The 144,179-nt window shown below is 40.5% G+C and overlaps 2 protein-coding genes across 3 annotated transcripts; one reads left to right on the forward strand and one right to left on the reverse strand.

The window, feature by feature from the left end:
* Positions 1 to 1,742: 1,742 nt before the first annotated feature.
* MRPS27 (mitochondrial ribosomal protein S27) lies at positions 1,743 to 91,006 on the reverse strand. Its single transcript, XM_065873652.1, has 11 exons — positions 90,934 to 91,006; positions 84,399 to 84,476; positions 72,137 to 72,207; positions 70,026 to 70,084; positions 19,892 to 20,006; positions 16,350 to 16,428; positions 13,212 to 13,327; positions 9,400 to 9,502; positions 6,904 to 7,046; positions 4,720 to 4,893; positions 1,743 to 1,982 (listed from the first exon to the last, which is right to left on the reverse strand). Exons 1-11 carry the CDS (start codon positions 91,004 to 91,006, stop codon positions 1,743 to 1,745), a joined length of 1,251 nt encoding a protein of 416 aa, XP_065729724.1.
* A 97-nt stretch (positions 91,007 to 91,103) lies between these two features.
* Positions 91,104 to 118,400, forward strand: PTCD2 (pentatricopeptide repeat domain 2). Of its 2 annotated transcripts, XM_065874883.1 has the most exons (10): positions 91,104 to 91,218; positions 92,507 to 92,599; positions 96,212 to 96,341; positions 100,262 to 100,379; positions 103,062 to 103,140; positions 103,549 to 103,640; positions 106,120 to 106,233; positions 107,866 to 107,940; positions 114,532 to 114,645; positions 118,176 to 118,400. In XM_065874883.1, exons 1-10 carry the CDS (start codon positions 91,104 to 91,106, stop codon positions 118,398 to 118,400), a joined length of 1,155 nt encoding a protein of 384 aa, XP_065730955.1. The 2 variants fall into 2 exon arrangements, with proteins under 2 accessions (XP_065730955.1, XP_065730956.1); XM_065874884.1 differs by lacking the exons at positions 91,104 to 91,218; positions 92,507 to 92,599; positions 100,262 to 100,379; positions 103,062 to 103,140 and having other exon boundaries at positions 96,311 to 96,341.
* Positions 118,401 to 144,179: the final 25,779 nt, after the last annotated feature.

The raw sequence follows: 144,179 nt of genomic DNA on the forward strand, positions 1-144,179 counted from the left end.
GAGGGTGGTAGGGTATCCTATAGCTCAGGGGAGGAGAGCCTGGGGAAAGGGGAGTAGATGGTGGGGAGACTCTCGAGAGTTCCTGAGAGAGATGCGGGCACAGGCGTGGAAGAAGTCCGGGAGTGGAGAGCTTGGAAACTCCTGCTGGGCAGCAGCACAGTGAAGTGGTCTCTTGAAGCCTGGAAGTAAAGTGCCACAGGCACAGACAAGGAGGAAAATGCAGGCAAAACTATGAGCTGAAATATCAACCAGATGCTTCATGTGTGATGGTTGTTAATTTACTGAGCAAAAGGCGTCTTTTGATGTATCTTGAACCTGCCTCTTGATAATAATAAGGGCTGAAAATGTCCTGCCCTTGATAAACCAAAATGTCAGAACCAACTTTTGGTCATAACCCTCTTCCTAAGTAAGACTCAGGCCCTGTGTTGGATACTGACTGCAGGTATGTACGGAGGGAACATGCAGGGTGAGAAGCAGTGGGAGCCTGACCCCACGTAAGTTACTTAGTTTCAGTTTCCTTATTCAAAAATAGGGTAATAGTAGCTCACTCATAGGGTTGCTGGAGCTCAGCGAGTCCTGAACACAAGTTAGTGGTTGTGGTGATTATTATTATTATTACAAATGCCACAGTCTACTGGAGAAGGAGGGTTGAAAATATGTTGCTCAAAATCATAGTGACTATAATGACGATGAAACTCCCTACTTCTCCCACCCTTCCCCCAAAGATGAAGAATACACCAAAATGATCCTAGAACATTTATTTCCACAGGTTCTTGATACAAAAGCACAATCCTGCATAAAAGTACACCACTACACATAAGGGCAAAATTACACAGCAAGCAAGAGCGGCCACTGACCCCTTCCACAGAGAAGCCCCAGAGAGAAATTTTCCACCTCCTGACAGTTTTACAATCATTCATGTCTTCTACGCACTGCAAGCCCCATCCCACCTCTCATTTTCTCCAATTTCTAACTGAAACTTGTGTTCACAAATTGTATGTGTGTGCATGTGTGTACACAGAAGGCTCACTTTACCTACTTGATGAGGGGCTGAGACAATGCTTTGTAAGAAAGTTACCGCAACATGATGGGGAGTCAAGCCACGGAAGCTTCAGAGCTAGGGCTAGCTCTCTCCTCAAAAGCCCTGACATGCTAAAAATGCCACCGGGGGTCCTTGAAATTTGAGAGCCAGTAGGTCTTGTGTTTGCTCCTGTACTGAACTTCTCCCAGTTCAGGTCTGGGAGGGGAAAGTGGGGATGTGCAGGCATCCCATACCCAGCTCAGGCTGAGAGCTTGCACGCGAGAGGAGACTAGGGGACAAGGTCTCAGGACCTGCAGGTGGCCTCGGCTGGGGACACAGAGACCATTCAAAAGCTTGTGCTTGAGACCAGATTCTTCAGTCACGGCTTCTCCCACCACCATCGCTAGGTATCAGGGATTTTCAGTCTTCAAAATTGATCCCTGTCCCCCAAGAACTCCACTATAAGCTTTGAGAGCCCTTATTTAAGGTATTTAGCTAGTGGCTTCAGTCTGACCATTTGCCACTTTCATGGTTCCAGTCTTCTTGGCATCCGGGTGGGTGGCCACATGGCTTGACATGTGAACAGCGTGGCTTCTGTACCTTAGGGGGTCTGCTTTAAGAACAGGAGAAGGTGGATGCAGGACACTGAGGCTGCCCTCAGGGCCACTGTGGATCCTGAGATGGGCTCTTGTGAAGTTCCTGTGGGCCCTGAGGGGCCTAATTAGACAGATGCCTTTGCTGCTCTTCGAGCCTCCTGCCCCTGCTTGGCCCTCTCCCTCTGCTCCTTTTCCCTCTGAATCAAATGTACCCAATCCAGATGCCACTGCTGCAGCTTCTGCTCGTAGGCAGCGATGTCTTCTGCTTCACAGGTAGGGAGCTGTTCCTTGACAAGCTGGGTGGTCAGGGTCAGAAGGCTTTCTGACTCAACTTTGCCCAGAGCGTGTAGCTTAGAATGTAAGGCCTATTGGAAACAAAGGAAAAAAAAGAAGATGTGGGAGGGGCAGGTAGGTAAAGAATACAAAGAGGAAAAGAGAAGAGGTTAAGTCACTTACAAAATCTCCACACATTCTGGTCACAGAGAAGGTACTTTATTGGGAGTCTGTCATGCTGCCTTTCATCCAGGCACTGTTAGCTTTTGCTCTTTTTTTTTAAATTTCAGCCCAGCAATTCTGCTAAGATGCACCACATGTCATTTCTTCCCCTTCACTCACAAACGGTAAATGGAACTCCATATGCTGTGACTCCCTGTGTAATTTCTTGTTTTAGACCACAAACACTGCACAAGAAAAGAAACCTTCATTTCCATTCTGACCTGCACCAAACTAAGCAGCAAACTCCAAGAACAAAGAACCCTAAGATGGAAACAAAATGGCAGAAGCAGCTGATAAAATGGAGCAAGTTCATCCATAGCTTTTCCTTTAGAATTACTGGGATAAATGTTTGCCTAACCAGTATTCCTTTCAACAGATGGAATTCATGTCAACGCTTTCTTACTAACGGCATGCTAAACAGCTCCCATGAGTGCCTGCGCTATTATAAGCCTCCACGTGCTGTGCTTCACTGCAGGTCAGCCTTGACATCCTGACTACTTATGGCTCCATCTGAAACGGCAGCTCGATTTGGTCGGTATTGTATTTCTGGAGAAGTAAAGTACTAAAAACACTAATCTACTTAAGTGCTTCAAGATGTAGATCATCAGAGACCCACTTATGGCCCCAGACTTAGCATATATGACACACCCCATGTTCCACAAAACAAATGCAATTTACTGGCATAGGTGATGAGTCCTGCTCTAACAGCAGGGGCTGGAAGGTGGGAAGGATCCATGGGCTTCAAGGAGTGGCCAGACGTCTGGTGTGACAGGTCAGCCACAAAAATGAGCCCCAAAAAGATTACCTGGGACTAATAAAAATCAGGCACCAGGAAGAAAAGGAAGTGTAAAATGAGAATTCTTTCTTTCTGATATCACTTCCCACCTGGTTTGAGGCCAAGGAGACAGCTTGGGACACCAGAATAAGGACTCAACTCTGAGTCAGCAAATCCAAAGTGTTCAAATTTGTGTTCAAATCCAAAGTCAGTCACTTATGGACTAGGTTCCCTCAACCTTAGTGTCATGTAACACAGGAAGAGCAGTACCTACCACCCAGGTGAGGATAAAGGAAACGCAGTAGTGCCTAACACACAACTCGCAGTCAAGAAATATTGGTCTTTTTTTGTGTGAATTAAAAAAAAAAATGCATTGTGGAAGAGTGAGGGCTGAGAATTTAATGCTGGCACAGATTTCTATTCTCCAAGATTAAATATATAAGCAATAAGAAAAAGGTGGTAACTTTTAAGAGTCGTGGGGCAGCCTTGGTCAATAAGAACATGGTAAATGATAATCTATGGGGCTAAGCAGATTTTTTGCTTTTTAGCTTTTCTAAATCTGCAAAGTTAAGAGGAAAGAACAGGTATGTAAATTCTTAACCTAGCTGCTAATTCTCTGTGTACCCTGAAAACATCGATTAACGTTCCTTTTTCAGTTTCTAAATTATAAAAAAGGGAAGTTGAGCAATTACCTTATAGAAGTACCGGGAAAAACAGCTACTAAAGGTATTAGGATCCTCCTTAGAACAAGGGGAAATAGATTTCCCACAGCTGGTTCAATATAATTACTGCAAAGATTTCAAGGTAATACTCTGGCAAAGTATACATCCCTCTACACCAAAAGGACACAATGGGTCAGCTGGGAGGGATGGGAACGTTTTCTGCTTCACACAATGAATTCTCCTTCAGGCAGCAACTTTTTTTTTTCCCCTCGCTTTGTGCTAAATAGATGAGAAACACAGCAAGGAAGAGGCCAAGGGCTTAAAATCGGAACATGGCTCTTCCTCCCTGACTCTGATCACAGAGCATTTTGGGATGTAGAGTTGAAAGCTACCAAAGGCAGTTTGAGTGCTCAGGGCTGTCCTGAAACCTGTAGAAACCTGTTTACACCATCCATGTAGTCCAGAGAGCATTTCCAATGGCCCTAGTGCACACCACAAAGCAGAGCAAGAGAAGATGCCTGCATTTCATCTTCATCATATTCAAACGAGGCTTTGTGATTTCTACCTGGGTTTCTGGTGATCAAGAAGGTTCAATGTAATATGGAGAAATGACCAGATCCTCTTCACCCAGGGCTGAAGTCAGGTGCTTGCTATGAGAAGGCAAACTATTACCCACCCATCAGGCAGACATCAGGGATGAGTAGTGGATAATGACATGCTGCCTTAGGAAAACTGTGACCGATTCGCTCAAGTATGAAAAGGAGCATAAAAATTCCATTTGTTTCTTTTAAGACCACTTCCTGTGTGAAGCAATAACAATGTGATTTTTTTTTTTTTTTTTCTGTATGCGGGCCTCTCATTGTTGTGGCCTCTCCCGTTGCGGAGCACAGGCTTCGGACGCGCAGGCTCAGTGGCCATGGTTCACGGGCCCAGCCGCTCCGCGGCATGTGGGATCTTCCCGGACCGGGGCACGAACCCGTGTCCCCTGCATCGGCAGGCGGACTCTCAAGCACTGCGCCACCAGGGAAGCCCAACAATGTGATTTTTGATGTCAGTTTTTAATGCCCTTGTGTGTGACATTGATGCATGAAAGGACTGCTGGTCTATCACCACGGCAGAGAAGCATGCTTAATGCACAGCTGAGAGGGACTCAATTCTGCTACAACTCACCTCAAATCGTTCCAGGTAACGGGGAAGCTTGGACTGTTCAGTTTCCTCCACATCCAGCTGCTCCACCAGTTCTTCTGACCTCTGGGTCTTCTCACCTTCTTGGGGCTGGTCCTCTGAAGACCCCTGGGCCTGAGCGGTCAGAGCCGCCTTCAGCGCTCTGTCCAGCACATCGAGCTGCAGAGCAGAAAGGGGGGCAGAGATTAAATGTCCTGTGGCTCTGAAAGCACTGGGAAGGGAGGCTGGAGAAGGGAAAGGAAGGGAAACCTGGGATCTAAAATATTGCGAGAAGAGTTCTCTTATCAAATTATAGGGAACAGAAATGGTTATATAATTTTACACTAGAAACACCCTGTCCCATGGCATGAACACTTAGTACAAAACAAATGGAATAAGCAAGCTCAGAATTATCTGTATAAGTGAATCAACACAGCAGCTTTTGATTTCACTTTTAATCACCCAGGTAAGAATCCAAGAATTATGCTTGATGGGTACTGAAGTACCACCCCTTCCATGTTTTTCTTCCTCAATTGCTTTGGAATTGGGAGAAAGGGAAAGAAAAACCACTACAGACCAGAACCAAAATGGGCCACTTTGAATGCACGGTAAAGCCTCTGAATCTAGGCAGGGGCCTTCTTCAGAGAAAAATTTTAGCTCATAGGGTATCCAGAGATTAGGGATCAGTCAATCTATATAAGCTGCTGACAAAGACCAGATAGGCATACATGAAATTTATTGTAACAGGTGATTTCTACGGCTTAGAAAGTAAATAAACTATAAAATGGAAGGTTTCTTTTTGTTTTGACCCCTCTCCCCTACCACTTTCATTTTGGGGCAACCTCCCTCAACCCTCAGAGGGCCTAATCATCAGAGATGGGACAGAAACAACCTCAAGGCCAGCATTAGCACCTGCATGGATACCGATTAATTCTGTCCATGTCACTTCAGAACAAAAATCCAGAAAATACTCCAAGGCTTTTTAATGCCACTAATACATTATATCCAAATGTATATGTGGGGTATACATATATATACACATACACATACATATATGTGACACATATCCCACTCTTGCTGACATCTGAATCACATTCCTATGAAGTCAGGACACAAACAACGCAAATCTGGCTCCAGCTGGAAGGAGTATTTCCCTGGCAAAGCATTTATGTATAATTTTGTGTTTTCAATCACCAGCACTGACTACAGCAGGGTTAAAACATGAAAATGTATTTAGAAATGTGTATACTTGGTAAATGTCTGGCAGAGAACATAAGGCCTCACTAGACACCAGTCTAAGAAGCCAGTATAGGGACCAGACTTGTGCATCCCGTGACTGAGCGGAAGCCATGAGGTGAGTCCTAGTGATCAGCATCAAGGCAAAACAAATAAGCAGCTGCTCAAAGTTAACTTTTACACCCTGTTAATGAAACACCTGATGTCCTTCTATGCCTCACCCTGGCTACAACAGCTGCTTGGGCAGCAACAAACACTGTTGGCTCCCTATCGGGTGTAAGCTCGTCGCGTGCTTTCCTGTAGCCTGAGCTCACTCTAGTAACTTCGTTGTGTCAAGAGCCCAAGGTGACCAAGAGGGATGAGCTTTCAGGCTGGTGGGAGGACAGTGTCCTAGTCCAGGCAAAGTGAACGCCTTAGAACTATGAAAGGAACATTTGGTCCAGATCTCCTCAGCATCATGCATTCACCACAGAATAGTTTAATGGAAGGAAAGAAAGACAGTGCCATCTCTAGTCCCTAGACTCATTTCTTGAGAGCTTGTATGATGGAAAAAACTGACAGGTAGTTAGGCTCCGGGGACTAAATGAGGAGACAGAAATGCCAAAAATTAAAAATGAAATCTTAACCTCTCAAGCTCCTACTGAGATTTTACTTTAGGGGTTGGGCGGAATTAAACAGTATTTTACAGAATTCAGTTTGAATTTTAGGGAAGGGGAATGGTCTTCCTCCCAGATACTGAACTATAAAATCAACATCAATCTTATTTTCTAGTGCTTTTTGTCAGTAACATTGAGAATGTTTGTGGTTTTTCACTCCTTTTCACCTGAATAAGTACATGATTCTACAGAGATAAAGAAAGTGGGGCATGGGGGAGACAAGGAAAACAAATCCAAAGCTTGACTTATGAGTAACAGGAGATGATAAATCCCACTGAATTAGAGGCAGGGAACTTACCGCTTCTCTACACAGCTTTCCGTCTTCTGGGGAGGAGGCCACCTTCTCCATTACTTGAAGGGCTCTGTTGAGGTACCCTGGCTGCCACAGCAGGGGCATGTTATGGTACACAGCCCGCAGCCCTTGCTGCAATTCCACCTTCCCTGTGGCCAAAAAGAACAATGAAGAAGGCTCAGCCGTGGCTTCCCACTATGTCTGAGACGGAGGACTTGAAGGCACAAGTGAATACTTACCTGGCAGCTCTAGAAATAGAGAAGGATCGTTTCAAACCTATACCAAGAGCCTCATCCCACCCAGTGAATGGGGACACTTTGGATGTATGATGAAAAATGTAAAATTCTATGTATACACCTTTCAGTATAAAGTCACGTGAACTTATTTTTCTTCTTTTTCATTTGGACTACTGGAGATTATCATGAGGATATATGAATCAAAGGGTTGAGGGAAATTTACAGAGGTTGCTATTTATTTTTTATTTATTTATTTTAATTTGGCTGTGCCGGGTCTTAGTTGTGGCACGCAGGATCTTTAGTTGCGGCATGCAGGATCTTTTAGTTGCAGCATGCGGACTTCTTAGTTGCGGCATGCATGCGGGATCTAGTTCCCTGACCAGGGATCGAACCCAGGCCCCTTGCATTGGGAGTGCGGAGTCTTACCCACTGGACCACCAGGGAAGTCCCTACAGAGGTTGTTATATCTGCCTCTAAGTGGAACTACCCTGACAAAACAAGTCAAACAACTGAAATACTAGTTTTGTTTCAAGAACAAACTCTTCCTCTGAAAAGAAATTCCACAACTTTTTTACAGTGGAAATCTTGTCAATGTCTGACAACTTCCCCTGCCAGGAAATGTTTGACATTTTTCAAAATGCTCCAAAACACCCCATTGACTGTCTTTATGAAAAAAAAAAATCTCACTTTGCTCTCCTTTCCTTTATTTGAGGTTCATCAATACTTAAATCGTATAGTCCTCATTCATCCTTTTGGGTCTCAGGACATGAATGTTTCTCTTGGTACCTCAAACAATCACAACTGGAGCTTAAAACATGGCTGGCAGCAAGGTCCCCGAGTGAGGACAGAGGCTGTCTCTGGACTCCTGGGGAACGGAAACTTCTGCACTAATGACCAAAGTCACCTTGAGCTGCCAGGTCTTAAATCTACCTTCACTTATCTTTCCCGGGAAGGAGGATTTGGGAAAGCTGTAGTGGAACATAAATAGACAAAGCTCATCAGGTGACAGCTAATTTTAGACCTGTAAGATGCTTGGGGCTGGCTGCAGTCACGTTCTGGGAAGCTGCTTCTGTGAGAGGTGAATGAGGCTGCGCAGCACAGGACACAGTGAGAGCAAAGGGCTTTGGATCTGATGCTCCCAGACCCAAAACACCCGGGCCTCTGCTCAGCAACAGGAACAACAAAGTACGTTTTCTTAGCCTTGGCAACTTCCCGGCCAATTCATGCAGTGTAACACTCCTGAGTGCTCATCTGAAGGCAAAGGCCAAAAACGTGTAAATCAGTATCAAAAGTAGATGGTAAGTAAAGAGAAAATGATTTTTAAAAAGAGTGGTCAACTCTTTTGTTCGTCTGATCGCCAGCCTGATGAACTCCTCTCCCTGAGTCAGTTTCTATCAGAATCAGCATCTGAGAATGCCACACTATATTTTATTGGCGAAGATCAACTCCAAAAGCAGTCAAACTGCTGTAACTTAGATGATTTTCAGAAAACAAAGGTAAGCAGACACAATGTATGATCAGAAGGGACTTTCTCAAATGCCTACCTACTTAGGAGAGAGACTGCAAGGATAATGAAATAACATGCATTTAATAAACCTGTGTAAATCGGGACACATTTTATGCACATTTAGGGTGAATGTTATTTGCCCAGATTCCACACAACCCAAGTGCCGAGGCTGCTCCTCAGAAGGCTTTGCCCTCCTGACTGTCTGATTCTCATGCAATCCGGGGTCTAAAGCAGAGCTAGCTGTCCTGTGTGTGGCACAGTCACATTGCACCAATGAGCCCCTCTCTGCTTTCCCAAGTGCTGCTGGATGTGCTCTCTGAATTTCTCTTCCCTCACACCTGAAAACAATACCAAGGATATGTGTTCAACTCCAACTCTTAATTTCTTTCCTCCTGGACTTTAGGTTTAAGAGACAGAAAGATCTTTGTTAATAATGGGAAAGATCCTACTGGCCGGTTCTCCCAAAAGAGGGCCAGAACTTTCCTTTCTTTATCCCTTCCTCACACTGATTACCACTAAATATAATCGAGAGCCATCAGAACTAATTCTCACCTTGCCAGTGGTGGGAGGTTTTAGAACCTGCTTTATTGTCTTAGGTCATAACTGTAAGGCCAACAAAGTCTAGTTTTACGTCTAAAAATGAAAGCTGTATTGGAATTTCACTCGCAAATTTAAATCAAATTATAATTTTATTATGAAGTAAAAGAATGCATCAGTTCTATCCATGAAGAACAATGTTTGTAAGGACCTCCAGCTTACCAAGAAGCGCATAGCCGTACAACTGGGAACTCAACCCCACCGAATTCTTTTGCTTTAGGCCTGGGAGTAACAGGGATGCACCAAAGTTCCTCTCCTCTTCCCACTGCAACAGAATATACCAGATCACGGTGCAGCCAAGCAATGCATAAATGCATTTTGTATGCAAAAATGTGATTTTTAATGACACAGAGAAAAAAAGAACATGTTATAACATTAAGTAAAAGAATCAAAATAACAAAACTAAAGGTACATTATAATTCTAATTTTGGAAAGAAAAGATATTTATGTTTAATGAAAAATACAGAATAGAAATGCCCAATATGTTAACAGATTTCTGGGCAGTGAAATTACAAGCAATTTTGGTTTTCTTCTTTGTACTTTTCATTACTTTCCAAATTTGGGGCAGTGAGTAAGAGTTCCTTTTACGATCAGAAAAGCAAAACAAAATAAAAATAAAGCGTACACTCTGGACCAGCACTGCCTTGAGACAATCAACAAAGATTACCCATGCTGTTAGCCCTGTACTCACACTGCTATGAAATGACAGAGCAAGCTTTTTGAATTTTAAACAATTCAGCAATAAGACTCCTTCTACTTCACAGTGTTCAAATAAATATAACTATTAGGCTGCCTTTAGATAGATTTACGCCTCTCAAAAATCAATTAGGCAATCAGAAACACTTGGCAATCATTTCTTTCAACCCAGGGTGCAAAATTACACTTCAATAAAATTGAAGCCTTATGAGACATGGGAAAAGAAGGGGCAAAATACAAGCATTGCTAAGGCTGCTGCAGACTAGCAACAGCAGGGACGGGGGACTCACTGTAAAGGCAGGCCTGAGGAGAGCCTTGGCAACTCCCCAGACGAGGGCTGTGATCTTCTCAGTGCTGGTGCAGTAGGAGCACACAGCGGCCTGAGCCTTTGTTCCAGCTTCGAAATAACAGAATGCAAAGCTCAGGTGGCCCTGCACTGGTCAGAGAATGAACAAAGTGTGCAAGCTACAATTGCAGCCAGGTATATAAGTCCCCAGGTGTTAAGGGGCACCCAAACCTCTTTACTGGGAATGACCTTTGTGCAATGCAAGTGCAATTTCTTAAGGTTTTTCTAAACCTTTGAAACAAGCAAAGACCTTGGGAGAAAAGCAAAGCCTCCTCAGGGGCTTCTGCAGCACACATAAGCAAGAGAGTTGGTAATGAAGGACCAGGTCATTTCACTTGCGAAAGCAAATCACTCAGAGGTTTGATTTTCCCCCACAAAAACTGTATGAAAAGGGGCCCAGGGAAAAATTAATAAGGAGGCTTAGAAGCATTTTTTCTTTTCTTTAGGGAAAAACATGACCTATAGTATCAGGATGCAACAGGGGCTAAAAACCAAATGAGCAGCATCCTTGCTGTGCTAGAACTGAGCAGGGGTGGTGATGGTGGCTGCAATGGTGATTCTTCCAAAAGCATGTTTACAAAGATGAATGAAAGCAAATGGATGTGTTAGAGATTTTTTGGATGATTGGGGAAAATACAACCACTGCTGCTTAGATGAAAGGCTAGTTATGTGTTAACATAAAATATCAGGTCTCTTCCAAGCCTTTACCTTCTACTCTATGTACTATTATGGACTAAATCAGGAGCTATTTTACCAATGTCCTCAAGGTTTTCTCATTTCATGCTTCAGCTTCTCCCATTAATACAAAGCAAACCCTCCTTCTCTCCTTCCTCCCTCCACTCCCCTTCATAGCCAGACATCTCAAAACACCGCTGATGCTCACTGTCTCCTTTCTGCACCTCGGACTCACTCCACATCCACTCCAATTTGGTTTCCTGCTCCATTACTCTATGGCCCTCACACCACTAAGTTCAACGCATTTCATAAAAGTCCTCGTCTCACCTACCCTCTGAGGAGCATTCTACATGCAGACCACCTCCTCCCACAGTGTTTGTTCCAACACATTCCTGACTCTCCTTTTGGCCTGTGGCTCGTCTGCAGACACTTACACGTGGATTTGTAAATTACATCTCCAGTCCAGATTTTTCCATTAAGATGCCAATCTCCCTTGTGAAATCTCTTGACTGTCTCAAAGGTATCTCAAAATGCAACACATTCAGAGCCAAATTAATGATCTTCCTCATCAAAAGAAGTCTTTGCAAACACATGGTGACCCTTTTGTCCAGATACCCCAGGCAGAAACTGAGGAGGTCAGGCTTCACCCCCACCTCCCTGCCTCCACATCTACTTCCTTCCTCATCATGCTCTTTGCCTCCTAGATACGGTCATCGGCTACTTCGTAACTCCACCACATTCTGGTCCCCACACTACCATTACTCTTACTCAGACGACCATGATAGTCTCCTAGTGCTCTGACCATAACCACCTGGCCCTGATCCAACCTCCTACCCATGTTACAGCCCAGATACACAAATCTGATCATGCCACCCCTTCTGCTTAAAACTTTTCAGTGGCTTCTCACTATTTTTAGAATGTAGATGAAACAGCTTAGCATGACCTACCTTCTGCAATCTCATCTCACCCTACAATTCTCTCTGTGGCAGCTACACTAACTTCCTAGCTTCTTCCAGCCCCTTTCTGCTCAGCATGTTCTTTCTGTCACAGGACTTTTGCACATGTCATTTTCTCTTTTTGGATTGTTCTTCCTCTCTTCAGTCTGTTAATTCCTATTCATGCTTCAAATATTAACTCAGGAAATATTTCCTTAAGGAAGAAGGCTTTCCTAACAAGTTTAAAATACAAACAAAAACTCACTACCATACAGGCTTTTCATAGACGACGTCTTTGTAGTGATCATTATAGTCATCATTTTATATTCGTGTGTTTGTTTTAAATGCCTATATTCATCTTAGATTGTAAGAAGGAAATTTTTGCTCACCACTGTATAAGGAGCACTTGAAATGTATGGAATGTAGTAGTTGCTCAATATATATTTAATGAACTAATGAATGTGAGGTGTGCCATAGGCTATGATATTCATCTTACAAAAACAAAATACACAATAAATTTTTTTAGAATGGGGGCTAGACTAAATTGATCTTTTCAGTTCCTACCCAAAGTAGTAATTTTTGGTGTTACATTTGAGGTTAAGGGCAGACTGTAGGGCCAGGCTGCTTGGCTTCACCAGGTGGCTTCATCACCTACTAGCTGGGTGGCTATTATGTAACATCGCTGAGCCCCAGTCTTCTCATCTGCATGGAGTTGTGAGGATTAAATGAATTAATAAATCTTAAACACCAAGAACACAGCCTGGTGTAAAGTAAGTGCCATTTAAGTATTAGCTATTGTTGTTGTTACTGTTGTTATTCTTAGGATAGCAATAAACAATGACTAAATATCCTAACCTAAGAGAAGAAACCAAACTTAGTCTTCTGGACTGACTCAGAGCAACCTTAGGAAAATACTGACATAAATTAAACAATGAGTATTTAATACCTGAGGTCGTGATCGAAGCTGGCTGCCTCACTGCTTCGTTGGTATGCCATGTCCAGCTCTCACTGATCATCGATTACCTACTTCTGCACGTGTGAGGTGCACTTAGCCTAGCTCAAGTCTCAGAATGCACATAAGGACTTTCCCTTGAGATTCTTCCGAGTGGAAGAATGTCCAATTCCACTTTGTTAGAGCCCAGTACCTAAAATGTACAGGATGAACACTCATTCCTGGTTGTACGGGGCCACAGCGCTATACATCAGGCATCTTTTTCCAGATGCTGAGGGCAGAGGTTTCCTCTGGTGCCCACATCACTACTGAGCAGCCACTGCTTGCTTCTTCTAAGGCTCTCACTGCTGCTTTAAGGTAGATCACTTACACTGAAGTCTGTCTTCTTTGCCAGGCAGTAGTATAAAACGTAGAGGGAGAGGAGTTGGGTGGAGGGAACCTCAAAAGCTTCTTGCATCATGATCTCAAAAACCACGGATAGAGCATCTGGAAAGAAGATCAAAGTAAAAATGAGAGGTAATTAGTTTTAGGTAACATCATCAAACCTGTATTTAACTATAAACACTCTTAAAAAGTGGGGCATGACAGAAAAATAAACAGAGTTAAGAAGTTAAGAAATGTGGGCTCTGGTCCTAGTTCTTCCATAAACTAGGTCTTTCCCAAGTCTTCAGCTTCTATTGTACACACTACTGTGTACTGAATCAGGTGCTATTGTATCACTGTCCTCAAGGATGTCAAATAAACCACTCAATTTCTCAATATCATCTTCATGACGTTAAAATACCATTTGTCCCACATACATCACAAGACTGTTGACAGTCCAACAAAATAATACATGTGAAAATGCCTCATAAACTGTGAAGCAAATTTAAGGCATCATGTCCATCAGCTGGAAGAGCTAAGGCATACAGAAAGGAGGCAAATATATTTTCCAGGTCACCCTGACAAGTAGAGAGGGGGCTTGGCTGACTGCCCCACTGTATGTTCTGGAATTTTCTCCCTGTTTGGGCAAAAGAGAACAAATGCTAGAGACAATTCTAAATCTCAGGTATTATTTCAAAGACAGAAAACTGATGACTACAAAAAGGACAATCAGGCTCAATTTAAAAGAATTGAAAGAATGGAAAGGAAATGCTTATTCATAAGTTATAATTCCGTGAGTGTAACATAGAAGATATTTGTTTTCACATGAATGCTGATCATAGGAGACCAGACCTTGAGCAAGGTCTAATTTATTGTCCCTCAATATTTCACAACATAGGCAGAAGGCAAGAAAATCAAATTCAAACAATTTCTTTCCCTTAGTATTTGTTGTTAAATCAGAGAATGTTAATATTGGTTTAAAATACGGTGCCTGCACATAACACAGGCACAACAAATGTTTTTGAATAACTGACTGAGCTGTTCTGTTGACCGATTTTTGCATATAGAGCTGCATAAGAGTTAGCACTGATTTGCAGCTGTTGCTAGCCAGCTGGTTTTGTGTGTGTTGTCATGGTTCTACATAAGGCCACAGCCAAGAATTTCTATATACTTTTTGCAAACAGGGAAACTGAGATAGACAGGCAGACCAGGGAGGAGTCACCCAGTCAGTCAGTAGCAAAATAAGAACCTGGAAGAGATTAAACAAACAACACTCCCATCTCACCAACAAACCGACATTTTAAAAGAACACAAAGTTACAAATCAGTTTTAAAAAAATCTGTTTTGCCAACTGTTCAATACTGAATCCAAAATTACACATGAAAAATAAATCAAATTTATTTTATCTCTAATTTATATTCATTTCAGTCAGCTTGGGAAGTGAAATTAGGTTGATCTGTATAAGTAATTTCCTTTTCCTCCATAATTATTTATATACTTGGGTATTTCCTATTTTAGCAATAAAAAGTATAACATTTTCTAAATTTTTGCCATAAATAATAATAATCTTCATCAAAACTTTATTTTAAAAAATCCTCAATATTATTTACTCTGAATTTAGAAGGAAAAAAAAAGAAAAAAACCAAACCCAAAACTCCTTTTACCCTTCCAACATTACCTTTAAAGAGAGAGGGGAGAAAACTGCTACTACATAATTTTCCAATGATAGAGTAATAAGGATTCTTAAATCTGATGTTCACAGAGAACAGACGATGAAACATGCAAAAGCTAATTATCTTTTAGTTGAATTCAGGAAGCCCATGTTTAAAATGGATAAGGGATAATGAGCATTTCAAAAAATAATGCACAGGGCTTCCCTGGTGACGCAGTGGTTGAGAGTCCGCCTGCCGATGCAGGGGACATGGGTTCGTGCCCCGGTCCGGGAGGATCCCGCGTGCCACGGAGCGGCTGGGCCCGTGAGCCATGGCCGCTGAGCCTGCGCGTCCGGAGTCTGTGCTCCGCAATGGGAGAGGCCACAACAGTGAGAGGCCCGCATACCGCAAAAAAAAAAAAAAAAAAAAAAAAAATAATGCACAGCAAATATTTTTAGGCAGTCAACAACTGCAAGCCTTATGAGAGAGAAGATAAAGCAGAGGCCCGGAGAAGAGAAAGGAGAGAGGTCCCCGGTCCCCAGCCTCATCACTGAGTCCAGGCAGTGATGCAATGGAAAAGGCTGAGGGTGCTGGTGTGCAGGAACAAGAGGATGTAACCCAATGACAGGAATCACAGGTGTCATAAAAGCATAAGTGACCACCAGTCCACATCCACATTCCTGAGGTAGTGACTACCCTAACACAGGCATGGCTCCTCTGAACCAAGCCTGAGGATGAAATGGTGGAAGGGGAAGCCAGTGTGTGTCTTTACACAACGGCATGGCCTCCTCTTTCCTTCTTCACTGTCCGCGTAGCTGCAAGCACAAGCGTGCTGTACTACCCTTCCCTGTCCACTGGAGACTGGCAGGGCTCCACCTGACTGCTCTGTAGGGTCTGCCACATCCCCATCTTTCCTTGGCCTCCCTTACTGTAGCTGAAGGTAAGAGCCACTTTAAATTAATTCCATGGGGTCAGAGGATTTTGGGAGTAAAGAGATCTCAGAGTTCACCAATGCACTTACTTTAGAGAAGGGGGAACAAAAGTCTAGGAGGTGAAATGACTTTCCTTCATAGCGAGGGTACTACTCTCTCCAGTATATAAGATTTTATACTTACACACTTCACATGCTGTAACAACTGTGATTTAAATAAAGAAAGTTAGCAAATGGTGCTAAAAAAAGTCAAGCTAATAGCTGAATTAATATAATCGTAACTAGCCATGGAAGCTCAGGCAAGGTTTATTGCTTAACTAAATTCATTGTCCTTTGCCCAAAGAGACATGAACAAATAAACTTCAGAAACTCAGAGGAAAAAAGACCTGAATATGATTCTCCTATCTGGCCAACTGGTGTGGTACATCAACTACGCACCTATTTCTGACTGAAAGAGTGATGTAGAGAGTCATTAAGAAATAAAAAAAGTAAAAGTGCTTACATTTACTTCCCTTTAGGAGCTGAAGATCCATTATAAATGGAACTGGGTTTGGTTTCTTACCTTTGTAATTTTCTTCCTTTATGAAATGATCCATCAGTAAATTAAATGTATAGTTATCTGGAAAAATACCATATTGGACCTGTAATGAAAATAAAAGATGAGGGAAAAAATATTCATTTAATTCAGTTTATAATTTATGCCTATGTATTATTCAGGAAAAACCTTGGCACCGTTAGCTGTAAAATATCTGACTATCATTTTACAGCATCTGGGACGGTGAAATAGAAGCTGTGACTCATGCAGTTTGGTAACTGGAACTGTTGGTCAGGGTGAGAAAGTTGTGAGTGGGTGTCTGATATAAGGCAACTGACGTCTGAAAAATAAAGCTCAATTCTAACACTTCATCATAACTAAAAAAAAAACCCCAAACCAAACCAAGACAATAAAAAACCACCATACTCCACTCGTTCAGTGATTCTTTTCAGAAGGTATGAATATCAATGCAATAATGGCCTCCCATGAGAAAGTACACATTAACACATTATGCAGCTTTTTCTGGTCCTTAGAGTGCTTTTCCTCCAACTTTATTAAGATATAATTGTCACATAACATTGTGTAATTTTAAGGTGTACAACATGCTAATTTAACACACATATATATTGCAAAATGATTACTACAATAAGGCTAGTTAACAAATTCATTGCCTCACATAATTACCATTTTTTTTGGTGGTGGCAGTGGTGAGAACATTTAAGATCTATTTTCTTGGCAACTTTCAAGTATACAATACAGTACTGTTAACTACAGTCACCGCGTTGTACATTAGATCCTCAGAACTTACTCATCTTACAACTGGAAGTTTGTATCCTTTGACCAACATCTCCCCATTTCTCCCGTCCTCCCAGTCCCTGGCATCCATTATTCTACACTGTTTCTATGAGTTCCGCTTTTTTAGATTTCACATATAAGTGAGATCATGACATATTTGTCTTTCTCTGAGCGACTTATTTTACTTAGCATAATGCCCTCAAGGTTTGTCCATGTAGTCTCAAATGGCAGGATCTCCTTTTTTATGGCTAACTATTCCATTGTATGTATATGTTCATATACACACACCCCACATCTTTATCCATTTATCTGTAAACGGACATTTAGGTTGTTTCCATGGCTTGGCTATCGTGAATAGTGCTGCAATGAACATGGGGGTGCAGGTATCTCTTTGAGATAGTCATTTCATCTCCTTTGGATTTATACCCAGAAGTGGGATTGCTGGATCAAATTGTAGTTCTATTTTTAATTTCTCGAGGGACCTTCATACTGTTTCCCATACTGGCTGTACCAATTTACATTCCTGTTGACAATGCACAAGGGATCCCTTTTTGCCACATTCTTGTCAGCATCTGTTATCTCTTGTCTCTTAGACTAGTTTTTAAAGACCCAAGAAGCCTGAAGTTGCCATGGCTCCCATGTGACTTGCACGCACAATCAAGTCTGACTACTAATGGTCTAGGCTGTGGTCATGCGTCTGTTTTAAATCCTTACTTCAGCAGGCTCATCCCCCCCGCCCCCCGTCAACCACCAGAAACACCTGAGGAATTCTTTTTTTCCAATTATACCCATCCCCTTAGAAACTCTGATAACCCTAAACCCCAGGTGCAAATCGCTGCTGAACTGAGTCACTATTACCAGCACGCTGTGCAGAATGCCTCAGATGTGCCAAAATGGAAAAAAGTTTAGAATCCATTGCTTTAAAGGTTGTAGCTCATGAGCAGTGTTTAAATTCATCAAAGCAGTCAACCAAATCTGCAATAATCCCTAAGGCAGGGTAAAAACAAAGTATCTTAGAATGATAAATCATTAAAGCCAGAAGGAACCTTAGAAATCAACTGGTCAGTGATTCTCAACACTGACTGCAAATGAGAATCAGCTTGGGAGCTTTAAAAAGACACCAATGAGGTATGAAAAGGCAGAGCACAGAGGATTTTAAGGGCAGTGAAACTAGTCTGTATGATACTACAATGGTAGATACATGTCATTATATATTGTTTAAACCCATAGAATGTACAACATCAAGAGTGAACCCTAATGTAAACTACGGACTTTGGGTGATTATGTGTCAATATAGGTTCATCAGTTGTAACAAATGGCTCACTCGGGAGGCTGTGCACGTGTGGGGACAGGGAACATGTGGGAAATCTCTGTACCTTCTGCTGAATTTTATTGTGAACCCAAAACTGCTCCAAAAAAATAAAATCTATGTTTTAAAAAAACAATTAAAAAATACCAATGCCTGGGCTCCAGAAAGATTAAATTAAATTAGAATCTTGGGGGTTGAGAAAAGCATCTATAATTTTTAAAAGCTTCTTGTGTGATTCTAACAGGCAGCCAGGGTTGGAAATCACTGATTTAGTACAACTCACTTGACTTAAGAGTTGAAAAAACTAAGACCTAGAAGAATAAAATTACTATTTGCCTGAAGTTATGAGCAATTGGTAGAATTTATGAGGTTAAGCTTGGGTCTTCTGACTCCTTGTCTGGTGTTCTTTCCACTAAAAGACTAGTAAGAGTAGAAAATGAGATAGACATTTTTTGTCTTTCCAGAACTTCTTGTTTTGTTTTCATAGGGAGCTTCTTCTTTGAGTATGATCTGTGTCATTAAAGTCTGAACTGAAGAGCAAGATTTAATCCATTCCTTCCCCTGGGGCCTAATATTAGATTTATCAGTGAACCTGCTTATCTACTTTATTAAATTATAAGCTTTCCAAGGGAAAGGACAGGACATTGCTCCTTTTTTGGGACAATGCCATACCCAATACAACATCTCACACACAAACTATCTGAAATGTATATTAAGTTAAATTAGGCCCAAGTCATGGGAACAAGAACTCCCCAAACCAAAATTAGTATTTCTTTTTGAGGTCTGCCATAGAAGGTCCAGTGACACTACAGAAATAATACATTTCCACAGAAATACTGTTAAAGTCTTGTTAAGGATCAAACTAGGACTGTAGCTTGAGACTCACAATACTAACATTCTAAACTTTTGCTTATTTTGTACTTATTTCATACTATGAAGGTAATGAAGACTCAACCCTTGGGTAGAGTATAACACGCAGAAAGACCCTAATCAGAGGGGCTCTGGGGCTTGAGGGGAGGAGTCAGGGACTTAGGAAGACATGTTTTGAATAACCTAGAAGTCTGTCTTCTTAAAAATGTGTAAGATGGTCTGAATGCTCTGGAGATCACACTCCAGCAAAATGGTCACGTCTTTTTCTCTAAACTTCACCAAAGGGAACTAGGCAAAAAATCCAAGACTTAGGGATCAAGAATGAAATGACCACCAACAAAGTTCTTGTGATAAGATTACCTTTTGCTTTTACCACTCCATTTTTAAATCACTGTGCTTGGAACAGCCACAGCTACCGGAATGTTTATTGTTAATGTGCTGGTTATTTATACCAGCTCCATTCTAAAAAGATTTTCTGAGGGCAAATAAATTTAAAAGTTACTTCTTGTACTATTCTCTGCTGTTCTGTAATGGTACAAACACCAAATCACCTAAACTCAGGAGAATAAGCTGCAAATGCCAGGAAACAACTCACCTTATTTACAAGGGTGTATAAGGCCTTGTCTTGTGCACCATATTTTAGACACTGCCTAATCCAGGTGTGGATAGTCCAATCTCTCAGGTACCAGCAGTTGGGGCTGTGTCGAAATCTAAATAAAGCATAAGAAGAGAGAAAACTGGGGTTAACTCTTAAATGTCAATGCCAAAATCCCTCTTCCATCAGCAGGTCCTGATGTGCAGTCAATGTGATCATAAGTCATAAATACCAACAGTTGATAAAAGCTTGAGGGTAAAACTCATTCACTATAAAGTCTGAAATGGGAAAAAGAAGGCAAAATAATAATAAACAAAGAGTATAAAAATTTTGTTCCTTATTTATACCCCCAATTCAATACGTTGTTTTAACATGAGATTTACAAAAATGATTTCAGGAATATGCTCTACTAACCGTGGTGTTACGTAAGTACACATTTCATTAGAAGACATGTGGAAGCTTATACTTTAGAAGTTTAAAATAAAACAGATGAAGCAAAAATGAAAACTAGGATAGCATAACAGTTCTAGAGGAAAATCAGCTTTGAGTTATATTGCTATTTCTTGTGGCACTTAGGAGACATTAGGACACTCTTCAGTGAACTGAAAGAAAACAAAAAGAAAAAAAAATTTTTTTTGAGCAAAATTTAGCATTCAGGCCCTCCAGGATCCGTGATCACGCTTTCTAACAGCCCTATTCCAGTGCTTCGGTCTATCTCCTCTTGCTTCCTACTGTTCTCCACATGGTTTTAAAAGGCCTAAGCAGTCCAAGCTGAGGTGTATAATAGCACCAGTATTCCCACAAAAGAATGGAACTTGGAAAGGAATTCAAATGCTGCTCTTGCCTTGAGTTGGCACACACTGGTTGGAGCAGCTTCTCCTTGCTCTTGGGGGTCTGTGCCACAAGGCTGAGTGAGAGGGGAGACCTCTCACTCAGGTGAGAGGTGTGAGTGTGTGAGGCCGCCTCTGTTTATCTGCTTTGATCCGGACGGTTCCTCAAACATCATCTCGTGTCAGCTGAAGTCCCCACTTTGACCATTGAGGAAGCAAGTCAATCCCTGGACCCCACAAAATTCAAACAGTTTTCTTAAAAACAAAAGGCAAGACAAAAACTTAAAGTGAAAGAATTTTGTGCCATATTTGAGAATTGGGGCTAGAGGCTAATACTGGTGTTTTTCAAAGGCTGGTTATTCAATCTGCCACCTGCTATTTCCTGCCATCTGGCATTGGGATAGTTTCCTGCTGAACAGGTTCTCTGCCAAAGTAAAAGCTGAGAAAAAGAGAGCAAGTGAGAAGTAGTACTTAATTTAGGCTATTTATTAGTGATCTGGTGAGAGATTTGACAAAAATAAGATCTGAAGATGTTTTATGGATTTAAAGTCATCTAGCTCTGTCCAGTTTTTTGACTGCCTTAGATTTGGCTGGAAAATGTCTCTCTCACTCTTTCTTTACAGAATTAACCCCTTTTGATAAAAGCAGAAGGATAGAAATATGTCAAATTATGTTTAAGATGAGAGTGACCTAGCCAGAGAAAGCCATTGTATAAGTGCCCTAGATAGTAGGTCTAATGAGATCCTCTGCATAGAAATGAAACAAACTATATCTTTTAGTATTTCATGCTTTCCCTCACATTTTAAAGTCAACAGTTGAGCAACCTGAGCGTCACTCCTTGTTACTCTGAAAAATCTGAGATTTGAAGTGTAATGGCCAATTAACAGCTAATTTTATTTAAAAAAAAAAAAAAAAGTCAAGTGAAATACCAGGTGTACTGCCTAAAGATGGTGATGTTTTCTCGCTAGCCTGTAGGCTCCGTGGGCAGTAAGTAGGGGCAGTGACTGCCTTGCTCCACACTGGTTCCTCAGTGCCTGACACAATTTGTGGCCCACAATAGGTTTTTGACAAATAAAAAAAGAGCTTTAAAAATCAGCACGTATTAAATGCAATAATGTATTGATCATTATGTTAACTTCTATGGTATATTATAGAATTGTAAATTCCCTGTTTGGGGTATTTATAGTCTAATTACAAAAATAAGGTATATAAACCAGTTTAACAATAACATGGGGGCGGGGGGCGTGATAAACACTAAAAATGCAGAGGGCACTACTAGATGCTAGAGGTATTTTTGGTAGTAGTGGCTTTTAGGTTTAGTCTATTTTTCCTTTGAAAACAAACAAACAAAACAAAACAAAACAAAAAATGTCAATTATCTCCTTTACCCACGATTATTTAAATCTTATCTTCTGCTTTAGGATGTCTCCAATGACCATTAAAGTTATTACTTTTCTTTTTGATGGACTTTAAAATAAGAGCACCATGACCACATCCAACCAAACACCCTTTTCTCTTATTCACAATCAGCAGACCATTTTTAGGCTTTGAAAAAGAGGAACAAAGATGGATAGGATCTAGTTATAGACCTTCAAAGCACAAATGAAAATTTGTTTAAAGCCATTTGCTAACATTCTGCGGCTAATTTTAACACACGGATGAACAGAAAAGTCTTTTCTTCTCAAATCTTTCCTTATCACCTTTTATTTCTTAGAAGCCTAAAGGGAAAAGTCACTCAAGACTTCACACAACTAATATAATCATCTGCACGGCTGTCCTTTGAAAGATGTGTCAACAGACTCACATGGGTCTTTACTAAGTTCACTCTCTCTCCCATCCTGGAACAGGGCTACTTGGTGTGATCTCTGCTCTGTAAGACCTAATAATCCAGATACACAACCATGACTAGGACATTTTCAACTAAGTGACAATATTAAATCAATTTAGGAATAAGAGGCAAACACACATATATTATGAAATATGTTGCTCAAAGTGCAATTCTTGTATTTCCTAGCCAGGCAACAAATAAACTCCTTTTGAAGCCCTCATTAGCATTAAAAAAAATTAGCACACAACTTATGTGGGTAACTATCTAGAATATAAACCACTCAAAACATTGGAATAGTAGGGTCCAACTTTGGATGTTAAGTTTAAGAATTCTCTGTCAGTGGCTTTTTAAGCAGTTCAGACAGAAAAACTCAGGCCCTTTTCAGAACAGCCAGTGGAAATATGACAGGCAGGTAAGTCTCTGGAATGGGTACTTGCCTGGAACGATTCTGCAAATTGCTGGACCAGCATTCTCCCTTTTAGCCAAGAGAAAAGCAAAGAGACAAGAACACAACTAACACATTGATTTTCCAAATTGCCTGCAAACAGACTGGCTTTTGTTCTTGCCTACTCTGACCACCAGCCCGGCAGATTACAGGCAGCTACTGTAGGAGTCCCCTCTGTGCCCCATGCCATCAGCTGTTTGCTCACCTCGACAGAAGCTTTATTATTGTCCAGGCCAGCAGGCTGCCAAGCTAGGCAAACCGTGTGAGTGTGGAAAAGATAAACAAATGCAACCCAAATAACCCCAACAATGCTTGTGCTCATGAAGGCAGGAGACATTCTGAGCTTCCCGCTTATAAAACAGAAGCAAACTTGACAACAATCCTAAGGACATGAGTGTTTTCTTGGAAGGAAGGAGGGGCACAAGAAGGAGAAAGAGAGAATGAAGTGTGTTCTTAAGCTCCGGCTTTACTAGTTCCCAAAGCTGGTATCCTATGGCTGAAGATAACTCTGTCCATAGTGCAAGACAGAACTTGCCCAGGCAAGTCAAACGGCGGGAACTGAGAAGCTTCCTCTCCTCAAAAATCAGGTTACATTCCAGGCTTTTCAGGGCATTCACCAGCACTACTGTTCATTCAAGACTGATGTCACCAGGAAGGAAGGAGAGCAGAATCACAGGATGCATGACATGGGGAAAAAGTCTTTGATACCTTTGAGATATCTTAGAAGGGAAGAGCAGTTATATAAAGGAAGTCAAGAGTGAAAAGTAAAACACCAGAGACTGACTATGATTGCATAGGAGGTACCTCATTGTGTGTAGAAGTCACATGAGATTTCCTATTTGTGACCAATTTTATCATTGCATTAAAAGAAAAAAAAGCTATACAGCCTTTTTTCCATGGGTTCAACCAAAGGTTATTGTTGAAGGCAAAAGTGGTGATGCTCCTCAGCTATTTCTGTATCACAAATAAAAGCGCTCCTGACTGAGCAGGGCTAATGCACAGATGCCAGAGCCTGGAGCTCAGCGGCTCCACCACTTAGCTGCAGCGCTGGCTCTTCCATATGAATGAGCAAGCTTTCCACAACATTTATCTGATTATGAGAGCCACCATCCTTAAACACACACACGCAGCTTTCCCCTCCTCCCGAGTGAATTCTGTATCCTGTAGCAACAGGCTTTACAGATGGAAACCTCAGCCCCCGAGCTGGGTAGACATGGAGGTGGGTGAGGGGCTGGGGTAGGAGGACTGGAAGAGTGCCAAGAAGAAAACACAGCTGGCTTCAGAGTCTGTAGTGCGGACCGGGAGCCTTATCAATGAAGCAAAGTGGGCACTTATTGAAAGGTTTGAGCGCTTCCCTGAACTAAAACCAAAGAGCAAGAGGGTATCATATGATTATTCAAACCAGAATATGATTCAGTCATGGCTACGCACTTTCTTATTCTACAAGGATAATTACTTTCTTTTGCATCCTGCTGGAAATTCTGCTTTCATCAATTATCAGTTGCCCCCAACTACCACAAATAAAACCAAGTTCTGATGCAATAATTTTCTAATGACTATTATATCTTTGTCAAGTGTTTGAAAAGGGGGGCTAATATAGGAGTCTAATATAGGAACTGATAATAAAGACATCAGTATTCTAGATTAAAATCACTTTCTTGCTTGAGATCCCAGATTCTTACTTTTATAGGGGAACTTCAGGTCATTTTAACCTTTTAAAAAATTTTATTTTATTGATTGATTGGCTGCGTTGGGTCTTTGTTGCTGTGCACAGGCTTTCTCTAGTTGTGGTAAGCTGGGGCTACTCTTCATTGGGGTGCGTGGGCTTCTCATTGCGGTGGCTTCTCTTGTTGCCGGAGCACGGGCTCTAGAGCACAGGCTCAATAGTTGCGGCGCATGGGCTTAGTTGCTCCACGGCATGTGGGATCTTCCCAGACCAGGGCTAGAACCCATGTCCCCTGCGTTGGCAGGCAGATTCTTAACCACTGCGCCACCAGGGAAGCCCAAGGTAATTTTAACTTTTCAACAAATATGTCCTGTGTGTGCACTAAGTGACACACCAAGAGCAAGAATCCCCTCCTTTTAAAACATTGCCCTCGCAAATGCCCAAGTTTGGGCTTGTACATTTCCACTGAATTCATTATCTACCTCTTAGGCAGATAAAAATGTCTTTTTTTTTTAAATTTTCAAGTTCTAATGTTTTTTCCTTTTTTAAAAAACAGGTTTACAAAGATATACAAACAGTAAAATTCACACTTTTCAGTGAATCTGTCTGTGAATTTTGACAAATGCATCCACTTGTGTAACCACCACAGTCAAGCTGTAAGAACAGTTCTATCAACCCTAAAAATTCCTAACGCCTCCTTTAGAATCAATCTCTCCAGGGTTTGCTGCTTAATTTGAGCAAATTTTATACAGATAACCTCCTCGAGATTCTTTCTAAACCTAGAGTTATTAATTTTATAAGAGGAAAAGCAAATAAGGTAATAAAACTATAATTTCAGTTCAATTGTAATTTACATTCTGCCAATTTCCAAAATAGAACTTGAAAAAATTAAAATCCAGTTTACAAGTAGTTTTCTCTGAGTTCTATACACAGCCATGAGACATTTGGTATCCCTGTTTGCCTTCTAATAAGGGTAACAAGTAAGTGGATTTTTTGGTAGAGAATAACACAGGCATAGAATTTTACAAATGTGAAGCGCTAAATAAATGCAGCATAATAACACATTTTAAAGTGAAGATGGAAAACAGAGGGACTTGCTAGATATCAAAGTCAAAGTCTAAATTTGTCATACCCTGGGCTTAAAAATGAGGTCACCAGCATTTCACCTGGTATAATGAAATAACATTTCACATCCAAGAAACTACTCTAGGAGAAATACTCTATTTTCCATATCCATCCATGGACTAGAAAACAAGCAAGGACGAGTAGGACATATATCCCCAAACTATTCTGTCTTCTCTCTGATCTGGCTATTGTTTAGCCAGATCAACATCTCTCAATATAGGGGACACGTTTTTCATTCACTAAGAAAATACTTACAAGTAGCTACCCTGTGCCAGATGGTCTGTAGTCTAACCCTGCTGGTCTATCCAGTTTCCTCTAGTTTCAAACAATCTTAAAGATGACATCTCTCCCTTCAGATACAGAAAGAAAAAAACCTATAGACTGACTCTATGCTCTGCTGCTCCTCCCCAGTCAGATGAAGCCAATTGTTCTTTGTCTGAAGCCTACTATTTTTGTCAGCCTCCAAAAGGTGATGCTTGTGGATAACAGGGAAGGATTATTTGTGGGGAGAACTGGAGAAGAAAAAAGTATTTACAGTGATTGCTGAGGTGCCCTCCTGGCGATGGTCCTAAAAGCATAAAACGTCTGTCTTTGTAGTCAACAACTGATCTGTCAGTGAAACTGCACCCAGAAGTGCCTGGTGGGGCTTCTCCAGCCACTTGCAAGGTGGATACACAGGTTAGCTTCATGCCTGAGAGATGGTGGAGGGCAAGGTGAGGCTAAAGGAAGAGGGCCTTCAGCTCAGGACAGCAGGAAGCTGAGAAAAACTGGATTTTGGAACCAGTCCTATTTATAAAAACATGTAGAGTTGTGGGAACTGGCTTGGGTCGGGCAAAGATAAGGGAAATATTTTTGGTTTTCAGTAGGAAATCTATGAGCCATAAATGAGCCAGTTTTAAAAAGACGCCAACATTTCCTGATGTCTTCTAAAGTTTTGGCTAGGAACTTCAGACATAACTTCTGCAAAATCATAAATAATACGATGACTAAGGCAGGAAAGTCACATATATTAATTAACCAGGGGTAGGCTATATATCTGAAGAGTTCTGAGGAAGGGGGAGGTGTGAAAGAAAAAGGAGTAAGACAAAGGAATAGCATTTCGGATTTCTGGAGTATTCTAGCCTTAGTGAAGTTGTCGGGATTAAGTCTGCCACAAAAGAAATGAGCAGGCAGAGGACTGGCCCAGGGGACGAAGCACACCAGCATAAAAGCACGGAAGAGTTAAGCTGGTGTTGAGCGGATTTATATGTGTTTTTGTGCGTGAGATTATGGATCTCTTTTGGGGTATTTTTGATGGAAGAGAAGCTCAGCACTAATCTGGATTTCTTAAGAATCAGATCTTTTTTTTTAAATAAAGAAGAAAAGCATCACAGTGTTTTAAACATTTTGATTCTCTAACACATGGAAAAGTTGAAGCTCAAAGGATTCTGTTTACAGCAAAAGGTAAGATTGGATTTACTTCCAGTTATACAACCCAAGTTCATAGCTAGTTTCTATTTCTGTAACTCTACTGACTTCATTATTAAGGCTTTAAACTCTTAAAAGGCAAGGGACAAGTTTTCTATCTTTTCGTGACCTACAACAGTAGGTGTCTGATGATTTGGCAATAGTGCCTAGGCCTGTTAAGACTGTATAAATACCAACAATGTATGTTGAAACTCATGAGTATTATTTATATTTGAAACGATAATCCACTTCCGGTTTTGAAGTATTATCCTGCCTATAAACAGACAAAGTCAGGAGGAAATGCTACCTTTTTTGTGCAAGGCAGGAGGAGATCAGAGACGGCAGAGAATGTGAAATAATATGTGGTCATTCTGGAAAGCCACTTACTCCTCACTTCTGCCCCCCACTGCCTCCTTCCCATCATACATAAAAGGATACATGGATTCTGCAGTGCAGTGAGTTCAGGGAACAGACAAGCTGATGGGAGAGTGAAACCAAAAACAGGAGAATAGACAATAGAGCACATGGGTTCAACGACCTCCCCTAACAAGTTCTAAATCAAAAATCTTAGACTCCTCTCAAGATTGGAAGAGACTCTGAAAGCCATCTAGGCCAAGTAAATTGGGGATGGGGAAGGAAGAAAAGTTCATATAGAATTAGAGAACCTATAGTTTAGTGCTGGTAGGGGCCTTCAATAACCACTGTTCATTAAACTATTTATTGAGAAGTCACTACTTACCAAGCCCTGTACTGGGTGATGTGAAATCGTCTAGTCTAATTCCTTTACTTTATGGATGAGGAATCTTGGTGTCCAATGAGATGAAATGATTTATCCAAGATAAGCAAGATAACTCCAGGACCTAAACTATAAACTAGACTGTTTACTCTTACTATTTCACCACTGCCTTTCAATTCTTTTATTTGTAAGACATCTTTAAGAAACATCTCTGCAGTTTGACAAAGATCTCTAACCTACTAAAAACAAAGAAACAAACAAGGAAAAAAAAACTCAGGTGGTGAAACAGTTTTGGAATTGCCCTGAATTAGCCGTTTGACATTGTAGTCACTCGATCCTTGGGGTTTCAGTTCCTACAACTGTAGAATGAAAAGGTAGGATTATCTAGATCATACACTCAAATGTCTGCAGGGGCCAGTCAGTTAATATAAATGCATGAAGAGGGGGCTTCCCTGGTGGCACAGTGGTTGAGAGTCCGCCTGCTGATGCAGGGGACGCAGGTTCATGCCCCGGTCCGGGAGGATCCCACATGCCGCGGAGCGGCTGGGCCTGTGAGCCATGGCTGCTGGGCCTGCGCGTCCGAAACCTGTGCTCCGCAACGGGAGAGGCCACAACAGTGAGAGGCCCGTGTACCGCAAAAAAAAAAAAAAAAAAAAAAAAAAGCATGAAGAATCATGTAAGACAATAGGTACAAAGCTACTTGTATTATTACCAAGCAAAGTAGCTGCCTAGTTATACTGTTTTTGAAACCATATTGTATGGGTCAAACAAAATACACTGGAACTCAACTAGACCAGACCCCTGAAACGCCTTCCAGCTCCCATGTTTAATGACTGAAGAATAATAAGCCTAATCCATTCATTAAAACATCATACATTTACACACCTCTGTTAAACTAGAAAAATGGTAGTGATACAAATAAGACAACAGAGACTCAAAGACAAAAGCTACCATTCAGTCCACATCTGATTCTACTCTATTCCACTAGCCTCATTCCCCAGTCAGGTGAATATCATTTCACCCAGCTTGGGCAGTCTACATAGACTATTATGGGGACAGCAGACCTCACAAACTGGCATCTAAAATTTCAAGATGAAATGATACAATCACTAAATTAAATTCAAGGTCCTTAAAAGTAGATTTTAATTGGAGATCAAGTTTTGTAAGATAATAAAAATTTCAGCAACTGATCCCTCCCTAAGTAAAGGATTTTCTACTCAAATGAATACTTCATTGTATTCAATTTATATCTAAGAGTCAGCCAACCAAAGTAACTTTCCTATAAAACACAAATTGTTTCTGTATGTTGCTACTTTCTTTTACTCCTTAAATTATTGCTAAGCAGGCATAAACATCCAAATAGTTCACCACCATAACTTACTTACTTTTGGTATCAAACCCCTGTTAAGTGGCAATTCTTAGAGCAGAGATGGTTGAACCCTTCAAAACTGGGGGAGTGATATGGGAGTGGCCACAGGGATATTAAGAAATTACTTGCCAGTTTCTGGAACCATAAAAGGACATAATCATTTTTTGTAGCTAAAAGGGAAAGAAATTTGAAAACTGACGATTAGATTTGTTAGTCTAACTGGTTTTCTGGAAGCTTTAATTTACCAATTACTAAAACATCCTTATTTATATATGAAGGTAAGAGAATTAAGATGTCTTTTCTTCCCTGTGCTGCCAAATGGTAAAAACCAGACTGCCTACATTTAATAAGCAGCTCCTCTATTTAGCTCAAGCTAGCACCCCCATACTAAAACCAAATTTTTTTTTTTTTTGCGGTATGCGGGCCTCTCACTGTTGTGGCCTCTCCCGTTGCAGAGCACAGGCTCCGGACGCGCAGGCCCAGCGGCCATGGCTCACGGGCCCAGCCGCTCCGCGGCACGTGGGATCCTCCCAAACCGGGGCACGAACCCGTGTCCCCTACATCAGCAGGCGGACTCTCAACCACTGCGCCACCAGGGAAGCCCTAAAACCAAACTTTTTAATAGCTGAATATTTGAAATTGTACATCACAATATACTAAGAAAATTCTTAAGAATGACCAAATGCAACATGATAACAATCATTTAAGAAAGAATGATTACCAATTTTAAACAGGGAAGAGCTGATTCCTTAGTAATACTCCAAAAACAAAGGCCTGGGTTTGTCTGTTCTAGCTGGCAAGACTTCCATACAACCACCATGCTACAGCTAAACAAAAGCTGTTAGGCCGGCCCAGAAGGAGGGAATGAACAATTTGAAAAACATCTTTTATTGCTTAAGAAAATTTTTAAAATGTCTGAAAGTGCCAGGAGAGCTGTCTCAGTGTGACTGCAGGCAGCTTTCCAAAGTCCCCCTGCTTTTCTAAGGATGAGTCACAAGGAGAGGAGAGAGCATCTTGGCAAAGATACAGTCTTTCCTCTGGTTCCACGTTCACTCCCCCTTTTATTAAAAAAAAAAAAAGAAAAGCTTTGATGGATAACATTTAAATAGATTCCAGACAGGCTTAACTGAAGAAGTTTGAACACCAGGGAGGCAAAATATCATCGCAGAAGTCTCTATTGTTTGCCATTGTGAGCCACAGACACAGGGAAGCATCTCCTGCATCCTAAAAAGGGCTGCACCCTTTGATCGTGTGTCAGACCGTGGCTATGTTTTGTGGGAGAGGAGAGAGAAACAAGCTATGAAAATACCTTTGCTTCCCTAGCTTCCTAAATGCCATTAGCTCATCTGCTGAACAATTACAGTGAGCTGGAAGGAGTGGGAGCCCGTCCTTTATGAATACACATAAAGTGCAATTTCACCTGCAGTAGCTGTAGGCTACCCACGTGTACCCGGCTCCTACAATGCATGCAGCCTTCAGTGAACAGGCACAATTTTTCCTTCACTAACTTTAGGCAAAAAAGCAAGGGAGCTAGTTAAAAAAAAAAAAATTTTTTTTAAACAGAGAACAATTAAGGAAAAGTTGAATGTTAAACTAGAGAGAATAGTTCTGCTACTGTATCTATATGGAATCACTTATTCCAACAGAACGGAGCATGTGGTGAGGACAAAGCTGCTCTCTCTGCATGTGATCATTCATCAGCCTACTATGAATCGGGATATTCTGCTGGACACTAAGTGACAAAGATAAGCAAATACACTTCTTGCGTTCAATGAGGTTCGATTGGGATTACCAAAAACCAAGTATTTTGTGAGCACCTAAAACAAGCATAGAAGGGTAATTCAGAAGCATTATAATACAATTCCTCATTTATACAACACTGATTATTTCATAACACTCTGGTACTCAATTTTCTAAAAATCAGCTCTCAGTAGAAAAGTAAATTCAATGTTTCTCTCCTCTTCCCAATTATCTTTTTTGTTTTCTTTGAATATATTTTAAAGACAAAATATTACAGATATAAAGTTGTACCTTCCTCCTCTCACTTTCCAGAGGAGGAAAGTTGGTGGCCATCACTCTCAGGCATGTTTTTATACCTTTATTACCTAGGGATGTGTCCTGTGTTGAGTACTTTAGGGTACATATGCCTTTTAACTCAGTATTCAAGGGCCTGTCTGATAGAGAACTGAGCCAAACCATAGTAATGTGTGCTTCTCCAGGGGTAGAAGGGTAGGGACAGAAACAATAAAATTTCTGCTACCTGAGAGATGAGGGAGGCTAGGATGCTACTTTTCCTGTGGAAACTAATCAGCATTGTCACCCTGACAATGAACATCCCTGACTAGGTGATTGCTGCTCTGCATCTGACTGGAGCCCAGCCCTGACTCACTTACTGACTGGTTAAATCGACCTGAGAATCAGTTTTGTCACCTGTAAAATAAAGGTGATAATGCCTTTATCACTGGGTTACTATGAAAATCAAAGGAGAATTGGGTTAAGTATTTTGACAACTTTTAATCCTTTTTGGAACCAAGCAGAGAAGAAATATGCACACAAACAAGAAATATTATTGTTATGGCCTACTTGATATAGCACTCGATGGCATTCTGTCTGGTACTGCTTACTCGCTGCCTCAAGTGTGTCCTTCCTGAGGCTAAGGCCTGGGGCAGAACTGCTTTTGGTAGTAGAGAAGTAGAGACAAGATCTGGCAGCAGATGGACCTCACTTCTGTGTTATATCCCCAGGAAACCAACTCTAAAACCTCAGGATCCTAATTTGTAGAATGTGGGTAGAAGTTGTTCCCACTTGTGTTGTACACCCCTGGATTGAAATTCAGGCTGGAGAGAGAAGACATGTGGTGTGCTCAGTGCAATGGCTGCAATGGCGCTTTCAGGCAACCTGGACAGGGTGGCTGACGGCAACCACATGCTGAGGGCCGCTGAGTTAAATGTGAGCTCTTAGGACTACTTTTCTCCACAAAGGATGTGACTTGCACGGTGTTGGGCACCTGTGCAGCACACACCTGACTGCCACTAGCCAACAGGGATGGAACAGAAGGGGAAGGCTCGTCTCAGTAAGAAAGCGAAGAGTCCCCTACCCCTCACTCCTCTAGAGGCGGTTTCAAAGGAGGCGCTGGAAGGTGAACCAGAGGAGAGAACAGAGAGGCTTTTCACAATCCCAAAGGCTCAAAGCCAGCAAGTACAGGGTGTGCCAGTCAGTCTCATGACTGGTAGCAGGGTTTCTGATTTTATTTATCAGAGGAAAAGGTCCAGGCTCCCTTCTCCCAAAGAAGGGAGTTGGGAGGTGACCTAACGAGGAGTTAATTTACCCATTAGTGCTCTTGGGCCCTTGGACTGGTTTTCACAAGCTTGGCGATGCAGGGTTACAGCACAGTAGAGTTTATGCTTTGAGTCCTCTGTCCACTGAGTGCCCAGCAGCCTGTGGCTGGAGCCAACAACTAAGGAGTACAGACACCTACTGAAGATACACCAAACCACTCCGAAGAGAGCTGCCAAGTATGCTTATGGCTCAGATCTGTGTGTGGGGTAGAATCTCAGAGGAAGGAAAGAGTATCTACATAGGACATACCACCCATCTAAGCCTAGCAAATAAGGAAAAGAGCAACAAGGCAACCCATTTGCCACTAAACAAACCACTGCCCAACCTGCAATCTTTGCCCACTCCCACCCCATAAGCAGCCAAGAACCCTCTTTTCCATCACTTTTCTACCATCGGGCACCCAAGAAAGAATGTAAGGCTGAAAGCTCCCATTCCTGCCCCCAACCCAATGGTGCCATCAGCCCCTTCAGACAACTTGGACAAGGCAGCTGACGACAGCCACATGACAGTAAAGGGCCACCGAGTTAATGGGCTATCTACGAAAAACACACTAGTTTTTCTCACGTTGAAAAGAAAAAGTGTGGATACATATAACTAACCACTATTGACTTGTGTCTGTGTTAAGATAGGCTCCAAAGAGGAGAGAAAGACAGGGTAAGCTGTTGCTATAGTGACCACAGAATTTGATCATTTCTAGGATTTTCCCATAATCCCATGCAACCTTAGGAAAGTCTAATTTATTAGCAATACCTGAAGTATTTGGTTGGCCAAAAAGTGCCTTCAGTTTTTAAGTAATAATTAAAAACACATTTTTCATTTTCACCAAGAACTTTATTTAACAACCATATTCACCCTTTTGTTCCGCTACCTTCTGCCATTTTTTCAGGCAACTTCATAATTCCATCTTCCCAAAACTTTTTAAGAACAGATGCCTTTCACAGTCTTCCAGGGAACTGAAATTTTTTCCATTAAGAGAATTTTGTAAAGACCAAAATAAATGGAAATTCGAAGGTGCAATGTCTGGTGAATACCGCGGATCAATCAGAACTTCCCAGCCAAGCTGTAACAGTTTCTGCCTGGTCATCAAAGAAACATGTGGTCTTGTATCCAGATGGAAGATTATGCATTTTCTGTTCACTATGCGTTTTCTGTTTTCTGTTTCTGTAGACGCTTTTTGTTGAGTGCTGCTTTCAGTTGGTCTAATTGGGAGCAGTACTTGTTGGAATTAATTGTTTGGTTTTCCAGAAGGAGCTCATAATAGAGGACTCCCTTCCAATCCCACCATATACACAACATCACCTTCTTTGAATGAAGACCGCCAGCCTTTGGTGTGATTGGTGGTGGTTCATGTCACTTGCCCCACCATCTCTTCCGTTCCACATTATTGTACAGCATCCACTTTTCATCGCCCGTCACAATTTGTTTTAAAACTGACATGTTTTCATTATGTTTAAGTACAGAATTGCATGCAGAAATATGGTCAAGAAGGTTTTTTTCCACTTAACTTATGTGGAACCTGAACATCAAAGCGATTCACATAACCAAGCTGGTGCAAATGATTTTCGGCGCTTGATTTGTTTATTTTGAGCATGTTGGCTATCTTCTGAGTGGTATAACGTTGATTGTTCTCAATTAATGTCTCGATTTGTTTTTGTTTTTGTTTTGCGATACGCGGGCCTCTCACTGTTGTGGCCTCTCCTGTTGCGGAGCACAGGCTCCAGACGCACAGGCTCAGCGGCCATGGCTCACGGGCCCAGCCGCTCCGCGGCATGTGGGATCTTCCCAGACCGGGGCACGAACCCGCGTCCCCTGCATCGGCAGGCAGACTCTCAACCACTGCGCCACCAGGGAAGCCCTAATGTCTCGATTTGATCGCTATTGACTCCAACTGGTCCACCCACCCACGGAGCATCATCCAGCGAGGGATCTCCAGCACGGAACTTCACAAACCACTTTTGACGTGTTTGATCAGTCACAGCACCTTCTCCAAACACTGCACAAATCTTTGTGTTTCAGTTGCATTTTTACCTTTCTTGAAATAATAAAGCATAATGGGCTGACAACGTTGCTTTTTTCCTTCCATCTTCAATAGTAAAATGGCTACACAAAAATTCACCAATTTTGATGTCTTTTTTAAAATGCACACTGATATGACAGCTGTCACATACAATCTAACAAAATTGTTTCGAATGAAGTTAAAGACAACTAAGTGCTCCTAGAGCCATCTTACAGAAAAAAAAAAGAATGAACCCTTTGGCCAACCCAATATATTTCTAGAAATGAATGCTTATAAAAGAGTACAACATATTATAAAGCACTTGCTTGTTTTGAGTATTTAGATCTTTCTTTAAAAAAAAAAATCAAACTGAGGGAAAGCTTCCTCTTCCTGGATCAGTTTGTGCAAAATCTTTATTACTGAGATTAATGATGAGAAGATGATAATGAATAACAGTATTATTAATTAAAAAGTACTGAACACTTATCATGTACTAGGCATTATCCTAAGTACTTTATATACACTTTTTCCTTTTTACAGAGTAGGAAATTGGAACTGCAGAGGATAAATATCTCGTCTAAGAGCTTGTAATGAATCCAACACAGGTGGTTTCCCCCATAGTGTTTGAAACAGATTGCTGGTTGTTGTTAAGCATCAGACATAGTTAGCTTGCATTCAGACAGCCTTCTTTATAAAAAATGTGTGACTCTGAGCACTAAACTTGAATTCAGCGTGGCAGGAATGTAGAAATGAAAACAACAGGTTCTTATCTTCCATCTCATGCTTTTGCGAGGGTAGCCTGGCAGCATTATTCTGTTGGGGGGCTCCCAAGGAATGCATAGGTCTTTTCTCTTGCATTGGTCTGTTTGCTCAGAGAGGACTCCCCCAGTCTCCTCCCTGAGAGGCATAATAAGGCTTGGATCCTCAGGTCCAGAGCCTTTCTGCCTCAACTCTCCAGAAAGAAAACTACCAGTTTTCTGCTAGGGTTGGAGAGAAACAATCTGGGCATTTCATTACTTCTTATGAAAACCTCTAATTAATCTGCCTCAGTTCCACCCACATCTCTTCTTTGGGAATTACCTGCTGCTTTTTATTTATGAGTCTTTCTAGGGTCCTCTGGTATGAACCACCTTGCTTCCAGATTTCCTCTCCCCCCAGTTTAAGTTGCAGCTTTCTCTTTCTGCTAAGAAGTTTGTTATCTCCTGTCCATCTGTTTTCTAGCTTCCAAAATTTTGTTGCCTCCTCTCTAGTTCTCTTTATTCTGTAGGTTTTTATCTTTTTTACCCTCTATTGACATATTTGTGGAGATTTTGGTAGGAAATGGGGTTAAGCACGTATGTCCAATCTGTCACATTTAATCAGAAGACATCTACAGGCTCTTTGATCTCTCTATGGTTGGTCAATGGATATATAACGTTAGAAGTAATGATGATAAAGAAAATGTACTATTTCAGCAGTAATATCCTCTGTTTAAAAAAGAAGGAAACATCTTGAGTAAGATACTTAACCTCTCTGGATTTCAATTTTAATAAATTATGAAACAAGAGGCTAAAAAAGTCTCTCAATAACCCTTTCAACTCTAATATCCTTCAACGAAGGTCAAAAAGAAATCACAGTACTACATTTTGAATTATTTGTTAATCTAAACCATTTTACTGAAAACATTTGTGTACACATATTAAGACCCTAGCACATGGATGGTATGCTAAGTGTTAAGAGTACTGTTAAGACAGGGCTTCTCTGGTTGCTCAGTGGTTAAGAATCTGCCTGTCAATGCAGGGGACACAGGTTCGAGCCCTGGTCCGGGAAGATCCTACATGCTGCAGAGCAACTAAGCCCGTGCACCACAACTACTGAGCCTGTGCTCTAGAGCCCGCGAGCCACAACTACTGAAGCCCATGTACCTAGAGCCTGTGCTCCGCAACAAGAGAAGCCACTGCAATGAGAAGCTCATGCACTGTGATGAAGAGTAGCCCTCGCTCGCCACAACTAAAGAAAGCTTGTGCACAGCAACGAAAACCCAATGCAGCCAAAAATAAAAATAATAAAATAAAAATTTAAAAAGAGCATTGTTAAGACACAATCCCTAAATATTACCTCTTTTTTTTTTTCTAGGGAAAAAAAGGATAATCATGTTAACAACATTATTCAGGATTACTCTGAGCAATGAAAGACAGGTAACTCAAGCTTGGCTAGTTCCTTCTTAAGAAAGTAGGACATTATGTAATATTGCAATAATTTCTTAAATGGTAAAACTTCAGCCATATTCATAGTACCTTGTCTGCTCTGATTTTTAAAAAATGAAACACTTTATTTACATCTTAAGGGTCAAAAAGCTAGAGGAACGGATCCCACAAGATTATGAAACCAATATAACGGGAATATCTAACCTAGGTTGAAGCCCAGCAGAGCATCAAGGTACTTATGTGGCAACGTCCTGTAGCAGGTTTGCACAAAGCCTGGGAAACTGAGAACATACATCACACCACAGCCTAGCTTCCTGGGAAATACAATATCCACCCTCACTTATTCTTAGGGTTGACACAATGCTAACACCATTTCCCCCTTCCTGAAACTCTATACATGGACCCTATTGCTTTACATGGAGAGACAGCTACAGTCTAACAGAGATAGAAAAATGTCAGAATTTAGTGAATTCAGTACCACATAAGAACAGGGAACAAGAATCTCTTCCTTTGCGCACTGTGGAGAACCATTTGTATTACAGCACAATATCGCATATAATGCCACCTCTTCCTCTAGTAAATATGACAAAACTTTTCATTCCTTGTAAATGCCACATGGGATGTGACATTACACACAAGCCATGTCTTTAGGTACATTTTATTTTCTACCAATTTAAGGGATATCAAAGACTCAAAGGGTTCAGTTAAAAATTCGACTTTAGTGAATTCAGGTCATTCAAAAGTCAGGACTGTTGTTTGATATGCTTAATGATCTTTTGCTTTCTGGCTACCCTATTCTTTTCTTCAGCAAAGAACCTGCTGCCAAGAAATGTGAATGTCACTTTTATTCACTGAATCAAAGAAATCTGCAGGATTTAGTACCTCTACAGAGAAGACCTTGTCTTTTGCATCTAAATGTAATACTTTTGTTGATATACATCAATATACACATATACATCTGAAATAAGAATAGCAGACGTGGGGAATTCCCTGGCGGTCCAGTGGTTAGGACTCTGAGCTCTCACTGCCGAGGGCCTGGGCTCAATCCCTGGTTGGGGAACTAAAATCCTACAAGCCTCGTGGTGCGGCCAATAAAAAATAAAATAAAATCAGTACCCAACATTTTCTGAACTCTTATGTTGTTCCAGTCACTGTGCTTGCTAATTGCTTTCGAAAGATTATTTCACTTACGTATTAGAATGACTCTATATAAGGTAAGTATGTTATTATTCCCTTTTTACAGATGAAGAACCTGAACACCAAAGGGTTAAATAACTTCTCTAAGGTCACACAGTTAATATGAAACAAGACCAGGATTTAAACCCAGAGAGTCTGACTCCAGAGCTCTTGACAACTAAGCATACTGCCTGGTACCATAATTAGGTGATTTTAGGGGTAAAGTCTCTATTAACTTTCTACCAGTAATTGGGGCTTCTTAATGCCCCAGAGTATCAGCAACAGAACAGGAGGTCTATTCTAATTAAGATTTCCCTCTAGAAGGAGGAGGATTTGGCTAGAAAACTCTGACTTACCATTTCAGAAGTCAGAGATAAAATCATTTGGTTTGAATTGTACTGAATGAAAGCCATTCTCATTTTTCTCCTGATCCTGGAACACAACATTATATATAGATGTTCAGCAACCTCTCAACCCTAGCATTTCCACTGTTATTCACTAATGACAATCAAGTGTCACTATCTGCTATTATATCCTGCCAATGACTATATGCATCTAATGATATCACAGACACGTGTGTCTGTGTATATCTGATATATTCCATGTATAGTGGAATTATATGTTTTATTTCCTTACAGGTTTATACATATATTCACACATAAGAAAATGCTATCAAATGGAATAATACGCATTTTATAGCTAAGAAGCAGAGCTACAGCCATTCCAAAAATTTAAATACCTAAAAGTATAAATGAAAGAATGAAACTTAAGTTGGGAGGGTGGTAGGCAGGAGAAAGGACCCGTGCTGACCCAGTGGCAAGGCATCCTATTATAAGAATAATGGAGAGCTGGAAAGGAACTCTTCAAAGTAGCCAGTCAATCCTTTCATTTTCCTCATTACAAAGTGAGGTTGGAACGATCATGTAAACTTGGCCAAGAGCTCTTTGACAATTTTATTTTGTAAATTGTATTAACTGAGCCTTAATGTACTGCCCTCTTTCTTTTCTCTCAGCAATCCCAATGCTAAGTCATTTGGCACTGTAGTGGGTAGAACTGCAGAAATATAAGGGTGAGGCAGAGTGGAAGCAGTTCAGAAAGAAGCCTCTTAGAGGAGAGGAAATTCTTCCATGTGCTATGATTTTAGGCATTTGCCTAAGTGATCTTCAAAACAATGAGTTTATTATAATGCTCATTTTCCCATAAAACGTCTACCAGTTCTGTACTCAGTGCCTCTATGCTGATTCATGCTGTATTATCAGATCTCAAGAATAAAATGAAAACATGAGACTCCTTAAAGCCTAATGCATTAGAGGACATTATTATTCTTATAAGATGCTATGGTGTGTTCCTGTACAGAACAACCAGACATGCCATCCTTGATAAGCTTAGGATTTAAGGCAGTCCCTAAGATAATTTCCAAAAGAAATATAAATGTAAGAATAAATACAGTATATGTGCAATTATGTGTTATTTATATACCATTGACAGGAAGGAGACTCACCCACAGGTAACCCACAAGGTATCCAAAGCCGTTCCTAAAGCTTCAGCTTTGATCCTCTATCTCCCACACAAGTCTACTTATAACTGTAATGATTTTTGGTGGAATTTTCACATAACTATACTCTATTACAAATAGCTATATACCTTTGGGAAAGTCTTTTATTCCTTTTGACATAGTTTCTAGCTCTGTAAATTAGATTATCTTGAACATTCCAAATAGACTACGAATCTATAATATAACACTGTCTTTGAAGGCCCACAAATGCTTAGACTATTCTCCCTACACTAAAACGAATATAGACATTTCCCCCCAGGGCTGGTAAGTCTTTCTCTTCTGTCACTATGGGCTGCTAGGGAGGAGCTGACCACTATGCCTGCTACTTTCACCCACAATCCTGAATCAATTGAATCAACTGAGTCAACTGAATTATAGCTCCATTGTTCCCATGTAGATTCATGTGCATTCGTTTTATGGGTAGCCTGTTTCAGAAGACCAAAATTTCACATCCCAGGCTATGGTGGGAAGAATAAGAATTGGAATTTTGTGACACTGCAAAGAGCAGTAGTAGGGTTTCACCATTGTTATTATTTATTCAGTGTGGATTGGAGTGGTGGTGGTAAAGAGAAGACGTTTTAGAATTGGCTGTCTCAGTTAAGATGGGATTTTGTGATTGTTTAGAGTAGCAGCATGTACTGCTTATCCACCCAAGGAGTTGGTCTACAAGAAGGTCAAAGACTTGGAGAGTCCCTGTTACCATAGCACTTCGAAGATCAAAAGTCCTCGACAAAGAGAGATGACATCAAAGAACTCTGACCTACTATACGTAAAATAGGTAACTAATAAGGACATACTGTGTAGCACAGGGAACTCTACTCAATACTCTGTAATGACCTATATGGGAAAAGAATCTAAAAAACAGTGGATATATGTATAACTGATTCACTTTGCTGTACAGCAGAAAGTATACAACACTGTAAATCAACTATACTCAAATAAAAATTTAAAACAACAAAAAACCAAAAAAACCCCAAACCTCTCCCAAAAAACCAAAGAACTCTGACCAGAGAAGCTACAAGGAAAGCCCATGTATCTAAGTGAATGGAGCTACTGTTCCAAAATGCACTTATGTCTACTGTGTGATATAAAGAAGCCTACCATGTTTTCTCATTTTTAGAGGCTTAAAAAGCAAAAGGAAACAAGAGATTTCATGCTTTCTTTGATCTCAGCTGAATATGAACCATTTCGTCATCATGATTTCAACAACTAAATACCTCAGGTGAGTATGCAGGTAATAAAAAAGCTTAGCTGAAAACACAGGCAGAACACTCTTTGACATAAATCACAGCAATATATTTTTGGAACTGTCTCCTAGAGTAATGGAAATAAAAGCAAAAATAAACAGATAGGACATAATTAAACTTAAAAGCTTTTGCACAGCAAAGGAAACCATAAACAAAACCAAAAGACAACCCACAGAATGGGATATTTATATTTATATAAATATATTGATATTTATAGAGCATTCCATCCAAAAGCAGCAGAATACACATTCTTCTCAAGTGTACATGGAACATTATCTGGGATTGATCACATGCTGGGCCACAAAGCAAGCGTCAGTAAATTTAAGAAAACTGAAATCATATCAAGCATCTTTTCCGACCACAATGCTATGAGATTAGAAATCAACTACAAGAAAAACACTGTAAAAAACACAAACACGCGAAGGCTAAACAATATGCTACTAAAGAACAATGGATCACTGAAGAAATCAAAGAGGAAATCAAAACATACCTGCAGAGAATTGAAAATGAAAGCATGACAATCCAAAACCTATGGGACACAGCAAAAGCAGTTCTAAGAGGGAAATTCATAGCGATACAAGCTTACCTAAGGAAACAAAAAAAATCTCCGATAAACAACCTAACCTTACACCTACAGCAACTAAAGAACAAATCAAACCCAAAGTTAGTAGAAGGAAAGAAATCATAAAGATCAGAGCAGAGATAAATGAAATAGAGACTAAAAAAACGTAGAAAAGATCAATGAAACTAAAAGCTGGTTCTTTGAGAAGATATCTGGTATCTTTGAGAAGATAAACAAAATTGATAAACCATTGGCCAGACTCATTAAGAGGGAGATGGCTCAAATCAATAAAATTAGAAATGAAAAAGGAGAAGTTACAACTGACACCACAGAAATACGATGGATCATAAAATACTACTACAAACAACTATATGCCAATAAAATGTACAACCTAGAAGAAATGGACAAATTCTTAGAAACGTACAAACTTCCAAGACTGAATCAGGAAGAAATAGAAAATATGAACAGACCAATCACAAGCACAGAAATTGAAACAGTGATTTAAAAACTCCAAACAAGGGCTTCCCTGGTGGCGCAGTTGTTGGGAGTCCGCCTGCCAATGCAGGGGACACGGGTTCGAGCCCTGGTCCGAGAAGATCCCACATGCCGCAGAGCACCTAGGCCTGTGTGCCACAACTACTGAGCCTGCGCTCTAGAGCCCGTGAGCCACAACTACTGAAGCCCACGCGCCTAGGGCCTGTGGTCTGTGACAAGAGAGGCCGCCGCAATGAAAGCCCGCACACAGCAACAAAGACCCAAGGCAGCCATAAATAAATAAATAAAAATTTTAAAAAAACAAAAAAAACTCCAAACAAAAGTCCAGGACCAGATGGCTTCACAGGCGAATTCTTTCAAACATTTAGAGAAGAGTTAACACCTATCCTTCTGAAACTATTCCAAACAATTGCAGAGGAAAGAACACTCCCAAGCTCATTCTATGAGGCCACCATCACCCTGATACCAAAACCAGACAAAGATACCACAAAAAAAGAAAATTACAGGCCAATATCAATGATGAACATAGATGCAAAAATCCTCAACAAAATACCAGCAAACTGACTCCAACAATACATTAAAAGGATCATACACCATGATCAAGTTGGGTTTATCCCAGGAATGCAAGGATTCTTCAATATCCACAAATCAATCATGTGATACACCACATTAACAAACTGAAGAATAAAAACCATATGATCATCTCAATAGATGCAGAAAAAGCTTTTGACAAAATTCAACACCCATTTATGATAAAAGCTCTCCAGAAAGTGGGAAGACAGGGAACCTACCTCAACATAAGAAAGGCCATCTATGACAAACGCACAGCAAACATCATTCTCAATGGTGAAAAGCTGAAAGCATTCCCTCTAAGATCAGGAACAAGACAAGGATGTCCACTCTTGCCACTTTTATTCAACATAGTTTTGAAAGTCCTAGTCATGGCAATCGAAGAAAAAGAAAAGAAATTCAAATTGGAAAAAGTAAAACTGTCATTGTTTGCAGATGACATGATACTCTACATACAAAATCCTGTAGATGCTACCAGAAAACTACTAGAGCTCATCAGTTCGGTAAAGTTGCAGGATACAAAATTAATACACAGATATCACTTGCATTCCTACACACTAACTGTGAAAGATCAGAAAGAGAAATTAAGGAAACAATCCCATTTACCATCACATCAAAAAGAATAAAATACCTAGGAATAAACCTACCTAAGGAGACAAAAGACCTTTACTCTAAAAATTAAAAGACACTGATGAAAGAAATCAAAGACAACACAGACAGATGGAAGGATATACCACGTTCTTGGACTGGAAGAATCAATATTGTCAAAATGACTATACTACCCAAGGCAATCTACAGATTCAATGTAATCCTTATCAAATTACCCATGGCATTTTTCACAGAACTAGAGCAAAAAATTTTTAAATTTATATGGAAACACAAAAGACCCTAAATAGCCAAAGCAATGTGGAGAATGAAAAGCAGAGCTGGAGGAATCAGACTCCCTGACTTCAGACTATATTACAAAGCTACAGTAATCAAAACAGTATGGTACTGACACAAAAACAGAAATACAGATCAATGGAACAGGATACAAAGCCCAGAAATAAACCCACACACCTATGGTCAATGAATCTATGACAAAGGAAGCAAAAATATACAATGGAGAAAAGACAGTCTCTACAATAAGTGGTGCTGGGGAAACTGGACAGCTACATGTAAAAGAATGAATTTAGAACATTCTCTAACACCATGCACCAAAATAAACTCGAAATGGATCAAAGGCCTAAGGGAAACTGGACAGCTACATGTAAAAGAATGAATTTATAACATTCTCTAACACCTTACACCAAAATACACTCAAAATGGATCAAAGGCCTAAATGTAAGGCTGGACACTATAAAACTCTTAGAGGAAAACATCTTTGATTTATATCACAGTAATATCTTTTTTGATCCATCTCCTAGAATAATGAAAATAAAAAATAAACAAATGGGACCTAATTAAACTTAAAAGCTTCTGCACAGCAAAGGAAACCATCAACAAAACGAAAAGACAACCCACAGAGTGGGAGAAAATCTTTGCAAACGAAGTGACCAACAAGGGATTAATCTCCAAAATATACAAACACCTCATGCAGCTCTATAACAAAAAAAAAAAAACAACCCAAACAAAAAATGGGCAGAAGGTCCAAATAGTCCTTTCTCCAAAGATGACAGATGGCCAAGAAGCACATGGAAAGATGCTCAACATCACCAATTTTCAGAGAAATGCAAATCAAAACTACAATGAGGTATCACCTCACACCTCACACATGGTCAGAATGGCCATCATCAAAAAGTCTACAAAAAATAAATGCTGGAGAGGGTGTGGAGAAAAGGGAACCCTCCTACACTGTTATGGGAATGTAAATTGGTACAGCCACTATGGAGAACAGTATGGAGGTTCCCTAAAAAACTAAAAGTAGAACTACCATATGATCCAGCAATCCCACTCCTGGGCATATATCCGGAGGAACCCATAATTCGAAAAGATACATGCACCCCAATGTGCACTGAAGCACTATTTATAACAGCCAAGACATGGTAGCAACCTAAATGCCCAATGACAGAGGAATGAATAAAGAAGATGTGGTACATATATACAATGGAATATTACTCAGCCATTAAAAAAATGAAATAATGCCATTTGCAGCAACATGGATGGACCTAGAGATTCTCATATTAAGTGAAGTAAGTCAGATAGAGAAAAACAAATATCATATAATATCACTCATATGTGGAATCTAATTTTTAAAAATGATAAAAATAAACTCATTTACGAACCAGACTTATAGATATCAAAAACCAACTTATGGTTACCAAAGGGGAAACATGGAGGGGAGGGATAAGTCAGGAGCCTGGGACTAACATACACACACTACCATATATAAGATAGGTAACCAACAAGGACCTATCATATAGCACAGGGAATTCTACTCAATATTCTGTGATATAACGTACATGAGAAAAGAAACTGAAAAAAGAATGAATATATGTATATGTATAATTGAATCACTTTGCTGTACACCTGAAGCTAACACAACACTGTAAATCAACTATACTCCAATAAAATTACATATATAAAAAAAGAAAACCTCTATACTACAGTCATGAACAACAGTATTGAACCAATTCTCCATAATGAATGGGGTGACAAAAGCAAGTAGATGGAAGAAAAGGAGAATAGAGTTCTATCTTCTTCATGGAAGGGAGAATGATGGAATTCCATTTCATAGGAATTCTCCAAGGAACAAAGTGACAGTTCTTTATGCCTGTGTGATGGTGAATTTTATATGTCAACTTGATGAGGCCACAGGATACCCAGATATTTGGTTAAATATTATTCTGGTGTGTGAAAGAGTGTTTCTGGATGCGATTAACATTTGAATCAGTAGACTGAGAAAAACAAATTGCTTCTCCAATGTACATGGGTCTCATTCAATCTGTTGAAATCCTTTTTTTTTTCACTTCACTGTATGAAGTACATATAGTGGAGTATTGTTCAGCCATAAAAAGGAATGAAGTATTGATACATGATACAAATGGATGAACTTTGAAAACATTATTCTAAGCAAAAGAAACCAGACACAAAAGGTCACATATTGTATGATTCTATTTACATGAATAGTCCAGAACAGATAAATCCATAGAAACAGAAAGTAGACTATGGTTGCCATGGGCTAGAGGGAGGGTGTAATGAGGAATAATAGCTTAACCCTTTTGGGGTGACAAAAATGTTCTGGAACCAGATAAAGGTGGTTACTGTACAACACTGTGAACAAACTCAATGCCACTGAACTGTTCACTTTACAGTGAAAATGGTATATTTTCTTTTATGTGAATTTCATTAAAAAAAAAAAAAGAGAGAGAGAAAGAGAGAATGAGTGTGATGGGTTAAATTGTGTCCCCTCCCCGCAAAACATATGTTGAAGTCCTAACCTCCAGTACCTGTGAATGTGACCTTATTTGGAAAAAGGTCTTTGCAGATGTAATCAAGTTAAGATGAGGTCATTAGGGGGGGCCCTTCTAAGGACAACTGGTGTCCTTAGAAGAAGAGGACAAGACACACACACACACACACACACACACACACACACACAAAGGAGAATGCCATGTGATGACAAAGGCAGAGACTAGAGCAATGTATCTACAAGCCAAGAAACACCAAAGATTGCTTGCAACACCAGAAGCCAAGAGGAGGGCATGGAACAGATTCTCTCTTAGAACCTTTAGAGAGAGTATGATACCTACTGACACCTTGATTTCACGCTTCCAACAAGAATTGTGAGAGAATAAATTTCCATTGTTTTAAGCCACCTAGTTTGTTGTAATTTGTTACAGCAGCCCTATGAAACTAGTTACAAAGGAAAAAACAAGGTAGGTGGTAGGCTTCGAGAAGGAAATAATTATTAGATGGAATAGCAACTAGACTGTGAGGAGAGCTCAGACATGAGGTTCAGGGTATTTCTATGAGGAGAACTGGAAAAAAATGATTCTGGTCTTGCAGCTTAAGATGGTGGTACAATTTCAAGAAAGAAGAGTTGCAGATACTCATTTATTTATTTAACAGGCAATTACTGAACATTTACTGCATGCAGAATAATTTTTAAGGCCCTTTGCTAATTATCAAGTTTTATTAGACAAGGTTTACTCAAAATGCAGACAATCTCACAAAGCTGGGTCACATGTGATCAGTGTAACCTGAGTAATGCAAGCTAAGTTCTACCAGTGGGCAAGTCAGGGGTTACTGCTGGCTGGAGTGATCTGAAGTGGCATCATGGAGTCTGGCCACTTAAGATCTGGCAGACTTTTAAAAGGAAAGGAATTAATCCCCAGGGCAAGAGCAGGGACCAATTTACAGATCAAATACAATTAATACTCATTAAGCAAAACTGAATGACAGGAAAGATAATTCCATAAATGTAGGCTTTATGTTAGGGATTAGTGATATCTGGCTGGAAAATTAGGCTGGAACCAAATTCTATAAACAGTCTGGGCTATATTTGAAATATGTGGCATCAGGAACAGGAATGACCCTTAGGGGATGGAAAGTCTTGGGTAATCATTTTATTCTTCTTTGAATCTAGTATATGATAGTGGACCTACTGATGACTGTGAGAACATATGAGTCACAAAGTTTTATCACCTTAAAATAGTTTACTTGGACAGATGCCTCATAGAGTCATAAAATAAGTGAATGATGATGTTCACATCTCTATTTTACAAATGGGAATTGTAAATCCAAGAAGCCATGAATATAACCTGCAAAACACAGCAATATCTAGTGTCTTAATTGAAAAAGAAGGCTGATTCTGTTATAAAAACCAAGAATATGACTTCAAGTAGACTATGACATTAACTAAAGTCAAATATCAACTATGTTCCAGGCACATGTAACTGCTGGGAATACAAAATCAAATAAGATAGAATCATTATCCTTAAAAAGTTCACCTTAGATTGGTTGTTCTCCAGAAGCACACTTTGTCCAAAGTCAAAAATGTCAGCAGTCAAAATCAAATTTACTGCTGCCAAAGATGCAGATATCAAAACGAAAAGAATCCGTACTACCTTGCTGTAATAAGATATCAGGATCTTAAAAAAAAAAAAAAGTGTGCTCAGATACTGCTTTCCAAATACATATCCAGATGAAATGGGCTATGTGAATCACTACCAAGCACTTGGCCAAAAAATTCTAACAGCAGAGCCCAAATGATTACACTCTACAAAGAAAATACTTAGAAATGAAAAAAGAGAGAAGGAAAAAAATTACATAAAGGCATTTATAACTACTTTCACACTGACTCCAACCTCAACAAACATGGACACCAAAACTAGCCTCAGGAGTCTCCTGACTTGGTTTCAAACCTGTATTCTATTCAGAGTTAAAAGTTTCTTCTACAGTGGGGAAAGATCTTCCTAAAAAAGATCTTAAAGTCAGCTCCTTAAAATGTAATAAAATTTTGGAATCATAAACATGACAATTTATCATTGGACTGTATCAGAATATAACCTTACTCTTAAAATCATTCTTTCTTTCAATCTTCTAAAAGCCCAGCGGCTTACAGACACATCTACTAGCGAATCAAAACAAATACCAGGCAACTTTTGCCTTTGTCCTTAAAAATATTTTATTCTCTTTACCCCATGAGTGTTTCTGAGTAGGAAGAAGAGTGTTTTGGCACCACTAGGGAAGGTGATTATGAACACCTAGCCAGAAATATGAGAGTGTACTTTCAGGAGGATGAAACATACCACCACGATTTCACGATAATTTAAATTTAACCTGTCTGGATGTTTGCGGAGCTGACAAATAATGTTTTTATGAGATTAGGTGATATGGGAAATAAGTGTTCTTTCAGGCTTAGAGGAAGAACCAGAACTTCAAAAGATCTAGGATCAAGGTCCTCTGCTGTCACTCACTAGCCGTTTGACTTCGGAAAAGTTTCTCCCCTGGTTTACATCCTTTATCTACAAAAGAAGGGCAAAAACAATATCTGCCCTTTCTGTTTTGCAGGCTCTTATATTAGGATGATAAACAAAAATGGGATGACAATGTACTTTTGTAGAGATAAAAGTAATTATTATTTGACCTTTATTTTGATGATCCACAATGTCACTCCAATTGACAGGTGGCTAAATGGACTTTTGAGAGGTTTGTTCACTCTCATCCCAATCTGACTGAGCATTCCCAAAGGCAGGGAGTCAGTGTGATCAGTCACTTGTACTCCCAACTTAAGGAAGCACATTACTGAATGATGTAACTAGCCAGCTCTGGAGCCAGCAGCTCAGATGGGAAGGAGAAGGCAAGGGAAGGAATATGCATCTGGCTTTCTTGCTAATTCTTTCATTGACTACATTATTTGTATGGTGCAGTGCAATTCAAGACTGTTATGTACAGGTTTGCTTTGTAAAGTGGCCCAAAGTTAGGAACAGGGGCTAAAATCAGTCCTAGCAACTATGTAATCAAGTACAAGGTTGCATCTTTCAGAAAAAGGTGCTTTTTCTCTAATCTATCTGTCTAGAAGAAGTAATCTTTTTCTTATTTGCACAAAGATGCCCTAAATGCTCTTTGAGGTTCTGGTCACATACCTGAGACTTTCAACCATCACTTGAGTCTCCCCACTAGGGAGAGGAAAGATGGAATGTATATTCAAATAAGGTACTTGGAAAATATTTCGATTAATAAGGTTGTTAAACACAGGAGAAAGGGGAATAATGGAGGCTGAGCAAAGAGGTGGACAAAACTGTGGACTTTTTCCTCAGATATTAAAACAGAGTAAGAAGCCACAATAATTAAAGCAAACGTGACTCTAATGGATGAAAAGGCAGATCAGTGGAACAACAAAGAAGGTTTAGAAACAGGCCCTAACTTAAACAAGAAATTAGTACATGATAAGGCAGCATTTTATATCAGTAGGCAAAACATGGGTTATTCAATAAATGGCATTAGGATAACTGGTTAGCCATTTGCTTTAGGCATGGGTGGGGGTATGTGTATGTATGTCTCTGTACCTCACATAAGTAAACCAAAATAAACTCCAGACGAATTGTATATTTACACATTAAAAACAAAAGCACACATTCACTGATGGAAAATATGGAAAAATTTCTTGGAATAGAGTGTCACTCTTAGTCTGATGCAAAAGCCATAAAAGAAATAAATTCAATTACATAAAAAATTTAAATGTTTACATAGCAAAAACTATCATAAAAAACAAAACCAAAAAGGAATAAGAAAAATATTCACCAATCCAAGGTTATTCCCTAACAGTGAGAGGTCGTACAAATCAATGAAAGACTAACAACTCAGCAGAAAGGATAAAAGATAAGAAAGTTCACAGAAATATGAAAGACACTTCAGCATGTAAGAACATGTCAACTTCACCAATAATAAAAAAAAGATGCAAAATAAAACTACATTGAGAAGCCATATATCTGTTCAAAATATCAATTTGAAATTTAAAATCTTAAGAAGAAAACTCCAGGCCCACATGACTTCACTGGTGAATGCTATCAAATGTGGAAGAAATAATATAAATCTTATACAAAAATTTCAGATAATAAAAGAACACTTTCCAATACATTTTATGACATCATATAATCCTGACGCCAAAACCACACAAGGATGTTACAAGCAAAGAAATTTAGAGACCAGTATTACTAACAACACAGACACAAATATGTCTAATAAATATTAACAAACTAAGAATATATCCAGACAGTACATTCTTGGGAGTTTACCCCAAGAATGCGAGGCTGGATTAACATTTGAAAACCAATCAAAGTAATTCAGTATTATAACAGAATGGAGGAGAAAACCCATATGATAGTCTCTATATTTGTAGAAAAAGTGTTTAACACAATTTAGCATCCATTCATGATAAAAAAAGTCAAGAAACTAGGAATAAAAGTGAATTCCCCTGGATAAAAGGGCACTTACGAAAAATCTACAGTTAACATCAGTCTTAATGGTGAAATATTAAACACTTTCTGCCAAGATTTGGAACAAAAGTAAACAAAAGTAAGGATATCTGCTTCTACTACTTTTATTCAACATTGTATTGGAGGTCTTAGTGCAGTAAGGCAAGAAAAAAATTAAAAGGCCTATAATTTGGAAAGAAAGACATAAATGTATTTTTACATGAATAGAATAGAATACATGTTTCTATTCACAGACAACATGATTGTAGATTCCTTAGTGTTTTCTACATATCCAAACAACTACTAGAGCTAATAAGTGAAATTATCAAGTTCTTGAGATACAAGGGTCAAGATACAAAAATCAATTGCATTTATATATAGTAGCAAACAACTGGAAAATAAAATTTAGAAAAATAACATCAAAACCCATAAAGCACTTTGAAATAAATTTAACACAAGACTTACAAGATACCTACAATGAAATTTATAAAACACTGCTAAAAGCAAAAAACGACCAAAAAAGGGCAGGGGGGGCGGGCAGTGGGAGAAACCATATTCATAGGATGGAACTCAATATTTTATGACATCATATTAAGACCTAATTATGAGGTCAATTCTTCTTAAAATGATCTATAGATTTAACAAAATCCCAAACAGAATCCCAGCGGGCCTGTGTAACAGAAACTGACAATCTAGTTCTAGTATATGGAAAGGTAAAGAACCTAAATAACCATAATAATATTGAAAAAGAACAAAGCTGAAAGACTCCAGTATCTGGCTTTAGAGCAGTTAATTAAGAGTGTGGCAATAGCATCTGGATAGACAGATCAATGGAAAAGAAGACAGAAAATAGAAACATTCATACTGAAGAAATGAATGTTAACACTTATCTTACACCATACAAAGAATTAGAGATCTAAAATTAAATTGAAACTACAATTTAAAATTACAATGTTTTAAAGAAGAAAACAGAAGAATATCTATGACCAAGGGATAGGCAATAACTACTTAGGACACAGAAAACAATAACCATAAAAGATTGCTAAATTAGATTTCATCAAAATTAAAAACTTCTGCTTATCAAAACACGCCTTTAAGAAACTAAAGAGAAAAGCTTACATTAGGAGAAAATATCTGCAAAATATCTATGACAAAGAATAATGAGAATAGGATTTCTTACTGTCAGAAGGGAATTACAAAATAAGGTAAAGGGTAAGATTAAAATGAAACCTGAAGTGTTAGACTGGAATTGCAGGCACCACCAAGAAGATGGTTTAAATATACATATACAGATGACAGACAGATGAATGGATAGATTGATTTTCTAGCTCTGACCACTGAGAAAGCCTGGGAACAATGACACTCCAGTAGCAATGAGCACACCTGACATCCAGATTTTGACTTCGGAATACCTTTCTCCTCTAAAAAGAACCAGGGCTCTTTGGCAAATTGGCTAATTCCAGGACTGGGGCAGGGAAAGTATAAAATAAAACTAAAATATCTTCTTGTACTAGAAAATAAGAAAATGCTCAAAGAATGATGGAGATAGAACAATGCAAGAGAGATGGTCTCCTACTGAAAGAATCTGGGATACGCTGAGCATCAAAACAAGTAGTGGATCAGAACTAACTGAATAAAATAAAATCAAGAGTCTTTATGATAGAAATAAATGAATAAATAAATAAATGAAGGGAAAGGACAAGTTCTTTCTTACAATAGAATGCTAATTAAAATTTAGACAGAATGATGCAACTAGAAAATCAATATTAGTGGGTGAAAGTTTAATGAGGAACAGGATATTTCATAATCTCAAGTATCTCCCCACACATTACTTACTAATTACAAAGGGAAAAACAATGAATTTATAGTGGCCAAATCTGGCAGATACCGCCTTAATAAAGTGATCAAAATTAACATCACCAATATAGGAATGAACCATCAATATGCATCTCCTCATAAAGATGCACTGAGAAGAACACAACATCACTTCTGTGGTACTCCCATTCACAAACTCCTCCCTTCCATGGAAATACCAGAAAAATCTATTTTTTGGTAGAATTGAAGGACATTCTACAGAATAACAGGCCTATGCTCTTAAAAAATGTCAAGGTCAAGAAACACATGTACACGCACACACACATACACACACCCCTCCAAAGGCTGAGGAACTGTTTCAAATGAAAGGAGACTAAAGAGATATGGCAACTAAATATACTGTATGATCCTGGTTTGGATCCTGGATAAGGAAAAAAATATATATCCATACACAACATTAAGGAGGCAACTGACAAAATATGAATATGGACTTTATATCAGATCATACTATTGTATTATTGTTAAATGTTCTGATTTCAATCATTGTATAGTGGTTATGGAAGAGAAATGCTTAAATAAAAGGTCAAGTAATCAATATCAATATTCATGTGAGTTGGTATCTATCAGTTAACAAGGTCATCTTTCTTCTTCTGGAACCTGTGTGAAAAAGGAGCACATGCCAGCCACCTGCTGTTATCCAGCATTTGTCACAGGACTGATGATAATTATATCTGTGCTCACCCTGGATACAAAACAGCCACCCAACTGATTACTTCTCCTCACGCTCCATTGCAAAATCAGACAGCTTAGGAGTTAGTTTCAGCTTTAGTCTCTACTTTTTCCCCTCAAAACAAAACAAAACAGTAAGAATGGATGAAATGATACAACAGGATGCTGCCCTCTGAAAATCTTAAGAACAGGGAAGTAGGTGAGAGTGTAGATCAAGGGTTGGCAAACTAGGGCCTATGGGCCACATCCAACCCTCAGCCTGTTGCTGTACACGCATGAACTAAAATTAGTTTTTATATTTTAAAATGGTTGTATATAGAAAAGAGCCATATCAGGCCTGAGACTGTTATTCTTAGAAAGAGAGTAGTTATCTGGCCCAAGCTGGCCCAAACATATTATTACCCCGTCCTGCCAAAGCGAACTCTGACCCAAGTGGGGCCAGCCCTACCTCAAGATTTTTCTAAGAAGGAATTAGCCTCAAATCTGTTCAAATATGTATTCTAACAAATGTGAAAAGATTTTTTTTTTCTGTGTGGTGGGAGAAGATATTAAAACATTATGAAGTATTTTAAACATTCAGAAAAGTATAGAGCATATAACATTCATGTACCTGACTACCTACCTTCATCAAATTCTAAAATCTTGTCGCACTTACTTCAGACTTTTTTCTTTTTTACAAAACAGAGTATTATAAATACAGTGGAAGCTCCCCTATATACATCTCCTGATCTTACTTCTACCCCACTGTCCTTCTTCACAGGTAAATAACATCCTGAATTTTTTGTTTATCATTCTTGGGCACTTTTTTACACTCTTACACTTCATATAGGTATCCATATACACACATAAGCTATGGCATTGCTTTACATGTTTTCAAACGACATAACTGGTATCATATTGTATGTATGATTCTTCACCATGCTATTTTTAACTCATTATGTTTTTAAGAGAACCATGCTTTAAAAAAAAAAAAGAACCATGCTTTAGCTCCTTCTTTCTAACTGCTATATGCTATTCCACTTTGTCTATTTTCCTGTTGATGAACATTGAAGTTGCTTCCAGATTTTTACTATTATGGACAATGCTACAATGAATAATCTTAGAAGTTAATCCTTGTGCATGCCAGAGTTTCTCTGAAGTACATACCTAGGAGTAAAATGCTGAGTAGAAGACCATGCCCATCCTCACTTTTACCTCATATTGCCAAACTGCTCTTTAAGACGCTATACAACTTTCAACTCTCACTAGTATCAGTTCCTGTTGCTCCTCTACTTTGCCACAATTATTACTGTTGTAACTCTTTGTTTTCACATCTGATGATTGTGAAAGTATGTAGCATTTTAATCTGCAACTTAAATGTTACTAATGAGTGAGCATTTTTTCATATATTTATAACCACTCTGATTTTTTATTCTGTGAATTGCTGGTTCATATCCTCTACCCTGTTCTCTATTGAATCATCTTCTTATCTTATTGATCTATAGATGTAGTCTAATGTTTGCCAGTTACATGCATTGCAAATCTTTCCCTTGTCTTTGACTTGTCTTTTAATTTGCTAATGATATCTCTTGTGATATAGAACTTTAAAATTTTAATTCATCAAGATTTATCAATCTTATCAGTTTTGTCTTATTCAAAAATCTTTCAGAAAGTCACACAAATATGCTCCTGTATTTCTTTATAAAATTTTATACTTTGCTTTTTCCATTTAAGTTTTAATCTAACTTAAAAAAATGTGTGTGCACTTGCATTTTGAGGTAGGAATTTTTTTCCCATATAATCAATTGTCCAAACACCATTTATCAACTAGTCCATTCTTACTCCTGTGATATATAAAACATCTCAAGTTTCCATGAGTACAAATAAATTTCTGGGTCTCTCTATTCTGTTGCACTAGTATGTTTGCCTAAGTCTAATGCAATATCTTATTTTTATTTATTGTAGCTTCTTACTAATTCTTGTTATCTATCTTGTAGATCAATCATTTTATCTTAGTCTTCTTAAAAGTGTCTTAGTATTTTTGGCCCTTTACTCTTTCATTCAATTTTAGGGTCACGATCTCAGGTTCCACAAAAAATTTTGCTGAGACTTTGAATGGAATTACACTGAATTTATAGATGAAATCTGAGAGTTAAATAGTTTAAAACAAATAAAATGCAAAGGTGTAGTAAAAAGCCTGGCAGGAAACAATAATAAGCGAGTGATTTCTCCTGTACAAATTGGAAAAGAAATATGTCACTATGTTTTTTCATAAGCAAAACATAAGTTTAAAAATATGGAAAAATTTATATGTTCTAACCTATCCTGCAGGGCCATAGCAGTCACCCTGGTTTTCCATATAACAATAGGCTACACAAATAGAAACTCTTACTAAGTTTCTATAGCAGGGGGAAAAAACCCAATAAAATAAAATAAAGAATGGGGAATGCTGACAACATTAAGCATCCTTATCTATTCTGAGCTGCTCTTGTGCACTACAGGTATCAGAGCTAAAAATCACTGGAAGCAGTCGCTCAGTTTCTATTTCAACTGTTTAAATGTTTTCCTGTCATGCTCCCAGCACTCAGAACAGACTTCTCTTTTTGTGTCTAATCTGCATTTTGATTGGTTATTCAATAACATCTTATCGGAGATCAGTTTTGGTGCAGGTTGCTCCTAATGGGAAATCACCTTCTTTAGGCTTCTCCCCGTCTCCACAGATGGGAAGCAGGTGACTTTCTGCTGCCCCCTTCTGGTTTCTGACTGTGGTAAAGCTTAAGCAATATGGGTACATACAACCCTCAGAATGGGAGAAAATATTTGCAAATGAATCAACTGACAAAGGATTAATCTCCAAAATTTACAAGCAGCTCATGCAGCTCAATATCAAAAAAACAAACAACCCAATCCAAAAATGGGCAGAAGACCTAAACAGACATTTCTCCAAAGAAGATATACAGATTGCCAACAAACACATGAAAGGATGCTCAACATCACTAATTAGAGAAATGCAAATCAAAACTACAATGAGGTATCACCTCACACCAGCCAGAATGGCCATCATCAAAAAATCTACAAACAGGGCTTCCCTGGTGGCACAGTGGTTGAGAGTCTGCCTACTGATGCAGGGGACGCAGGTTCGTGCCCTGGTCCGGGAAGATCCCACATGCCGCGGAGCGGCTGGGCCTGTGAGCCATGGCCGCTAAGCCTGCGCGTCCGGAGCCTGTGCTCCGCAACGGGAGAAAAAAAAAAAAAAAAAAGTAAAAAATCTACAAACAATAAATGCTGGAGAGGGTGTGGAGAAAAGGGAACCCTCCTGCACTGTTGGTGGGAATGTAAATTGATACAGCCACTATGGAGAACAGTATGGAGGTTCCTTAAAAAACTAAAACTAGAACTACCATACCAGCAATCCCACTACTGGGCATATACCCTGAGAAAACCATAATTCAAAAAGTCATGTACCACAATGTTCACTGCAGCTCTATTTACAATAGCCAGGACATGGAGGCAACCTAAGTGTCCATCGACAGATGAATGGATAAAGAAGATGTGGCACATATATACAATGGAATATTACTCAGCCATAAAAAGAAACGAAACTGAGTTATTTGTAGTGAGGTGGATGGACACAGAGTCTGTCATACAGAATGAAGTAAGTTAGAAAGAGAAAAACAAATACCGTATGCTAACACATACATATGGAATCTAAAAAAAAAAAAAAGGTTATGAAGAAACTGAGGCAGGACGGGAATAAAGACGCAGACCTACCAGAAAATGGACTTGAGGATATGGGGAGGGGGAAGGGTAAGCTGGGAAAAAGTGAGAGAGTGGCATGGACATATATACACTACCAAATGTAAAATCGATAGCTAGTGGGAAGCAACCGCATAGCACAGGGAGATCAGCTCAGAGAGATCAGCTCGGTGTCTTGTGACCACCTAGAGGGGTGGGATAGGGAGGGTGGGAGGGAGGGAGACTCAAGAGGGAAGAGATATGGGGATACATGTATATGTATAGCTGATTCACTTTGTTATAAAGCAGAAACTAATGCACCATTGTAAAGCAATTATACTCCAATAAAGATGTTAGAAAAAAAAAGGTATATACATTGAGCCCTTCCTTTTTAATGTCAGACAGCTTTCCAAAAAATGTGATGTCCTTTCCATCTGGGTGTTTAACTACTAATGTTCATAAGCATCTATTTCTCCCTATCTCTGAGCCCTGATAATCTTTGCACCTTGATGCCCTCGGGGTGGGAGTGGTGAAGATGTATGGGAACTATTAGTCTTAGGAAGGTAAACTGGAGTCAAAATACATTTTTCCTAAGGAGAGAAGTATGGGGAAGAAACAGTCCCTGTCCTTCAAGATGTTACAATCTAGCAAAACCAACACTAAGGCCAAATTTACTGAACACTAATCTTCTCTGTCCTAAGATTGTTCTAAGGACCTTATTATAATATATTCATTTCTTTAAGTCTCATATACCTATTCTAAATCACAGGCACTATTTTAATCCCCATTTTGTGGATGAGGAAACTGAGGGACAGAGAATATAAGTAACTAAATCATACAGTTAATAGATAGCTGTATTCAAATCTAGACAGATTGGCTCCAGAGGCCATGCTCTTATCTAATACATTATACTGTTTCTCAAGTAAAGAAAAATAAGAAGCACATATTTTTGATTAGTCAAAAGACAAAACAAACTAAATAAGCACCCCTGACTAGATAAAAGAAAAATCTATACAAGGGGTCAGAGAAATCACGATCAAATCATGAAATCAGAGCAAGTTTACGGATGTAGTAGAATTTGGGACAGGCCTTAAAAGACGGGTTGTACTCTTATTATAGAAGGAGATGGGGAATGGAGGGAAGAACGGAGGGAAGAACAGAGGCAAAGACAGTAAAGTACAGGGCACATTCAGAGAGCAACAGTCCATTTTGGCTGGAGTCTAAAAGCACTGTGTAAATGTCCCATACATGTTAACTGTTTCCACCTGCTATTAAGTCAGCAAATGGAGGATTATAATAATCTATACGTACAAGATCCACAAAGTTCTCGTTTTAATGAATAATTTCAGTGTCCTTCCTATCAAAACTCTGCCTGGGCTTTTATCAATAGGGACTAATGACCGATTTGAGTTCCCCTCCTGGCAGCATCCATCACTGAGCCATGAAACAGTCCGTGTGTAATAAATACAGTGTTCATGCACTGTAATGGCCTAGAGTTGGAACACCTGGTTTTAAGTCCCAGCCTTGCCCATCATTAGCTATGAAACTGGTAACAACATCTGTCTTAGTATCAGCACTGATATTAAAAAGAAGAACAGAACAGATTTCAAAATACAAACTCTTGCCTGGTTTAAAAAAACAACAACAAACAAACATAACAGGAAATCTGGCACGGAAATGACAGCAGCCAAGGCCACTAAAGAGAATTCACATTAAATACTTCTAGCTCCTCAAATGTCCTCTTGCCTAGACCCATGACATCTGGAAATACTCAGGAATTTATCTGCCACTGGCCTCAAAAGTCATGATGCAATCAACTGAAACCTCTGTTCCCACAAATCTCTTCCTGAAGCTTTTGTTTATCTACTCATCTCTCCCTTAAATATTGTACCAGCTCCTGAAAAGATCTCTTAATTATCTTCAAATCAAACCTCCTCAATACAAAACCCTACCAAAGTCTCTTTAATAAATATAATATATTCAGTTATACTTTCTCTCTGCCCTATAGCTATAATTCCTTGTACCATGGTTATGACTTCACAGTTATGAAAATAACCAGTAAAAAAAGTTTTGGATCAAAGGACTCTGTACTGTGGAAAAAACAATTTGGGATATATCTTTTTATAGGAACTATTGGAGTTTTTAGGTTTAATCCGCAAAGGGTTCTGCAGCTATTAGAATAGATCAACTTTAGCCCTCTCCTTCTAAATCCCATGTACATGCAAGGCATCAAAAATATATGTTTTGTGGGCCTTTCAGATAAAGATCATAGGTAAATGTCAAATATGTATGGTACAGAAATTAGTTCCCTGGAAAACAAGTGAATACCCTACTCTCATACCAAGAAATTTGCTAAAGGTACTTATAAGTAAGACAGTAAATGAAGAAGCCTGCCCCTCAAATCCAGAAGAGACTGAGTGATCCCCTATTTTTTCTGTTGTTTAATTTTACATCTGCTAGTTGTTATTTTGATATTCATGGTTAAGGTGGCTGAACTTCAATTCTACTATTTAAATAAATAAGGCTCTGAGTGAAAAACTAAACAAAGACCAGAACCTCATGCTTTCAAAGTCTGAAGCTCCTGGTGATAAAGTCTAGCTTCTATATCAGTGAGACTGAGAAACAGATTTCAGATATGTAAGGTGCCTTGAGAGGCATCCAAGATCAGCTGCTTGTCTAGGAAGCTGATGTCCAGAGAGTTCATTAACTGGTTCCAATTTACAGATCAAAGTGGAAACTAAACCGGTCCTGAAAACACAGGTCACCTGACTCTTTCCTCCCATCCTGATTCCTTCAGAGTCTTTTTGGCTCTTTTTTTTTTCCCCCATGACTATGTATTTTCAACTGGTGAACCTCTGTATTTGCTAGGTTTTTCTATGGTTTAATTAATTTCATGTCACTTGGTTAGGAGGTATTTAAATATTCACTGAGTATGCTGGTTTACTACCTAGACTGCCTCAGGAAAAAGAACTGGCACAAAGAGACACACTGGTCTAGCTGATGACCCTCTGAACTTCAAGTCAGGCCTTCATCCACAACTAGAGCTTGGACTTGTCACTTGGAAATTGCTTAGTCTTCCTAGGTCTTAATTTCAGATTCTGAAAGTTAGCAGGACTTCAGGGCTTCAGAGATCACCTAGTCTAAAAGTTCCCAACTTGTACCAGGACACCAGGTAGACCCTAATGTAAGTATGTTTTGGCAGTTGTTCTTTCTCCAAAGCTCTGTGGCCAGTTCCTCTCAAACAATCCAAATGTGGTCTGTAGGCATAAGACGTGATGCAGCAAACTTAGAAATATGTATACGTACAATGAAAAGGCAAGAAAAACACACTGCCTTGCTGTCTTCTAAATCTGCTTCCAATTCAATACTTCTATTAAAGTAGACCAGCCTCATTAACTGAGGTTCAATTTTCAGTTCATTTTTGACCTTCCTTGTTTTCTAGCTTTATATTCAACCTGTCACTAATCCTGTTGATTGATTTTTCCTTCCTATGTGCAAAATATTTCTTTCTTCATTTCCACCACAGGACGGGCCTTTTATCACCTTAAGTATAGATAATAAATTTCCCTCCCACACTTACCTCTTTCAATCCAAAACTTACTCTATTAACCTTCCTGTAACAAGTTTATGATATACATTTCTCAAGAATCTACTGATGACTAACAATCTTAAGGATCTTTAAAAAAATTTTTTTTAATAACTAATATCTGCAGGCCTTGACGGACATAATCTTTTTGTAATGGATATTATTTCACATGTATGCTGTGCGTCAGAAGTTCCTAGAGGTGAAATTATTGGGTCAAAGGGTATATGCATTCATAATTTTGACAGATGTTGCCAAAGTTCTCTCTACAGAAGTTGTACCACTATATATATATATATATATATATATATATATATATATATATCTACTAGCAACGCATGATGCTACCAGCTTTCTATTCCCTCTGTAATCTGCCCACCTTATTTCCCACGACTCCCTAGTAGGCCCGTCAATCCCCATAAGGTCAGATCTCACCTCACTCTATTAACCCCCCCATACTGCTTGCTGCATCTTGAACACTCACTCCCACTTCTTCTACTCATCCAATCTTCAAGGCTGTCTCAAGTTCTGCCTCTTTTATGAATGTTTGCTGATCATGACATCAACCCCTCTTCCAGCCTGCCCAAAGCATGTTTTCTCAGACACACACATTTTGTTACATATCATCAATTTACCTATTTATTATATCGAAGATTTCTGTTGATGTTGAATTGTTTCACGTATCTAGTTATCCCCAGCCAATTTATAATCTTTTTTTTTTTTTTTTTTTTTTTTTGCGGTACGCAGGCCTCTCACTGTTGCGGCCTCTCCCATTGCGGACGGAGCACAGGCTCCGGACGCGCAGGCTCAGCGGCCATGGCTCACGGGCCCAGCTGCTCCGCGGCATGTGGGATCTTCCCGGACTGGGGCACGAACCCGTGTTCCCTGCATCGGCAGGCTGACTCTCAACCATTGCGCCACCAGGGAAGCCCTATAATCTTTTTGATTGTAGTGATTCATATCCTTCCTTTGAACACACCACAGTTCTGGTAAATTAAAAAATACTTCTCTTAAACCTTCTATTGGCTTTGGAAATTCCCTTTTACACAGAACTGAGAATCATTTGTCTTACAGACTTGAATCTGAAATTCTGTCAGGACAGTTTAAATTTGTCTTCAATGGAAAAAGAATGATTACTGACTTTCAAATAATCAATATCCCTTCATATCCTATAAGATCCTTCTTACCATCTTATTTCTAAATATATACTAGATACTCAATACATATTTCTGGAATTGATCTTGCTCCTACTTTCTCTATTATTAATAATATATGTATGCATGTATGTGCGTACATACACACAAAGTGATTCTAAAATTGATATGGAACGCAAAGGACCCAGACTAGGTAAAACGACTTTGGAAAAGAACAACAAAGTTGGAAGACTCACACTACCTAATTTTAAGATTTATTATAAAACTACAGCCATAAAGATAGTGTAGTACTGGCATCAAGAGAGGCAATGGAACAGAGATCAATGGAACAAAACAGTTCAGAAAGAGACTCACTTGTCTATAAACAACTGGTTTTCAACAAAGATTCAAAGGTAATTCAGTGCAGAAAGAAAAGTCTTTTCAGCAAATGGTGCTGATACGACTAGGTATTCTTAACACCAGAAATTTAACTTGGACCCTTACCTCATACCATATTAAAAAAAATAACTTAAAATGGATCATAGACCTAACTGTGAAACCTAAAACTATAAAACTTCTGAAACAAAACATAGGAGAAAAATCTTTGTGGTGTCGGGTTAAGCAAAGATTTCTCAGTTGACACCAAAGGCATGATTCATAAAAGAAAAAATTAACAAACTGGACTTCCATCAAAAATAAAAACTGCTCTTTGAAAAACACTGTTAAGTGAATAAAAAGATAAAGAAGATTACGAGAGAAAAAGTTCTCAAAACTCAATAATAAGAAAACAAGCAACTCAATAAAAGAAAAAAGGGCAGAAGATTTAAACAGATACTTTACCAAGGAGTTATATGGCTGGAAAATAAGCACATGAAAAGATGCTCAACATCATTAATTATTAGGCAAATACAAATTAAAACCACAGTGAGTATAACCATTCTGGAATGTATACCTACTATATGTTCCAGCCATTCCACTGCTAGATATTTACCCCGAAGAAATGAAAGCTTACGCCTCTACAAAGACTTATAAATAGATGTCTGTAGCAGCATGAACTGCTTTGGCCTCCGAGGATAAGGGCCTTCAGGGACCCATTCATTATGCCAGAGGAATACGAGAGCATCTAAGGTGTGAGATCACTCTGGGCAAGTTGGGTGGAATGTTAGAACCATAGCCAAGAAAACACCCTTGAATGTTACCCCTACACTCCTCCTATGACCAGGCTCCAGGTTGAAATAACAACACCAGCGGGAGAGAAGTGCAAAGTCAGAAGGAGTGGAGGCTCCATGGGTCTTTGGCAAGGCGTGGACGATGTTCGTGACAATCTGCTATCCTCTCATGCAGAGCCATTAACAGTACCCCTCTCCCAGGCCTGTGGTAAGGATTAGCAAATAAGAACTAAATAAAGCACTTGGCAATATTAAAGTATGAAAGTGTTTTTCTAAAAAATGCTTTAAGACTCAGTTACCGCCCCCCTTGGGCTCTTTGCTCTTTCCTTAATAATGTTCAAACATAATGAGACTTGGCAGTATGCTAACAGAAAAATTTTAAATTTCATTTTAGTGCTGTAAAACACAATCTCTATGCCCTCAAAGAAAAATGATCACTGCTTAAACTCATGAACAGTGCTCCCTCCTAGTAAACTCCCACTTGCCCCTCTTCCTACAGGCAGAAATGGATTCTTATAACATAGGCCTGGGGTAATGCACTCACCTTCTAAGGAACCATGTGGTTATTTTTGCTTATTGAAAAATGAAGCTATTTTGGTCCTTCCTTTTTAAGGCTGGCTGCCAACCCGGGACCTGGAGACGTGCAGGCTGCCATCTGCCTCGCCCCAGCTGTTCCTGACCCGCCATCCGTCTCCAACCAGGGACACTTGGTATCTGCCAGGTCGGTTAAACCACGGATGAAAGATGCCTGAGGCCAAGGTACAGTGTGGATGACTCTGTTGGCAACACACAGCCTGCCACACATCCTTAACTTCCTCTCATTAGTGGGTGGCACGCCACTCTCCATGGCAACACAGAGAGCTGTATTCTGAGAAAAACAGACCTTCTCATGGAGCTCTGCAACAATTTTTTCTTATTGTGTGACAAGTAATTCAGCATTCCCCACATTTTTGCTAACAACCAAAAGGCTACCTTGTAAAGAATGTATATTCTTAAAATAGAGAGAATATGTTATACAGACATTAGAAATGTCTATCACTTATCCTTAGGAATGACCATTTAGGTTGCAGATTAAATTATCAGTTCAAATTATTGACGCTCTAACAGTAAAAGGAAAGTTTAATTTCATGCATCTCTTAACTGCCACGGTCCCAAAGTTATTTGAAAGTCTAAATAAGCCTTTAAAAATGCAATTTGCAAACATCCTCAGTGAAGAAGGAATTTTTATGGCTTGGGTTTGCATTCTATTAATGCAGTAATCAAATACTAATACAGCCACTGTTAAAGCTTGTTATAAACCATGAAAGTAACAGCTTTTACTCATGCCACAATTTCACTGATGACATGCAGTTTTATCTCCTGAAAGGGAGACACAGAGCCTGCCTCAGGGCTCACGTGTCTGCATGTGGGCAGCACACATCAATCTGCAGAGTCCTGAGCTCAGAACTACTGACTAGGTGGTCCAGAAAAGACACGCTCTCCAAAAAATAATAAATGAAAATTCTAGATAAACTCACTATACAATAACATTGACCTCAAGCGGACAGATCACAAAAAGAGATCTATTATGGAGAAAAAGCTAAGATCATGCATGGTTCTTAGGATACAGACAACAACAACCCACAGACTATGAGAAATATAAGGGATTTCCTCTTATCCCTTAATTGAATTTAATTTATTATTTTTTTCATTTTTTTTTTTTTTTTTGCAGTATGCGGGCCTCTCACTGTCGCGGCCTCTCCCGTTGCGGAGCACAGGCTCCGGACGCGCAGGCCCAGCGGCCATGGCTCACGGGCCCAGCCACTTCGCAGCATGTGGGATCCTCCCGGACCGGGGCACGAACCCGCATCCCCTACATCGGCAGGCGGACTCTCATTGCGCCACCAGGGAAGCCCCATTATCCCTTAATTTTAATTTCCTCCTGCTTTACCACACTCTAGACTGTACTTTCCGTGGAATTCCTTCTGCCTCAATTTTCTTAAAAATAAATTGTAGCCCCATCTGAAATCCTTATCGGTATTACCTTGCACTGGGAAAGCACTGTCTTGGTCTTTCTAGTACTGTTCCACTGTTCACATTCACCCTCATGACTTCCTTTCTCAGCGCAGGACAGGCAGTGGCTTACACACACACACTCTATGTTGGGTCTGCTCAGTTAATCTCCATGCCTTAGTCTCTGTGTCAGTAAAATCAAGATGCAAACTGGATTCTTAGCAACACTATAAATTGATAGTAAGGCAAAGGTAAGAAATCTTTTTTCTTCAAAAGCCAATGAGAGGGCATGTGGGTAAGAAGCAGAAATCAATCCTTTGGCAAGGAAAAAAAAATTGGTTGCTCAATTCCTTTTAAAACTAAAGTGGGACGTATAAAACTCTTTTTAACAAATGTTAAGCATGAATCAGCTGTCAACTTTTCATGCTCACCAATCACTGAGCAGCCTCTTCCTCTTAGCTGCCATTAGCTGTGCTGTGCTCTTACCTTTATCTTCTGTGCCACCAAACCTCTGCTGTTACTGCAGGGGGAACACCGTGGCTTCTCCCCTTGCCAACCCGGGGCTGGAGTGCGGAGGGGGGTGATGATACCAAAATCGAGCAGCGGTGTTCCCACCCAACACCGTCCCAGCGCTAGTCTCCTGATGGACAGCATCTCAGGGTCTGTCCAAATCTCACTTTTCACCAAACCTCTTCCTGCTCCAGTAGGGAGACAAGAGACTGGCTGTATCTAAGTTCTCATTTGGATAACAGAACACATATCAACCATATGCCTGTCTTACTCTATAAGGTCTAATCTAAAATAAAAGAAAGCCTTCTTTGTAAGAAGAAAAACAAAGAACTAGAAAACTTCAAAAAGCCTGGGGTAAGAAGCAGGAATAAGCCTAAGCAAAAGGCCTTCACAGTGAGGTTTATAACATTTTTTTGTGGCATGAACTCGCGGGCAGTCTGATGGCACCTTCTCGAATGATGTTTTAAATGCACAGGATAACGAAGGAGACCAATTATAGTGAAATAGAATTATCAAAACATCAAAAAATCTTTGAGATGGTCACATGTGCTTCTCCATTAATGTACGAAACAAAACTAGCCAGCAGTAGTTTAATTATAAATGCAATTTCTAAGCAGTGATGAGCATAATTTGTCAAGATAGCTGCAACAAATATAATGAGATATAAAAAAAAATCAATGATTTTTATTGGCGAGAAAGACACAGATGCTGCTAACAGTACTGTGATCTGTTGCCTATATTCACAATTGAAGGCAATGCTAAATACTGAGAGGTGAGTGAAAATAAAAATGTAATTTTATTCTCATCTAAGTTCACAGAATCCCTTGAATTCTCTCCACCACCCCGATATATAAAGAAGCTGGAGGCACAGCTTTTCTGGCTGAAGCAGAAGCAGAGGGCTGGTGGCAGGACTGTCTGGCCTCTCCCTCACATCGTATTCCTCTCCAAGCCACGCACCGGAGGCCCCTGTGAGGAACCAGCTCGAGGGCTTCTTGGAAGACAGTTTGCAAACCACTCATAAAGTGATTTATTATTCAGCCTGCTGAGAGTATCCCTGCAAGAGCATGCCTGTGCCTATTTTCCTAACCTCCCAGCCATATCTATACACAGTTTATGAAGTCCCTGGCTCACGTCCTTCTTATCTTGCTTTATTTTTTATTTGTTTCTTTTATTCTCTTATTTTAATCATGTTTTATTTTGTTACAGCACAACAGTTCTTAGCAGGCTTTGCTCTCTTATTTCTTAGCTTTCATATTTTGTTTATTTTACTTCAATTTAGCCTTTTTACTGTTGTAATCACTTTTACTCTTGGTTTGTTGTAGAGTATTATCAGGTTTTTTTAAAAAAAATTTCTTTATTGTCAACCTGTATCGTTCCTGGTATTAAGTGACTTAATCATCTTTAGTTCACATTATTCTTTTGTTTAAAGCATCATTTCCCTTTCCTTGGTTTTTCCATTTTTTATTTGTAAGTAGCAGGGCAGAAGTTGACCAAAAGGTTGTGGGCCCCCAGAGAGGAGCCCAGAGCCCAAAGAAGCATGGTTGAGCATTTGTTCTCCCTCCTGCTATCTAAATAGCAGCCTCTCTTTAACTCTCCTTAAAACATCCCTGGGACTCTTTAATGTTGATGCCCCCAAACTTTTAAACCTGTGTACTTCAGGAGATTCAAAGGCTGAGAGTCTTTCCTGGAATGAGAGGAGGATAACACACTGGCATGTGCCAGAAGCACCCTGAACTGCTTACTTGTTCATCTGACTCAACGGCAGGTGCTCAACTAGCTCTCCACTGATCACCCCAGGTTTCCAAACTTCTTCGGCTCTAACAGCCTTTACATAATCACTGGGGAGATCTGATCACTAGAAGATGAGAGGATGCGGCGATTACATTCTGCTTGCAGAGGCTGGTCTCTACAGACTGAGGCAGGGAAAGATTTGTGCCACTGACAGAGGTGGCAGCCGAAGTCCTGTTGTGGGCCTTCCCCTCAAAGACAGTACTGCCTGGGGAATGAGAAATTCTCCAGGCAGGCCAGCAAGAAGCTATTAGTTGCAGGATTAATGAATTGCTCCTATATTTCCATATCTTACACCTGTGATTGTAAGTTTACCCCGAGATGTCTAAAGTATGTGGAAATGTTAGGCATTGCAACCATGAATGCTGAAGACCTAACTGGTGGAAATCCCAGAGGCCCTCGGTGTCCTCAGGATTAACATTCTTGATTTCAATTAAAGCAGGGAAACCCCAAGAGTTCATAACTTAACCTGCAATTCTGCTAAGGCATTACTATGTTTTGTATATCCTCTAAGTCTGGAAAGCAGGAGTTGATGCTTAGCTGATGAACGAATACTAGCCAGCCTCCATCATCTACACCTGATGCAGCTTTACTGTGCTGTATTTGGTCTCACACACATACAACAGTAATCTCATGAAGTCATAAAAACACTTCTTTCTTAAAAAAAAATAAATCTCAGAAAAAGAGAGCTAATTTTCTTGGCAATGGGAGGAGAAAAACGGAAATAAAACAGTGATAAGTCATGGTTAGAACACTAGTTTTGATTAAGCAAAGGATGGGGAATGTCAAATTAAACAACGCCTCAGATTTAAGATGGACAAGAGTCTTCTATATGACCTATATAAAAACAGGGAGATTTTATGAAGCTTTCAATAAGACTCCAGGCCTCACAAAACTGGACATGATATGAAGAATTAATCACAGAATGTCTTTCTGTAGGACTTAAAATTTCTCAGTTAAACTTTAATGCGTAAAGACAGGGAGAGTGTCTAACTTATTCACCACTATATGTCCAGCACCTTGGACAAATTCTGGGCACACAATGGGTGCTCAGTAAATACATGCTGAATATTGAATTGCTGAAATCAATTATATGCTACAGAGCTACAAGTAAATTTGGGACATATTTCTTCTAAGACTATAGCACTGTGTCCTACAGGATGGAATTCTAAAAAATAGTTCCTATTTATAAATTGGAACGATTTTCTGCATTTTCCCATGAACAAAGCAAACAAAGGTGCCAGCCCAAATACACCTTTCACCACTGGCAAAAATAACTACCAAAGGAGCCTTACAGTGCCAAAGAACCACTAAAGGAAGGCAGGGCTTGCTCCCATCAAGGAATCCATTTATGTTTATCTTAATGAAGGGTAGGAGGGCACTTGCAATTATGATTTCAGCACCTAGAATTTAAACTTCAGACACTGTTAAAGACAATCTTAGATTTAAAATAATTTTTTTTTTAAGGTTTGGAATCTTATCTACTTGAGATTTGTATTTAAACAGAAAACACCAAAACGGTGGTAGAATCTACCCAATTCAGGAAGAAAAAAAAGAAGCCTTATTACTAGTTTGTAATATCACTGCAAGAAAATTGGATATGTTTTCCCTAATATAAAGAAAGCTTTAAAAAAAAATATACCCAGATGTAAATAACTGAAAACTCTCTTGATCAAAACAAAGTTAAGGGACTTCCCTAGTGGCACAGTGGATAAGACTCCACGCTCCCAGGGCAGGGGGCCCGGGTTCGATCCCTGGTCAGGGAACTAGATCCCACATGCTTGCCGCAACTAAGAGTTCGCATGCCGCAACTAAGGAGCTCACGTGCACAACTAAGGAGCTGGTGAATCACAACTAAAGAGCCTGCCTGCAGCAGCTAAGGAGCTGGCAAGCCGCAATTAAGGAGTCCACCAGCCGCAACTAAGGAGCTCACCTGCTGCAACTAAATAAATAAATAAATATTTTTTAAAAAACCAAAGATCGAATGGGAAATTCTAATACAATGTTTACTGGAAACATTTTAAATTTCAGCCTGAGTCTTTTTTTGCAGCCTAGGAATTGGAACAAATCATAAATCTGATTTTTAAAATCACAATAATGAATCACAATAAAAAGTTGTAAAAAAAAAAAAAGTTAGTTGTAAGGTATCATTTTGACAGGTATTTGATAGATGAAAAGTCAACTATAAGAATAAATCATAATTTATTTGATCAATCCTTTATTTAATGAACTTTAGGTTATTCCAGTTTTTACTGCTATAGACGGTGCTGTACTGAACATACTTCTTTGTACACAGCGGAGAGTGTAGCTGTAGGTCAGTGGGATTGTTCCCAGTTGTGAGAAAGAATGAAGTAAAGGTAGTAATGTAGAAAAAGTGTTAATTGAAAATAGGAGCTGAATAGTACTTAAAGAGTGCATTTCCACCTAAATAAAAAAGGGAGGAAAAAGATAAACAGACATATATTTTTTTCTCCTATCAGACTAACAAAAATCCAGAAGTGTGAAAATACCTCTGTTGGCCAAGCTGTAGAAACAGGCCTCTTTCATACACTGCTGGCGGGAATGTAAATTTCCCAATGGAAAGCAATTTGGCAACAGCTATTGAAATTAAATATGTATATATATATATATATATATATATATATATATATATATACATGTGTATTATTACATTTACATATGTATTAAATATACATACTTATGAGAACTATGTGCAAAATTACCTATGTAAAAGACTATTAATTATTGCATTGTGCATCATACAAAAAGAGAGCACAAACAACCTAAAGGCCCTACAATAGGCAACTGGTTTAACTAATATATTCATAGTATGGAATGTGACAGTTATAAAAAATGTCTAATCTCTCTATACACTGATATGGAAAGATCTCCAAAGCACAAACTTAAAAAGCAAGGAGTTGGGGGCTTCCCTGGTGGCGCAGTGGTTGAGAGTCCGCCTGCCGATGCAGGGGCACAGGTTCGTGCCCCGGTCCGGGAAGATCCCACATGCCGCGGAGCGGCTGGGCCTGTGAGCCATGGCCGCTAAGCCTGCGCGTCCGGAGCCTGTGCTCCGCAACGGGAGAGGCCACAGAGGTGAGAGGCCCGCATACCGCAAAGAAAAAAAAAAAAAAGCAAGGAGCTGAACATTATATACGGTACTTACCACCTTTTGTGTTAAAAAAGGATGTGAAACAAGAGAATATATAGTCAAATGAAATGGAAAACTTACTTGTACAGGTAATACTCTGCATGGTCTATCTCTTCTCGAGATGAAATGTTGTCCACAAACTAAAAGACAAAAAAAGAAAGCTTTGGTTGAATATAAATTATGCCATATATTGAGCCTAAGTCACACACTGACCTTAAAAATAAAACACGCATTTTATTAGAACAGTGTTCATGTAGTGTGGCTCCATCCTCAAAACCACTCTATGTTAATGCCAACAAATAATCTACAATGGCCTCTCTTTTTCTGTATGTAGAACAACCTTGGTTAGAAAAACTGTTTAAAAACTAAACGTTAACCTTGCTCAGAACAAGAGAGAGCTCCTCTTAGTATATTTATAATTAGTCACTGGTATTTCCCATTAACTTTAAACCCTGATATTTTCTCTATGTTCCAAACTCCAAATACATGGGAACACATAGTTGAAAGGATGAAGACTCTGATGGCTGAAAAAAACATGGCCCAAGAGAGGAAAAGTCTAAATTTAGAGAACTCAGCCTTATAACCATTTTTCCTATCTGATTTGGTTCTGCTACAGACCAGTCAACCTGTGATTCTTCTACCAGCAAAGTCTCCCCTCGAACCACAAACTCCTTCAGTGTGCTCAACTCTAAACCAGAGAAACAAACAGAAAAGCCTCTTCTAAGGAGGAATTCTACTCTAAAGTAAAGACTCAGAGGCAAAAAGGGTGAAGTAGGAGATAATGGATGTAGTGAATATAATTAAAACCTCGGGAAGAAGGAGAGAAAAGTAAAGAGGGGGGGACTTAATGGATCTCCCCCTTTTTAGGACTTATGGACTTGATTTACAAATCTCATTAAGGGGCAGATAAAATATGGTTCCAACACAGGACCTGAAGTTGAGAACTAGCTCTCCTGACTGCATGCTGTGTGGCATAAACAGATGGCACAGCCCCTCTGGAACTTAGTTGCTCCATGTGCATAAACAGAATAAAGGCACCTGCACTGAAGAGGACGAGGCTCCAACGAGCAAGTGTACATGAAAGCTCTTTAAACTCTGAAGTGCTGCCTAAACAAACACCAGGCATTATGGCATACAGAGATTTTATACATCATGTAAGGGATGAACCAGTGGTCTTTCAGTTCCCCTCCAATATGAAAATGATAAGTCTATAAAATTTAGGTTATAACCTAGCTAAATGGTTCCCCTACTAAAAGGAAAATATCAAGGAGCAGAAAGAAAGGACTCAGACTAAAAAGGATGATGGTTTCTCTACTTTTCTTCTCCTAGATTTAATTCTCTTGAATTTTATGGTGCCATTAATTTCTACAAAGAGTTTTCACATCTAAGATCTCAATTTAGCGTCACATCAGCCCTATGAGGAAAATACTACTGTCCCCATACTGAATATGAGGAAATTGAGAGGGGCCCACTTGACCAATGTCATAAAGCAAATTCATTAAGACAAGATAAGATCTATTTAAGGGAGGCAACAGAAAAGAACTTCAATGTCACAGAGATCTGGGTTTGAAGCCCAATTTTTCCACCTATGAACTGTGTGAACTTGGGAAAGTCATCAAGCATTCTGAGTCTTACATGCAAAATGGAGATAACAATGCTTACCTCATACGGCCGCTATGAGAAGAGCAAGATAATGTAAGTTAAGAAACTAGAACAACAGCTGGCATAGAAGGTGATCAGTAATGGTTACTCTCAAGTCCAATTCCTGACTCCTAGCCTAATATTATTCTCCCATCCATTGCTCTGTAGCAGTTTAACATTAACATTAATATCCATTCTCTTATAGACTTTCTCAACTACCAAAATTACTTCCAACATTAACAAGTAAATACTATCACTTTGAAGGGTATATCAACTTAAAAAAAAAATCATGATACCAAATCCTGGAAAAATTAAAATAAACCAGATACACAACAGTAATCACTGACACTGGAGTCTGATAAACTTATTACCTTTTATTTTAGTCAAAGAAATTTGCTACTTCATCATAAAATATCTATTAGCAACTACAAAAACATACCATACTCTGGGAAAATATATCCTATGAAAGATAGTCTTTATTTACAGAGCCTCATATATATAAAGTAGCTTTCTTGCCTTCTTTCTCTTTCTTTATATTTAAGTTTTCTTACCCGTGATATTGTTAAAGAACTAACAGGAAGCTTTCTCTCATATGTTTTATCCATTAAAGATGCCAGATCAGCTGTGAAGACAAAGAAGAAAAAAGAACCTTGTTAAATATACATATTTCTTAAGAAAAATCTAACAGATACAACTCCTGCCAGATGGCTGTCAACATTATGAAGTCAGTATTAAAACAGATGCTCTTTCTTGCTCTTTTTTGAAATTATTTTTATATAAATTAAAAGAGGATAGAGAAATATTAGTATAATTTTTTAAGTATTTACTTGATTGAAGAAAGGATTATTTTTAAAGTCCTAGCATAGATTTAGCTTTAAAAAAATGGATCAGTAAAATATCTCTGGAAGGAGATACAAGAAAGTGTTATTATTGACAGACTCCAGGCAAAGGAGGGCCAAGATGGTAGGGGGGCAAGAAAAGGAAACTCTTCATTGCTTACACATTTATTCCTTTTGCATTTTGAACCAGGTAAATATATTAGCTGTTCAAAAATGTTTTAAGTTGGAACTTATTAAATTAAATTATTATTAAATTAAATTTAATTATTTAATTAAATTATTAAATTAATAATTAAATTTAATTATTTAATTATTAATTAATAATTTAATAATTTTATTAAATTATTAAATAAATAATTTAATTATTTAATTATTATTAAATTAAACTTATTAAATTAAATTATTAAAGTAATTATTAAATTACTTTTTATTCCCTGAACGAATCACAGGGGCCAGGCATTCTGTTTATAATTAATGATTTTCAGCCTGAAATATTCCTATTCTGATTCCTTTTACCAGAACATCCATACAAATACTTGGTATTCCTGAGATTACACTGCCATCTCAGAGTCTAAAAAGACCTGGAATAACAGGCAACATACTCTTCAAAATAATTATTTCATACCTTCTCATTGCTTCTAGAACTTAAAATGTGTGTTTTTCCCCTTCTCCGCTCACTCTCACTCTCAGCTCATGATTTTGTGTCTTATTTCCCTAAGCATAAAACAGAAGCAATCATGGGAACTTTATCCTCTTACCATCAGGTCTACCAGGCTACCAGCATCTGTATCCATATACCCTGCCTCCTATTTTTTTTTAAACAAAGGATGAACTTTATTAAACAAACAAAAAACAAAAATGACAAAAATTTCCTTTGACCTCCTATCGCTCTCCAGCTACTTCTCCTTTGCTCTGCTCCCATCAGCAGCGAGACTCCACAACAGAGTCATCCCCAATACAACTGTCACCACTTCCTTAGTTCCATCCTCCCTTGAACTGACTCAAATCACATTTTGGTTTCCATCACTCTACTGACACCAAAGACCACCTCTACTTTGTTAAATCCAGTAGTTAATTCTTCATCCTCATCTTACCTCACCTCTCACTAACAATTAATATAGTTGAGCATTCCGTTCTTCATGAAATGCTCTTTTCTCTCTTTCTTGGGTTCCTTTGTAGGATCTCCTCTTCTTGACTTCTTGATGTTGACGTGCCCTAAGTCTGAGAGCAGATGGTGAAGAGTCTGCTCCTCAGACTTAGGGCACGTCAACTTCACCATCTGCTCGGTCTCTGGGTATCTCATTCTCTCCCTCCCATAGCTTTAATCATCATCTACAGACTACTGACTCCACACATATATGCCTACCCTGACTTCTTCTTGTGACTCCAAACTTGTATTTCCAACTACATGGGTGACATCTCTATGTGGGTGTCTAATAGGTCTCTTAACATTACATGTCCTCTTAATTCTCCAACCTTCCACTCCAAACCTGCTTTTCTCCAAACCCTTCCCATCTCAGTAAATGGCCCCTACGTTAACTGGCTTACTCAGGCCAAAAACTAAGGTGTCATCCCTGACCCCATTCTTTCTCACTTTCTGTAACCATATGTCAGCAAATCATATACGCTCTAGATCTGAAATATAAATATATATATATAAATAAATCAGATCCTGTCATTTTCTTTTCTCAACCAGCCAATAGCTACCTATCACACTTGGAATAAAATCCAAAATATTTTCTATGATCTATAAATGCCTATATATGCTGGTCTGTGTTTGGCTTTTTGTTTTTTTCTCTTTTACACTTAGAAGTAAAAACCATGAAGGCAAGGACTTAATTCACTGATATATTCTCAGTTCCTAGAAAAGTTCTATAAAAGGCACTCAATAAATATCTAAAGAAATAAATAAAAGGAATAAAGCAAGGGAGGGAGAGAGAGAGGAGAGAAAGAGAGGGAGGAAGGAAAAAGAAATGCAGTTATCTCTTGGTGTCCACATGGGATTGGTTCCAGGACCCACTGTGGATACCAAAATCCACAGATGCTCAAGTTCCATAGCTGGCTCTCCGCATCCGCGGATTCAACCAACTGCATCATGTAGTGCTGTGTGGAAAAAAATCCACATATAAGTGGACCGACAAAGTTCAAATCCATATTGTTCATGGGTCAACTCTAACTGCAGTTCCAAGGTTTTTTTTACTCCCTGGTGGAAGAAATTAGTATTAAGCAAAACGGCAACAGGTAATCAATTGACAAGTATTTGTTAAACACCTATTGCTGTGCACTTAACCGATATTTTTCTCTTTTCTTTCCCTGGGATAATGCTCTCAATGACTCAGTAGCTACCAGGGGAAAGGAACTTTGCAAAACCACTAAAACCTGATATGATGTAAAAGTAATTACTTTTCTTATGACTATCTTATGACTATCTTTTCTTATGACAACCCCTTAAAGGGGTTGGTACCATGTGATTTAAAAATTTTAAAACACAAATACACATATACAAAGAAGTCCCTAAAACCTCTTTATACTAAGGCAAATTAATATTGTTAAATCTAACTGCTCACAGAGTGATATTAAACAGCATTCCCATGATACCAAATCTTTATGATCTCTTCATAATAGAGGCTCTTGTGTTGAGATGACAGGCAATATAAAGAATCAACTAACCCTTTACTCAAAATTTAAATTTTAACTAAAAAATGCAGGATCAGGATCTACTGGCCTAATTAAAATGACCTCCATTTCCTCATGGGTTTCATATAGTACACAGCATATAACAAAACAATGGATTGAGCGGGCTTCTGTAGCGTGATAAGTCAAGATTCCATTTTAATCTTCTACACCAAGATATCTTCAGTCATGTAAAATCGGCTGGGGCCTCAAAAAAGGCAACAGCTGCACAGCCAGCATCTGATGAATAATATTTGCATATTATAAATCAGAGAAAGGTTTGCTGCTAAATATAATATGCAACCAATCACCTCACATGACAGCACTAGCGTGATGAATGAGGCAGAAAACTGCGCGGAGCAGGGATGGCCATGAAAGCTGGGGCAGCTGCAGCCTGCAGAGGGCCAGTGCCACAGGCTTCTGGACCATGGTTTCAACAGTCAAAATCACTCTTCGTGTTTCAGTGAGGGGCCAGCAGATGCCCAGGTTTTATTCAAAGGGATGTGCCAAAGAAGATGCTTTCTTGCCTGTCACTCAGCTCCTCAGGAATATACATTGCAGCGGACGGTTGTGGTCAACAAAGACTATAAAGGAAAATGGGTCTGAAATTTGAATTCCTCATTGAATTCTTCATTAACAAAACTTAAAGCTGTATAGACAATGTGGAAGTATGTCCAGAAAATGAAATGTATACTAGTATAAAAATGTTTTTGTTTGAAGAAAACAATACCATTGATAATCTAAGGACATAAAGGATTTTCCTGAGGACCCTGCACTATTCGAAGTATAGGAGTGTAATCCTGGTTAAGGATCTGAACCCCTAAGAGGCTTTAAGACTTTAAAACGTCAGATTCCTAGGCTTCACACCCAGAGGGCGATTCTAATTCCACAGGTTTGAAGTGAGACCACAGAAACACAAATTTTTAAACGAAAGCCCCAGGAGATTGTGATGTAGCCTGGCAAGCACTCGAGTGAGTTAGTTTGAGAACTACCAGAAGGAACACAAAAAGGATGTTGCTCCTAAGTTCGAAGATGATATTAAACTGAATTCCACCTCAGCAATAAGGTGGACTAAATAGCCTTTTAAAAATTCCCCCTACTATAAAAACAAAACACCTAAATAAAATGTTAAAAAAATTTTCAAATATATGACTGAGCTTTTAAGAAGATAGATGTAATTGTCAGCGGCTAAAGGCAGGATGGGAGCACAAACCTTGAGTGTTTAAGGGACTACTAAGGGTAGCAGTCACCTGAGAGCATCCGCAGGTCCGCAGGGAAACAGAGCTGTGGTTTTAATGACTTACAGGGAACGGAGGATAGAACCAAGGCCTCTGTAAGATAGGAAGCTGTTTCAGAGATCCTAGGTAAATCCAGAGCTGCCTAAGGCTACACCTGTAGTGAAGGTGAACTAGAAAGTAATGCACCCTGCAAAGGGAAAACAGCAAGGACATCATCCCCTGAGGACTCTAAACCACAAAGTCAGCCTTCACACCTCTGAGGCCCTAATTATACTTCCTATGTCATACAAGATACACCAACTTGAGAACTATGTTTTAAGTGGTTTAAAGAGTTGATTTTACTATATAAAATTGTAGAAAATACATACTAATCTATGATGACAGAAAATATCAGAGGTTTCCTGGGAATGTGGGAAGGTGGGCAGGAAGAAGAGGAAAGGACTACAAAGAAGTAGGAGAACATGTGGGGGGTGGGTGACAGATATGCTTATTATCTTGATTGTAGTAATGATTTCACGGACATATACACACGTACATATGTCAAGACTTGTCAAATTGTACACTTTAAATATGTGCGGTATATTCTATGTAAATAATACGTCAAGAAAGCTGTAAAAAAGAAATTCGATGAATAAGTTAAAGAGCAGGTAAGACACAGGTGAGGTGAGAATTAGCAACCTGAAAGATCTAAAGGAAATTACAAGAAACTAGAAGACTCTGCAGCAAAGATAGATAAAAATGAAATGTATAAAAAAGGAGTTAAGAGATATAGAAAATAGAATAGTAAGGTCTAAAATACATTTAATTGAATCTCCCAAAGAAGTTAATAAAGAGAATGGGGAGAGGTGATAGATGATGAGCTAACTGCTAAGCATTTTTTAGAACTGATAAAAGATATCCATTTTCAGATTCAGGAAACATAAAAAATCTCAAGTCAATTAAGTAAAATTAAGCCCACACCATGATACATTACACTTAAACTGAAGAATAAGAGGACTTTAAAAGTAGCCAGAAAGTAAAGACAGATTACTTACAAAGGAAAAACAACTATACCAACAGGTGTTTTCTCACTAGAAACTACAGAAAACAGTAGAATAACATGTTGGGAGTAAATACAATCAAAATAGAATTACATATCTAGCAAAATTATCTTTTAAGATTAACAGAAAAATAAAGACACTTAAAAACTGAAAGAATTTATTAGCAACAAATACTCACTAAAGGAACTTTTTACAAGTTGTGTTTTTTAGAAGACGTGTTTTTGGAAGAAGGAAGATGATCCTTTAAAGAAGACTTGAAATGCTAGAAAGAATGGTAAGTAAATAAAATTAATTTAATTTGGGGGGAAGTTTTTTAAAATAATAATGTCTTATGTGTGTACGTGTGTTTTAAAGGATAAAACTTTAATATTAGACAATAACACATGGTTGGGGGTTATGTGACTGGACTAAAGGACAGCAGAGTGTGAATAACACTAGAATTTAAGGTAAATATGCATGCTAGGAGTTATGCAGCAACCATCTAAAAGATGTAGATTTAGAATGGTAAAACCCACCATTCTGAAAGAGTAGAAATAGAGGATACAATTTCTAGAGGGGGAGGAAATGTAAAAAACAAAAACACCACAACCATCCAAAAGAAGATACAAAAGAAAGAATAAAGAAAGATGGGACAAATCACTAACTATGGTAGAAACAAATCCAAATAAATCAACAATCATAAAATGACACTAAATAAACTAAACTTTCCAGTTACAAAGACAAAGATTGCCAGATTGGTTTTAAAAATACATAATCCAGCTATATAAATCATATGAACACATGAAGAGTTGAAAATAACTGTATGAAAAATGTACTTAGCAAAAAGCAGCCTAAAGAAAGCTGGTATAGCTATATTAATATCAGACACAGTAGATTTAAAGCAAAAAGAATTCATTTTTCAGATTAGGTGGGTCATTACATAATGACCAAAAATTCATTTTTCCAGGAAGATAATTGGTGTGCACCAAAGTAACACAGCTTCAAAGTATATAAAATTTTGAGAAAGAAAATGATAATCTCCTCAATGATCACAAAATCTATAGTAGAGATGTGCTAGGAAAGAAGCCTCTTATAAAGGAGGGTGGTCTCTGGGTCAAAGTTATGATGAGGAAGTTCTCTGAAGGAACGATGGATCCTCTGTTGAACCCTGGGAGCTTTAGGTGAGAAACTATTAGATGGTTTCAGTTTTTCATGATTTCTATGTAACTGTACATCACTGTTACCCATTCAGTCAACACTAAGTTCTTTCTGGGCATGTGCGTACCTCACCTAATTTTTGTAATTCTTTAAGGACTAGATACAAGTTATTACTGTACTTCCTAGAAGAAGTGATCTGGAAAACACAGGCTAAAACTGTTTTTGTTTCAGGGATAGATGACCTATAACATGTATGGAAATAATAGAAGGAATTAGGAAAAATTAACCTAAGAACCATTTGAATATAGATATTTAGCTTTCCTTCTATTTGTCTTTCTGTCACCAGAAGCTTTAAAATAATAAAGAAAAAAATGTGAAGGCAAGCTTCATATACATATATACTAAGACTAAAGGAGGATGATGTGCACAGGCCAGACCCATCTCTAGAACTGCCAGCAGACAGTAAATATGAAACCTAGTGAATGAATACATGTCACAGACATGCAAATAGGAAAGCAGGCCTCAGAAAATCTCCATCAAGCTTCAAGAGCAGGATTTGAAAAACTACTGCAACAAGCCAAAGGCGTCCACAGCTGAAATGACACAGTAAAACTAAACCTCAGCTAATAAGTGTCCAGCTAATGAAAGATGACCACAGTGCTCAGTTTCAACCTCAATGCTAAAAAAAAAAAAAAAAAGCAGTAACTAAAACTGAAAGGTATCTCTTACTTTATGATTATCTATAAAAATGAAAAATCAGAAATAGAATATTTAATTCAGTAGGGCTCAGGAACTAATTTAGTTCAAGTCACCTAGTCCCTTGCCCCTGGCAGGGTAACCCAACCAAACTTCTCATGGAACACAGGGAACTTCCCCCATGAGGCCTGCCTTCCTACCAGCACCCTACCCAGTTCCCCAGAATGGTTTTCTCCTGAATCCTATTCACTGTGGGCCCTAATCTGTAACAGCTGCTAACTGGCTAATGCAGCGAACTTTCACCCTGTATCTCTCCAGTAGATCTGCATGGCTAATGCAGGAATTTCAGAGACAATGCTTTAATTCAGTGTTTATTTTAACCAAAGGGAAGCGCAGTACAGAAACAGTCTAAAATTGAAATCTTCTGATTTGAGTTGGAAAGCTCAAGAATTCCCAGGGCTCTACAAAGCCTAGCTGGAGAACTACGGTTCTTTCAATAAAATATCAACTGCAATGAATTAAAATGTCTGGAATAGTTAGGTCCATGAGTTCATAATATTAGGAAAAAAAAAATTAAAACCCTCACTGATAACCTTTGGAGGATGGTAGGAGGTCAATTTATTATTTTCGAAGCTGCCTCTTCCATACAAACTATAACTCAGGATAGCTGAACCGCTGATGAAAGGAAATTCTTTCACAAAAATTTTCTGGGTAATTAATGAGAGAAATGATATAATTAAGATAGCAACATTTTGCAGCTCCTAATGAAAAAATGGATCTAAGCAATGATCACGAATGGCCTTTAACATCACAGTGACAACCAAATGCTCTGTGCCTCTTGACAACAGTAAACAACACTTCCTATGAAGTACTCATGCCAAAAGAAAAACCCCGCTGAATCTGATCAAGGCTTCCTCTCTAATTGCCAGTTTTATAGGACATATGGAAGGTAGAGGAACATGTTAAACACCACCATAAGGATGAAAACAGCAAATCTAGAATGTGGGAAACTACAAAAGAGACCTGTTCTCTTCAACAAATAGACTGCCAAGACAGAAAGAGAAACCTATAGATTAAAGTCATCTCAACATATTACAATGTATGGACTTTATTTGGATCCCATTTCAACAAACTGTAAATTAAAAAGAAATTTATAAGACATCTGAGGAAATGAGAACATTGAGGAAATATTTAATGATGTTAAGGAATTACTATTTTTTAGATATGAGAATGGTATTATAGTTATGTTTTTAAAAAAATCCTTATCTATAGAGATACGTATCAAAATATATATAAAATGATCAGATAACAAGAATTTGTTAAAATGTAACCTGGTGATGGGGTAGGGTTTGATGAAACAACACTGGCAGGGAATTGATAACCATTGAAGCTGGGTGAGACCATGGGGGTTCATTATACTATTCTCTCTACCTTTGTATGTTTCCATAAGAAAAGATCTAAAAAGAGGCAAGATAAGAGGGGAACATAACCAACTGCACTGTATGGACCTTATGTGCATAACCATTAAAAAAAATTTACCAGAGTATCAGGGAAATTTGAACACTGACTTGATATTTCATATTTAAATGATTATTAATATTTTAGATGTGAAATGGTATTTAAAATATCCTTATCTTTTAGAGGTATATACTGAAATATTTATGGGTAAAATGATATACTGTCTGTGATCTGCCTCAAAATCATCCAAAGGATCAGGATGGGGAAATAAGTAGGAGTAGAAATGAAAATTGGCCAGGAGCTGATAACTGTTGAAGCCAGGTGATGGGTAAAGAAGATTCCTTATACCATTCACTCTACTTTTGTATGTTGTACATTTTCCATTATAAAACATTAAAAATAATAACCTACAGTGCTAGAAGTCAGAATAATGGTTACCTTTGAAGAGGGTAATGGGAGCCACAATAAGGGCTTCTGGAGTGGTAGGAACCTTCTATTACACAGGCTTGTTTACTTTGTGATAATTCATCAATCTGTACATTATGATTTGTGCACTTTTCAGTATATTATACTGCAATCAAAAAATATTTTTTAAAAGCAAGAGATCCACTACTTCAATGCAAGAGAAGACACTACGGTAGAATTACAGGTACTACAACAATCACTAAGAAAGTTTAGTGAGCAGAAAGGCAAGAGGATACTGTATGGCCCTAAGCAAATGCTGGGATCTGGTCTCATTTTTCCCATCTCTTAAGGGAAATAGCAGCTGCCTCGGCCGCTGTTGTGGAGCATTAAACGTAACAGTGTGTGTGAAAGTGCTTAGCACAGACCCGGGGCACACATCTAGCAGTGAACAAAAGCTGCCTTTTGACTTTTATGTCAGAGGACCCAGCCTGCATTCATGGCCTGCTTGCCCTCTAGACTGCAGCATACGTATACGGCACTCGTGGTGTTAATCTAGACCTCCGTAGTAATAAATTACTCTCAGACGGGGAGCTGGGTAGATACCCATCAGCCCTCCGCCAAGGCTCTAACAGAAAACCACTAATGAGACTGAACAGAGGAGGCACCACAGCAGCACGACCATCCGAGAGAACCCAGCAGGTCTCCTCCGCAGTATTCGGCACGGAGGCAAAACCGCTTCAGGCCAGGGAAGCCCACGCCCACATCCAGGCACAGTTCCCCCCCCCCCCCCGCCCCCCGCCCCCCGAGCCCGATCCACTCCACCCCACTCCACGCCCTCCAATGGGGACGCGCGGAATAAAAGCCTCATATCGCCCCTCCTCCCTCCCCCAATCAGCAAGCCCGCACCAGATCACAGCGCCCAATCACATTGCTCCACATGCCGAGGGCAGCCCTCCGCGCTCGCGTGCACGGAGAGGCTTCCCAAAGGCCAGCGCCCAAACGCCGGGCTCCACCGGCTGCGCGCGTCTCCGCAGAGGCCACACTGCCATCTACTGCCCGATCATCCGCATGTAGCCCCAGGCGTACTACCTGATTCTCTGGGCCCATACCTCAGCCCAAAGGCTCAAATAAGAATTAGGGAAAACATGCAGTAATATCACGTATGAACGCAAGTTTTAACTACATTCTCTTACACAGAAGAAAAAAAATATTGTCTCTAACAGCCTCTTTTTCTTCCAAGCAGTCTGAGTTTCAAAACTTCATCTCACCTCACAATCTAATGTTTTATATATGAGTAAAATCAACGGGCCTAGGGACTTGTTCCTTTCACATATTTCTGGAGCACCTACTATATGTCAGGGTATTACCTGGGGCGGGCATTATCATCCCTAATTTATAGATATAGGAACCGAGTTAAGGGACAGTTTCTGAAAGCTGGCAGAGCTGGGGTTCACAGCCAGCTGTCTTCCCCTCCAAGTGTAGACTTTTCACATTACACTGCATAATGAAGGTACAAAGTGCTGTAAGAATATAGGATGAGGAAAAAATCAACTGACTCGACAGGGACTCAGGATGTACAGAGTGGATTATTAGCAGGGTGGTATTCAGTAAATGGTAGCTGGTACATACTGCTTTTCTAAGTACATTAATCTTAAAAGAGAGGAGACAGTTACCTCCATGTGATATTTATTCATTGCAGATTATGCTCATTCTTTGGCAAAAAGCATCTGCTCACTCAGGAATCCATGACAGTTTTCCCTAGGTTTGTCTCGAAATAACAGAGATGACCCATACCAAGGCACCAAATATAATGGTCTTGTTTCCTAATTTTCCCTTCATACCTAGGAAAGTGTTAACAATAGCTTATATGAAATTCTTCGTTCTCGTTTCTGCACTTCCATAGCACTTTTCTTATAATTCACATACAGCACATCAGAACGAGCCCTGCAATATAATTAACTGAGCCCATTGTGCTTTCATCACTAGAACAGTGGTTCCCAAAAGAAGTACCAAAAGGCCCTCAAGGGCATTTTAGAATATATAGGGGTATCTTTTTGACTGTCTAAATGACTGCAGGGCATTACTGGCACTTACTGGATAGAAGACAGGAAAATTACATAACTTGCAATCCCTAGACTGATGGACACATCAAAATACTGTCCCTGTTGGGAGCCAGTGTTTTCAGTATGGAAGGGAGATACAAACATGGACTAGAGGAAGGCAAGGAAGAACTCTGTAGAGATGAACTGGAATTGCAGGTTTCAGAATGATTTTTTCATAATTTGTAAACTATGTACATATAAGCTTATATGCATGTATGTGCACATATGTATGTTTATGTGTACATGTTTTTCCTAGCTCTGTCCACTGAATGGGCAAAGAAGCAAAAATTCCATAGTAGCAAGGGGGACACCTAGTGCACAGATCTTGGTTTCTAATACCACTCCCTAGTAAAAGGAACCAGTGCTCCTTGGAGAAATACAGCTGACCCTTGAACAAAACAGGCTTGAACTGTGCAGGTCTATTTATACATGAATTTCTTTCACTAAATGCGTACTACAGGATTACATGCATGATCCGCAGTTGGTTGAATCTGTGGGCGGAAACTTGGCTAGGAAGAAACCACATATACGGAGGACCAACTTTACGTTATATGTGGATTTTTGACTGCATTGAGCGTGGGCTCCTTTAACCCCCATTGTTTAAGGGCTAACTGTAATTGATTTCAGGGCTAGAGCAAGAAAGGTACAAGATGGAACACTGGGAGACAGCTTGAAATGCTTCTACTAGCCAAATTTCAGAGAACTGGACTACCAAAATAACTAAGGATGGTAATGAATCATTAAAGGGAAAAAAAGAAAGAGGAATCCATAAGATCATACTGATAATAAACAGAGAAAGAAATGGGAGAAAAAGGGTTCTAGCTTACAGTAAATACTGAGTAATAATTAGTAAATGTGGAGGTATTAATGAATTTGGAAAACCATCATTTTGCAACCATCATAGTAAAGATTGATTTTGCAGATAAAACAGTCAGGCTGCATGGTAACTAACTATATGATAAAAATGAACAAAAAACAAAGAAAATAATTGTTTACATAATTCAGGGAGACTGTGAAGGCAAAAATGAAATAGAAATTTGCAGGAAAGAAAAAATGATTTTGCCACATGTGAAACAACACTCTAATTCTTTTTAAGGCTTAAAAATGTGCTTATCTGAATTGGATTATCATAAAAGCATCATTTCACATATATCTCATACGAATATATGATGACAAACATGGAATGACTGGAAATGACCCACATAATAGCCCGATAAGTACCTACCAAGGTGACAATCTTCTTTTTCTCTTGCTTCCCATTTGTGGCTGTCCACATATGCTGCAGAAAGTAGGCATCTTTTACCTAAGGAAAAAGACAATTATTTCAACAGGCATGGTTTCACAACAGGTTCAGTTTATATACCTGTTTTATTAAACATATCTTTGCCATATTTTCCATTTACTAGATTAAAGATCTATTATGAAACTGTAACCAATATTACACAGTTTACAATTCAGTTCATGACAACATGCATTCAACCTCTAACAAGCAGAAGATGCAGAAAGCCTGTTAAAATTTCTACCATAATGTTATGAGCAAAAATGTTGCTAATTCTGTTCCTATTACTTTAGGACTAGGAGCCATTTGTTTCCACTAATGCAGAGCCTAGATGAGCCTTAAAACTCCTTCTTAGAACCCAAAATATTTGCTGAACAGCTGTTTAACTCATTAAAAGACTGCTTTATCATTATTAGTTAGTCCTAAAAAATTTCCATCTGACTTGGATCAGCATATTTACCCTTATTTCACATAAAGCAAAGAGTAATATCTTACCCGGTAACACAGCACCCTAGTGGTAAATAACAGAAACCTAATAAGCCAAATCTGGTGTAACCCACAAGATGACACCTGTCACAATGACTGGCATACAGCAATGCTCAATAAACATGAGCTCAAGGAATTAATGAGAAAGAATGAATGGCAACCTAAAATTAAAACCTTTCGAGCTTCAAAGACACCATCAAGAAAGTGAAAGAATAACTCAGAATGGGAGGAAATATTTCCAAACCATTTATCTGATCAGGGACTTGCACCCAGAATGTATAAATAACTCTTACAACTCAAAAGTTAAAAAGACAACCCAGCAGAAAAATGGGCAAAGGATTTAACAGACATTTCTAAAAAAAAAGAAAACACACAGATACATACATACACATAAATACACACACACACACACACACACACACACATATGGCCAACAAGTGCATGGAAAGATGTTTAATATCATTTCCCATTAAGGAGATGCAAAATATATTTAAATACAACCTCACACCCACTTAGGATGGGTATAATCAAAAAGGCAGATAATAACAGCTGTTGATAAGGATGTAGAGAAACTAGAAACCTCATGTATTGCTGGTGAGAATGTAAAATGGTGCAGCCACATTGGAAAAGTTCAGCAGTTCTGCAAAATGTTAACATGGAGTTACCAGGTAACCCAGCAATTCCACTCCTAGGTATGTACCCAAGAGAAATGAAATCATGTCCACCTAAAAAACTGTACATAAATGTTTGTAGCAATATTATTCATAATAGCCAAAAAGGAAAAATGCAAATATCCATCAATTTATGAATGGCTAAACAAAATAGTATATTCTTATAAAGGAATATTATTCAGCAATAAAAAGAAATTAAGTACTGATACATGCTACAACATGGATGAACCTTGAAAATATTATGCTAAGGAAAAAGAAGCCAGTCACAAAAGACTACGTATTATGTCATTCCATTTATATGAAATGTCCACAATCGGCAAATCTAGAGACAGAAAGCAGCTTACTGGTTGCCTAGATCTGGAGGGTAGACAGGCAGAAAAACCTGGGTGGAAATGGGGAGTGACTGCTAATGAGTATGGGGTTTTTTTGAAGTGATGAAAATGTCCTAAATTGATTGTGGTGATGGCTGCTGCACAACCCTGTGTATATACAAAAAAAAAACGTTCAACATTAAATTGACTACTTTAAATGGGTGAATTGTATGTGAACTAAATCTAAATAAAGCTGTTTAAAAAAACTGAAAAGGAATGAATGGCAGACTATTACCTGAAGGTCATAGCAGACCATAAACCAAACACAACTAGAAGGCATGGGAGCCGATTAAGCACAGTATTTGCATGCTATTGTTATTCTCTATCCGTCTCCCAACTAAAACAAATATAAACACATCTGTGTGTTTATACACAAGACCAGTCCCTCCTTTGCCTTCAGCAGAGGTTGGGTCAGACCTTTACTAGAATAGCATGTCTAAATTTGAAGTCTAAAGTTTAAGCAATGAAGCAATAATATTAAAAGCTGCTGAAGACTGCCTCAAAGGGGAACTAAGATATTTCTTAAAAATAGTAACTATTAAAAAGTGCCTACATTTCAAATGGATTATTTTTTAAAAAATGACTAGATGTTTGGAACTGAGAATACATTTTTCATACAAACGATGTTATAAATTGTCAGTTACATTCCTAGATCTGTCAAGAAGGATGAACAAAATGTAACGGCATTGATGGCATGACATTAGGTGTGTAGCTGCACACCAGGTCAGGAGTGAGCAGACCTGAGATTTAGTTCGAGTTTTACCAGCTGGTAGAAAACTTCAGACCGTGCAGTTGCAAGTGAGGGAACTGGCTGGGTGATATTTAAGGTCTCTGCATGCTCTAACAGTCTGACATAGAACCAAAACAATCAGTTCAGATAACCCATTCATAATTTGCTGTAGCATTTCTATGCAAACTGAATTCCAATTTCTAAAACCAGGTAGATCTCTCGTTTCTGTGGGAAACAAGGGCAGCCCTTTTCTTACGTGAGCATGAGCTCAGGAGAGGGTTGTTAACCTATATACTCCAGGATACCAGTGACTTAAATATTCTCTATTTGTTACTACATTCTCTTACTTATACTCTATTTCTTCTCCTAGCATATGTTTTATTATAGCATAAGAAATCAGCCCTCCTTGTTCTAAAGTCAGAAAAGACAATTATCTAGAATTATGTTCATGAGTTTTGAACTGGGAGACAAAAAGCAGAGGAGGTGATGGCGGGGAAAGACAGGAGTGCCAGAATGCTGTGTGCAGTTGTTCAAGGGGATCACATGACCAAAAACAAAATTAGAACTAGTAAATTTACAAAAGATAAGCCCAGTAACTTTCATATATATATGAACTTTTAAATGTTTGCTTTATAAGAAAGTAACCAGGGCTTCCCTGGTGGCGCAATGGTTGAGAGTCCGCCTGCCGATGCAGGGGACACGAGTTCGTGTCCCGGTCTGGGAAGATCCCACATGCCTCGGAGCAGCTGGGCCCGTGAGCCATGGTCGCTGAGCCTGCGCGTCCGGAGCCTGTGCTCCACAACGGGAGAGGCCACAACAGAGAGAGGCCCGCGTACCGGGGGGGGAAAAAAAAAAGTAACCAGTAATCATTTTCCACCTCCATTGAGGATACAGTGAAAGGAAACAGGTATAAGGATAAAGAATTTAAATTTGGCAAGTGGAAAATCTTCCTAATAGAAACCAATGACAAATATAGGAATGAGTTACCAAGTGGGGTAGGCAGAATAATGTCCCCCCGCAAAAGGTGTCCATGTCCTAGTCCCCAGAACCTGTGAATATTAGGGTACATGAGAAAGGGGGATTAAGGTGACAGATGGAATTAAGATTAGCACGTCAGCTGATCTTAAAGTGAGAAGACTGTCCTGGGTTGTCCAGGTGGGCTCAGGGTTTGTTTGTTGGCCACACTGCACGGCATGTGGGATCTTAGTTCCCTAACCACGGATCAAACCCGAGCCCCCTGCACTGGAAGCGCAGAGTCTTAACGACTGGACTGCCAGGGAAGTCCAGGTGGGCTCAATATAATCACAGGTCCTTAAAAAGTTGAAGAGGGAGACAGGTGGTTAGTGTGATGCATGAAAGACAGAGGTATATAAGAAGGACCTGACTTGCCACTGCTCGCTTTGAAGATGTCTGAGAAAGGGACGATGAGCCAAAGAATGTAGGTGGTCTCCAGAAGATGGAAAAGACTAGGGAAACAGATTCACCCCTAGAGATTCCTAAAGGGAATACACCCCTTTCAACACCTTGATTTTAGCACAAAAAGACTGTATCAGACTTCTGACCTATAGAACGGTAAGGTAATAAATCTACGTTGTTTTAAGCCACCAAATTTATGGTAGTTTGTTACAGCAGCAACAGGAAATTACTACACTTTCAGATAGACAGACATTTCATTATCTGTAAACCTTTTAAAGTAGGATATTCATCTTGCTGAGATACTTCTAAATGACATCATTTAAAGTTTTTCCCACCTCTGTATGGTAGTTGAGGGGTTTGTATATTAACGTTAAAACCAAAGAATTTCTATGAAGCCAGACAGGACATTAAGTGGACAATGGCAAAATGGAAAATGTAGATCACCTTCTCAAACCTAATGTGCATATGAATCTTGATAAAATACAGATTCTGATCAGTAGGTCTGGGGTGGGAACAGATTCTGCATTTCTAAAAGTTCCCAGGTAATGATGACGATGTTGACCCTCAGATAACATTGAAATAAGGAGGGGACAGGATGTTATCAGCCTCACAAGTTTAGATCTCTGAGTCCATTTAATCCCACTCCGAATATGCCACCCAAGAGCATATATATACCATTCTTGAACCTGCTAACCCTTCAGCCAGTCAACTTAAAGAGCAACAATATTCTAAGATAACTCTCCACTAAAAAGCAAATATCTCCCCTGCTTAATTCTGAAAAGATACCTCCATGGACCAGAATTTCAAAGTTTAGTAAATACTTATTAAAAACTTACTTATTTTATAGTTAATTTGGCCTTTGGTAAAATGTCTCCAAACATGTTTTCCATCCAAAGGGAAGCAGTGTGATTGTGAACACAAATAAGCTTTAGAGTCACAAAGTCTAAGTGTGAATCCTAGCCTTGCTATAAAAAATTTTATAAAAATGTGGGCAAGTTACACCAGGTCTCTGAGCCTCTTTCTTCATATGTAAAACAGGGAAATACTGTATCATAATTTAAATAAGGGCATATATTAAGTACCTAGCCTAATGTCCACTATGTAGTAAGTGCCCAAAAAGTTTCCCTCTCTAGCCTCTTCATATACTGAAGTCACTTTTTCAGTTCATCTCAATAAACCTTTCTCTCATCCTCTTGATCACTTTAGTTGCCCTTATCCATTATGTTGTAGGGAGAATCAGTGGAAGCACCAAAGTATTCCAAATACTGATTTGTCCTGAGTTTGTACAAATTTTTTCTTCTTTTATCTGGTAATGGTTCAAGATGTTTTGATGACTTAAAGCTCCTTATCAGCATTCTCAAACCCCCAGGGGTCCATAATGTACTATCCTACATATTTATATCACTTGCCTTATACCCTTCAGTTCCTGATTTCAAGACTCCTTTCATCTGTGGTCTAATCCCCTGCTTGTGCAATATAACTTTCTGTAATGAAGGAGATGTTCAATTCTGAACTGTTCAATACAGTAGCCACTAGCCACAGGTGTCTACTGAGCACTTAAAATGTAGCTAATGTGACTATAGAACAGAATTTTAAAATTTAAACTAATTTAAATAGCCATGTGTAGCTCCCGGCTACCTCGCTGGAACAGCACAGGTGTAACCTATCATGAGCACACCATTTCAAACTACGATCAAAATGCTCACTGGAAATTCTCTCAATTCACCTTTATCTAATTTCCATTCCCCTGTTAGTATGACTGCCCCCGAATATCCTAAGCAACTATGATACTTTCCCTGATAGACAATCCAAGGTCTTGTTTAAACTGAAAAGCATTTACTAACAACATAAGTAAACAAGCTAGTAAATAGCTACAACAGTTAATTCTTACTGAGGTGCCAAGTACTGTGCAGACCACTTTACCTAATCTGTGGCATGAAACATTTTCATTAGCTAGGTCAATCAGTTAATTCTCAGAAAACTTCTGGTGGCCACCTATAGGGTTTCACGTTGATATTTAAAGGCGTGTGGGCAAAACTGTATGTGTTGCTTTTTAACAGGGGCTAGAGGACATATGTTGGAAAGAGGAGATAATAGGCATTGGAAAAATCAATTGTGATTATTGTATTTTAATCATATAATCAGATACATCTGTCAGGATTTAGCTTCTGTGAATTAAAAAAGTTTTTCCCAATGTCTTCATCAGCAGGTCCTGTAAACAGGCTTTGAGTGAGCCGTCATTCATTCGGATATCAAAGTACTTTAAAAGTAACTACTAGCATTTATTGTCTGAACGGAAAACTTGGGCAAAGAAAAATCAATCAAAAGTTGCGCCCAAGGTCATCAGGTAAACTGAGATTAGTAAGAAATTCCTTCACCAAGTGAAAACCAAGGGTCTGGCCACACGTCAGGTGTTGAGGAGAACGTTTATGACGCCCCTCTAAGGAAACTCAACAGGGAGAGAAATTTCATAGCCCCAGGGGGGACACATTTGGACTTTTCACGGGCAGCAAAGAGATGACCACCCTCACACACAAACCCGGCAAATCATACGCAAAAGCTCTCATGCCCGGACTTCCTCTGCTCTTCACACCTTTGGATAGGCAGACACTATTATTTTAGGGAAGGAGATGGGTCATAGACCTTACCTCCCCTCTCTGTGCTACCAAACACCTCCAGGGGTTTCTCTAGCAACTAGATCCCAGAAGCATTTCCTCTCCCCTTAAAAGCCCACTGCTCCCTTTACTAAAGGAACAGAGTTCTCAGGGGCCTAATGAAGCAGCCCCACGAAGGTAGCAGCCACCAACCTGTCAGGGAGAGTTGAGGCAGCGACACTTTCCGCGCCCAGAGGATCCCGCGCCGCACCATGTGGGCCGCCATCTTGGAGCATACCAAAGGAATGACCGGGGGACTGCGGGCGGAGGAAGGGCTACAGTCCACGCCCCCCCCCCCCGCAGTTGGTACAGCCCGGGACAGTATGGCGGCCGCCTTTCAGCCCCCGAAACAAGTCTTACCGCTGCAGGCGCTGCGGAGTTTGGTGTATCCAGGGTTGGGAGGCTTGGGCTCCACCTGCAGCCGCTGCCCTCTCGGAGGTATCCTAGGCCTCGGGCCGTGAAGGAGGGGAGGGATGGGACAGAAGGGAGCTTTACACCTCAGCGGGCATCTCTTTCGAGAAATAACGGCGCCTCACTCAGGGGCCTAGAGCAATCGAGCATGCACTTGCCCTCTGCACGTGGGTACAGTGGTGGCCTCTTGATGTCGTGGACGCCCGTGTGCCTGGGAATCAAAGGACAGATGGGCTGGGCTCTTGACCTGGGGACTGTAGTACTCTCTCGGATGGAGCTGTGCTGCGCCCCGGGAACACCCCCTCCCCCTTGGGTGTACTGTCCTGCAGAGTTTGGGAGGGGAGGTCAAAGACTATGAGTTTGGAGTCCAGCTCTGTAGCGAACAGTCTGAAAGACTCTGAGCAGGTTTCTTTATTTGTAAAATTATCCCTTAATATCTTTTTGAAAATGATTAAATTTGAAGATGCTGGTGAGTGATAATATTTAACACTTCGTGTCAGGCTTTCCTGTAATACATTTTACATACATTCATTCCTTTTCTCCTCACATCACCCAGTGAGAGAGGTACTATTCTTCACTTACAGAGGAGGAAACCGCAAAGCTAAGTAATTTGCCCAAGGTCAGAGGGAACTGGTAGAGGAAGGGTTTGAACACAGGCAGTCCTACTGTAACCCCTTCTCTGGACTGCCTCTCTAGAAATCAGCAATTTTTGTTGTTACATTGTTATTGTAGTACACAGAGCTCTTGTAGTGGATGGTTCTTTGGCCAAGCTCCAGTTCATGCACAGCCGAGCATCCTAAAGAAATGATGTTTCCTCAACTGATCATTTCTGCTAAGTTGTGGTCAGTGATTCCTGATGTATCTAGAGGATACCAAGAGTGCAAATCTGAGAGGCCATAACGCCTCATTTCACAAACTGTCGACAGTCCTGGAAATTCCAATGGTCACACTATAGCTTTTTCCCCTACCCTATATGCTTCTACCTGTTTAAACCAAATCTAGATATACCTGTTTTGCTGTCTGTCTTTCAGATCCCAAATTCCTGTCTACCCATCCCCATACCCAGTTAATCACTAGCTCCTTTCACACACACACACACAGACAAAACTTGTCTTGTGGAGGATTTGCATTCTTTGGTACTTTGGACATTTTTTTCCCCACCAGGGTGACTATTCTATTTGTACCTGTCTAGGTGGGTTATTTATACTAACTGAAGATAAGATCAGTTATTAGAAAGAGACAGTCAAGCTCTACACGTTATTTGCTAAGTATAAAACAGTCAAAATGATTTTACTTTCTCTTCTCCGATTTTTAGCTAAAAGATATCTACTTACAGATAATATTGTGAAATTAAAGGACTTTCAGCATAAGAAGGTGGCTGTTGCATGTAATCTTCCTGGCACCAAAGGTAATCAAATCTATTTCATTACTTCTTTCACTGATCTGTCGTTAAACTTCCCTCTGTCTTTATCCCTGTTCAGTCTCTTCTTCAATGACCTTATCTCACAGAAGAAACTGAGATGATTTATTCTTAGTTTCTTAGTCTGACCTTGCATGCCCCTTTCACCTCACTCTGTTATTGCAGAGTCTACCTCTCTTCTCTTGTCCCTTCTCCCAGGACCCCAGAGAAATACTAAAACTAGTGCTGCAACCAGTCCTCTAGATCAGTGCCACTCAAAGTGAGGTTCAAGGATTAGCAGCAAGTGAGAGGTGGATAGAAATGCCAAATCTCGGGCCCCAGACAATTTGTCTGCAAAATAAAGTCTGAGGGCTTCCCTGGTGGCGCAGTGGTTGAGAGTCCGCCTGCCGATGCAGGGGACACGGGTTCGTGCCCCGTTCCGGGAAGATCCCACATGCCGCGGAGCAGCTGGGCCCATGAGCCATGGCCGCTGAGCCTGCGCGTCCGGAGCCTGTGCTCCACAACGGGAGAGGCCACAACAGTGAGAGGCCCACGTACCGCAAAAAATAATAATAATAAAAAATAAAGTCTGAGAAGAACTGCTCCACATGACTGGCTTTCAGACTTCTTGATGCCACCCTCAGTAAAAAATACAATTTGCATTGCATCTCCAGTATACATATATATATCTATAGATAAATGAGATAAAATGAAACAAAAAATGTATGATGATGCATTTTCATATTTTCTACTGTGTGCTGGATCAGTAGACTAAAACAAAGGTTTCTTTAAAAAACCAGCAAAACATTGATAACTGTTGAGGCTGGGTGATGGGCACGTGGGAGGTGCCCATCTCTCATTTTAGGTATGTTTGAAAATTTTTATTGTAAAAAGCTAAAAACACGGCACCACCACCCTAGGTCCTATTCCCTTTCAGCATCTGAGAAATCTTGTTGCATTCATTCCCACTTCTCCTGCACGTTGAGTTTTTCCCAGTACTTTAGACTCCTTTATAAACACAGCAAGCCTCTCCTCTTTTTTTGTTTTTTTTTTTTTGCGGTACGCGGGCCTCTCACTGTCGTGGCCTCTCCCGTTGCGGAGCACAGGCCCTGGACACGCAGGCTGAGCGGCCATGGCTCATGGGCCCAGCCGCTCCACGGCATGTGGGATCTTCCTGGACCGGGGCACAAACCCGTGTCCCCTGCATCGGCAGGCGGACTCTCAACCACTGCGCCACCAGGGAAGCCCTCTCCTCTTTTTTAATAACAACTCTTTTGTTTGTCCTACTTACTTTTCCAGCTTTCCTCCTTCTCACTGTCAGATGTTTGTGAACACCTAATGAACACTCCTTGCTTCTCATCTCTCCAGAAAGCAGTCTTCCTTCACTGGTCCGCTATCATGCTGTTGTACAAAACCACCTACAGAACAAGAAGATAAGAGTGACGGAAAATAGATTAATCTTCACTTTAGTAGACTCAATCTAGATTTTACTTCAGTCTTTTCTTCTTACCCCAGGTCTTCTGGAGCTCTGTGAAGTTCGCAGTTAGGGCTTCGTGTCACTATCTAGTTGTTATTCCAGTTGTCATAGTCTTTCTAAGGCTGTGACAGTCATGCATGTATTCTAAAAGGCAATTAATATAATGAGTGCCAATCTACTCCACTGTCAGGTATTTATAAAATCCTGTCCACATTTCATCATTATAAGAACCCCCAATGGTACTCTGTTATATACCACATCATGTACAAACTTGCCCCTTCCCTCCAGCTTCCTAGCTCTTCCACAGTGGATCTCACCCTTTCTAGAACCAGTGTGATTTCCTGTTAATCTAGTCACAGTCTCCCCTCACCACCTTTTCCCCCAGTTCTGTGCTTTTTCTCATGCTGATTCCCATACCGACAGTTCCCTACCCCCTCGGCTTTGCCAACCCTATCCAGCCCCTTCCTTCCTCTCTGGTACCTCTCCACTTCCACCAGACCTGGTCTGTTTCTGCTGCCCTGATTTCTCTCTTCTCTCCTGTTATGTTTATACTGTCACATGTCACCTAATCTGTCATTATTTTCAGGTAGCTTTATATAGATATATCTTGTCTTCTCAAATAGACTCTAAGCTCTTTCAGGGTAGGAACCATACCTTATCCTTCCTTGTGTCTCTCACACAAGGAAGGATACCTCTGACTATAATATACGATAAGCACTTAATTTTGATGGATTTGTTTTAAAATACAAATTACATCTGTTGAAATTTGGGACTTATTAAGTATTAAGAAGTACAAGATGTAAAGACGTCCCATTAAAGTCTTTTAGCTTGGAAATTGTTTAGAAATATTTAATAGAATAACTCCTCGTGACAGAGGAATGAAAATAAGAACAATATGTCTGTGATCTCCTAGCAGTTACTACATGCTGGGCCCTGTGCTAAGTGCTTTACGTACATTATCTCAGGATGACCCCACGAGGTAGGTATCATGGCCCTCACTTCACACATGAATCTTGTCTCAGAGACAGGCCTCCCCAGATCTCCCCATAGCATGCAAGTGGCAGAGCCCAGATTTCAGCCCATGTCTTCCCAACTCTAAAACCTTTAACCATTACACGATTCTGCAAATAGAGATTGGAGGGTCCGTTGCATTAATTCAAACCTAATGGACCCTCTTTTCTTGTAAATCAAGAGCAGTGTCTGCCTCAGCTTCCCAATCTTGTGTTTTTAATGTATATTGTGCCACCCCTTTAAGCAGCATTCCTTCGGAGCTCTGGGCCTTGGAACAAATCCTGTAGACTTTCGCAGCTTCTGATACTGAGAACAGCCCTGTCTTCTGGAAAGCAGATGTTTGCTTGGTTGCTGCCTTGCATCTCACCCTACATTCTGCCAAAAATACAGTCCCTTCCTAATGCCAAGAAGCAGTGTTTCCTGTTGGTGTCTGATTGTCTCCACAGTTGGTCAGATACAAGACAAGGGACATAGACCGTGATCACCTTGAAATGATTCTATTACTAAAAGAGGGTTTGCTGCTGTTTGGAGGACTCTTTTACCCCCTGTGCAGTATGCAGTACTGTGGCATGCTTTCTAACAACTGAGTAGAGAGGGACCAGGAGGAATGAAAAAGTGGTAAAATTGAATCAAGTGAAAAAGACTTGAAGTATTCCTGAATCATGTGAGCCATCCGTTGTGGGTTGACGACATTTTCCTTTCAGTTTTCCTGCTAGGTGCCCTGCCAACTGATGGTTTGGATATCTTGGTTAGTTTTTTTTTCTCATGCGTCACCTGTAGATACAGTTCTTTGGGCTAAGCCTCTGGGACGTTAGTTCTCAAACTTTACAGTGCATAAGCATCACCCAGGTAACCAAAAATGCACATTCCTGTGCTCCTGCTCCCAGAGATTCTGTGTTGGGAAGTCTGGAGTGAGGTCTGGACCTGCGCCCTGTGACAGATCCGCTGCTTCATACACCACGTCTGACACTCTGCTCTCGAGACCAGCCAGTGACGGGAGCTGCGTGGCCGTGAGCCACCCTCAGTGGCTCTTTGCATTGTGCCAGGTTCTAGCCTCCCCTTCTCCCTGAGGTCAGCCTCCTGATGGTCTGAGACAGCCTAAGTGATGGCCACCACACTGTGCTTTCTTCCAGAAACCTATTTGAGAAACTTGGAAGAGAAACTGACCCAGAATAAGCTCATCTTGAAAGAGGAGTTGAGAACCTTACTTCATTTGTGTGAGTCCTGGGACGATGTGGAGCTGGCTAAAAATGTCATTTACAGGTGAGGCATTTCCTTAAAATCCTGCCAGCCTTCGTCTTTTCCTACTCTCTCCTTTTTCCTGAGCAATCTCATCTACCTCCAAGATTTCAGCTCTCACCTCTAAACTGGTGACTTCCCAATCTCTTGTCCAGATGCCTGCCCTGAGCTCCACCATTTATATTCATTCATTCATTCAGCGGACACTTATTGGGTTCCTACTACATGCCAGGTGCCGAAGATAGCAAAACAGATAATTCATGCCCCAGGAGATCACCAGCCTCTTCACCAAGTCCACTTACATGTTCCCAAGGTCTTCACATTCAACTTACACAGATTTCTTCCTCTTGCTGTGTTTGCTGTCACACTGACCAGTCATTCTTTCCCCCGATCTCATTTGCCCTCCTCCTGCGTCTGCTCCGCGGTGTCTCTCATCCCTAGCCTTCCTCTCTCTGTCCCCATTACCAGTGTCTTAGCTCAGGCCTCACGCCTCTCACTTGGATCACTTTGGTGGACTCCGAGCTAGCCTCCCCGCTACAGGCTTATGCCTGTTACGTTCACTGTCTCTGATCCCTTATCAGACTTCCCCATGCCAGCAGGAACTCATATGTAATCACAGTCTGCTGTTAGGAAACCGAGCAAAGGTGTCACTTGGGAGCAGGAGGGTACCAAATCAACAGCTTCCTTTCACCATTCTTTAAAGATACATTTCTATACATGAAGCTGCATTTATACTGTACATTTACAGAGAAAAATATGAGGTATTCATGTATGGAATACTGGAAGAATACATACCGTAAGTTAACCATTTGAAACATTACATTTTTTGTTCGTCTAAATGTGTACTTTTCTGATTTCTCAAACTTGTCTATAAGGGACATTATTAATTTTATAATGTGAAAAAATTAATGTTATTTTTAAAAAGGAAAAGAAAAACAGAATTACGCAAATTTCATTGAAACTTTGAAAAACACGAAAAAGTAGAAAGAAGAAATACTGCATACATCACACAGTTTGCTGTTTCGATTGTCTCTTGCTGCATGACAAACCACACCAGAACTTAAGGACTTAAAATGATGACTGATTATTATTTCTCATAACTCTGTTGGTCAGGAACTGAGGCTGGTCTCAGCTGGGTAGTTCTTATTGTTATCAGCTGAAGTCACCTGCACACCTGCAGTCAGCTTGGTAGGCTGAGCCGGGAGGTCCCAGAAGGCTTCGCTTGCATTTCTGAAGCCTCAGTGCCCCTGCATGCAGCTCCCCCCCCCGCTGGTAGAATCTCACTGCTCACGAGTCCAGCCTGAGCTGCACTAGCGCACAGCACACGTGGAAGCTGCAGGCCTTGTGGAGCTGCCGAGGATTGGCACGTCTTCACTCCCGTCCCATTCTCTTGGTCAGGGCGAGTTAGCGGCCAGTCCCGATCCACAGGGACGGGAAAGGATTCCATCTCTGGAAGGACGGAGCCACATGTACATACAGGGAGGAATGATGGCGGCCAACTTTGGGGCCTGTCTACCACATCCAAGAAACCACTGTTAATATTCTGATATATTTTCTCATTGATTTTTTTTCATGCAAAGATTTTGAGGTTTAGGTGGGGTTTATTTTACATAGTTGTAGTTATTTACTGTGTATATAAAATGATATTTTCTTGTTTTCTAATTAGCATTGTAGCATAAATGTTTTTGCCTGTTAATACTCTAGGAATCATATTTTAATGGCTATACACTGTTTGATTATAGGTTAGGTATTTTAATTAACTGTGCCCCTATTGTTGAACATCTAAATTATTTCTAATTTTTCACCAGGATAAATAATGCCATGATGAGCAAACTCTATGCATAAAATTTATTCTTTATTTCCTTTTGGGGATCGGAGGGCATGCACCTTTTAAAGCTTGTCAATACAGACTGCCAGATTATTTTCCAAAAGGGATTATGCTAATTCACAGTCACACTATATCTGCAAACCTAAACCTGCTATTTCAGTTTCATACAGTTGAATCATTTGAGACCCTCTGACTCATTTTACTCTCAGTTTTCTTTTTACTACCCAAAGCTATCAGATGTTTACAAGAGTAACAAAACAGGATAACATTCTAAATGCTCCTTCCACTCTTATTTTTGTCATAAACATTCAAAGTATGACTCATAATCCTTTTATTGATGCTAATACTTTCTGCCTGGTTGCTGTCCTTTCCCTCTACTTGTGGACAGCTGGACAAGCTGTGGGGGGTGGCCGATCCTCGGCCTAACCAACCTATTCTCTCTCTTCCTGAGACAGGCGACCCCCCGTTGGGGAAAAAGAGCGACGAGCCAGAACATAAGCTCTTTATTGAGCCAAAAATGGGGAACAACTGAATCTCCTCATAGTCTGGACCACATGCTGTTGTTTGGTTTATAGAAGGGTTTTAGAGCCTCTAACTTGAATGTTTCTTGTCAAGAAGAGGTGATATTAACTATCTCTGTGACTTTCTAGCACTTTTATTAGTGTGAGTGTCATTTAAGTTAGGAAATTTTTCATTTTTGTTTTTAATCTGGCACACATTTCTCTTGAGATTATTTACTGAAATACTTTGATTTTTAAAGATGTTCTCCTCAGCATGCCTTACATTGTATAAGAGGGAGCATATGTCTAAGGCTTACTGTGTGCCAGGCATATCATCTCATTTGATCCTCACAAAAACTCTCTGAGTTGAGTTCTTTTCTTATCTCCATTTTACAGATGAGGAAACTGAGGTACAGAGTCATTAATTAATTTGCTCATGGTTACACAGTTAGTAAAACAGCTGGGATTTGAACTGTCATTTTGGAATCAGAGTCTAAAAATCCTTAATCACAACACTATATTTGCCTTTTAATAACTTAATTATTTCTTCTTTCCTCCAGCTTTATTGAGGTATAATTAACAAATAAAAATTGAATATCTTTAAGGTATACAACTTGATATTTTGATATAATAAGTTAATTCATAACTGTTGTAAATGAAGCAATGAATATTTTTTGTAACTTTTATAACTGGATTATGAAATGTATCTTTAAAAGTACACTCATCATTCTTTTTGGCAGTATATATGTTTAAAATAGACTATCCATATGCTATTATGACTTTCCTCAGTGATTTTAGCAGAAGGTAAAAGAATATTCTGTTCTTTAAAATCAGAGCTTCCTAAAATCTGATTTACATGCAATCATGAGGTATTTGTTTTGTCACCAGATTGTCTTCTTGGTGTCTAAAGCAGGAAGAGTTGGTTATTGAAAGGAAATTTATGGGCGCGATTTTCAGTTCTGCAGTTCTAACTGGCAGACTGGCTGCTTGTAGAAATCCCAAGCCACATACATATAAAACATCACTGTCTTTGAAACTAGCCTTTTTCTAAAACTAAAATTTCAAAGCTGCATTTAATTTGTTTGGCTAGGTGATTGTAATTCACATATACTTTTCCCTTAGCCAGGAAAAACAGAGAAATTGGTCTCAATTGTAAAATGCCCCTATTGGTCGTTTGCCATCCCATATGAGGATAAAGCCAGACTTGAGGGGGACACAGCATCACCCCACTCCTTTCCTTGCTCTTCTCCAGGAGCATGGAAGGAGACAGTCCATCCTGCTGGGCTTACAGATACAAGACCCCTGCTATTCCCTGACATATGCTCACATTCAGTCCTAGCAGGTTGTTGGTAAATTGAGATGATTACAATCTGCATTTTTACTTTCTTTTATTTCAGAGTATGTGGGCCTCTAACGACCTTGTTTGTTTATTTAAGTGCCTAGTATACTTCTGCTTGCCAGGATTCTTCTGGTCATCTTTAATTCTGCACTTTCCCCTCCATACTATGAGAGGACCTCATTCTTTGCTGTGTCCCCAGCACCTAGTAGAGTGCATGCCACGGTCTGTCTTTCCTCAGGTCCCACTGTTTGGCTCATTGAATTATTTTGCTTACCAGGTACCATGCAGAGAACAGGAATATCACTTTGGGGGAGTACAAGTTTGGACCACTTTTCATGAGGTTGTGCTACGAGTTGGATCTCGAGGAATCTGCAGTGGAGCTCATCAAAGACCAGGTTACTGTCTCCCGATTGCCTTCCCTGCCATGGTGACTTCCTTGCGCTGAGGATGGGGTGTTTTCAGTGATGTTAGGAAGGGCAGCTCTTCTATACACATTATTCCTGGGTTCGATTTTCAGAGAAAAGCTGCTGGGTTGAGGGAATGAGCTCTTCCCTGGATTTTTAAGGTTTCCTTGGAGTCACTGCCTACGAAGAGGCATAGGTCTCTTTATACAGAGGTGTGGAAGAGGTGTAAGTACAGATTACAAGGTATCTACCTACCTTGGATGTGTGTCCACCTGGGACTGACATCTTCTCTTTTGAGGAGCTTTTAGTGGGGGCTAGTTTGAGGCAGGCTGCCATTTTAAGACTGCCTTTCCTATTCTTCACCTGTGCCTCTCTCCAGTTTTCGTATTTTTACTTCTGGTTGAAGGCTATGTTGTAAAGTGCTTTTCTGTTTTCAGAATTTCTGCTTTTCACATATTCTGATTTTATTTTCCTAAAAGCAAAAGTAACAATGATTGGTTTTGTAATCATTCATTGAATATTTACCAAGTTCGCAGCATCATGCGTAAGCATTATACATGTTTCATTTCCTTTGTTTCCCACAATAGCCCTGGCGAGGTAGGTACTATTATTATTTCCATTTGACAGATGAGGAAACGGGGACTCAGAGACATTATAAATTCATCCATGGTCAGAAACATTTATTAAATTTGGGGGCCAGGGCTGGCCCCCGGGACATTTTAATATTTTTAAGAATCTCCGTAAGTAAGTTGTCCTTTTGCCTCTTACTTTTTTTCATATAAAGTGTTGTATCCTTGGAGGAACTGTTAACTTTCACCTTGCCCCTCTATTAAGGACCCTGGGTATTAGAAAGATGACCATAATATATTAGTAAGCAGAGAAAAGGTGGTTTCAGAACAGTATGGATTAGTTTGAACCTATTTTTTCCTAAAAGAAGAAATATACATACATATTTACATTATAGCATATATGTTTTAAAAATCTAGAAGGATATACACTAAACTACTGCTTATCTTCAGGGGGTAGAATTAGAGGAAATCCTCACTTTTTACTGTATATACTTTTGTATTGTTTGACTATTTTGTAATAAGCATATGTTAATGTTGTAATTAAAAGAAAACAAACGTTTCATTGTAATAAATCATAGCCATGAGTATAATGATAAAAAGAAACAAAAAGAAAGAAAATGAGGGTAAAGGTTTTTGTTTTTTGGGTTTTTTTGACCTACCTGAGCATGAAGCATTCATGTATGTATATGTTTCCTGGAGTTGTAGAATAAACTGAATTAGAGTCAAGTGCCATAAAGCCTAATCCTGCTTCCACCTTACCTTGTCGTGTCCCCTGCCCAGAACCCTGAAGTGCTGCCAGTATGGTAGCCACTACCCCCATGTACCCTTGGAGGCCTTGGACTGCGGCTAGTTCAGATTTACATGGGCTGTAGTGTAAAATACATGATGGATTTTAAATACCTGGCACAAAAAGGAGAATGTAAAGTATCTTATTAATAATGTTTTATATTGATTACATGTTGAAATTTTGGATTTCGTGGGTTAAGTAACATATTATTGAAACTGATTTCACATCTTTCTTTTTACTTTTTTTAATGAAACTACTTGAAAATTTAGAGTCACATACGTGGCTCACACTTGAGGCTTGCAATCTCTCCCTGTGGACGGGGCTGCTCTGGTGGCTTCCCATCCCACTTCACATAGAACTCAGACCCCTGACCATGCCCTCAAGGTCCCGTTGTGGTACTTCATGTCCTGCCACTCTCCCTCTCACTTACTCCACTCTGGACCTTCTGGTTTTCTCTCAGACAACCAGGCCCGTGGCCTCAGTGCTCTACATCTGCATCACTTCATTGAGGCCTCCTCTTCTCAGAGAGCCTTCCCTGACCAGCTTCCATCATCTTCTCTGTTCCCTTTATCCCGTTTCATTGTTCTTCATAGCCCTTATTGATACTTGAAATTATATTTTTATTTTTTCCGCTTGTTTTATTCACTTGTTCATTGTCTCCTCTGCCAGAATTTAAGCTCCCCTAGATTATAAGCCCTACTAGAGTTTAGGGCAGGGCCATTGTCTTGTTCATCATTTCTTTATTCTTAACACCTAGAACAGGGTCTGCCTAATAGGGTCTCAAAAAAAAATAACAGACTTGCACAAGACATTTAATGGTGTATTTGAATAGCATGTGTCACATTATCATCCCATTAAAAATGATGAGAACCACTGTTGCAGTGAGTTATTTCAAAAAGTGAATAATCAACTATTATTCATTTGCCAAGAGAGGATCATAGTTGTGTAAGCCTCTCCCACCTTAGCCCTCAAGCATACTTATAGCTGCCACTTCGTGTTAATATTCTGCACCCAGGTTCCAAGACAACCCCCAGGAGGGCTAACCGGCTTGCTTCTTTTCTTCTAAGCTTGGCAGAGCCCATTGCATAAAGACGTCCTTCACTGGATTTCTGAAACCTAGAGATCTCTTGCCGTATCTTTTGCCTCTTGTTCACTGTGCCCGTTGCTAAAGTCATGACCCCAAAAGAGTGGGCACCATTTAAATTTTTTTGCTAAATGAATAAAATATGTAGACAGTCCTAGACAGAGAAGATGTAGTATAAGTACTCCCTTAATAGTTTTACCTTTTAACCAAACTATATTGTTTTTCTTCATTAGCATTTACGAGGTTTCTTCTCAGACTCCACATCATTCAATATTTTGATGGATATGTTGTTTATCAAAGGTAAATATAAAAGTAAGTATCACAATTTATGTTTGCTGAAAAACAATGGACTATGTAAAATTAGGAAAAACAATGGACTATGTAAAAATGGTCTTTATATTCCTGATGAGTGGCTGAATTATGGAGACCCCATTCTTTAGGTGTGAAAACATTATTGCATCACATCATGACTTAAACACCCCAGATTTTACTTATGCTGCAGTTATAATAGGTTTTAAAATACTAGTTCTTCCTGTATGACCTGATAGTTTATTTTGAAATTTAGTTAATTGATAAATGACTTCAAAAGTTTTTATTGTGCTGAAGTGTACTTTTCAGTAGATGGAGCTAAACAGATTGAACTCTGGGAATCAATAGTAGAGGACTCTGAACTCACTTGAATGCATTTAACACTGCCGGCCCACTCCTGGCTTTTGACAGGTGCATTGGAAGTACTGATTGAGATGAAAAACCAAGATGTGAAGTTCAACAAAGATACTTACATCCTTGCTTTTGCAGTTTGCTACAAACTGGTAAGACTGTCTTCCCTAAATTTTTAGAGCACTTTGGGTAATGTTTGATAGAGGATTTATTATTTTTTTTCTCTACAAATAAAATTCAGTTCCCCTGAAGTCTGTTTTCCATCTGGTGCAGATATTTCCATTTTAAATATGTTCATTTTTAGAAAACCCAAGTTAGCCATGTCAGACAGTTTTATCATGGGAAAAGCAATTTTATCATCTTTCCATCTTTTCTGGCATTTGTGTAGATAATGAGAACAAGAAACAGCATGCTGGGTTCAAACTCTGCTTTACAGGCCTCTTTCTCTTGCTGGACCTCACCAGACCAGTCTTCTCTGTGGCCCTCTCCCATGGAAGTCTTAGCATCCTTCACTGGTGAACTCAAGGGCTACTTTGTCCTCATCTGTGAATTCTTCTGTGATCACCTAAGTTGGAAGTGTTCTCTCTGTCCTTCAGTATCCCTTGATTGTGATCTATTTGTATTCACAGACATGGCACTTATAACACTGCCTGATCTACTAAGTGGATGCACATTTCATCCTCCCCACCAGAGGGTAAACTCCTTGAGGCATCTTTATTTGCCAGCACCTAACAGTGCCTGGTTCACAAGTGATCTTTAATAAACGTATGTGACATTAAAATGAGTTCTTTGAGAATAGAGAGCATGACTTATAAATCCCTGTTTTATTACTCTATCAGGATTGTTTCTTGCACATAGACTGTTTCTTTATTACTTATTGAATGCATAAATGGTAACTGAAATAGTACAGTGACCAAGATTCCATGCATTACTGTACACGTTCATGCCGTTTTAACACTGGAAACTTAACAAAACCTTTTTATACTGAAAATGAAGGAACACTAAGTAAGGTAGAACGTGGCTATTGAAAAATTTCCCTGAAAAGCCTAGTGATACCAATTTTCCAAAACAAGAGGGGCAGTTGGGTTACAGGGGGAAGAAACCAACTTGGAAATTGAGAAATGTGGAGTCTAGTCTCAACTTTAACATGAACTGGCTTTGAAGTGGTCACTTACCTCATTTGTGAAATGAAGCATTTGGATTCAGGAGCCAGCAAGCTTTTTCTATAAAAGGCCAGATAGTTAATATTTTAGGCTTTGGGGGCCACTTATGGTCCTAGGCACATCTTTGTTTTTACAAATCTTTAAAAATCTAAGAACCATTTTTAGCCATAGGCTGGCTTTGGCCCCAGGGTCGTAGTTTGCTGACCGCTGGATTACTAGATGATCCTTTCCAATCCTGCCACTTTATGATTCTGTGAACAGAGGCCAACATGACACACACTTGAGCATTGGTTCTTCAGCACTGTGATACACAGTTTCCTGACCTTCTTAGAGATGTCTCCCTGAGCATATACTGAAGTGGAGAGAATTTAACTCTACTACTTACAAAGGGCCAGAGGACTTTTCTCCCATATATCAGGGGTCCCTGACCCCCAGGCTGCGGACTGGTGGCAGTCCGCAGCCTGTTAGGAACCGGGCCGCACAGCAGGAGGTGAGCGGTGGGCAAACAAGCAAAGCTTCACCTGCTGCTCCCCACCGCTCCCCACCGCTCCCCATTGCTCACATTACCGCCTGACCCATCCCCACCCCCACCCCCAGCTCCGTGGAACAGCTGTCTTCCACGAAACCTGTCCCTGGTGCCAAAAAGGGTGGGGACCGCTGCCCTATATTGTGTTCAAGAATAACTTGTTTCACTCAGTGGAGACTGGAGTTGAAAAATTGAACTGGTCAGCTGTTACAAATTCCAAGCCAATCCTGGGAACCATCCCCTCTCATTAAATTCAGGTTTTCCTTTAGTATTTGAGTAACGAATCACGCCATGACAGACTGATACAGAACTAATGCTGCTCTCGTAAACCTAACCCACCTACAACATAGATAAAGGAAGAGAATTCTGTCTTACCGCTGCTGTCTGCTACTTTGTATATCACTCATCTTCCTGGTGTGTGTGGTTTTTTTTGTTGGTTTTTGTTTTAAGGTATCTGGTTTTATGGGATTCTTTCATGATTTCCATTCAGGTATGTTTTCAAATATTTGACTTAACACAGATATTTTCAGATGGGAAACCCCCGAAGGAAAAGTTCTGTGGTGTTGCTAAGCTTTACTCTTATCATTTAATAAACGGTAGTAGCACACTGACTCTTCACACGTGTATGTTATGGTACCTATGTCTTGAAACCAGCCTGCCTGGATGAAAAGAGACCTGTATGTTTGTGGGTAAAGCTGCCCCAAGTCAGAAAACCGACAAAGAGCTAAAAATAAAGTTCATTTAAGATTTGAGCTGCTAATATATAGATAACTGAGTCTATTTGCACATAGTCTCTATATGGAACTTAATCTTTTAAGCGGCTTGAGATAGGCTCCAGGAAATTCTTCCAAAAGGAAATCTGAAACACTGGGCACCATTAATCATCTTATTAACCTAAAGGTTTGTGACATTTATTTATTGAGCAATCCTGTCTTCCCGCAGAATAGCCCTGAATCTTTTACAATCTGTACCACGTTAAGAGAAGAAGCCCTCATCAAGGGAGAAATCCTCTGCAGGAGAGCATCCTGTTTTGCAGTGGCATTAGCTCTGAACCAGGTAAGGCTTTGGGGTGCACGTAAGTGAATTAGGAGTAGGCACGACTTTACTACTTTCATTTGTTCTTGCTTTTATTTTATCTTTTTTCCTCTGACTCTGTCATAAAGAAAAAGTCCCCATAAAGAGACCAATGCCTTTGGTGCCATGGCAACCTACATCTATACCTCTGCCTCCAAAGAATGTTTTCATTTACAGTTGAGGGCCTAACATGCACTGCTGTTTACAGGGGGGCTGGCCAGGATCCTATGGAAAATCAATGAGGGAGGCTGTACTCAGAGAAATTTCTCAAATAATTAAAGTGGAAATTTCAAGTGATTCGTTTACCAAGTAACGTGCTCAGGGAATGGTTTTAATTTAAGGCTCTCCAAAGTGTGTTCTAGTAAATTCCTCAGGGGAACAGTACTCCTTGAGTTCTTGGTATTTAAAATTATTTGCCCTTTTTTTTTTCTAAAAACCTGAACTACAGTTTGGCCAGATATAAAATTGTGAGGTGATATTTGCTTTACTTGAGGTTTTCTTTGGCATTGTTTTTCTGTCTTCTAGTATGGAATGTTGCTATGGAGAAATCTGAGGCCTGCCTGAATTTTTTTTTTTTTCCACTTCTGAGTGACTTGATCTTGTTAGTTTTTCTCTTTTCTGTCCCTTATATCCATGGAAACATTTTTCCTTTGGGAGTTCTTCATCAGCCAGTTCTTTTCTTTTCTTTTTTTTTTTTTTCTTGCTGTAATCCTTTTTTTCTTTTTTCCTCATAATGTCTTTATATAGTTTACATGCTGGTTCTTTTTTGGTTATTCATCATTGAAAGATGCTTAGACCAGCCACTTGCAGAAGATTCATGTCAGAAGAGAATAGCGCCGTGTTGCCACGTTCTAGGCTAGCAGGAATTTTCTTTATATCTGAGTTTTGTCTACAAATATTCATTGGCTCTATTTCTTCCTGGCCAATGGGAGTAGGCATGTAGGTGATTTTCAGTGAAAAGTCTCTTCTCTGATGCTGCTATAAGTGACATATTGTTTCCTGCAAGTATGGCTGATCTGTGTAAATTCTTGATTAGTCTCACCTCTGCCACCAAAAGGATCCAAAGACCTCATTACTAGTTCTAAACTCTATTATCATCATTGTAAACAGGAATTTAGTACTTCAGGCTGTGCCCTCACCTTTGAGAACTACTTTGTGCACTCCTTCTGAGATATGCAGCAATGTCCTCCTCTTACTGCTTTGTCTGGAACTCGCGTATGCTCCATCTCCAGTGTTTTTGGCAATGCAGATTTCTTCTGTGGTTTGAGGTTTCTGCTATGTTCTAATTATGTCAAAGATGGGTGTGCATTTCTATTTCTCAACCTTGTTTTTTTTTGAAAGCTCATTCCAGTGAGAGAAGGGGAAATGCCAAATTTATGCCCCCATCTTAGAACGTGGAACTCAGGCAGGTTGTTAAAACATTCAGTAATATGCCACTGTAGGAAACACTTTATAGAATGTCCATTTTTGATTACCAAAAAACTTTTTTTCTTTGTGTACTTCAAAACCTTGGGGCACCATGAATAGGACTATCCTGACATCTTAAATGATCTTTATGATAGCAGAGTAATGTTTATATGCCTTGGGGGTATGACTTGTTTTTCTTCCTTCTAGAACGAGCTGGCAAAAGCTATATCCATCTTTTCTCAAATCATGAAGCCAGAAAGCATAATCTGCACTAATTTAAATGTAAGTGACTTCTTTATGGTTTAAAGTAAGGCTTGAAATGTAATAAAATGAAGTCTAGATTTTTTTGTCTGTGTACAACAAATGACTTTTGATCTCCCAAGGTCTTCATCCATTATGTTCATTTATTGATCACTGTGTGAAAGTTATAATGGAGCCCTATGAGAGGAGTCAGTACGTTCTTCCAGGAGTGTATAAATAGGTGGGAAACACAGATATGCTCAGATATAAGAGGTGGCTAAATGCTGCAGGTGTAACACATGACTACAGAAAGGCTGTCAATTTAGAGAGAAGGGAGATGGACTCTGCAGTCTCTCCACTGAGACTTAGGAAGAACCTGCATGCTGATTACATCCTATCCATGGTACCTGACTCACGGAGTCAGTACACCTACGGCATAAGGTGGCATCTAACCTGGTAAGCGCTCAATAAATGCGAGCCATTTTCATTCTTACTTTGTTGCCACCTTTTCAGTGAGCAGTGAGTCGTCTGCGCCTCCTTGGGGCAATGAAAAGACTAAGAGACTCTCCTGTCATTAACGACATCACAGCCCCCACTCAGCTAGGCCCTGCTTGTATGCTGAGTACGTGTGTTGTGGGGAGTTGAAAAGAAAGCCCGTAGCGTCCAGGAACTTACAGTCTCCTGAAACATCAAGGGGTCAAGATGAACCGAAATGGGTAAACACCAGCATGACATGGACTGGGATAGCGGGTCATAGCCAGTGCGGTATTCCAGGCTGGGGAGCAAAGGGCTGGCCAGCAGGAGCTAACGGAGGAGAACTGGGGAGAAGAGTATTGTTGAGCAGTGTTCTGAAGGAGGACAGGGCTGTGGGACTGGAGGCATGGAGGTAAAAGGGCATTCTCTGTTGGGAGATTCGTTTTGCTGAGGGTTCTAGTTTACTAGTTAGTTTGCTAGTTCTCTTCCTAGTTTTGAGTCCTTAGGCAAAGTTACTTAACCTCTACCACCCCATTTTCCTTTTATCTGAAGTAGCAGTAGTAATAGTTCCATTCTTTCACTAGGAGAATTGAAAGAATAATGCATATAAAGTAGTTAGTTAACACAACACAGTTAGTGCCTGGCATGTAATCAGTGTTCAGTGATGCTTGGTAATACCAGTAGTATTTGTTTAAAATGAAATCTGTTAAATATAAAGGATTATTTATTTCTAACAAATCCTAGAACCCATGAACAGGAATTGGGCATAACTGCAAGCTCCCGTGGTTTTCAGTTCTGCCCATAATTATCCTCAAACGTCACCCCCAGACCAGTGCCCAGATGACTTTCAAGAGAAGGACTAGATAAGCCTTTATGGTAAATTCTGGGCAACAATTTCCACCAAGAAGTCTGAGATAAGAATACCTTATATTTGACCTCATATTTACTTTTCAAAATGCCTACACAGGAGGGAAAGATGAGCCTAGGGAACCAGAAAGATGGAGACAGTGATAGTAGAGAACCTGGGGGGAAAAAAGGGAAAGAGGTGGGTTTGGAAGGGAAGAGACTAAATGTAAGAAAAATACCCAAAAAGAGATGTTGTAGTTGGCAAAGGGCAGGAGCCTGGAGTGGGGATGAGTGTCAAAGGTGTCAGTTAAGAACTTATCTGTAAAACCTGGTAATGGATCTGCTATAAACTGATGAATGCCACAAAAAAGGGAGGTAAGAGGTCCCAGAAATGAGTTTTTACGGCATTAATGGTGAGGCAGAGGAAGCAACAGAAAAAGACAGGGAAGGAATCGCACCAGTGGATCGAAACCCAAGAGAGCTGATAGCCCTACGTGCCGTGGCCTCCCGCAGGCAGCCCCTGGCCCAAGACTGGGCACCTGAACAGAAACTGCAGGTCAGCCTGAAAAGCTCTCAGCTGATGGAGGCCAAGGTGGCGAAGGTCCAGAGTCCAAAAGTCCAGGTCATTTGAGCCAGTAAGCCAAACAGACTAGGAATCCTGGTCTTCCAGCAGACGCATATGTTATTTTTTTCTTCTTCTCAGCTTCCTACTGGATGTGGACGGCTCAGCTTCTCCAAGTATTAATATATTTATCTGCTTCTGAGAGAGTGGCCTGCAGATGCACTCATTTCATGATTGGATAGCAGTAGAATTGCTAGGATTCCAGGTGGTTCACAGCATCGGGGGGAAAGAAACACAGGAGAGTGTGTGAGAGAAATTTTATGTGGGTCATTAGTCGCTTTTCCTAGAGTTGAAATGGGCATGGGGGGATCAATAAGGGTTGATAAGAAATGGAAGAGAGTGAGATCGGCAGGGTTTCAGTTTATTTTAGTTAAGGTGCCACGCTAGATACTTACATTTGTCGGTTTATTTTATACAACACTGTCAGAACAGTACTTCTCCATATTAGACATGTGGAAAATGAAGATTCAAAGGGTAAGTAAACTACCCAGGTTCTCACAGCTAATTAAATAGCAGAGTCAAAGTTTTAACACGATCAACTCTGTTTGACTACATACAAAGCCTAGGGTTTCCCCACCACTCCAGACCTACAGAGATTAGCACTGCACGTCCTTTATCTAGGACTGGAGCTAACTGCTTCTCCGGAATGGTGAAAGGAACACAGGACATCAAAAAACGGACCTGCTGTTAGTGCACATACTCCGTGTCCTTGAATTCAGATTCCTCGGCTATTCAGTCGTGGCAGCAGGAACAGCTCGTCCTGGGGGAGCTGGGTTGGGGGGCAGGGAGACGGCCGATCAACGTGGTCGAATGAATGGGCGTGTTTCTGGCAAGCGCTCTGTAAGGGTCCTTGAGTTGATCTTGAATATGAACCATCCCCTCCATGAACCAGGTCGCAGAATTATCCATTGTCCAGAAACTTAAAGATTGTTTAAAAATTTTCACTCAGGCAATTCTTGCAAATTTCCAATCTAAATTTCTCCTATTTCAATACAAGCCTGTTTCTTCTTCCTTCCTCGGGAATGGTGGAAAAGAGCTGTTTGCCATTCTCGGGTTTAATAATCTTTCAGATTCTGGGTCTCTGTTATTAGAGCAGGTTTTTAAAAAATAATTTAATTCCGGGCCCTAGCTTCTCCAAGGCTGAGTCATCTGCTTAGAATTCTTAAGGGCAATTTGTTAATTATTCAGAAATGGAAACCTAACAAATAGGCTGAATAGAGTCTGTTCAGTCAGTATCAGCAGAGATAAATGAAGTTCTTTTCAGATCTACTTTAAAAATTAATGCCTTACACTGAAATCTTTTCTTGCTGCCAGTTGGAATGTGAACTCACCTAATTTTCCCCTCGACTTAATCTTCTTTTCATTGAAATTGCTCCTGCTGCTGATACGACCCAGAGGGCCTGGCTCCCCATTTCCCAGCTCACGCTCGCTCCGCACCCAACTGGTTGAGCACATGATCTCATTGAATTCTAATCATTTCTCTAGAAATCTAGACCCATTCTGGAATTGAATTACCTTACAGGGGAATTGACAAGTGGTGAGTTTCACTGCTTTTTTATCATTTATTTGTTAACACAGGTAAATGTTTTAATGTTTGTTTCTCCTACTCACTAAGGCCACCCTAAAGTTCTAGCTCATGCTGGGCAGTTCTAGGCCACACCGGTAGGAAAGGAGACAGGACTTATTATTTCTCATAAATCCCTCTGTGGCAGCATCTCGCCTATATGTTTAAGAATTGCATTTGGCTGGAAGCTATGCAGACTCTAAAAATACCAGAGTCTATACAAATTAGAGGATTTCTTTTTCTTCCAAGTAGAAAACAAGAGGTGGTCGGTCTAGGTCTGGTATGGCATTCCGTGGTGTCATCAGGGACCTGGCCTCTTGTATTTCCATACCACTGTCCTAAGCACGTGACTTCTATCCATTACATCTATTCCAGCAAGAAGGAGGAGAATGCAGGAGGACAAAGAAGTTGGTCCCTTTTAAGAATGCTTTCCCAAACGTCTCCCCCAACAACTTGTACTTACACGTTAATGGCGAGAGCTTAATCCCATGACCACATCTATTTGCAGACAGACCTGAGAAATACAGTTTCTGAGTTCCGTACATGACAGCATCAGTTAAAGTTAGGAGCTCTGTTATCAAAACAAAGAAGGGAAATGTGGATATTGGTTAGAAAATTAGCAGTCTCTACTACACTGTGCTATTCTACTTCAGATATAGCAAACTTGCAAAGAAATGCAGAGATGTCTGCATGTTCAGGGCCTCTGTTCCCTTTTTTGGCCAAAGGTGTCCAGTGACACATTTCTTGAGGTCTCAGAAAATCAGAAGGGTGGGAAGTATGTGTTCTTTGACTAGTTTTTCTTAACTAAAAGTCCCCCTGCTCCTTGCTAATTCAATTTTCCTAGGCTTTTGTTTGAAATCTGTAAGATTGAAGCAATGCACTGTGCCCTGATTTAGCTTTCTTAATTGTACCCTGAGACTTCAGTTTGAGACAAGCTCCTAGCTTTAAATTTTTTCTTTGCCTTTCATCAGTAACTGCCTCATCTATGTTGACCTTCAGCAGTATAGTTCCAGGTATTGAACCTTACTCTTGAAATCCCCACTGAATCAGGGTTAGTTGCTGGAGGCAGGAGAGAAACTGGGAAAAATTAGGAAGAAAAGTAGAAATCTTTCAGAAGCACATTATTAATAGTTTCTAGCATGAGCTCCAAGAGGTTTATCCCTGTAAATTGCTAGGGGACCTACACTCCCTTTCTCATTTCTCATTGTTGAGGGTCTGCTCGGTGCCAGGCACTGCAGATGTGGCATCAACGAGGTAGACTTCTCCTTGCCCTTGATAGGACAGACCACTGCCAACCAAATTGGGATTGGTTTTTACTAACAAAACTGTTAAGAACTATTAAGACTTGGAGATTTTACCCCACTTCTGAGCTAACGAGTTAACCTGCCACAGTTTTGTGGATGCTGGTAGAGAACACAAGACACCGAGAGAAGAAGGACAGTTTATTACTCACAGCAATAGCTGTAGCCAGCGGATTAGCATTTTTGAAGCAGTTTCTCAAGCCCAGTTCCCACAGAGCGACATGAAGAGGTCTATATGCTTCTTGCACACACGGGATTATATTTTAAGAGAGGAACTGTGAACTTGGGGAACCCCAATCTCTTAAATTGGACAGTAAGCATACCTGCCCTCTGCTTTGGATGAGACACTGTCTGTCTTCCCAGGCTGCCGGCTGTACAAACATCCTTGAAAATACAGTCGGGACTAAAGACAGTCAGTGCTTCTGCCTGACTGTGAGAGACCCACGGAATGTTCTCTCCCTACAAACGGTTTTGCCTGTGCTCTAGAACTCAACTTAGATCAGGGCTTTTGGAGTTAGGCTACTTGGGCCATTTCATTCTGTTCTTCAGGACCAAAGATAACCCCTCATCCCGATCACCTGCTCAACAAACATACAATGTTATAAAATGGACTATTAAGAGAACTTAGTTGCTTTGGTATAAGAAAGGAATATCTCTCCCAGAAAAACTATCTTTCCTAAAGATCAAGAGGCTTAAAAATGTTTACACCCTTCGATTTTGTAATTTCACTTCTGGGAATCAAGTCTAAGAAAGTAACAGTTTTTTAAAATGTATGACATTTATTGATATAATAAAGTATGGTATGGCTTTATTTGATTTATATGATGGATTGCTATGCATTCATCATTAAAAATGAGGTTTTATTTTTTCCTAAAACTTCTTGATGCTATGAGAAAATGTTCACTTTATAATAATTGACCAAAAAGCAGAATCAAATTGGGGGGTGGGGGGGATTAATATATTTGGAAGATAATACATGAGCTTGTAAACAATGGTTAACATTAGTTGGTGAATTCTGAGTTATTCTCATTTTCTTTAAACTTTGCTGTATTTTTCAAATTAGACTAGTGAACATTGGTAATTGGGGTGCGGGGGAAATGTGTTCTTTTTTTTCCTTATGTTAACTGTATCTGATGGAAGGTGGTTAGTGGTATCATTTTGAAAGCCAAGTACAAGCACCCAGTTTTGATAGCTATAGTATAAATAGGAGTGCCTCATTAAGACTTTAACCGGCTTCCACTTTATACTTGAACAATCTGTATGCCTGCAATTTCCTAACCAAAAAAATTAAAAGATAAAGGTATCTTTTGACCCAGAGCCAGTCTTATGAGATTGTCTGATTGTCATATCCTCTGAATCTAGAGGAAGTAGGGAAGAATCTAATAGTAATGTTTGTTGAGGACCTCCTGCGTGCTGATATTTCATTTAATGTTCACAGTAATTCACAATGTGAGATGTAAAGGTATTTTCCTCATTTCACAAATAAAGATACTGAAAGAGATTAAATACCTGGCCAGAGTCACTTGGCTGTAATTGCCAGTGCCAAGACTCTGACCCAAGTATGTCAGACTCCAAAATCCATGTTCTCTCCATTTCTGCCTTTTAGCAAGTTTTGAAGTGGTGGTGTTTTGATTAGCTGTTGGAAAGCAAGTTGTGGTTGGTGGCCGTTCATTCAAAGCACCTTTGAACTTGAGCAAGCAAATGAATTAGGAAATGGCATGAAAGCAGGGTAGATGCCTATAAATGTAGGCTTACCTCACGGGGTACACTTCTCAGTGTTGATTACTAGCTCAATCTTGTTTTTCTTGTTTCTTCTTTTTCTTCAGATTATGATCCATATCCAGTCAAACATGTTGAAAAGCCTAATAGACATACTAAAGGATGCTACAGAGGGAAATCTATCAAGATTTGTGAAAAAACATGTGTTCTCAGAAGAAGTGGTGAGTAGGCGGCTTCCACAGAAATCCTGTAAAGGTGCAAGAACACCCTTTAAACCGTCCGCTTGATACCTTAATCCTGTAGGCCACCTCTTTAAAGAGACTGTCCAATCCGGCAACCTCTCTGTTGTTCCTGTGGCTAGGTTTCTATGTGTGGGTGCAGACTTTTTTCCTCTAACACAAGAGAATTTCCTCTGAAATTCTAGGAAAACTTGTTCCTTTTACGTTGTTCTCTTCCCCACCCTGTCTTCATGGGTGTCGGCCCCCTTCTTTTCCTTATTCCTTTCTCCTTAAGCATCCAATTCCTTCTCCCCACTCCCCACTCTCAGTTGATGACCTTGCTTCCTGTTTCACAGAGGAAACAGAAGCAATTGAGGAGAACCGCTGCGGCACCAACAGCCTCCTTGTCCCTCTCTCTCTCCGCTCAGCCTTCCCTCCTGAAGCCGTGGTGACTGTAGGCACCTCTCTAGAGCCTGGGAGCCCATCCCCACCCCCAGCCGGCCCAGGGCATCAGCCCAAAAGTTGTGTCACCTTCTTTTGAACATCATCACTATTGCTCACCTTACCTGTGGATCATCCCCAAAGGCAAACAGTAGGCTATAGTATCTCTCATCTTAACAAAAAGAAAATCTCCCCTACCTAAACAAGTAAAAAGACATACTGGCCTAGAGGGGTGGGATAGGGAGGGTGGGAGGGAGGCGCAAGAGGGAGGAGATATGGGGATATGGGGTTATAACAGCAGAAACTAACACACCATTGTAAAGCAATTATACTGCAATAAAGATGTTAAAAAGAAAGACCTACTGGGTGTTTAGATAGGAAGACTCAACCTCATAAAGTCAGTTCTGCCCAAGTTAATGTGATAATGTAACATTTCAATAAAAATACCATTAGGTTTTTTTCTGTAGTTAAGGTTTAGTAGAAAGAGCAAACTAGCAAGAATAGCTGGGAAAACTCTGTGAAAGAAGAGGTGCTAGACCTGCCGGATATGAAACCACATTAAAGCTTTTCTAATTAGAAATGTGGTTTTAGCTCCTGAATAGACCAACTAATGGAACCATATAAATGCTTTGCAAAATTATAAAATAAAGTTAAATAAAAATGAAGAGAAAGAAGCAATTTCTAAAAATTGAAAGCAAAATGAAACAAATGAACCTTGTGCCATACTGATGGCTTAAGCACATAAAGAGGAATTATTGTAAGTCATTCGAAATTTAGTAATTTGTACATCGCTAGTCATATATAACCTACGGGGAAAAAAGACTGTGAGGAAATCATAAATTATTGGCAGTGATCATATTGTTAGTAATGATACTGGTATAGTCATTTTGACTAACCAAGGGGCCTGTGTTCGTCCTCCCCCAGCTTTTCTCCCTTTTCCCTGGCCTTTGGTAGCACGGTCCCAGCTGGGTTCCGGCTAGCACCTGAGATGGCAGGTTGGCAGCAGAGGGCAGGTGGCAGCTCCCCGCCTCTGCCGCACTGTGGCCTTCCCAGCCCTGTCCCATTCCTCACTCCCACCTGAAGGCTGTGTAAAGGGAGCTTGTCGGGAAACTAACTGGTTATGATTAAATTTAAAGCTTTTTTCTATTTGAGGTCTTAGCTCTATGTAGGTTGTGACCGACCTAAACCTTTTGGGAGTGTGTTCAGAAAAGTAGGGGAACTAAAAATGTAAACTGGTTTGAAAGCACACGATCATGTGCATGTTTGCGCAGCACTGACACAACTTCTGCTTTCTCACTAGCACTGATGTTAATCCTTCCTTAGACCTGGCCCGTCAATATGTTGCCTGAATTATGCGACCAAAGCATCCAAACTTCACACTGAAAAATACTGTTTTTATCTGATTCTCCCACCCCCCAAAGCCTATAAGGCTGATTTACTTAGAAAGCTCACCCTCTAGTTCAGTGTATCCCCTGGTTGCTGTGAGGCTACCCAGGGAACTGCTTGTTGAGAAGTGAATTGATCCCTAAAACCCCAGCAGCTTTTGAGCTAGTTCTAAATATCTTTGTAAGATTGCATGTGGAGTCTTATGTTGTAAAACTCTGCATTTTACAAATGCTCTATTTAGTGTTTACGCCACCAGTTACTGGACATGTTTAATGTGTGGTGAGAAGGTGCTGTTGTGCCCCTAGAGGAATGGTGAAAAGAACTGTGGACTTTTCTGCAGCACCGTGACGGAAACCACTCCAACGTGAACTGTTTCCTTATTGACTTCTTTTTTAAAACTTAATTAACAAACAATGTCGTACCAACTGTTTTCTGCTTCAATTGTAGGATGGTCCTAGTGATACCATGTAATAGTTATTTTTGTAGTGATTTAAGAGAACTGAGGTAGTTAAAAAAAGAAAGAAAGAAAAAAAAGAACTGAGGTAGTATCTGCAGTGAGAGCAAGGTTACCTCCAGCTTGGCTCACCTGCTTTGCTTCCTTGGAAAGCCATATGCTGCTGCATCTCACCCTGAACATGAGGACTAAACAAGCTATTCTTTATAAGAATGTTAGAAGTGTTTAAACTTTACCTGAAGGTTCAGTGGGGAGCCCTTGTTTGAAAAGAAGGTGTGCAGGTTTGTGTTATATTACACAACCTGTGTATGTGTGATAGACTCACATTCACATTCTAATTTTGAGCTCACTCATTTTTGTAGAATTAAATACCATTCGTACACTTGTGATGCTAATATTTATACCTCTGGTCTAGACCTCGCCCCCATGCCTCATGATTGTGTAGCCAATAACCTCTGGACATGTCTGCCTAGATGTTTCACAGACATCTCAATCTTGTCCAAAACAGAACTCTTGATTTTCCCTCTCCAAATCTCATCCTGCCATCTTCCCCATCTCAGTTAATGACACCCCCCATCTCCAGGTTACTAAAGCCCAAATTGCGAAGATGTCTTTGATGCCTCCCTTTTCCTCTCCCCTTCAACAATAAATCCTTTCAGTTTAATCTCCAAAATATACTTCATATATATCTACTCCATCTTTTCTATACCTTTCCCAGTCTAAACCATCACCTGCTCTCATCTGGCCTATGATGGGGGCCCCTAGGTTAGTCTCCACATTCTTGTACCCTCCAGTTCTCCACTCAGCTTCTTAAATCTAAATCAGATCATGTCCCACTTTGGACCTTCTGATGGCTTTTAGAATAAATTCCAAAAAACTTACCATGAAACTAGAAAGCCCTACATCATTTGACGCTGCTTCCTGCTCTGATCGTTAAATTGGACACACTTGATTCCATGCTGTTTGACCTCCTTTCCCTGGTATGTTTCATCGTATAGTATGGGCCACTTGAACCCCCCTTTTATAGAATACCAGGGGTGATTTTTAAGTACTAATCTTGAATGTTGTTTATAGCTTATGGAATCCCTTATAGTTAGTTACACCTCTGTGTGCCCCAGTACCCTGGTTTTTACCACTTTAGGTGCACTCTTTTTTTTTTTTGCATTTATATCTCTGCTTCTTGGAGGATAAAAAGAACAAGGAAGAAATCTTGCAGAGATATAACAATCTGCTCTTCTTGCTTTTTTTTCAGCTGGTCAAAGTGAGGGAAAAGGTGAAGGATGTGCCCACTCTTCTGGCCACATTTGATGAGCTGTATGGGAAACTGCACATAAATGGCCAGGTCACCACTTACACTTTGGATGCTCTGCTCTGCCACACCCCCAGTGACAGGAAATCCCACACGGTGCTATTAAACAAGAGGACAGTCAGCCGTCGGACCTTCCAGCCGCTCAGCCAGTCCCTGTGGGCTGAGTAACCCTGAGTTCAAACCATCCGTGGGTCTGAGTTGGAGGGGGCCTGCTTCTAGTGAATTATTGGCTTCCTAAGAAATCGGGCATCGTACTCCAGTGTACAGTATACTAACACTTGGTCTCCTTAAATTTCCAAAATCATTGAGCACTGGCGTGCTGCCTTGAGACGTTCATGTGTTGTGCCACCAGGAAGATCCAGATACAGGCAAGCAGAAAGCTCGGGCTCCCGCGGGAAGGAGGCTTCCCCTTGTAAAGGGCTGAGGATGCTTGAAGGAACATGGTCACGGTCTCCAGGGGAACCCAATAAGCACTAACAGGAAGGAATCTCACTATAAGTGGCCACCTCCAGCTAATTTTCAGGGGAATAGTGGTCTGAAACCCTACTCTACCATGCTGGGAAATAGCCCAGGATTTTCTCACTGCTTCTGTCATCATTTACCTCTGACCCTAGACAAGATAATACTTGAGCCCTCAGTTTTTCATCTGTAAAATAATAGTGCCTGTGTGAATCTCCATATTGATTTGATATTTTCATTCAACGTTCAGTAGGGTCAAGTTTTCTCAAAAATAAGACAAATTAAAAGGTTCCTGAGAAAACTCGTTGTTTTCTCAGCAGAACAAACAAAACCAGAATTTAACTCTCAGAACTGATAATAAGCCAAAATTTAAATGGTTACCACTTTGGTCATGGGCAATCCACGTGCTTTTCAAAATAAATGCCAATAAAAACCACATAACGCTCTCTGTATTCCTTAGTTTTCTATATAGGTCATAAATATTTGGTCCTATATTTCGTCTCGTTTGTTAATGATTTTCTCTTTTCTCTCTTTGGATGTCTTATCTTTTATAAATATGTATGTCACGACAGCAGGTCAGAGCTTCCTCGTAAGGATCTGCCTCTTGATGGTTTGAAGGCCAGCACCTGGGGGGGTTCGTTTTGCCTTTTCTTTCTGAGGGCCCACATGATGGTGAAGCCTCCCAGCTGTCTGCCGGGAGTGCTGCAGACTCCTTATTCAGTGCTGTTTCAAAACCCGAAGATAACTCTAACTTTACTGTTATTCATAGAACCAGAAGTTCTAGAGTAGGAGGAATCTTCTAAGTCTCCTCCTCAGGTCACGGAAAATGTCCTGTCCAAATGGGTGGAGCTGAGATTAAAATCCAGATTCCTAGTCTCATTCCCTTCCCACTGCACCACATCATGTCTCCTCAGAGAAGAAACAGGAGATTCTCTTCAGAGACAGAGCACTAAGAGCTCCTTGACTTACTGTGTGGCCATGGGCTCCCCTCAATCTCCTCATCTGTTAAACAGGGATAATAGTAATACCACCTCGTGGACTTACTGTGGACAGAATGAGGTAATAAATGCAAAGCAAGCTGAACACTACCTGGCACAAAGAAAATGCTATATAAACATTAACTCTTGTTATCACTGTCAGTAGCATTCAGAGTGTTCGCCCCTAGTTGAAGAATTACATAAACAAATGAGTTCTTCCTCCTGTTCAGAAATATCAAAAGAATTTCTTTAGCTTATGCTCTGTGAAGCATAAGCTTCATTTAAAGAAAATTCTCTGCCTCATAGAATCTTAATTACATCTTATGTGTGTCTGGTGTTTTGCAAAAGAAAAAAAAAAAGGATTTAAATTTCTCTACCTTCAAAGTCTTAGGGAATAATAGGGCATGCTTCCTGTCCCTCAACTTATCTTTTATCTTCTCCAGCATTCACAGAGAGCATTCAAACGGCTATTATGCCCTGGGTGAATGTGGCCTTGGTTGTTAGCTAACAACTATTCATTAGCAAAAAAAAAAATAGATCGTGAGCAATAAATAGCAGCCATGACCTTCCCAAGCCCTGCTGCTCTGAGCAGCTGCCGGCTGTGGTTCTCTGCGGACTGCAAAACCAGGCTCTTTGACCTGTTCCCAGAAGTCTTACTGAGGGGCAACTTAGTAATGAGGTAATGAATGTGCGTAACGTCCACCTCAAAATAATAGACGATTCTAAAGGCAAAGAAAAAACCATCAAAGAAAAAGTATGCTCAGTATATAGTGACCATTTCATTCTTTAAAACTTGGCAGTTTCTTTGAAAAATGGTGTTTCTCTGCAATCAATAATTTGCCTAAAGCATCTATGTACTCTACGGTAATTTGCCTAAAGCGTGTACTTACTCTGTTAATGAGAATATTTGATGGACGGAACATCTTACTCCCCAACTCTATGTGCCTTTGTAGATTGTTTTCACTTAGTGTAAATGTCTGTTGCTACAGAAGCCAAAAATTATGGTGAGTACAGCACAGTATGAAAAAGAGACGAAAAGATATCTCCTTAATTGGGTGATATAAGGGTAGTGGTCTGGTTATCTATTGCTGTGTCAAAAATACGCCAGAAATTAGTGGCTTAAAACAAGACCAATCGTTTCATTCAACTGGGCTCAGCCAGGCAGTCACCTCAACGACTTCTTCACTTAATGCTTCTGGCACTGGATGCGAGGACCTCAGCTGAGGATGGGGCCTGCACATCCACACATGGCTCCCTGACAGCACAGTACCTGGTACTAGGGAGTGAGTGTCCCCAGACAGGCAGAAGCTTTGTCACCTTTCATGACCTAGTCTCAGAAGTTGCATAGCATCACTTCCACTCAAGTCACAGGCCCATCCAGATTCAAGGGAGGGAGCACACATTCTACCTCTCAGTGGTGGTGATGTCAAAGAACTTATGGACATGTTTTAAGCCACCACAGATCATTTTTTCCAGCAAGCTCTTTAAACTTGTCCTTTCCCATTCATTGTTACTTCCCTAATTAAAGTCACCATCATCAGTCAATCATCTGTCTTTCAGCTCTTCTCTCTACCGAAGCCAGAGTGAGGTTTCCAAAACAGATTTGTCCTCTGCCCTGTTTAAAACCTCCTCACATCCCTCTGGGTAGAGCTCAGACTCTAACATGGCTTAGAAGGCCTTTCCGAATCTGGCCCTCGGTCTGCCCATCCAGCCCCATCCTACTGCACACCTCTTCTTCCCTCCTACACATCTTTTGGGTCGTAACTTAGACATCTTTTCATCTGGGAAGACTTCTGGATCCACTGGATTCCAGCCCAGGTTAGGGGAGCTACCAACCTTCCCCTGTACTTCACTCATCAACACACTTATCATACTCCCGTCGTTGCCTGTTTTCATTTTTTTATTAGATTCAGGTGCCACATCTATCTTGTTCTCCACTGTGTGCCCTGTACCTAGCGCGGCAGGGAACGTATCAGAGGATGAGTACTCATTTAGCTACGACCTCATTTACATTATGTAATGACAATAGCTGTCATCATGATCCCCCTGTGAACAGCGTTTCTTCTCCAATGCCATCCACTCAGTCCCAGACACTTCTCATTTAGACCCCACTCCACGCTTTTGCTCAGCCCACTATGTATCCTTGTCTCCTCCCACCTAAAATGCCCTCACTCTTTCTCTACCCACCCTTTTCTACCCAACTCGTGTCACCTCTTCCATAAGGCATTCTCAAGCTGTAGAACCCATATGGATTCTCCATTCATTCATTTACCAACTCCATATTGAGCATCTACAAGAGACAAGGCACTATGAAAGGCCCTTAAGTTGCCACAGGGTAAAGACTGACCATATCCCTTTCCCAAAGCAGAATATTTTTATCCTGCCATGAACTTAAGGACCTTTTGGCCTAGTCATTTGCTCTTAGCTTCTGTAGATAGCACTCATTACAGATTGATCAAAATCCTACCAAAAATAGACTCGGTAGTGAAATAGACCAACCCTGGGCCATTTCTGCTAACAGTTTTGTTGATGATGCCAAGAAATTAATACAAATTTGAACTAATTCATAATGAATATCACTGGGAAATTATAATGCGGTGGTAAAGATTTATCTGCTACAATTCAGGTAGGCAAAACTGTAGATTTCTCTATTTCTTTGCAAGTGAACAAAAATTTCTTATTTTCTATTTTCTGGTTATATTGAGAACCCAAGAGAGGAATTCATGGGAGACTTGATCTTGCTTGAAGGATATTTTGAAGCTTTGTTTTAGATAAATGTTTGATCTTTCTGGATATCGTCCTCTTACCCATTTTCATAGCCACGAGGACAGCTGGGGATAAAGCTGTGGTTGTCAAACTTTAGCAAGCACGAGAGTCAGCTGGAGAGCTGCTTCAAACCCAGAAGGCTGCGCCCCAGCTCCGGAGTTTCTGAATCCGTAGATACGGGGTAGGGCCCAAGAATGCATTTCTAGTACATTCTCAGCTGCTGCTGTTGCTAGTCTGGAGACTATGGTTTTCACCACTGTGTGAGAGGAAGCCTGTGCTTCTTCATGTGTATGGGAAGCTCAGGCTTCAGAGGCAATCTCTAGGTCCTCTCTGGTCTCTGCTGTGAGGAGGGAAGAGCAGGGAAGCATGGCCTTGTCCCTGGACTCCTGAGCCAGTATCCGCTTGCACCCACTTCTGAGCTCTGTGCCACTGCCATTTGCCTCTACTCATAAGGACCCTCCCTCCGATGTCAACCAACCCCAACCCCTCCACTGGACTCAATGAATCAGGAGTCCCAGGGCATTATGATTTAAGATCAGTGAAAAGTGTATCTATTTAGTGTTTTCAGATTGTACACATATCCATATAAACACATGGCAAAATAGCACAGGGCTTGACAAAACTAACCCAAGATTCAAGTTACGTTATAACACTTCTATCTACAAATTTGACTTGGGGAAATTAAACTCAGTAGATAAAGTAGCCATTTAAAAAATCACAATGGAAGAAGCTATGATTAGTAAAATTTGATATGCATTATCAACCAAATATGCATTATGAACCAAATCACTGTGAATGGATCTCAGTGGAAATAGTTCAAAAAGGTAAAAAATCAAAAGATTTTTACAAAGGAAATGGTTCGACTCTATTGCATAGAAAATGGATCACAGAATTAAGTTGGCTTAAATGGCATTACCTCAAAAATATCTTCTGAACAAAAACTGAATGATATTGGTGCAATTCTGATTGAAATATTTTTTATTCATTAACAGGGAGTTAAGAACAAGGGGATTAAAGATGCCCTCTGTTCTCGTGGAGCTTGCGTTCTACAGGAGGGACAGACATTAAATGGATGACAGTGCAAATGACCCCATGACCACAATTGGGATAAATGATTAGCCTGGGGGCATAGAGAGTAAGTGGTGTGTGTGCACACACGCACGCACGCACGCACACACACACACACACACACACACACACAAGAAGAGGACCTTTTCTGGCCTTGCAGAGCACCAGCTGTCTATGGCATTCATTTTGACACAGAAAGTATGTTGCCGTGTATTGTTACAGAACCTTATAGTATGTCAAGTGTCTCCTGAAGGACGAAGTATTCTACATTTGTCTTATATGACCCCAAAGTGCCTACGTAGCATAATACTGTACATACAATGGGGCCTTAATGTTTTTTGAAAGAATGAACTAGTCAATGGCAGGTTTTAGTTAATATGGACCATCTGCCACAATATGCTTTAAGTACTTCACAGCTTTCTCACAAACTGGTCACTCTTTCTATCCGTTTTACAGATGACAGACCCCAGACCCAGAGAAGGGCGCGTGGGCCGACCAGTGCGTTAACAGACTGGCCGAGCCCCTCTACCTTCCAGCTGTGACGCATGGATTCCCACCCCTCCCCCGCCTTGTTGCCCAGCCCTCAGCTAATCTGAGACAGAAGTGACCACGCATCCATCCAGCCGCCCGCCTCGCTCAGGTGACCCTTCTTCTGAGGGCTGTGGCCTCCAAGGGCCTCAGAGGCACTGTTATCACCATGATCAAAGGTGGGGTTAGGGAAAGAAGGCTCAGAGGGAGAAAAGCCCACGCTTGGCTGCTAATCACTGCCCTGCAACTGAAACCTCCAAAGCTGGGTGAACTGGGACGGGAGAAGGCCTCGTTTAATTAGGCTCTGAGAGGAAAATGCACCAGTAGCCCGAGTGGGCCTAGAAGGCATCAGGGTTTCCTGTGTGTCACCTGCAGGCCTGCCTGGGCAATGCCTGCCCAGATTAATGATGCTTACGCCCACCATCTTCGCGGATTCCTTTTTCCTACCCCAAATCAGGCAAGCTGCTCACCCACCACATCACTTAATCCCCCAAACCTCCCTCACTCCCAGGCAGCAAGATCACCCTGTCAAATTACAAGTGACATCACAAAGAAGGAAGGCACAACCCCGCACCAAGTGACTGCTCTACAACTGGATGTGGTTTGAGTTCACGAATGCAAGTCACACGCCTGGCCACCAAGCAGCAGAACCTCATGGTGTGTCCTATTCACCCCAGGGGGACATGTTATGTAGCCCTTAGAGTTCAAGAGGATTAAAGTGACCTTCACTTTCACGGCTGAAAATTACTGGATGAATATCAGGTAGTTTAAGGAGTATGTTCTGGTTGTAGCAGGTGGCAGGATGGCCACATGCACATCCAGAGATAATTCAACACGAGTGCCACTCGCTGAGAAGCCAGGAGAGAACCAGGCAACTCAACATGAGGCTTTTGGGCCATAGGGTTTGTCCCCCCCCATATAAAACAACAGAGAGCAGAGAAAATGTCATTTCCAGTTTAGATTAGCATAATCGCTTCTTTGACAGTTTGCTGCTCTGGTGACAGGGAATTCAACAACAACATATGCTTTGTATGCTAAACTTCATAAAATACAAGAAATAAAAGAAAAACTCTAACACATAAGACTTACGTTTGTCAGATCCTGTTTAAAGCACTTTGTATACAGTATCTTATTTAATCGTCAGGAAAACTCCACGTGGGACTATTACCCCACTTCACAGATGAGAAAACGGAAGATCAGAGAGGGGCTAAGGTACCTGCCCATGGATATAAGAGTAGGGAGCGGTTGAGCTCACGTAGTCTGGCACCAGAGCTCACGTTTTCAACTCCGTCTCTGTACTCCAGCTCTCAGGGCGGCTGTACGTACACGTGCGCGCGCGTGTGTTCGCACATGCGCATATGTGCCCTTTTCAGGAGAAGCGGTTTGCAGTGTTGATTCAGCAGAACCTCAAAGGGGCCTCTGAGCAAAAAAGGTTAAAATATACATGCTTACACACATATACATAGATATACATGTTATATATGCGTATATTACACACACACACGTACATAAACGTGTGTGTGTATGTCTGAGTCTTTTTCAGCTGATCCCCGGCCAGCTTCAAGCTTTGCTCTGTCGCCAGTACGCAGCTGAAGAACTTAGAGTAGCCAGCAGAGGGCGCCCAGAGTCACTATTTTTAAAGGTGCAAGTTTTCAGAAGCACCTTCCATTTCTGGAATTCAGAGAGAACAGAGGTCCACATTGCAGGCTAGACAGGAAAGGTAGCTGTAGATAGACTTCAGAGAAGATACAGCCTTCACTCAGATGGAGAATTATCCAGTGTAGAAAGGATGTTTTTAGAAGAGAGAAAACAGAGAGGATGATCCTCTGCAGATAATATACCAATGCAAGTGTGTGTTGCATCAACTAGATGTTTCATGAGAAAATATACAACTCAGCTCCTTATGAAGGAAAAAAAATGGTCCTTGCCTCACTTGGGAAAGTTTCCTCCTAAGTTAAGAAGAAAAACAATGAACTGTTTGCTTTATTTACTAAAATCACATGGTTATGCGAGAGAAGTGAAAAGGAATTAGGCTCTTAATTATTTCTATTGTCTTTCCACCCTAGTCAAATCAACCAAATGAATGCAACCTGACTACCTCTTCCTGCTGCCATCAGAAAGGTCCTATGTCTTGGAACTTTCTCCATTTAGGTGAGGGGGAATTTGGTATTCTGGTATTCATCACTGCCCATTTCTAGGAATACGTCAAAGATCAAGTCCATTATCACGAAGCTTTAATGTATATTTAGACTTCACAGAGTCCTAATTATTATAACAGGATTGAGGTTGGGATTCCGGTGAAAGACACCCCTGACAGAGACCAGAGCCCAGGAGGAGGAGAATGGCAGAGCCCTTGCTCAAGAGTATTCAATAGGTAACTCCTAGGAACCACAAAAAGCACCTGGAGGGGATTCTGTTGGACTGGATATCTGACAACAACTGACGGGGGTGAAAAAAATCACAAAACACCTGGTTGACGGCCATTTGATCAAACTCCTCTAGGAGTGTGGAGTGGACTGTCCAGAGCTAAGTCTGTCTACATGCCGTGTCTGCAGACTCTTATCCCATTCAGAGGTTGGATGTGGAGGTAGGGCCATGTGAAGGCAGTGCTCTACGGCACTGCACCTGGTGGAGGGGATCTCACCATCACCTGACCCTCACTGCAAGTAAACAATCAGTAGCATGAAGCTCAGTCACGCAGGATGTTTCCTGACAACGTTGAGAGCTGAGCAGTTAACCAGTGAACAGTTGGTATGAGCAGCAGTTCTGGACTCCTACACACCTGGCAGTCCACAGCTTCTGTTACCTTCTTAGAGTCAAAATGCTGAACTCAGTGGACCATGGGTCTGGCCCAAATGTATAAACCTTTTATTCATACGGACCATTCGGGTCTGTTTTTAAAATCTTTTGTTCCCTCAAACCATCTGAATTCCGCATTTCACTCTGCAACAGTAGACACAACTTATAAGTTGTCTACCCTTTCACTCTGTTGAAATCCTTTTATGTGTGAAACACCTGGATAGATACATAGGGGGAAACAGAAGTAAACAGCACACAACTGCTACCTCTGAACAGCACATCTCCTGGCTCCATTCTGAAGGTTCTGAGACAGACAGCTAATGAGTCCCCCTGTCTTGGAGTTAGTTTTGACAAGCAAGCTGGGCTGGAGGAGACTGGGTGCAATTTTGCCTTCGGTTAAGTTTTCAATAAACCAATGTCATGATTTTTTTTTCCTCCTGAATTCTACTTCCTCTTTCTTCTTTCTCTGTTCTTCTATTTTGTGTCTTCCCCATCAGTTTGTTAATGCTTCTCCCTTTGAAAAAAAAATTTTTAGGTCCCTTTTTCGGGCTCCTTGGTGACGGAGTTCGGCTTCCTGTGTTCTCACTCTTTCACTCACTGACTCAGAGTGGAGGCTGCTTTACTGGAACTTAGGAGAAATTTGAGGTCTGCTTTCAGTCCTGTTTTCTCCCTAGCAGAAACTATTATTTCAAGGGAGAAGATCTGAATAGGCCAAGTTGAGAAAAGCAAGCAACAAGCCTAAAAACCGGTTTTCCTCACCAGCTGCCCTTGGGCTATATTCTGTAGAAAGGGAACAAGGCCTTTTGGAGCTGTCCATTTGCTCCCCAAATATGTCTTCCGTGCCCAGTGTCTTATGGAGCCTTTGACGCAAGTTAAGTCCCTCAAAGTAGGGCATGGGCAGGATTAACGAACTACAACTGTCTTTTACCTCAACCCAAGGTACGTTTCAACTTTCCCACTTTATTCAACAGAGAATATTTAGCAAGCATCCATTGTGCCTGGAAGACAGGACAGATTAAAAATAACAAAATGGGGCTTCCCTGGTGGCGCAGTGGTTGGGAGTCCGCCTGCCGATGCAGGGGGCACGGGTTTGTGCCCTGGTCTGGCAGGATCCCATGTGCCGCGGAGCGGCTAGGCCCATGAGCCATGGCCGCTGAGCCCGTGCGTCCGGAGCTGTGCTCCGCAACGGGAGAGGCCACAGTGGTGAGAGGCCCAGGTACCGCAAAAATAAATCAATAAATAACAAAATGTGTTTTTGCCAGTTCAACGTTTCCAGACCCGATATTCAGGTATCTCCTGACGATGACCTTCAGATCTGAGTTTAAAGTTCAAGTCTAGGACTTCATCTTTCATTCTCTATTATAGTTTGGAAGATGCTTATTACCACAAAATTAGTAATATTATCCCATCACTTTCATCTTTGTTTTAAGTGGAGGCAAGCAAATTACCTTTGTCCATAGCAGCTAGGAGAGGAATATCTATTTTAAAATTGATCCCATTTTTTCATTCATGGAAACTGATAGACGACTAGAAGATGCCCAATCAAACCTCTGGGTAAGAAGTCAAAGATTGTGTGCATGTGTGATTAGGGAAATGGTACACCTAATGAAGACAACAGTGGGAAAAGAATGAACCACGATGCTCAAGATGACTCACTTTTCGGTAAAGTCCACACCGTTTGGAAAGCACATTTTCATCCCTGGTGTCAAAATCTCCAATGGCACATAGAAAAGTAAAAGATGCTGGTCCATGATGAGTTTATCTAGGGTTATTTTGGAAGCTCCTGTAGTGTTTAATGATGATGACTATGCCTTTTATTTCTTCACCTTGTCTAGCAGACTCCTTGTCCAAAATAATGAGTAAAAAGGAAGGAAGGCCAACTAACGAGTAGTCAGCCCACAACTGGACTGGTTCCAGTCAAATCCACTAGAACCACATCAAGTTGCTAAAGAAATTTACCTGCTGACAACAATGGCACAGCAGCAAAGCTCAAGCCTTTGTTTCACATTTCCCACTGTGACTAGGCTGTTATGGCCCAGATTTTGAGAAATTTAACCTGCATGCAAATGTGTGACAGGGCTTTCCTGGCAACCTGTAGTTCAGCAAAGAATAGGAAATGAAAACCATCATTATCGCCACAGGGTTCCTCTTACACGAGTTTCCATAACTTAGAGAGGTACCTCTGCTAAGGACTCTGTCCTATTTTTCTCATCTATGCTGCTCTGCACTACCTCAGAATGAGGAAGAAGGAGAAGTGCTTGTCCCAGGGGTGAAAGTTCTCAGGAATTGGCTGAGACTCCTTTCAAGGGCAAAGGGTTACCCCTCAGAGTGGGCACGCTTCCTTTTGCCCAGTTGGAGCCCAGAAATCACTGCCTTAAGGTGAATAATTTGCATACCAAATATATCAAAGTTAAAAAAAAAAAGACCATTTGATTTGGAGTTTCTCAAGTAACCTCAGCAACACTTAAGACCGAGGACCATGATGTACAGCTGTGTGAGCTGTTCCTCAACCAAGGGTGCTTGGCAAAGGGGCTGAGTGTCAGTAACAATATGAGGAAGCACCTTTTCCTAATTCACCGAGATCCACTGTGTGGACAAGTGTGCTGTGAAGAGCCACCTTGACCCCTTCTGCCTGATGGTAAAAACTCAGAACATGTCATTCCCTGTCTCAAAGTCTCAAAGCCCTTCCCATCGCACTGAGAATCAACTTCAAGTCCACACGGTAACATAATCTGGTCCCAAGACCTCTCCAACCTCAGCTGTCACACTCTTTCCTAACTTGCATTATTCCTGCCACGCAGGCCTTCTTCCTGTTCCCAGAAGGCCCCAGGCAGGTTCCTGCTTCAGGACCTTTGCACTGGCTTTCCCCTCTGGTTTGCTCCTTCACTGCATTCAGCTGTCTGATCAAATGTCATCTCCTCAGGGAGGTCTTCCTTGACCACCTCGTTGAAATCCCACCTTGCCTCTTTTCTGTCTCTTATCCTGCCTTTCAAATAGAAGAGCACTCACTACTTGAATTTTATATTTATTTGTTTATTATCTGTTTTCTCCCTAGAACAAAGGTTGACAAACTATAGCCTGAGGGCTAAATCACACTTGCTGTCTACTTTTGTAAATAAAATTTTATTAGGATACAGTCCCTCTCACTTATTTACATATTGTCTTCGGCTGCTCTCACCCTACAACTGTAGCGTTGAGTGGTTGCAATAGAGACTGCATGGTTGGCAAAGCCAAAAAGATTTACTTACTATCTTGACCTTTACAGAAGAAGTTTGTCCATCCTGCTCTGGAATGTAAGCCCCGTGAGGACAGGCCTTTGTCTCTTTTGCTTACTCCTGTATCCCCATTGCTCAAAATATTGCCTGATACGTGGTAGACACTTGGTAAATATTTATCAAATGATTGAATACATGGATGAATGAGTATCAAGATGTATCTAGAAAATGCTTTTCTTAATTCAGCAATTGAGCGTCAACTTGTGACAGGATTCTATGCAGAGGATCCCACAATGATGAGAAACCAACAAATTCAAGGCTCTGTGAAGAATATCACATTACAAGTAAGTGCCAGGTGTCACAGGGCCATAAAGAAAGATACCTGGCCAAGGCATCCAAGAACGGTGATTCCTTCAAGCAGTTCCACTCCTGGGTATATATTCAGAAAAGAATGAAAACACTAATTTGGAAAGATACATGCACCCCAATGTTCATAGCAGCACTATTTACAATAGCCAAGACAGGGAAGCAACCCAGGTGCCCATCAACAGACGAATAGATAAAGAAGATGTGGTATATATACAATGGAAAACCACCCATCATTAATAAAGAGTGAAATTCTGCCATTTGTAGCAATGTGGATGGACTTAGAGAATATTATGTTTAGTGAAATAAGTCAGACAGAGAAAGACAAACACTGTATGATATCACTTACAGATGGAATCTAAAAAATAATACCAATGGTGGGACTTCCCTGGTGGTCCAGTGGGTAAGACTCGGTGCTCCCAATGCAGGGGGCCTGGGTTCGATCCCTGGTCGGGGAACTAGATCCCACATGCGTGCCACAACTAAGAGTCCGTATGCTGCAACTAACGATCCCACATGCTGCAGCGAAGATCCTGTATGCCACAACTAAGACCCAGCACAGCCAAAATAAATAAATAAATAAAATAAATATTAAAAAATAAAATGAAATAAAAATAATACCAATGGTGTATATGCAAAATGTAAACAGACTCACAGATATAGAAAACAAACTAGAGTAGGGGTCCCCAGCCCCCAGGCCACGGACTGGTACCAGTCTGTGGCCTGTTAGGAACCACACAGCCAGAGGTGAGCAGCCAGCAGGAGAGGGAGTGAAGCTCCATCTGCCACTCCCCATCGCTCCAAATTGCTCCCATTACCGCCTGAACCACCCCACCCCCATGCCCTTCCGTGGAAAGATTGTCTTCCACGAAACTGGTCCCTGGTGCCAAAAAGTTTGGGGAGCGCTGAACTAGAGGTTATCAAAGGGGAGAGGGAAGGGGGAAGGGGCAAGATACGGGTATGGGATTAAGAGCAACAAACTACTATGTATAAAATAGATAAGAAACAAGGATATCTTGTATGGCACAGGGAATTACAGACGTTATCTTGTAATAACTTTTTTAAAAAATTATTTTATTTCATTTATTTTTGGCTGCGTTGGGTCTTTGTTGCTGCGCGCGGGCTTTCTCTAGTTGCGGCAAGCGGGGGCTATTCTTCGTTGCGGTGCACGGGCTTCTCATTGCAGTGGCTTCTTTTGTTGTGGAACACGGGCTCTAGGCACGCGGGCTTCAGTAGTTGTGGCATATGGGCTCAGTAGTTGTGGCTTGCGGGCTGTAGAGCGCAGGCTCAGTAGTTGTGGCACACTGACTTAGTTGCTCCGCGGCATGTGGGATCTTCCCGGACCGGGGCTTGAACCCGTGTGCCCTGCATTGGCAGGCGGATTCTTTACCACTGCACCACCAGGGAAGTCCCTGTAATAACTTTTAATAGAGTATAATCTGTAAAAATATTGAATCCCTATGCTGTATACCCAAAACTAATACAATATTGTAAATCAAGTATACTTCAATTAAAAAAATATATATGGTGATCCCTAAGGATGAGTTTCTCCAAGCCAAGAGAAGGGTGAAGGGAGTTGCAGGCAGAGTAGAATGTGCACTGGTCCAGAGGCAGGCAACCGGCCATGGTCATCTGGGTTGCAACAGGTTGTTTGATATGTAAGACTTGTTTGAAGGGGGTTTGAACAATTCTTCATGGGTCTGAATAATCACTCTCTACATCTTTCTGACTCTGACTCCATTGGTTGTCATTTAAAATTTGGAGGAAAATAATGATTCTTCTCAAAAGCCTCCCCCTTTTCTTCTGATATCTTCAGTCAAACCCAAAACACACTAAATGCATTTTCTAAAGGGACGTCTGGGATACATTCCATCCAGATTTCTCAACCTTGGCACTAGCGACATGTTGGACCAGATAATTCTTTGCGGTGGGGGCCATCCTGTGCATTGTAGGAGGTTTAGCAGCATCTCTGGCCTTTACACACTACATGCCAGTAGCACTCCCCTAGTGTGACAACGAAAAATGTCTCCAGGTGTCGCTACATGTCCCCTGGGGCCAATAGCACCCCATACTGATAACCACTGCATTAGTCAGTGCCAGTGAAACATGACGGGCAACTTGCAGATGAAATATGTTAGTGATCTGCAAATGCTGGATAGAGGGGCTTTGAAAGCCTGAGGGGCTCAGTCTCCGGAATAAAAACTTCCTGTCCCTTTTCATCTTCAGATGATCACCCCATCATGGTTATGACAAGTAACCATAGTTACAGTTATGACAATTAGCCACAGAATTTGAAAAATTAACCTTAGCTACTTCTTCACTTGGTTACTCAAGTGCCATTTTTTCTAGGGGCTCATGGGGTCTTTGCTATACCAGTAAAATGCTAAGTTAAATATGCACTAGGACAATGGAACCCTAATCAGCAATTAAAAAAAGAATAAGCTGTTGATAAATGCAACATGGGTGAACCTCAACAGGAAAGAAGACAGTTTCAGAAGGTTAAATGCCATCTGATTCTATCTGTATGACTTTCTGGAAAAGGCAAAATAGATTAGTGGTAACAAGGAGTTGGAATGGGGGAGCGTGTGACTACAAAAGGACAGCATGATGGTTTTGGGAGTGACAGACTCTTCTGTATCCTGATTGTGGTGGCAGTTACGTGAGTCATTTAATGCATGAACTTAATACATGCATTAAAACTGCACACCCAAAAAAATCCCTTGATTTTACTAGATGTTAATTTTTTAAAATTTATTTATTTATTTTTGGCTGCATTGGGTCTTCGTTGCTGCGTGCGGGCTTTCTCTAGTTGCGGTGAGCAGGGGCTACTCTTCATTGTGGTACGCAGGCTTCTCATTGTGGTGGCTTCTCTTGTTGCAGAGCACGGGCTCTAGGCGTGTGGGCTCAGTAGTTGTGGCACGTGAGCTAAGCAGTTGTGGCTCGCAGGCTTTAGAGCGCAGGCTCAGTAGTTGTGGTGCACGGGCTTAGTTGCTCCGCGGCATGTGGGATCTTCCCGGACCAGGGCTCAAACCTGTGTCCCCTGCATTGGCAGGTGGATTCTTAACCACTGAGCCACCAGGGAAGCCCCTAGATGTTAATTTTAAAAACAAACAGAAAGGTAGTTCCTGAAGAATATGAGGGGCTTTTAATATTTACATGTCTTCTTCCAACTACAGTGAAGCATTTAAAGCCACATTTTTAAAAGCATACCAGGGGGCTTCCCTGGTGGTGCAGTGGTTGGGAGTCCGCCTGCCAATGCAGGGGACACGGGTTCGTGCCCCGGTCCGGGAAGATCTCACATGCCGCGGAGCGGCTGGGCCCGTGAGCCATGGCCGCTGAGCTTGTGCGTCCGGAGCCTGTGCTCCACAATGGGAAAGGCCACACAGTGAGAGGCCCGTGTAAAGCGTACCAGGTAATGACGCCTTGACTGCTGGTAATTACAGTGCTCAAGGGGAGAGGAGAAAGTCGACGCTCTGAAAGCAAAGGAAGAGCGTTAGCTTTCTTGCTTCAATTCCTCTTTCACTTTCCACAGAACAAGGTGATCTTCACTTCCCAACCCAGGTTTACCAAATTTCACCCCAGAATTGGTTGAGCCTCTTTGGGCAGAAGAGAGAAAATGTTTTCAGTACTTGACATATATTCGAGCAGATTTACCACACACTTTGAGGACCGTACAGGTCAGAATGTTGCATCGATATGGCATTCTGGGGTAGGTAGAAAAGGCTCACCTAAGGGTTAAAAGAGAGTCTAAAAGAGTGTGGGGCTAGCTTTCCAATGCTCCAGGCAAGAGCAGGAACAGAGAGCATAATGGAATGACTTGATTCTAACAGAGAACAGTATCCCGTGTTTTTATTCATATGAATAATATCACCAGATTCATGTGTATATGAAATAATCAGTATTTCTGGGAGATTTTTAACTCACCTGAACTATCTAGTCTGTTGGTCTATGATGATGGTGATGGGGCCCAGGGTATACGTGGGAAGGTAGTGGTGACATTTATCTAGGATCCTACTTCATAAGCATCCGGTTCAGGGTAAGAATATTTAGCATTCCTCCTTTTCTTGTGGGGACGGCACGCTGTGGTTTACACATACATGAAAGGGCTGTTCACAGGAAAACACTGCTCACCTGCTTGTGCGAACCACAGAATTATCACACCAGAAAAGAATGTGCTTGACTTCTCAGAGTGAAATACATGGCAACAGTGAGAATCAGAAAGTGTCACATTTTCAGCAACATGATTTCAGACGGACCGTTGAAGTGTCTTTACATTTTTTCAGAGGTAGCCTAGTACACCAAACATCCTCAGGGGCTGTTGATTCTCTTCCCCCTCGACTAAATGTAAAATGTGAAAACAAAGTAAAACTTATAGCCTTCCTGTGTCTGTGGAGGGGAGCAATAGGGCAGAGTGGCAGAGGTAAGAAATATACTGCAGAAGGACCAACTCGTGACTTCAGATCATCTTGAAAGTAGAGCTTTGAACTTTTCAGTAGCGTTTTACATCTTTTTTTTTTTTTTTTTTTTTTGCGGTACGCGGGCCTCTCACTGCTGTGGCCTCTCCCGTTGCAGAGCACAGGCTCTGGACGTGCAGGCTCAGCGGCCATGGCTCACGGGCCCAGCCGCTCCACGGCATGTGGGATCTTCCCGGACCGGGGCATGAACCCGTGTCCCCTGCATCGGCAGGCGGACTCTCAACCACTGCGCCACCAGGGAAGCCCTACATCTTTTATCTTAATTGATCATCACAACTACCCTCCCCCCATGATGTAAGGAATTATTACTCTATACCCATTTAACAGAATATAAAACCAAGGCATATGTTAAGAATTTACCAGAGGTGACACAGGGGGTTAGTGGAAAAACAAGGTATAAAACCTGAGTCTCCCGATTCTAGACCCCATGGTTCCAGTCAGCAGACTGTATTGTAAAGTGTCATCTGGTTTCACCAAACTTAGAGCAAAAGCTAGGAGGTGAAGAAGGTTACCTTCTGTAGGAATTGTTGAACTTGTACTCCTATTTCCAGGCTTGAAGATAGTTGGGAATATGTTTGAACCCTTTTAAGACTTATCTCAAGCATCAAGCTGACCCATTCCTACCCACAAAGAATTGTTTACTCCCTTGGTTGAGCCCCACCATATCTAAAACACAGTGCTATCCTTGTGCCTGCAGCTCTTTCACATGCTTCAGGGCCTGGCTCTTGCTGCTCTTGGATTCCCAGACCCTGACACAGTGCCTGGCACACAGTAGGCACTCAAAGCTTGTGTGCTAAATGAAAAGCATGGCGTGAACTTTATTCCTTAGAGGTGCAAGTCAAAGCCTTCCAAGCTGGGCATGGAAGAACCTTGGGAACGTCATTTATACTCTCAAAGCCTCAGTTTCCTCATCTGTAAAATGGGGATAATAAGAAAACAAGAACCTTGCAGGGTTATTGTATGTAAAATGCTTGGCAAGGTGTCTGTCTCACAGTAAGCTCTCAGTATATGGTAGCTCTCTGTGGTAGCCAGCCTCCAAGATGTCTCCCAACGACTCTCACCTCCTGGTACCCACACCCTTGTGTGGTCCCCCTCACACTGAACAGGGCTGACTATGTGACAGTAGGATAATGGAGAAATGACAGAATGTGACTTACCAGACTAAGTCTTAAAAACTGTTGAGGCTTCTACCTTGCTCTCTCTGGGATCACTTGCTCTGGGGGGAGTAGACATCCTATCGTGAAGACACTTCAAGCAGCCCCATGGAGAATTCAATGTGGTAAGGATCTTGGCTTCCTACAAAAGCCAACATCAAGTCACCTTCCGCGTGAGTGAACTATCTGGAAACTGATCTTCCAGCCCCCGTAAAGCCTTCAGATGGCCCACAGCCCTTGCGGGTAACTTGACTGCAACTTCATGTTAAGCCACTCCTAGATTCCTGACCTACAGAAATCCTGTGAGACAAATGCTTATTGCTGTTCTAAGCTGCTAAGTTTGGGGGTGATGTATTACAGAGCAGTAAGTAAACAGTACATTCTTTTTGTAAATGGTTGTACGTGCATCAGTAACGAGATACCTCCTACATGGGCAGCTCTGGTTCTTGCCTGATCTCAGTTCACAGGACCTATGTGGAAGGAAGGCTGGTTTTGACTTCTCCTTTCTCCAAACTGAAGAGGTAACTAAGGTAGACCTCCTCAGGAACTGACCTGAGGAAGGTGAGAAAGTCCTCATGGTGCTATTTGCTACATCAGACAAACTTTCAGAGAATATCACTGGACCCCGAACCAGATATTCTAATGTTATTTAACCAGGTCAGGCATGTAAGTCAATCTCTCCAAATAATGGGACAATTCTGACCCTAAGAGCTAATCTTGGACTCCCTTTTCTGTCCCCTGCCCTAGCAGCTAGCATACCACCCACCCAGTTCCTGGCTTGTGTACACCTTCCCAAGCCCTTCATACCACAAAACTTTGATGAAAATGGTGACATTTTTCAAGTGGCCAATATTTGAGTGAATATTGAGAAATCCTTATTTTTTCAGGCTACACAGGCCTTGGCGATCTTCAAAGCTTGGGTGATGGGCATGGAGGTGTTTGGCTCTGAGCTCCCACATAGTTGTGTTACTGTAACTCTAAACCCCAAGTCCCTTCCCTTCCCCCATGATCCCTGGTGTCTCCCTAGAGTATTTGCCACTGCTTCTGGAGCATTCCATTCCTCAACAAATGCTTTCATTCTTTACCGCCCTCCCCAATTCTCCTGTAGTCCCTGCCCTGCTCAGTTTCTCTCAGAACCACAGGGTTTGTACCCCAGGCCCCAACCCAGGCAAATCCAATTCTTTCAGATAACCGTGAACTGTCTGACCCTTCAGTGACCACAGACTTTGAAGGCTGCCTCTGTGTAGGAATTTACTATTTCCCTGGACAGGAAGACACAGCTCTTTGTTTTGTACTCAAAAGCATGTCTTGACTCTAAAAGATGAATGCCTCCAGATGGGGAATATGAGCTGCGTCCCTCCTTCACCTCAGAGAGTTCTTGGCCTACATGCACTCCCTCTTCCTGCCAAGGGGCTGGCAGAGACGGAGGCTCTTCTTTTTGTTCAGGAATCCTGAAGTTCCCACTGTGTTCCAGGGAGCTTAATCACCTATCATCATTGGTTCTACCATGGTCAGTCTGCCTGGGATCCTAACCCTTATTTCTCCCCAGTCCAGCTGTGATAGGAACAAGTGGAAGGCATGGTGATCCCAGCCACCAGACCACTCTAAGGCCTCGGTTTAAGGATCCCCCAGCAACTGGCCTTCATGTACACCTGACACTAAAGTCCCGTGACCTGATTGCCAGGGCCCGCTTTCACATCCACACAGTCCCCTGAAAACGTGGCCTTTTTAGGAATCCGTGGGCGTTGTGTTGTCTGAAACATCTAACGGCCTATGCTTTAAGCACTGGAGAATGTCTGAGCTGACTGTAACACTCGGCAGAGAAACCAATGGGCAGAGTACGCCCTTGGGGTCGTTACATGGAATTGGAAATTTTAACAACTCACCTCTGCTTCAGTGCCGACTATTACACTGACAGTACACAAATCTCTGTCCCTAAGCTTAAGGAAAAATTATTCAGTGTTTTCTCTTAGCATGGTGTGTTGCACATTGAGGGCAGCCAATCAAAGTTTTTGATTCGGCTTTATTAGTGTTTCATTGGGTTGGGGGAGTCACCAGTTTAGTGTTTGTACAGAGGGTTTCTTCCTCTGTTTTGTCAAGGTTGTCATTTTGTTTTATGCCTTCAGCTATGTTAAGAAAGAGAGGCTCCAAGTTCAGGCTGGGGCAAAAGGAAAAGACAGTTCAACCTGTCACCATTTTTATCAATGGGTTTCTCCACCTGTATTATTACTGACCCCTCTGGATTTAGGGGTTAAACCCTCCTCTTCAGTCTTCTCACCAATAAAACTGACAAACTAACCCACCTCCAAACTTGATACTTAGTCTCTAGTGACGGAAAGACATGTTTCAGCACCAATGTTATTTGTGTTATTGGCATGTTCGAATTATATAAATAGCTTCAATAGCTGCAAAACACACAGAAGAAAATAAAAGTTACTGATGTTCACTCTTCCCAAGACAAACCCACAAGTAGCTTAGCCCAGTTGCCTGAAACTTCTTACAAGTAATTTCATGGTAATTTTACTATGGAAAAGAAAAAGGAGAACCAGAAGGTAAAGCCTAGGAACTTCTCCTTTATCTCAATTGTCTATCTCTTCTCACATTTGGAGTGACAGGAACAGAGACCAAGCGTGGAAATGGTATGATTGATACATATACAAAATCTCACCCGTGGTTAAGATTTTCAAGGGGAATTTAGACCACAGCCTCAGCTTCCCGTGCTCACTACCCTTTGGATCAGTTCTGTTTTTAAAAATCAAAAAGTGCAACATTTGGAAGCTTCAAATAGGATATATTATAAGAGGTGAACAGCATATCTCTCTACCAGAGGCCATGCTTTGTAGCAGAGCTCAGTTCCTGCAGGACTGACAATTCCAAGCTTGTGACTGTCATAGAGAAGACAAGGAGGTAGGGCACTTGAAAAAGCGTCCTGCTTGAGACGATGAAGCCAGCTGTGAAACATTTCCTAAGATTACAGGGCCTCCCTAGCTATGCATGCCTAAATCACCTCGAGGCTTTAGTCCAATCCTTCTGACACCTGTCTCCAGGCTAATCCTTCTAGTCTAAACAGCTGCCTCGGTTACATCATGCCTGCCTTTAGTGACTCCCCAAGGCCTCCAAAAATGTCAGTTACACCCTAGGCTGGCCTTTATATTGTGCAAGAATCTGGCTGCCTCTGACATTTACTCTCCCTCCATCTCCAGCAGGAATCTGCCACCCCCAGTCAGCAGTCTCCGCACCACTTTCTCTTTGCCCATCTATGTTGCACACCTTTCCCTGTAACCATCTCCATTCTCTTCACCTGAAATACCCTCTTCCTCCCGCCCTCCCTCTCACCCACCAACTCCAAGGTATGATACAAAGGGTGGGATTTTCAATTAGGTAGATCTGCGTTAAATTCTAGCTCTACTACCTGCTTGCTGTGTCTCACTGGGCAAGTGTCTTACCTTCTCTGAACCTCAGCTTCCTCATCTATAAAATGAGAATGTTCACACCAGGTTCATGGCAGATGCTCACTAAAGGTTAATTCCTTTCTTCTGAATGTCTACTCAACCCCATGCACCATCCCAAGCTCCTAAATCAACTGATTTCTATCAATGGGCCATAAAATATGGTTTACGTATGAGAATAAGGTTTAAGTGTAGTAAAGCTGTTACCAAGGAATGGCCAGGTCAGGAACATAGAGATCACAAGACCCTCTCAGGACAGAGCTCAGAGGCCAAGGCATATGGGTTCATTCTCTGCTAGTGACATGCTGAAATTTCAGTTTTGAGGGAGTGGTACCCAACACAAATACTTGGAAAAGAGCCCACCAGTCCATGGATGGGAAATTATAGTGGTGTCATGACTCACTGTTAGATAGTTGAAAGAATTCCTGAATAACACATTTTAATAATTCCCCCCAAATTTGCAAAAGATGCCAATTAACAAATTCAGTTCCATGACACTTGAACCTTAATTTTTTAAAAAGCAGACGCATTAGACGTATTTATGATGCTTCAGCCCCTTTGAAAGAAATTGACCCACTAACAGATATTCATTTGGCAGGTGATTTTCCATGGCATGGAACCCTTCTTTGCGCACATCTGATTAGTGTAGGGATGGGCACCAGACCAAAGGACAGCCAATCCCATGGTCTGGAGGGCAACTGTGACTCATATCCAAGTGCAAAAAGATGAGCTGAGCCAATCACATTCTCTGTCTTGCAAGAGCTGGGAATGGGAAACACGGAAGGAACGAGCCCATAGCAACAAGAATAAGGATGCCCTAAGGGAAAGTCAGGGACATGGCAGGCAAAAGCCATAAGCAAGCCAGAGTTAAGAAAGTTCAGCAACGTCTAACAAGCAGAACCAGCCAGTTAGTAATGAGGAGAACTGAGCAGAAGTATAAGGAGAAGCAAGAAGCCATGAGAAAGAGATGGCCTGAGCAGTGGGTCCCTGGAGTTGACCAGTTCCTCAGGTTGCCTCAATCTTTGGAGCTATCTCAGTTCCTACAGTAAAATCCCCTGTTTCAAGCTAACTTACATCAGTATTCCTTATAAACAGAACCTAACCTAAACAGTAGGAAAGCGGTGAGATATTTTATTACCAGAAAAATATAAATACACCTACTCTGAATGCATATATTATTCCACAAGTCACAAAACCAATAGGACCCTGAGGATTATTTCTTTTCAGTAAGATGCAAGGTGCAGGGTTAGACTACCTTAAAGGACAGACCAATGTTTTCTCAGAGCACCGGCAGGAGGAAGCCTCTTATTACTTCACTTCTGAGGGCAGCCATGACAGTTCCCAAAACGTTTCCACTGGCTTTGAGGACTTGGTGGAGGATACCAGGGCGACTTGGAAGAGAGAGCCCTCTTTTGCAATAAGACATGCCACCTGTGCCCTGTTCTTGGTGATACCTACTAGTCCTGTGACCTGCAAGAAAGTTACCTCATCTCTCTGAGACTCAGCTTTCTTCCTTGTGACAGATGATCACTAAAGTAACTTTTGGAATTAATAATATATGTAAAGAAATTCTAAGTAAATTTCTTCCTCCAGTTAGATCAGAAGAGGAGGCAGCCTAGAAGAAAAAGAAAAACTGTGGACCACAAGTCAGGAAGCCTGCATTCCAGCTCTGCTGCTTACTGGCTGGGCAAGCTTGGACAGCACCTATCTGGGTATCACCCCTAAAAGGAGGAAGTTGGTTTGTGTCTCATCAAAAGGGCATTTTCACCCCAAATTCATAATTCTAAGATTTCTGAACATCCTGATCTATAATTCCAATGGCTCCTTACATCTGTATTTAAAATCCCCTACGTTGTTTTTCTTCCCCACCCTGATGATCCAGAAAGCAATCTGTGCCACAATTTCTAGGAGAACTTACTTCTTGCAGTTTGTCTAGCTACAGACTAAGCATGATGCATGTTGGGGACAAGTCTGATATGTTTCAGTCCAATGCTAGTTGGAACAGACATGTGGACTAATTTGGATCCCTGGTGGCACAAGTTCTCTGGTTGCTGATAGAGAACTGTGAAGTCTAAATAGGAAGACAGGCCACATCCAAAAGAAAATCTGTGTCTCCTTCCCAGAAAACCATAAATAGAAAATAAAGATGTGGAGCCCAAAGCATTCCTCAAGGCCTTTTAAAATGTCTCTTTTTAAAAAGATTAAACTGATTGGTGGAAATTAGGAGTTTTGGGGTCCATGGATTAAGGGAGTCACGAGAAAAAGGGCAGAAGCAAATATGGCTCGTTATAAAAGAAAATAGTGCTCTGTGATTTCAGCAAAAACTGAAAGCACAAATGACTCCAAGATACTGAAGGTCATGGATTTTCATTGTCTCGCCAACACAGCAAATGCTCTAGCTAAATGAAGTCACAAAACTCTACAGTAACATTTTTATTAGCCCGTAAGGGCAGCTGACCTAAAGTAATCGGAAACAAAAGGCGTGAACTGATAACTCACAGAATAAATACCTACAGGCAAGAAAGATATGAAAAGGGGTTCAACATCAATAATAAAATTTTAAACGAGATTTTTCTTTTTGCTCATCAGGTTGGCAAAAAATAAATAAATAGCATTCAGTGCTGCTAAGGATGTAAGGGAACAGCCAATCCTGAACACAGCAGGTCATGCAAAATTTTAAATATGCATAGTGGTTGATCTAGCAATTTCTATCAATCCTAGAAATTAAGCCATCAGAAATTCTTCCATGGGTATTTACCTAATGTTCATTTGCTCTTAATAGCAAAAGCTTGAAACTACTCACACCAATAGTGGTTTGGCTGAACAAATTTTGTAGACCCAAATAACAGAGTAGTACTTCAGAGCTGTTTTTAAAAAGCATGAGCAATATCTAAATGTACTGATGTGGGAAGACCTTCCTGTGAAGAACAAGTTTTGGAAGAGAACTCTAAAGAAATTTGAATGATCCAATTTCTTTAAAAGGTGCACAAGTGCATACGTGTGCATGGGTGCACGCAGGCACACACACGACACGCTCAAAGTCCCCGCCTGCCTCCACCCTCACTTCTGGCCACGCCCACGTCACACGCCTTGTCCTAGCACCAAACTGCGTCTCCAGCTTCTGTAATGTCTCTTACGAACACAAGTTCTCAGCCCTGGCTCCCCACTCAATGATTGGTCAACTCCTAACCTTAATCCTATGTTAGTGCAGGAATCTGGGAGAGTATACACCAAACTGTTAACGTGGATATTCCTGAGACCGAGATGACAGGGTACTTTCTCTTTCTGTATCAAACTTTCCTGTATTGTTTGAATTTCTAATAATGATAATAATGTTTGACTATTTTGTAATCAAGAAAAAAAAAACCCACTGTAAAGAATAAAACTGAAAAATAAAGCGATCAGATTGTACTTCTTGTTCTGCAACTATAGCTACATTCTGCCCCCTATAAATTCCTCCAGTTCCAGTTAGATATAACCCATCTGTGGACTAAAAAGCTCCAAATAAAGCATCCCAGGAAAGTCTAGGATAGAGGGGGTGAGACAGAGAGAAAAAAAGGAGATTTGCCAGTGACTTAAAAGAGGGTGCTTACTTCCAAATTTCAGGTTAGAAGACTGGAGTATTTTTAGCCCTATGGAATGAAAGCTGAAGCTCTGGTTTATTGTTCAACTTCTCAGAGAACCTAAAAAGAGAAATAACTTTAGTAGGATCTAGACACGATGTTTAAATTTTATATTATCAAGCCCCCAAGCCAAAAAAAAAATCAAAGAATACACTTTTGTTAACTGTAAAACTAAACAAAAAAAGCTCTGTCACTTAATTGATCTCATACAAGTCAAAGTATGCTATATTTGAAAATTTGTACGTATCAGAGCATCTGGGTTATAATTTGAGTTCTACAATAACATGTGGTGCGCCACTCCAAACATAGTAAGTTCACCTTTAATTTCTTTCTTTCCATCCCCTGATGACCTCCCCACCCTCCATCCAGTGAGTCTCCATTCCTGTCCCTGGGTGCCTCTCAGATCCATCCACTGCCACTGCTCTATCACTGCTCAGCGCCCTTCCTCACCCGGACCACAGCTTTACGGCTGGTCTCCTTAGTCCTAGCAGTCTCTTCTCCACACTAGAACTGGACTGATCTGTTACCATTCAAAATGTGATCACGTCTTTTCTCTGCTCTAACCCCTTTGGTGCCTTCCCAATGCTCACAAGGCAAAGTCCGAACTCTGATTGAGTCAAGGGTGAGGCTTGAGGCAGCTTTCCTATTAGGCGCTGCCTTGGTTCAAGCAGTGATTCTCAACCCTGAGATTTATTCCCCCCCACCCTCAAATTTTAATGCTGATCCATTTTGAAAATTCATCCCAGGTGACTCTAGCCTAAGTGGCCAGATGCCCACTTAGAGGCACACTGATGAGGGACAGGAACAAGGAGAGGCAGAGGTCCAAATGTGGGTGCAGCCTGGAGTCTGGCATTAACCAAAGGTGGCTTCCAAGTGCAGGCTAAGCCCCTGTTCTCAGAATCTGCACCAAAGAAGCCTCATTTCATCTCATCCCCTCTCCATGGAGGAAGGTTCTGGTGACATGTTCCAGCCAGGGGCTCTTTAAAAAAGCTATGTAAATATTGAATCTTCCCTTTTGTAAATAATGCACCTATTTATTTATAAGAAGTGAATATTTAACAAGCAGCA

This window comes from Phocoena phocoena, chromosome 3, assembly GCF_963924675.1.
Source record: "Phocoena phocoena chromosome 3, mPhoPho1.1, whole genome shotgun sequence".
Lineage (NCBI taxonomy): Eukaryota > Metazoa > Chordata > Mammalia > Artiodactyla > Phocoenidae > Phocoena > Phocoena phocoena.

Coding starts and splice junctions, on each gene's coding strand:
- MRPS27 (XM_065873652.1), bottom strand. CDS start 91,006: ATGGCGGCCCACATGGTGCGGCGCGGGATCCTCTGGGCGCGGAAAGTG. Junction 20,007..70,025: donor GCAGAGTATTACCTGTACAA/GTAAGTTTTCCA, acceptor TGCTTTATTTAG/ATTTCGACACAGCCCCAACT. Junction 16,429..19,891: donor TATACACCCTTGTAAATAAG/GTGAGTTGTTTC, acceptor TTTTCATTACAG/GTCCAATATGGTATTTTTCC.
- PTCD2 (XM_065874883.1), top strand. CDS start 91,104: ATGGCGGCCGCCTTTCAGCCCCCGAAACAAGTCTTACCGCTGCAGGCG. Junction 103,641..106,119: donor TTGCAGTTTGCTACAAACTG/GTAAGACTGTCT, acceptor GTCTTCCCGCAG/AATAGCCCTGAATCTTTTAC. Junction 106,234..107,865: donor TGGCATTAGCTCTGAACCAG/GTAAGGCTTTGG, acceptor TCTTCCTTCTAG/AACGAGCTGGCAAAAGCTAT.